This window comes from Oncorhynchus nerka, linkage group LG13 (assembly GCF_034236695.1).
Source record: "Oncorhynchus nerka isolate Pitt River linkage group LG13, Oner_Uvic_2.0, whole genome shotgun sequence".
Classification (NCBI taxonomy): domain Eukaryota; kingdom Metazoa; phylum Chordata; class Actinopteri; order Salmoniformes; family Salmonidae; genus Oncorhynchus; species Oncorhynchus nerka.
The window spans coordinates 103,118,934-103,245,856 of NC_088408.1; the positions used below are offsets into that span (position 1 = coordinate 103,118,934).

Consider the following 126,923-nt stretch of genomic DNA (forward strand, 5'->3'; position numbering starts at 1 on the left):
CTCTGTAGTGCCTTGCTTTCGGAGGCCGAGCATTTGCCAACCCAGACAGTGATGCAACCAGTCAGGTTGCTCTCGATGGTGCAGCTGTATAACCTTTTGCCAAATCTTTTCAGTCTCCTGAGGGGGAATAGGTTTTGTCGTGCCCTTTTCATAACTGTCTTAGGGTGCTAGTTTGTTGGTGATGTGGATGCCAAGAAACTTGAAGCTCTCAACCTGCTCCACTACAGCCCCGTCGAGGAGAATGTGGGCGTGCTTGGTCCTCCTTTTCCTGCAGTCCACAATCATCTTCTTTGTCTTGATCACATTGAGGGAGAGGTTGTTGTCTTGGCACCACACTGCCAGGTCTCTGACCTCCTCCCTATAGACGGTCTCATTGTTGTCGGTGATCAGGCCTGGTACAAATCATTTCCTAAGTTCTAGACCTCAGCTGAATCTGGTAATGAATGGTGTGGCTGCTGAACAAGTTGAGGAGACTAAATTACTTGGCGTTTCCTTAGATTGTAAACTGTCCTGGCCATAACATATAGATTCAATGGTTGTAAAGATGGGGAGAGGTCTGTCCGTAATAAAGAGATGCTCTGCTTTTCTGACACCAAAGATGGAGAGAGGACTAGAGATGCTCAGATTGTTTTACACAACACTCCACAAAGCAAGTCCTGCAGGCTCTAGTTTGGTCTAATCTTGATTATTGTCCAGTCGTGTGGTCCAGTGCTGCAAGGAAAGACCTGGTTAAGCTGCAGCTGGTCCAGAACAGAGCGGCACGTTTTGCTCTTCATTGTAATCAGATTATTGTCTTGTAGTCCAGTGTATTTAAGTAACACAAGTATTTATTTAATGTATTTCTGCCCTTTTTGGGGATTGAACCGGTTCATAACATTATTTTGCTGGCCGGAACTGTGGGCTGGCCAACAACTGACGAGTGTGTGAAGTAACACAAGCGTAGACAAAAATGTAACTTTCTCCAGGGAAACAACCCAGGACTTTTATTCCTGGGAAAGAAACAGAATGCGCCACTGTGCTGGGTAGCAACAAAACCAAAACAAAGCCTAGTTTGTCTCTGAGCCTTTCTACACGGGTCTTCCTCTCTGCTACCGGACAGCCGAGCTGTTTATCTGCGTATCCAGCAAAAGACAACAGAAATTTAACAGGCTTGTCCTTACTTGGGTCAGGCCTTGTCCTTACTTGGGTCAGGCTTTGTCCTTACTTGGGTCAGGCTTTGTCCTTACTTGGGTCAGGCCTTGTCCTTACTTGGGTCAGGCCTTGTCCTTACTTGGGTCAGGCCTTGTCCTTACTTGGGTCAGGCCTTGTCCTTACTTGGGTCAGGCCTTGTCCTTACTTGGGTCAGGCCTTGTCCTTACTTGGGTCAGGCCTTGTCCTTACTTGGGTCAGTAAGGTGGCATTAACATCTGCTAACCATGTGTATGTGACAAATAAAATTGGATTTGATTTGCTGCTCCAAACCCCAAAACAGCTCAAAAAGCCAGGTTAAAACAGCCACTGCTCAAGCTCCAAACGAATTAGACTCAGGTGTGTGTAATTAGGCTCTTACCCTTTTGGGCCTTCCCCTCTCCTGGCCAACAGATGTAGCCAACAAGCAGGAATATACTGCCCTTCACTCACCCACCCTCTCAGCCATCATCTACTGTAACGGAATTCTTTGTCCTCCTCCTGCAAGGAGTATGAAATGTCGGACCAATGCGCAGCGTGGTGTGTGTTCATAATTATTTATTTTACTGAACACTGAAAATACAAAATAACAACGTGAAATAAACAAAAACCGAAACTGTTCTGTAAGGTAAAACACTAAAACAGAAAATAATCACCCACCAAAACACAGGTGGGAAAAGGCTACCTAAGTATGATTCTCAATCAGAGACAACGAACAACACCTGCCTCTGATTGAGAACCATACCAGGCCAAACACAAAACCACAACATAGAAAAAAGAACATAGACTACCCACCCCAACTCACGCCCTGACCAAACTAAAACAAACACATAACAAAGGAACTAAGGTCAGAACGTGACATCTACAGAGCGCTTCGGCGGGACAAGACGTCTCCATTCCTGCGTTTATCTTGGTGTACTTCTCTGCTTTTCAAATCTACAATCAGATTAAAAATATATTCTACAGATCAAACGATAGAGCTGTTTTAGTAACCACATGAAACATTTCCCTCTCAACTTTTATAAACTTTCCCAGCACCCTAGACCTAAACTTAGAGGTATTACGTCTTAGTCTACTTCTCTGCTATTCAAATCTGGAAACGGAATAGAAGTATCTACTACCAATCAAGAGGTACAGCTGTTTTAGTAACCACAGCAACTATTTTAGCTAACTTCCCACTGTTGACTTAACTGCCATGGTACTTTTCAGACCTTTCAAATGATAACAATGAGCACATTCTAAGCATGAGACAATGAGCGCATTCTAAGCATGAGACAATGAGACAATGAGACAACATTGTGAGTGAATCAGCTACCACTTTTCCAAACAACGTAGACAAGAACTTAAAGGATATGACACCTTGGTCTACAATTAAATAATAACATATATTTTTTTAATGTACATTAACAGCAGTGGTTTAAGATGAGGGAGGACAACAGTTTTTTTTGTTCATGAGCATGGCCTTATTTCTATTACAATATATTGGACGACTGTGATTCATATTCCATTCATCTAGTTCAATGTAACAGCGATAGGTTTATGCTACTACATGATACTCAAATTTTTCCTATACCAAGGATCAATCCCAGGCCCCACGCTTTTCTCAATTTACATCAACAACATAGCTACGGCAGTAGGAAGCTGTAACGGGTGTTGTCGTCCGATGAGGAGGAATCGGACCAAAGCGCAGCGTGGTAAGTGTTCATGACTTTAATTAAACAGAACACTGAAACAAAAATGACAAAGTGAATAAACGAAACCGAAACAGTCCTGTCAGGTGCAGAAAACACTAAACAGGAAACAACTACCCACAAAACGTAGGTGGGAAAAAGCTACCTAAGTATGGTTCCCAATCAGAGACCACGATAGTCAGCTGTCCCTGATTGAGAACCATACCCGGCCAAAACAAAGAAATACAAAACATAGAAAAAGGAACATAGAATGCCCACCCAAATCACACCCTGACCAAACCAAAATAGAGACATAAAAGCTCTCTAAGGTCAGGGCGTGACAGAAGCTCACTCATCCATCTCTATGCAGATGATACAGTCTTATACTCAGCTGGCCCCTCCCCGAATGTTGTGTTAAACGCTCTGCAACAAAGCTTTCTTAGTGTCCAACAAGCTTTCTCTACCCTTAACCTTGTTCTGAACACCTCCAAAACAAAGGTCATGTGGTTTGGTAAGAAGAACGCCCCTCTGCCACCCGGTGTGATTACTACCTCTGAGGGTGTCACGGCTTCCGCCGAAGTCGGCTCCTCTCCTTGTTCGGGTGGCGTTCGGCGGTTGACGTCACCGGCTTTCTAGCCATCGCCGCTCCATTTTTCATGTATCCATTTGTTTTGTCTTGTTCCCTGCACACCTGGTTTTCATTCCTTAATCAATCTACATGTATTTATTCCTCTGTTCCCCATCATGTCTTTGTGTAGGATTTTATTTTGATATTGCGGATATTGTTACGCGCATTACATTTTGTCTATGTTCTGTGTTTTGGGTACATTTTATGTTACTTTGTGCTGTCATTTTGACCGGAATAAAAGTGCGCCTGTTCACTACACTCTGCTCTCCTGTACCTGACTTAGCCTCTAAAACCCACTCCTAACAGAATCCTACACCAACCATGGAGTCAGGTACCCCGGTCAGAGGAGTCCAGGAACACGTCCAGGAACACGCGGCTATGCTACACCATCTCGGTGCCATGATGGATCGCTTTGACCAGCCCCTCGACCAGCTCCAACCGGGGTCATCTCTACCCGTCCTGTCCGGATCCAGCTCCAACCGGGGTCATCTCTACCCGTCCCGTCCAGATCCACCTCATTACCTCACTGCTGAAGGGGGGGCCGGTACGTTTGCAGTGGTCGGCTGAGGCGGACAGGGCTTTTGGTCACCTGAGGGCTCTGTTTACCTCGGCTCCCGTGCTGGCCCATCCGGATCCCTCTTTGGCATTCACAGTGGAGGTGGACGCATCCGAGGCTGGGATAGGAGCTGTGCTCTCTCAGCGCTCGGGTACGCCACTGTGCCGCCCCTGTGCCTTCTTCTCGAGGAAGCTCAGCCCGGCGGAGCGAAACTATGATGTGGGGGACCGGGAGCTGTTGGCTGTCTTCGAGGCCCTGAAGGCGTGGAGACATTGGCTTGAGGGGGCTAGACACCCTTTTCTCATCTGGACTGACCACCGCAATCTGGAATACATCCGGGCAGCGAGGAGACTGAACCCTCGCCAGGCAAGGTGGGCCATGTTTTTCAGCCGTTTTGTTTTCACACTTTCCTACAGACCAGGTTCCCAGAACGTGAAGGCAGACGCACTGTCCCGGCTGTATGACACAGAGGAGCGGCTCCTGGATCCCACTCCCACACTCCCGGCCTCCTGCCTGATGGCACCAGTAGTGTGGGAGCTGGACGTGGACATTTAGCAGGCGTTGCGTGCGGAGCCCACTCCCTTCCAGTGTCCCGCTGGGCGTCTGTACGTTCCGTCTGCTGTCTGTGATTGGCTGATCTATTGGGCCCACACGTCACCCTCCTCTGGTCATCCAGGCATCGGTCGGACGGTGCGCTGTCTGAGTGGAAGTACTGGTGGCCCACTCTGGCCAAGGACGTGAGGGTTTATGTTTCCTCCTGCTTGGTGTGCCCAGTGTAAGGCTCCTAGGCACCTGCCCAGAGGTAAGCTACACCCCTTACCCATTCCACAACGGCCATGGTCGCACCTGTCGATCGATTTCTTGACCGATCTCCACCCAACACAGGGAAACACCACAATCCTGGTTGTTGTGGATCGTTTCTCTAAGTCCTGTCGTCTCCTCCCTCGGCCCGGTCTCCCTACGGCCCTACAGACTGCGGAGGCCTTGTTTACGCACGCCTTCCGGCACTACGGGGTGCCTGAGGATATAGTGTCTGATCAGGGCCCCCAGTTCACTTCAAGGGTCTGGAGGGCGTTCATGGAACGTCTGGGGGTCTCGATCAGCCGTACCTCGGGTTTTCACCCAGAGAGTAACGGGCAGGTGGAGAGAGAAAACCAGGATGTGGGTAGGTTTCTAAGGTCTTATTACCAGGACCAGCCGGGGGAGTGGGCGGCGTTTGTGCCCTGGGCAGAGATGGCCCAGAACTTGCTCCGCCACTCCTCCACTAACCTCTCCCCCTTCTAGTGCGTACTGGGGTACCATCCGGTTCTGGCTCCTTGGGCTCCTGCGGTGGACGACTGGTTCCAGTGCGAGGAGGAGACATGGGACGTCGCTCATGGAGAGACTACAGAAAGATAGGGAGGGTGTTGATCCATCTGATTGGACTGCTGGTTGGATTATTTTTTATTTGCCCTGCACATGAAGAGACAACACACATTATTTTAGCCCTTGGCGCAGTCACAGCTCTCAGGCACCTGCACACGAAGAGACAACACACATTATTTTAGCCCTTGGTGCAGTCACAGCTCTCAGGCACCTGCACAAGCACATGGACACTCACTCAAACACTGTCCCAAGTACTCAAATCAAATCAAATCAAATGTATTTATATAGCCCTTTGTACATCAGCTGATATCTCAAAGTGCTGTACAGAAACCCAGCCTAAAACCCCAAACAGCAAGGAATGCAGGTGTAGAAGCACAAGTTACAATAGATACCTTAGTTAGCGAGCTCGATGAAACTTGTTAACATACATCTTTATATTGTCCACATTGTAACAAACTTATGGTTGCATAACAGTACATTGTGTAACATTATGACGGTTTTATAGTGAACAATTTGGGAGCCAAGGACAACATACCTTGCTAAGCCGAAGGTCAGGCAACAGAGAACAATAAGGGGGTACGGAAATACAGATAACACGTGATGGACCAAACCAAAATATACAAAACTTTTACAATCACATGTATGTACAATATTGATATGAAAAAGTGTTTGTACGTCAAAGAAAAACATCAGCTATGCAGCTGTAATTAAATAAAAACATACACTGAATTATTATTATTATTATCAAATTATTAACATCCCCTCTTGACCTGGCCTATTTGAATTGGTCAGAGATGGCAGGAGCAGTGATACTAAGGGCAGGAGCAGTGATATTAAGGGCAGGAGCAGTGATACTAAGGGCAGGAGCAGTGATATTAAGGGCAGGAGCAGTGATATTAAGGGCAGGAGCAGTGATATTAAGGGCAGGAGCAGTGATACTAAGGGCAGGAGCAGTGATACTAAGGGCAGGAGCAGTGATACTAAGGGCAGGAGCAGTGATATTAAGGGCAGGAGCAGTGATATTAAGGGCAGGAGCAGTGATATTAAGGGCAGGAGCAGTGATACTAAGGGCAGGAGCAGTGATATTAAGGGCAGGAGCAGTGATACTAAGGGCAGGAGCAGTGATATTAAGGGCAGGAGCAGTGATACTAAGGGCAGGAGCAGTGATATTAAGGGCAGGAGCAGTGATACTAAGGGCAGGAGCAGTGATATTAAGGGCAGGAGCAGTGATACTAAGGGCAGGAGCAGTGATACTAAGGGCAGGAGCAGTGATATTAAGGGCAGGAGCAGTGATACTAAGGGCAGGAGCAGTGATATTAAGGGCAGGAGCAGTGATATTAAGGGCAGGAGCAGTGATACTAAGGGCAGGAGCAGTGATATTAAGGGCAGGAGCAGTGATACTAAGGGCAGGAGCAGTGATACTAAGGGCAGGAGCAGTGATATTAAGGGCAGGAGCAGTGATACTGATGGCAGGAGCAGTGATACTAAGGGCAGGAGCAGTGATACTAAGGGCAGGAGCAGTGATATTAAGGGCAGGAGCAGTGATATTAAGGGCAGGAGCAGTGATACTAAGGGCAGGAGCAGTGATATTAAGGGCAGGAGCAGTGATACTAAGGGCAGGAGCAGTGATACTAAGGGCAGGAGCAGTGATATTAAGGGCAGGAGCAGTGATACTAAGGGCAGGAGCAGTGATACTAAGGGCAGGAGCAGTGATACTAAGGGCAGGAGCAGTGATATTAAGGGCAGGAGCAGTGATATTAAGGGCAGGAGCAGTGATATTAAGGGCAGGAGCAGTGATACTAAGGGCAGGAGCAGTGATACTAAGGGCAGGAGCAGTGATACTAAGGGCAGGAGCAGTGATATTAAGGGCAGGAGCAGTGATACTAAGGGCAGGAGCAGTGATACTAAGGGCAGGAGCAGTGATACTAAGGGCAGGAGCAGTGATACTAAGGGCAGGAGCAGTGATATTAAGGGCAGGAGCAGTGATATTAAGGGCAGGAGCAGTGATATTAAGGGCAGGAGCAGTGATACTAAGGGCAGGAGCAGTGATATTAAGGGCAGGAGCAGTGATACTAAGGGCAGGAGCAGTGATACTAAGGGTAGGAGCAGTGATATTAAGGGCAGGAGCAGTGATACTAAGGGCAGGAGCAGTGATACTAAGGGCAGGAGCAGTGATATTAAGGGCAGGCATTTATCTCAAGTATAGAGTGATATTAAGTATAGAGGAAAGACAGGGAGGGGAGGACAGCTGGAAGAGACAGAAGAGAGGAGGCTATTTTTTTCTTTACAAGATTAAGGGGACACAGGACACTTTAAATGTGATCGGAAAGCATCCAACAGGGAAGTGGGATTATTGCCAGGAAACAGAGACCGTGGAGCATGGACTGATACAGTGTGGGCAGTATCAGAGGGAAAGAGCGAGGATGAGATCTAGTATGAGAGAGAAGGGGGATACAGGAAATGAGTTTAAACAGTATTTTGAGTAGAACTTCATTAGATATAGTCTCAAATATATTGTTATCTTTTTAATAAAGAGCAACTGAGATGTGTGAAAGGATTTAATTTCTCCCTGTCTTCTGGCCCAACACTCCAGTCCACTAGGTGACGGTAATGCACCATAACGTTGGATGCCAACCTCCGATAAACCCCAACAAAGAAGAAGTTTCTCTGCCACTGCTGATTGGAATCGAGTCACATGCATGTGAAGATGGCGGAGCAGCGACTGTCAACAATCCCGTGTCCCATCCAGGATTCACCACTTTCACAAAGTTTGGATGCGTCGGGGGTCTCTGACAGAGAACACGTTCAAGATAAAACCGGACATGTTGCCGGCACCCCGGATGAGTCGTTCTCTCCGACATCTGTCATCTATTTTAAAGAGGCTCTGAGTTCAACCAACATTTCTTTTGAGAAGACTGGATTGTCATCTCCTACTTCTTCTGTTCAATATGAACTGGATATCAAGAGTACGTCGAAGAGTGAGTGTTTCAATATTTTACCATTTTTAACTAGTCAACTTGCTAGCTGTCTCTGACTCATAAAGCGTATCTGTTGTCCCAGCTAAGTTAGCTAGTTGTGCTTTTTGTCAACAAATAGTGAGCTGCCAACACCCCCCTGACTGTTGACTCAAATATACCTGGTCAACAAGCAGACAGAGTTGAACTAGGGGATATGAAGCTCTTATTTTGTCTTAACTAACTAGTTAACAAGCAGACAGAGTTGAACTAGGGGATATGAAACCCTTAACTAGCCAGCCAAAGACAACTTTCAGATTTGATTAACTCCAGTACAGAAATAAGATATTATATCAGGGCTCTCTAACCCTGTTCCCTGGAGAGCCAAGTTACCGTCCTGTAGGTTTTTCTCCAACCCTAAGATAGTTTGACCTGATTTTAATACTTCACTTTACCTGCTTGATAAATTGAATCGAGTTATTTACAACTGGAGTTGAAACGAAAACATACAGAAGGTGCTGTCTTTATTTCACCATGTAAGTCAGTTGAAAACAAATGGCCTACCAAAAGGCAAAGGGCCTCTCCTGCGGGGACGGGGGCCTGGGATTAAAAATAACATATAACAAACCAATATAAATATAGGCCAAAACACTCATCACAACAAGAGACAACACTACATAAAGACAGACCTAAGAGGAAAGCGTAGCAACACATGACAACACAGCATGGTAGCAACTTAACAACATGGTAGAAACACAGCATGGTAGCAGCACAACATGGTAGCAGCACAACATGGTAGCAACACAGCATGGTAGCAACACAACATGGTAGCAGCACAACATGGTAGCAGCACAACATGGTAGCAGCACAACATGGTAGAAACACAGCATGGTAGCAGCACAACATGGTAGCAGCACAACATGGTAGCAACACAGCATGGTAGCAACACAGCATGGTAGCAGAACAGCATGGTAGCAGCACAACATGGTAGCAACACAGCATGGTAGCAACACAACATGGTAGCAGCACAACATGGTAGCAGCACAAAACATGGTACAAACATTATTGGGCTCAGACAACAGCTCTCCAGGACAAAGGTTGGAGAGCTCAGGTCTATATAAAAGCTAGATAGCTTTGTTTCACAGGTCAAGCTAACATTTCTAGCCCATTGACCATTCTAAACCAAAAGGCCTGAGAACAACTAGCCCAATTATTATTTTTTTCCGCAGCAAGAGAGTAACTTTAGTTACATTTACATTTAAGTCATTTAGCAAATGCTCTTATCCAGAGCGACTTACAAATTGGTGCGTTCACCTTAAGACATCCAGTGGAACAGCCACTTTACAATAGTGCATCTAAATCTTTTAAGGGGGGGGGGGTGAGAAGGATGACTTTATCCTATCCTAGGTATTCCTTAAAGAGGTGGGGTTTCAGGTGTCTCCGGAAGGTGGTGATTGACTCCGCTGTCCTGGCGTCGTGAGGGAGTTTGTTCCACCATTGGGGGGCCAGTTGCTATATTTATACAATTAAACCATATTCCGTCACCGTTATCGAGCCAATTTAAGATTGAATATCATAGTAACTTGTAACGAAGTTAGAAGCTATATTCGGGGTAACTCAAAAATAATAATTATTGCAAACTATGACTTGACTCAATTAAAGCAATTTGAATATGTGGAAAGAGAAAATATAGTTTGCCCTTATTAAACTCGCCAGATAATTTGCCCAACAGGGTGTGAGATACGGCCTAAGGGCTGTTCATAAGCAGAACGCAACACGGAGTGCCTGGGTACAGCTGTTAGCCGTTGTATATTCGCCATATACCGCAGAACCTGGGGGTACCTTTTTAATTATAAACTGGTTACCGATGTAAAAAAGTAACGTTTTGTCATACCTGTGGTATATGGTCTGATATACCACGGCTTTCAGCCAATCAGCATTCAGGACTCAAACCAGGTTTATAATTGTAAATAAATCTCCTTTGTTCATGGGCAAAACTACAGATAAACCCGACGGGAGAGTTTGAGTGATGAAAGTTGGACAGAGGATCTCAATCTCTGAGCAAGAAAAAATTTGATTCATTTTTTTCATTTTTTAAACTGTTAGGCTACTTTCTGGCTGTTGTTATGTGCCAGATGTTAAGACTACAAATACACATTTGCGAGCTTGACTTTATCATTTCAATAGGCATATGTACCAGTATAGCTTCCGTCCCTCTCCTCGCCCCTACCTGGGCTCGAACCAAGGACCCTCTGGACACATCGACAACAACCACCCTCGAAGCATCGTTTACCCATCACTCCACAAAAGCCGTGGCCCTTGCAGAGCAAACCACTACTTCAAATGTCTCAGAGCGAGTGACGTCACCGATTGAAACGCTATTATCACGCACCACTGCTAACTAGCTAGCCATTTCACATGTGTTACACACAGGCTACAGACTAAAATCTGTGTTTAGGATTGTAATAACATTTTGCAATGGTTTGCTTTAGATAAAGGCAGGTAACCTTTAACCCCTGATAGGCCTTACATCTCATTTTAGGTATCCTAGACAAGATGTGGGCAAGATGTAAACTGAACGTTTTAGCAGTTTGCTTAGTTCATATTAACAGACATGAATAAGGTGGAGATTTCGCAAATTAGAGATGCTTGTTTCCCCCAATGGCCTGCTGGGATAGGCTACTGAGGATGGGGTTGTAATTTCAATCACTGAATTCAATATTAGTATGTACTGTACCACTCAAGTGTGGACACTTACTCATTCACAAGTTTTCTTTATTTGGACTATTTTATACACTGTAGAAAAAAAGTAGTGAAGACATCAACTGTTAAACAACACATATGGAAGCATGTAGTAACCAAAATAGTGGAAAACAAATTAAAATGTATTTAATATTTGAGATTCTTCAAATAGCCACCCTTTGCCTTGATGACAGCTTTGCACACTCTTGGCATTCTCTCAACCAGCTTCATGAGGTAGTCACCTGGAATGCATTTCAATTAACAGGTGTGCCAGGTTAACAGGTGTGCCTTCTTAAAAGTTAATTTGTGGAATTTCTTTCCTTCTTAAATGCGTTTGATCAAATCAGTCGTGTTGTGACAAGGTATAGTGGTATACAGAAGATAGCCCTATTTGGTAAAAGACCAAGTCCATATTATGGCAAGAACAGCTCAAATAAGCAAAGAGAAATGACAGTCAATCACTACTTTAAAACCTGAATGTCAGTTAATCTGGAAAATTTCAATAACTTTGAAAGTTTCTTCAAATGCAGTCGCAAAAACCATCAAGCGCTATGATGAAACTGGCTCTCATGAGGACTGCCACAGGAAAGGAAGACCCAGAGTTACCTCTGCTGCAGAGGATAAGTTACCAGCCTCAGAAATTGCAGCCCAAATAAATGCTTCAAAGAGTTTAATTCACAGACACATCTCAACATCAACTGTTCAGAGGAAACTGCGTGAACCAGGCCTTCGTGGTCAAATTTCTGCAAAGAAACCACTACTAAAGGACACCAATAAGAAGAAGAGACTTGCTTGGGCCAATGAACATGAGCAATGGACATTAGACTGGTGGAAATCTGTCATTAGGTCTGGAGTCCAAAGAGATTTTAGGTTCCAACCACCGTGTCTTTGTGAGAATCAGAGTAAGTGAACGAATGATCTCTGCATGTGTGCATGTGTGGTTCCCACCGTGAAGCATGGAGGAGGAGGTGTGATGGTGTGGGGGTGCATTGCCGGTGACACTGTCTGTGATTTATTTGGAATTCAAGGCACACTTAACCAGCATGACTACCACAGCATTCTGCAGCAATACGCTGGCCCATCTGGTTTGGGCTTAGTGCGACTGTCATTTGTTTATCAACAGGACAATGATCCAACACACCTCCAGGCTATTTGACCAAGAAGGAGAGTTCTTGAGTGCTGCATTAGGTGACCTGGCCTCTACAATCACCTGACCTCAACCCAATTGAGATGGGTTTGGGATGAGTTGGACCGCTGAGTGAAGAAAAGCAGCCAACAAGTGCTCAGCATATGTGAGAACTCCTTCAAGATGGTTGGAAAAGCATTCCAGGTGAAGCTGGTTAAGAGAATGCCAAGAGTGTGCGAAGCTGTCACCGTGGCAAAGGGTGGCTACTTTGAAGAATCTCAAATATAAAATATATTTTGATTTGCTTAACTTCTTCGATATAGGGGGCGCTCTTTTAATTTTTGGATAAAAAAACGTTCCCGTTTTAAACAAGATATTTTGTCACGAAAAGATGCTCGACTATGCATATAATTGACAGCTTTGGAAAGAAAACACTCTGACGTTTCCAAAACTGCAAAGATATTGTCTGTGAGTGCCACAGAACTAATGCTACAGGCGAAACCAAGATGAAATTTCATACAGGAAGTGCCCCAGATTTTGAATGCGCTGTGTTCCAATGTCTCCTTATATGGCTGTGAATGAGCCTACACTTTCTGTCGTTTCCCCAAGGTGTCTGCAGCATTGTGTCGTATTTGTAGGCATATCATTGGAAGATTGACCATAAGAGACTACATTTACCAGGTGTCCGCTTGGTGTCCTCCGTCGAAATGATTGCGTAATCTCCAGCTGCGTGCATTTTTCCATTTGGTTCCGAGGAGAAACCAAACGGCCACGAATGATTTATCATCGAATAGATATGTGAAAAACACCTTGAGGATTGATTCTAAACAACGTTTGCCATGTTTCAGTCGATATTATGGAGTTTTTTTCTTAGCCAAACGTGATGAACAAAACGGAGCGATTTCTCCTACACAAATAATATTTTGGGAAAAACTGAACATTTGCTATCTAACTGAGTCTCCTCATTGAAAATATCCGAAGTTCTTCAAAGGTAAATGATTTTATTTGAATGCTTTTCTTGTTTTTGTGAAAATGTTGCCTGCTGAATGCTAGGCTTAATGCTATGCTAGCCATCAATACTCTTAGACAAATGCTTGTGTAGCTATGGTTGAAAAGCATATTTTGAAAATCTGAGATGACAGTGTTGTTAACAAAAGGCTAAGCTTGTGAGCCAATATATTTATTTCATTTCATTTGCGATTTTCATGAATAGTTAACGTTGCGTTATGCTAATGAGCTTGAGGGATACGGGATTGCTCGACGCAAGAAGTTAAGGCTTTTTTTGGTTACTACATGATTCCATATGTGTTATTTCATAGTTTTGATGTTTTCACTATTATTCTACAATGTAGTAAAAAATAAAAACCCATTGAATTAGTAGGTGTTTCCAAACGTTTGACTGATACCGTAATGAGTGTTTGTAATGAATGTTTGTCAACAACAACCAGTGTTTATTTTTTAGACTTAATTTGACCTGTAGCCTAATCTGACTGTTACATCAATCTAATGCGTTCATAATAACACAAGACTACAACAACCTGGAGTTACAGGCCATCTATTGATAATAACACAAGACTACAACAACCTGGAGTTACAGGCTATCTATTGATAATAACACAAGACTACAACAACCTGGAGTTACAGGCTATCTATTGATAATAACACAAGACTACAACAACCTGGAGTTACAGGCTATCTATTGATAATAACACAAGACTACAACAACCTGGAGTTACAGGCTATCTATTGATAATAACACAAGACTACAACAACCTGGAGTTACAAGCTATCTATTGATAATAACACAAGACTACAACAACCTGGAGTTACAGGCTATCTATTGATAATAACACAAGACTACAACAACCTGGAGTTACAAGCTATCTATTGATAATAACACAAGACTACAACAACCTGGAGTTACAGGCTATCTATTGATAATAACACAAGACTACAACAACCTGGAGTTACAGGCTATCTATTGATAATAACACAAGACTACAACAACCTGGAGTTACAGGCCATCTATTGATAATAACACAAGACTACAACAACCTGGAGTTACAGGCCATCTATTGATAATAACACAAGACTACAACAACCTGGAGTTACAGGCTATCTATTGATAATAACACAAGACTACAACAACCTGGAGTTACAGGCTATCTATTGATAATAACACAAGACTACAACAACCTGGAGTTACAGGCTATCTATTGATAATAACACAAGACTACAACAACCTGGAGTTACAGGCTATCTATTGATAATAACACAAGACTACAACAACCTGGAGTTACAGGCTATCTATTGATAATAACACAAGACTACAACAACCTGGAGTTACAGGCTATCTATTGATAATAACACAAGACTACAACAACCTGGAGTTACAGGCTATCTATTGATAATAACACAAGACTACAACAACCTGGAGTTACAGGCTATCTATTGATAATAACACAAGACTACAACAACCTGGAGTTACAGGCTATCTATTGATAATAACACAAGACTACAACAACCTGGAGTTACAGGCTATCTATTGATAATAACACAAGACTACAACAACCTGGAGTTACAGGCTATCTATTGATAATAACACAAGACTACAACAACCTGGAGTTACAGGCTATCTATTGATAATAACACAAGACTACAACAACCTGGAGTTACAGGCTATCTATTGATAATAACACAAGACTACAACAACCTGGAGTTACAGGCTATCTATTGATAATAACACAAGACTACAACAACCTGGAGTTACAGGCTATCTATTGATAATAACACAAGACTACAACAACCTGGACTACAACAAGTTACAGGCTATCTATTGATAATAACACAAGACTACAACAACCTGGAGTTACAGGCTACAACCTATTACAGGATGATAATAACACAAGACTACAACAACCTATCTATTGATTACAGGCTAGTTCTATATATTGATAATAACACAAGACTACAACAACCTGGAGTTACAGGCTATCTATTGATAATAACACAAGACTACAACAACCTGGAGTTACAGGCTATCTATTGATAATAACACAAGACTACAACAACCTGGAGTTACAAGATATCTATTCAATCTGTTTGCCAGCTCCAGGTAGGCTACACAAGTGGCACATAGATTTGCAATCACTCCAGTGATCGTCATTTAAACATATTTATTGTATCAAATGGTAGCCGACAATGGCATATATATTAATAGGCTGCTTGATGGTCAACTGAGGCAAATGTATCATTCTCCACATTTAGCCTCGTGTCAGTTTCATTGAGGACTTTTACCCCCTTAACAATATCCACGCGAGGGAGTTCCACAACTTCCATTTCAAATTTCCCCTCGGCATCCCCCCGAGAACCAGGAACTGAACACACATAAAGCACTTCGCTTGATACCGTTTTCTTTAAGCAGTCAACACTAGAATGTAGTTTTAACCACCAACGAGTTGATTTATGTCATGCGCCTAAAATAGTTCGTGTTTTGTCTCCATTAGCGATCTCAACACACACACATCCACCTCCCCACCACTCAGCAACAGGTCACAGTGAAATCATATATATTTTAAAGAGAAATGTCATGGCGGCCACGGTGCAATTTAGAAATAGCCAACAACGCGACCAATACATTTTAACCCGCGACATCGTTTTCAATGTAGCCCAATAATTCAGTTTAAACCACCAACGGGTGGATTTATGTAATGCGCGCCCAAAGTCATTTTCTAGTGCGTTGTCTCCATTATTTCTTGATGTGCATCAGTTCTAGAGTATTAATGTTTTATGGAAATCGGTGTCTCCATAATGACAATCAAAATAGCCAAGTCCTACAACTGGTAAAAAGTTTGTCGCGACGTGCGAGCGTGCTGCTCTCTCCTCTCCGCTCACACGACTCAGCCAATGGCTGTACTGCTCTCTCAACAGACACACCCCTCCGGTCCTCCCCATCACTCACTCCGCAACAGCCTGCCTCACTGCCTGACAGTGAAATAGATTTTTTAAAGAGAAATGCCACGGTGCAACCTAGAAATAGCACAAAAACCCGCCATCCTCGACAAATACATTTTCACCTGCGACATCGTTTTCCCCAATCTTGTGGGAAAACCGCGAACATTGCAACACTGCTGTTTTGTCATGTCAGTAGTTCAAGGTTTCCCAAATTTGGTCCTGGGGCCCCCCCTTGGTGCACTTTTTGTTTTTTGGCAAGATGGCGACACTGAAATGACATTTCCTGACGATCAAATACGCCACCAAGCATTCTCATAGGACACAATGGGATGATGTCATCGATGGCTTCATCCATATTTTTTTTTTACAGTCAATGAGCTAGAATGACAAGACAAGATGTAGAATGACAGACAAGATGTAGCTAGATGTGGAATGACAGACCAGATGTAGCTAGATGTCGAAGACGAGATGTAGAATGACAGACCAGATGTAGCTAGATGTGGAATAACAGACCAGATGTAGCTAGATGTGGAATGACAGACCAGATGTAGCTAGATGTGGAATAACAGACCAGATGTAGCTAGATGTGGAATAACAGACCAGATGTAGCTAGATGTGGAATGACAGACCAGATGTAGCTAGATGTGGAATGACAGACCAGATGTAGCTAGATGTGGAATAACAGACCAGATGTAGCTAGATGTGGAAGACCAGATGTAGAATGAGACAAGATGTAGCTAGATGTAGAATGACAGACCAGATGTAGCTAGATGTGGAAGACCAGATGTAGAATGACAGACCAGATGTAGCTAGATGTGGAAGACGAGATGTAGAATGAGACAAGATGTAGCTAGATGTCGAAGACGAGATGTAGAATGACAGACCAGATGTAGCTAGATGTGGAAGACGAGATGTAGAATGACAGACCAGGTGTAGCTAGATGTGGAAGACCAGATGTAGAATGACAGACCAGGTGTAGCTAGATGTGGAAGACCAGATGTAGAATGACAGACCAGATGTAGAATGACAGACCAGGTGTAGCTAGATGTGGAAGACGAGATGTAGAATGATAGGACGTAGGAGACAAGATGGCTACAGTGAAATGCTCAGGCCTCTTGTGATTTGAATCCATCCTGATTCTTGTGTTTTATGTTGAGTTAAATTGGCAGGGTGTGAAATAGGTGTAGAGGTGGCAGGTAGCCTAGTGGTTAGAGTGTAGAGGTGGCAGGGTAGCCTAGTGGTTAGAGTGTAGAGGTGGCAGGGTAGCCTAGTGGTTAGAGTGTAGAGGTGGCAGCGTAGCCTAGTGGTTAGAGTGTAGAGGTGGCAGGGTAGCCTAGTGGTTAGAGTGTAGAGGTGGCAGGGTAGCCTAGTGGTTAGAGTGTAGAGGTGGCAGGGTAGCCTAGTGGTTAGAGTGTAGAGGTGGCAGGGTAGCCTAGTGGTTAGAGTGTAGAGGTGGCAGGGTAGCCTAGTGGTTAGAGTGTAGAGGTGGCAGGGTGGGAGTGAAATAACCTTGGATGAGACCAGTGGAATTTCCAGTATTTGTGTGAAAATACTGCACAGAAGTTAAGTCCGGAGTCCGTGTGGAAAGCTGACTTTGTCATGAGGATGTGCGGTTCGAAGGGCCTTTAGGTGATGAGTAACCTTCTCCGGGGCTTCATTTATAACCATAAATGTTACACGGAATATCTGCGCGATCCATTTCTAAAAATATATTTAAAAAAAACGTTTAAACTTGACGCACGCAAATACATGCGCATGTTTCCTGCTATAAATCAGACCTGTCGTAAAACTGTGCGTGAACGAGCATTTATAACAACGGCTGAACGTTGCCCATCCTTCAGCGTCCATGGTGACAATAACACCCTTATTTGGCTTTGTGAATATTGGAATTAGACGGTATCTATAGGAAATAGCAATGGCCAAGTCTTTGGAGGTGTTGACATGAGGTTTTCTTTTCCAGTGAAATGTGCTGTAAAAGTCACATAATAAGTTGCGTGGACTCACTCTGTGTGCAATAAAAGTCTTTAACGTCATTGTTGAATGACCCCCTCGTCTCTGTACCCCACACACACAAATAGGTCCCTCGGTGTAGCAGTGAATTTCAAACACAGATTCAACCACAAACACCAGGGAGGTTTTCCAATGCCTCACAATGAAGGGCACCCATTGGTAGATGGGTAATAAAATCGAATATCCCTTTTGAGCATGGTGAAATTAATGATTACACTTTGGATGGTGTATCAATACACCCAGTCCTTCCTAACTCAGTTGCCGGAGAGGAAGGAAACAAAACAGGGATTTCACCATGAGGCCAATGGTGACTGTAAAACAGTGAGTTTAATGGCTGTGAAAGGATAATTTTGAGGATGGATCAACAACATTGTAGTTACTCCACAATACTAACCTAAAGGACAGAGTGGAAAGGAAGAAGCCTGTACAGAATAAAAATATTACAAAAATAGTGATGCTCCAATATGACATTTTTGGCTGATAACCGATATTTACAATTTTAGCGGCCTTTTTTAAGAATTCTAGTATAGGTAAATAGTTAACACACACACATTGACACAGCGGTCTAAGACACTGCATCTCAGTGCTAGAGGCGTCACTACAGACACCCTGGTTCAAATCCAGGCTGTATCACACCCGGCCGTGATTGGGAGTCCCTTTAGGGTGAGCATTGGCCCAGCATTGGCCGGGGTAGGCCGTCATTGTAAATAAGAATTTGTTCTGAACTGACTTGCCTAGTTAAAGGTCACACACCACACTGACCAAACATGTATTTTGTTGGCATTTATGCATGTCCCCATTACCAGTAAAACATCATCAAATCTGATTTCTTTCACTTACTTGCTGTGCTGTTCCGTTGTTCATTTGTTCAGTCGTTTGGGTCGTTGCTATGGAACGCCGTTTGGATCGTTGCTATGGAACGCCGTTTGGGTCGTTGCTATGGAACGCCGTTTGGGTCGTTGCTATGGGACGCCGTTTGGGTCGTTGCTATGGCACGCCGTTTGGGTCGTTGCTATGGGATGCCATTTGGGTCGTTGCTATGGCAATATCTAAAATACCCCTAATTTATAAGAAAGGTCTTATTTGTTTTAATGATGGTCGGACCCATCTATGTGAAGCTAGCCACAATAAGGATTAGGCACAATTGTGGACTTGGCGGTTAGTCTTCAAAATAAAAGTATTGCTTCACTGTCAGTGACACACTTTTTTATTTTTGAAGGCAAACTGCAAATTCCACAATTGTTCCTAATTCTTATTGTGGCTATCTTCACAACACAACCTGGTCCGGTCAAGCCTCACTAGCCAGATGAAGCTAGCTGGCTGCTTATAACGTTAGCTTTGGGCAACAGGGTTAAGTAGCTGGCTAGCTATTTATTTTCATGAACTGAAGTTCAATTTTAATAGTCGAACAACAAGTGGCAACCTAGCTAATACTTACAAGGATTCATAAATCATTGCTAAGAATAATGAAAATGACTGCAGTTTCTACTGGTCATTGTTTTCAGGCTGGTTGTATTGGTGCTAGCTAGGCACTAAGCTAAAGCTAGCTAGGCACCAAGCTAAAGCTAGCTAGGCACCAAGCTAAAGCTAGCTAGGCACCAAGCTAAAGCTAGCTAGGCACTAAGCTAAAGCTAGCTAGGCACCAAGCTAAAGCTAGCTAGGTACTAAGCTAAAGCTAGCTAGGTACTAAGCTAAAGCTAGCTAGCCCAGAAGTTGTGGTTGAACAAATGATGCTTTATTACCAACATAGTGTTGTAAACACATCGTTCGTGGCCGTTGTTTGCAGAATTTTTTGTTCAGATTTGACAGTGCTACTGTATCTTTTTGACACGCAAAGACCCAAACAGCATTCTATAGTATGTATGTCGTGAAGCTAATAGCAGTGATTTTTCAGACATCTGAAAAATAGCGCATTTGTTAGTGTGTACTGGTGCTCGACCAGTCGGCGAAAGCTAACATCCCCCACGACAGAGAACGGTTGTTTGTCGAGGGCAATGAATTCTATTATCTTGGCATTAATGGATCGCCTTTGAGTCGTCTCGCTGATATGTTGTTACTATTTCAAATGACTGCTGGACTTGTTGTCTGCTCGATCCACACAGCAGACATCGTGGGCGAGGTTAGGAATGCTGTGTTGTACTGCTGGACTTGTTGTCTGCTCGATCCACACAGCAGCCATTGTGGGCCAGGTTAGGAATGCTATGTTGTACTGCTGGACTTGTTGTCTGCTCGATCCACACAGCAGCCATTGTGGGCCAGGTTAGGAATGCTGTGTTGCACGTGTAGCGCTACATTTTACTTGGCGTCATTACGTCCTGTACCTACGTAAGGTTTGCACGTCAGCTTTGACATCGGTTTTGCCCATCGCCGTTAAAATAGACATTGGCCGATACCGATGTTGCCAGTTTTTTTTGCTAATATCAGCCGATTCCAATATGTTCACCGATTTATATCGTGGACACCTCTCCCTATCCAAAACATCCATCCTGTTTACAACAAGGGACTAAAGTAAAACTGAAAAAAATATGATAAAGAAATTAACGATAAGTCCTGAATACAAAGCGTTATGTTTGGGGCAAATCCAACAACACATCACTGAGTACCACTCTTCATATTTCCAAGCATGGTGGTGGCTGCATCATGTTATGGGTATGCTTGTCATCGGCAAGGACTAGGCTTTTTATTTTTTAAGCACAGGCAAAATCCTATGGGAAAACCTGGTTGTCTGCTTTCCAACAGACACTGGGAGATGAATTCACCTTTCAGCAGAAGAATAACCTAAAATCTAAGGCCAATCTACACTGGAGTTGCTTACCAAGAAGATGTTGAATGTTCCTGAGCGGCCTAGTACCAGTTTGGACTTAAATCTGCTTAAATCTATGGCAATACTTTTTAAAATGGCTGTCTATCATGATCCACAACCAACTTGACAGAGGTTGAAGAATTTAAAAAAGAGTAATGTGCAAATATTGTACAATCCAGGTGTGCAAAGCTCTTAAGAGACTTACCCAGAAAGACTCACAGCTGTAATCACTCTTAGAGACTTACCCAGAAAGACTCACAGCTGTAATCACTGCCATTCTTAAGGTGTGTGAGAACTTATGTAAATGAGATATTTCTGAATTTAATTTTCAACAAATTTGCAAACACAATTTTTGTACATATATTTTTTTCAATTTAACATTTAGAATGGGCCAAACTAGTGACCTAAGCAACTTTGAGATAGTCGGTGCCAGGTACGCCGGATCCAGTATCTCAGAAACAGCCGACCCTCCTGGGCTTTTCATGCACGGCAGTGTCTAGGGTTTACAGATACTGGATGTCCGACCCTCCTGGGCTTCTCATGCACGGCAGTGTCTAGGGTTTACAGAGACTGGATGTCCGACCCTCCTGGGCTTTTCATGCACGGCAGTGTCTAGGGTTTACAGATACTGGATGTCCGACCCTCCTGGGCTTCTCATGCACGGCAGTGTCTAGGGTTTACAGATACTGGATGTCCGACCCTCCTGGGCTTCTCATGCACGGCAGTGTCTAGGGTTTACAGAGACTGGATGTTTTTGATTTGTTGCACCGTTATCTCAGAAACAGCCGGCCCTCCTGGGCTTTTCATGCACGGCAGTGTCTAGGGTTTACAGATACTGGATGTCCGACCCTCCTGGGCTTCTCATGCACGGCAGTGTCTAGGGTTTACAGAGACTGGATGTTTTTGATTTGTTGCACCGTTATCTCAGAAACAGCCGGCCCTCCTGGGCTTCTCATGCACGGCAGTGTCTAGGGTTTACAGAGAACGGTGCAACAATCAAAAACATCCAGTCAGCGGAAGTCCTGTTGGAGAAAACAGCTGGTTGATGAGAATGGCAAGAATCGTTGAAGCTAATAGGCTGGCCACAAACAGACAAATATAACAGTGATGTGCAGAACGGCATCTCAGAATGCACAACTCATCGATCCTTGTCAGGGATTGGCTATTGCAGCAGACGACCACACCGGGTTCCACTCCTATCAGGTAAAAACAAGAAGAAGAAGTGGCTCCAGTCGGCACACCATCACCAACACTGGACCACTGAGGAGTGGAAAAACATTGTCTGGAACATGACAGCGAGTTCAGTTTACTTGAGTGTCCTGGTCAGTCTCCAGAACTCAACCCAATAGATTGTCTTTGGGATGAGATGGCTGAATGTACCACCGTCCAATCAGCAGCAACTGTGTGATGCCGTCGTGTCAACATGGACCAACGTCCCTGTGGAACATTTGATTGGGGGGGGGGGTCCAAGCCAGTTCTAAATGGGGGGTTTCAAGACAGTTCTAAATGGGGGTCCAAGCCAGTTCTAAATGGGGGTCCAAGCCAGTTCTAAATGGGGGGTCCAAGCCAGTTCTAAATGGGGGGTCCAAGCCAGTTCTAAATGGGGGTCCAAGCCAGTTCTAAATGGGGGGTCCAAGCCAGTTCTAAATGGGGGTCCAAGCCAGTTCTAAATGGGGGTCCAAGCCAGTTCTAAATGGGGGGAGGTCCAAGCCAGTTCTAAATGGGGGAGGTCCAAGCCAGTTCTAAATGGGGGGTCCAAGCCAGTTCTAAATGGGGGGTCCAAGCCAGTTCTAAATGGGGGGTCCAAGCCAGTTCTAAATGGGGGGGTTTCAAGACAGTTCTAAATGGGGGTCCAAGCCAGTTCTAAATGGGGGTCCAAGCCAGTTCTAAATGGGGGGGTCCAAGCCAGTTCTAAATGGGGGGTTTCAAGACAGTTCTAAATGGGGGTCCAAGCCAGTTCTAAATGGGGGGTCCAAGCCAGTTCTAAATGGGGGTTCAAGCCAGTTCTAAATGGGGGGTCCAAGCCAGTTCTAAATGGGGGGTTCCAAGCCAGTTCTAAATGGGGGTCCAAGCCAGTTCTAAATGGGGGGTCCAAGCCAGTTCTAAATGGGGGTTTCAAGCCAGTTCTAAATGGGGGTCCAAGCCAGTTCTAAATGGGGGGTCCAAGCCAGTTCTAAATGGGGGGTTTCAAGACAGTTCTAAATGGGGGTCCAAGCCAGTTCTAAATGGGGGGGTCCAAGCCAGTTCTAAATGGGGGGGTCCAAGCCAGTTCTAAATGGGGGGGTTTCAAGACAGTTCTAAATGGGGGGTCCAAGCCAGTTCTAAATGGGGGGTCCAAGCCAGTTCTAAATGGGGGTTCAAGCCAGTTCTAAATGGGGGGTCCAAGCCAGTTCTAAATGGGGGTTCCAAGCCAGTTCTAAATGGGGGTCCAAGCCAGTTCTAAATGGGGGGTCCAAGCCAGTTCTAAATGGGGGTTTCAAGCCAGTTCTAAATGGGGGGTCCAAGCCAGTTCTAAATGGGGGGTCCAAGCCAGTTCTAAATGGGGGGTCCAAGCCAGTTCTAAATGGGGGGTCCAAGCCAGTTCTAAATGGGGGTCCAAGCCAGTTCTAAATGGGGGTCCAAGCCAGTTCTAAATGGGGGTCCAAGCCAGTTCTAAATGGGGGTCCAAGCCAGTTCTAAATGGGGGAGGTCCAAGCCAGTTCTAAATGGGGGGTCCAAGCCAGTTCTAAATGGGGGGTCCAAGCCAGTTCTAAATGGGGGGTCCAAGCCAGTTCTAAATGGGGGGTTTCAAGACAGTTCTAAATGGGGGGTCCAAGCCAGTTCTAAATGGGGGGTTCAAGCCAGTTCTAAATGGGGGTCCAAGCCAGTTCTAAATGGGGGGGTTTCAAGACAGTTCTAAATGGGGGTCCAAGCCAGTTCTAAATGGGGGGTCCAAGCCAGTTCTAAATGGGGGGTCCAAGCCAGTTCTAAATGGGGGGTTCAAGCCAGTTCTAAATGGGGGGTCCAAGCCAGTTCTAAATGGGGGGTCCAAGCCAGTTCTAAATGGGGGGTCCAAGCCAGTTCTAAATGGGGGTCCAAGCCAGTTCTAAATGGGGGTCCAAGCCAGTTCTAAATGGGGGGTCCAAGCCAGTTCTAAATGGGGGGTTTCTAGCCAGTTCTAAATGGGGGGTCCAAGCCAGTTCTAAATGGGGGGTCCAAGCCAGTTCTAAATGGGGGTTTCAAGACAGTTCTAAATGGGGGGTCCAAGCCAGTTCTAAATGGGGGTCCAAGCCAGTTCTAAATGGGGGGTCCAAGCCAGTTCTAAATGGGGGGTCCAAGCCAGTTCTAAATGGGGGTCCAAGCCAGTTCTAAATGGGGGGTCCAAGCCAGTTCTAAATGGGGAGGTCCAAGCCAGTTCTAAATGGGGGTCCAAGCCAGTTCTAAATGGGGGAGGTCCAAGCCAGTTCTAAATGGGGGGTCCAAGCCAGTTCTAAATGGGGGGTTTCAAGACAGTTCTAAATGGGGGGTCCAAGACAGTTCTAAATGGGGGTCCAAGCCAGTTCTAAATGGGGGGTCCAAGCCAGTTCTAAATGGGGGGTCCAAGCCAGTTCTAAATGGGGGGGGGGTCCAAGCCAGTTCTAAATGGGGGGGGTCCAAGCCAGTTCTAAATGGGGGGGGTCCAAGCCAGTTCTAAATGGGGGGGTCCAAGCCAGTTCTAAATGGGGGGTCCAAGCCAGTTCTAAATGGGGGGTCCAAGCCAGTTCTAAATGGGGGGGTCCAAGCCAGTTCTAAATGGGGGGTCCAAGCCAGTTCTAAATGGGGGGTCCAAGCCAGTTCTAAATGGGGGGTCCAAGCCAGTTCTAAATGGGGGTTCAAGCCAGTTCTAAATGGGGGTTCAAGCCAGTTCTAAATGGGGGGTCCAAGCCAGTTCTAAATGGGGGGGTTCAAGCCAGTTCTAAATGGGGGGGGTCCAAGCCAGTTCTAAATGGGGGGTCCAAGCCAGTTCTAAATGGGGGGGTCCAAGCCAGTTCTAAATGGGGGGTCCAAGCCAGTTCTAAATGGGGGGGGTCCAAGCCAGTTCTAAATGGGGGGTCCAAGCCAGTTCTAAATGGGGGGTCCAAGCCAGTTCTAAATGGGGGGGTCCAAGCCAGTTCTAAATGGGGGGTCCAAGCCAGTTCTAAATGGGGGGGTCCAAGCCAGTTCCAAGCCAGTTCTAAATGGGGGGTCCAAGCCAGTTCTAAATGGGGGTCCAAGCCAGTTCTAAATGGGGGTCAAGACAGTTCTAAATGGGGGTCCAAGCCAGTTCTAAATGGGGGGTTCAAGCCAGTTCTAAATGGGGGTCCAAGCCAGTTCTAAATGGGGGTTTCAAGACAGTTCTAAATGGGGGGTCCAAGCCAGTTCTAAATGGGGGGTCCAAGCCAGTTCTAAATGGGGGGTCCAAGCCAGTTCTAAATGGGGGGTCCAAGCCAGTTCTAAATGGGGGGGTCCAAGCCAGTTCTAAATGGGGGCCAGTCTAAATGGGGGGGTCCAAGCCAGTTCTAAATGGGGGGTTTCCAAGCCAGTTCTAAATGGGGGGTCCAAGCCAGTTCTAAATGGGGGGTCCAAGCCAGTTCTAAATGGGGGGGTCAAGCCAGTTCTAAAAGACAGTTCTAAATGGGGGGGGTCCAAGCCAGTTCTAAATGGGGGTCCAAGCCAGTTCTAAATGGGGGTCCAAGCCAGTTCTAAATGGGGGTCCAAGCCAGTTCTAAATGGGGGGTCCAAGCCAGTTCTAAATGGGGGTCCAAGCCAGTTCTAAATGGGGGGAGGTCCAAGCCAGTTCTAAATGGGGGGAGGTCCAAGCCAGTTCTAAATGGGGGGAGGTCCAAGCCAGTTCTAAATGGGGGAGGTCCAAGCCAGTTCTAAATGGGGGGTCCAAGCCAGTTCTAAATGGGGGTTTCAAGACAGTTCTAAATGGGGGGTCCAAGACAGTTCTAAATGGGGGGTCCAAGCCAGTTCTAAATGGGGGGTCCAAGCCAGTTCTAAATGGGGGGTCCAAGCCGGTTCTAAATGGGGGGAGGGTTCTAAATGGGGGTCCAAGCCAGTTCTAAATGGGGGTCCAAGCCAGTTCTAAATGGGGGGTCCAAGCCAGTTCTAAATGGGGGTCCAAGCCAGTTCTAAATGGGGGGTCCAAGCCAGTTCTAAATGGAGGGGGTCCAAGCCAGTTCTAAATGGGGGGTCCAAGCCAGTTCTAAATGGGGGTCCAAGCCAGTTCTAAATGGGGGGTTCAAGCCAGTTCTAAATGGGGGGGGTTCAAGCCAGTTCTAAATGGGGAGTTCCAAGCCAGTTCTAAATGGGGGGTCCAAGCCAGTTCTAAATGGGGGGTCCAAGCCAGTTCTAAATGGGGGGGGGTCCAAGCTAGTTCTAAATGGGGGGGTACATAATTCCCCATTAGCACAAGGCTGCTACTAGGCTACTTTTGCTGCCTTGCATTATTCCCACCATAAGAAACCGTGCTAAAGATTGTCACGTCAAGTTTAGTTTTTATGAAGGGCAACTTTTGTGTGAACTGGCGCAAACATATTGTGTGTTTTACTACGCAACATTTTAATAAGGCCGCTGGGACCTGAGAAGTCGTTAGCTACCACATCAGCCCATGACTCAGGATGTCAGTGTGAATAAAAAAAAAAACATTTAAAAAAAAATTAAAAAGTTTGTTCGACAACCTTGCACATTCATGTTTCATTCTTTATTTAACTAGGTAAGTCATTGTTATCTGTGGAAGATGCAACACATCTCTGATTCAGAGGGGTTGGGTTATCTGTGGAAGATGCAACACCTCTCTGATTCAGAGGGGTTGGGTTATATGTGGAAGATGCAACACCTCTCCGATTCAGAGGCTAGGTATCCCCTTTTCCTTGAAACAACCAAGGATTAAAATGTCCTGTGTTTCTATGGGGCAGTATCCTGTAAATACTGGTGGCTGAGTAAAGTGGCGCTTCTCAGCTCGGTGTTTGATTACTAGTTCTAACCTGCCAGGAAATCTGGCTGATGCCAGAGAGAGCGACGAGCCGCCCCTGCCTCCCTTCCTGCATCAAAGGTACCCTCCCCCCCTCTCTCTCTCCATCCCTCCCTCCCTGCATCAAAGATGCTCTCCCTCTCTCCCTGCAACAAATGTGCATCAGGGGAATTAGTCCCTTCCCCTCCCCATGCACCATCTGGTCAGGTGATGTTGCTCTTTTACCCAGCTAGCTCATTATCAGGCAGCCATTTTGGTCAACACCCACTCTGCTGTCTGTCAGAGGAGCAGCGACTCACACAACCAATCCTGTGAGGGCTAGCCGAACGAGAGGGGCAGAGGCAGAGCCCACCGAAGGAGAGGCTGTCATTCCAGCAGAGCAGAGACCTAGCGTTGTCATCCCAGTACCCAGGCCGCGCCCAGGCAGAGATCTAGCGTTGTTACCCCAGTACCCAGGCCGCGCCGCAGAGGAAAGGAGGAGAGGGCAGGGCTGCAGCTTTTGTTGAGACAGACGCACACTGGTGGCTTTTCTCCTCAGTCCTCTGTAAAAAAACGGGAGTGAGTGAAGAGGGGGAGGAGGCACGGAGAGGAAGACGAGAATTAACACCATCCATCCTTTTTTTCTATCTGGGAAGACTGCTGAGTGCTGCTCTTCTCTCTTTTCATTCCTGTTCTTATTGTATCTGAGAAGACTGCTGTCGTTCGGCACAGAGATTTTCTCTTCCTTTTCATTCCTATTGTATCTGGGAAGATTGCTGTCGTTCGGCACAAATCCTCTCCATCCCCCTCTTTGCGGCCTTTGCGTCGCCTGGACAGAGAGAGCGTTCCTGCTTTGTTGCTGTTCGTCTCTCAGCCCTCTATTCGCTGAGTCATCATGGCAGACGTTACGCCTCAGGCCGATGCCCCGACCCCCACCACTGACAAGATCACGCAGGCAGCCCGGGAGACCATCTATCTGTGTAACTTCCGCGTGTCGGTGGACGGAGAATGGCTCTGTCTCAGGGAGCTCAACGACATCTCTCTCACCCCAGACCCAGAGCCAGCCCACGAAGGTAGGTGATAGACCGTAACATAGACACAGGGGACCTGATCCTAGATCACCACTCCTACTGAGACTCTATGACCTGATCCTAGATCAATACTCCTACTGAGACTCTATGACCTGATCCTAGATCACCACTCCTACTGAGACTATGACCTGATCCTAGAACACCACTCCTACTGAGACTATGACCTGATCCTAGATCACCACTCCTACTGAGACTCTTTATGACCTGATCCTAGAACACCACTCCTACTGAGACTCTTTATGACCTGATCCTAGATCACCATTCCTACTGAGACTCTTTATGTCCTGATCCTAGATCACCACTCCTACTGAGACTCTTTATGACCTGATCCTAGATCAATACTCCTACTGAGACTCTGTATGACCTGATCCTAGATCACCACTCCTACTGAGACTCTTTATGACCTGATCCTAGATCACCACTCCTACTGAGACTCTTTATGACCTGATCCTAGATCACCACTCCTACTGAGACTCTTTATGACCTGATCCTAGATCAATACTCCTACTGAGACTCTTTATGACCTGATCCTAGATCCCCACTCCTACTGAGACTCTTTATGACCTGATCCTAGATCACCACTCCTACTGAGACTCTTTATGACCTGATCCTAGATCACCACTCCTACTGAGACTCTATGACCTGATCCTAAATCACCACTCCCAGGAGGAGGAACGAATGGAATTTTACAGTAATTCAATTTAAATGTTTCAAGAAGAAAATGACATGTATTTTGTTGTTGTAGTGGAGACCATAACATTAGTAATCTCAACAAAAAAATGTTTTGTTTGTTTGTGTAGCTCATAATTAAATGATGAAGTATGCATTGAGGTGTCTGTAATAAAATAAACATGGCAGAAACATGTAGACATTTAATAAATGGATTGTTCTAACTTCCTAAATATATTTTACAACGGAGGGGGGTGAACCAAGATGGAGGCACGGTGGCTTCAACACAGCGCCCCCTATCTGTCATCTAGTGTATATATAAATCATAGAATTTTACACTTTAATTTATTCAACATTAAATACTGCTACTTTTAATGACATGATACTTTCTATGAGAGCCACCAAAACGGTGAAACGGAACTCCCTCTACTGGTGATTAGTTGTTATTACTTTGTTTAACCTTTTATTTAACGAGGCAGTTAAGAACTAACAATGACGGCCTACCCAAAAGGCAAAAGACCTCGTGCAGGGATGGGGGGCTGGGGATTAAAAATATAGGACAAAACACACGTCAAGATGTTGTTGTCTTTAGGTCTGTCTTTATGTAGTAAGGCAGCCACACATGACAACACAGCAGGGTAGTAACAGCATGGTAGCAACACAGCATGGTAGCAACACCGCGTGGTAGCAGCACAGCGTGGTAGCAACACCGCATGGTAGCAACACCGCGTGGTAGCAACACCGCGTGGTAGCAACACCGCGTGGTAGCAACACCGCGTGGTAGCAACACAGCGTGGTAGCAGAACAGCGTGGTAGCAACACAGCGTGGTAGCAACACCGCGTGGTAGCAACACAGCGTGGTAGCAACACAACGTGGTAGCAACACAGCGTGGTAGAAGAACAGCGTGGTAGCAACACCGCGTGGTAGCAGCACAGCGTGGTAGCAACACCGCATGGTAGCAACACAGCGTGGTAGCAACACAGCGTGGTAGCAGAACAGCGTGGTAGCAACACCGCGTGGTAGCAACACAGCGTGGTAGCAGAACAGCGTGGTAGCAGAACAGCGTGGTAGCAACACCGCGTGGTAGCAACACCGCGTGGTAGCAACACAGCGTGGTAGCAGAACAGCGTGGTAGCAGAACAGCGTGGTAGCAACACCGCGTGGTAGCAACACAGCGTGGTAGCAGAACAGCGTGGTAGCAACACAACGTGGTAGCAACACCGCGTGGTAGCAACACCGCGTGGTAGCAACACAGCGTGGTAGCAACACCGCGTGGTAGCAACACAGCGTGGTAGCAACACAACGTGGTAGCAGCACAGCGTGGTAGCAGCACCGCGTGGTAGCAGCACAGTGTGGTAGCAACACAGCGTGGTAGCAACACCGCGTGGTAGCAACACAGCGTGGTAGCAACACAGCGTGGTAGCAACACAGCGTGGTAGCAGAACAGCGTGGTAGCAACACCGCGTGGTAGCAACACAGCGTGGTAGCAGAACAGCGTGGTAGCAGAACAGCGTGGTAGCAACACCGCGTGGTAGCAACACCGCGTGGTAGCAACACAGCGTGGTAGCAACACAGCGTGGTAGCAGAACAGCGTGGTAGCAGAACAGCGTGGTAGCAACACCGCGTGGTAGCAACACAGCGTGGTAGCAGAACAGCGTGGTAGCAACACAACGTGGTAGCAACACCGCGTGGTAGCAACACCGCGTGGTAGCAACACAGCGTGGTAGCAACACCGTGTGGTAGCAACACAGCGTGGTAGCAACACAACGTGGTAGCAGCACAGCGTGGTAGCAGCACCGCGTGGTAGCAACACAGTGTGGTAGCAACACAGCGTGGTAGCAACACCGCGTGGTAGCAACACAGCGTGGTAGCAGAACAGCGTGGTAGCAGAACAGCGTGGTAGCAGAACAGCGTGGTAGCAACACCGCGTGGTAGCAACACCGCGTGGTAGCAACACCGCGTGGTAGCAACACAGCGTGGTAGCAACACAGCGTGGTAGCAGAACAGCGTGGTAGCAACACCGCGTGGTAGCAACACAGCGTGGTAGCAGAACAGCGTGGTAGCAACACAACGTGGTAGCAACACCGCGTGGTAGCAACACAGCGTGGTAGCAGAACAGCGTGGTAGCAGAACAGCGTGGTAGCAGAACAGCGTGGTAGCAACACCGCGTGGTAGCAACACCGCGTGGTAGCAACACCGCGTGGTAGCAACACAGCGTGGTAGCAACACAGCGTGGTAGCAGAACAGCGTGGTAGCAACACCGCGTGGTAGCAACACAGCGTGGTAGCAGAACAGCGTGGTAGCAACACAACGTGGTAGCAACACCGCGTGGTAGCAACACAGCGTGGTAGCAACACAGCGTGGTAGCAACACAGCGTGGTAGCAGCACAGCAGGGTAGCAGCACCGCGTGGTAGCAACACAGTGTGGTAGCAACACAGCGTGGTAGCAGAACAGGGTGGTAGCAACACAGCGTGGTAGCAGAACAGCGTGGTAGCAACACAGCGTGGTAGCAACACAGCGTGGTAGCAGAACCGCGTGGTAGCAACACCGCGTGGTAGCAACACCGCGTGGTAGCAGAACAGCGTGGTAGCAACACCGCGTGGTAGCAACACCGCGTGGTAGCAACACAACGTGGTAGCAACACAGCGTGGTAGCAACACAACGTGGTAGCAACACAGCGTGGTAGCAGCACAACATGGTAGCAACACAACATGGTAGCATCACAACATGGTAGCAGCACAAAACATGGTACAAACATTATTGAGCACAGACAACAGCACAAAGGGCAAGAAGGTAGAGTCAGGTCTGTAGGCCTCCTTGCTCGCATACACTTTATCAGTTCTGCCCGCAAGTGTTCTATAGGTTGAGGTCAGGGCTTTGTGATGGCCACTCCAATACCTTGACTTTGTTTTCCTTAAGCCATTTTGCCACAACTTTGGAAGAATGCTTGGGGGTCATTGTCCATGTGGATGACCCATTTGCGACCAAGCTTTAACTTCCTGACTGATGTCTTGAGATGTTGCTTCATCATATCCACATATATATATGCAGGATATGTTGGACTCCAGGTTGTAGAAACATCTCAAGGATAGAGGGCATTGGGTTCTATAACTGATTTGAAGTATTATTTTTGCCAGATAATTAATTGGGATGTTTAGTTTTGTTCCTTTTGATTCAGATTTCATAAGCTCAGTGACCATGTTTTTTAAATGACAGTTTGTCATCAAACCAGATACCATTTATATTTGTAGGAAGGAATTCACACAATTTGTGTCATTAGTCATTAGAAAAATAGAAAAAAACGTCCTCTCTCTGTCTATTGGGAGCAGGTTGAAATGACAGCAGTGATGTCCTCTCTCTGTCTATTGGGAGCAGGTTGAAATGACAGCAGCGATGTCCTCTCTCTGGGAGCAGGTTGAAATGACAGCAGCGATGTCCTCTCTCTGTCTATTGGGAGCAGGTTGAAATGACAGCAGCGATGTCCTCTCTCTGGGAGCAGGTTGAAATGACAGCAGCGATGTCCTCTCTCTGTCTATTGGGAGCAGGTTGAAATGACAGCAGTGATGTCCTCTCTCTGGGAGCAGGTTGAAATGACAGCAGTGATGTCCTCTCTCTGGGAGCAGGTTGAAATGACAGCAGCGATGTCCTCTCTCTGTCTATTGGGAGCAGGTTGAAATGACAGCAGTGATGTCCTCTCTCTGTCTATTGGGAGCAGGTTGAAATGACAGCAGTGATGTCCTCTCTCTGTCTATTGGGAGCAGGTTGAAATGACAGCAGCGATGTCCTCTCTCTGTCTATTGGGAGCAGGTTGAAATGACAGCAGTGATGTCCTCTCTCTGTCTATTGGGAGCAGGTTGAAATGACAGCAGTGATGTCCTCTCTGGGAGCAGGTTGAAATGACAGCAGCGATGTCCTCTCTCTGTCTATTGGGAGCAGGTTGAAATGACAGCAGCGATGTCCTCTCTCTGTCTATTGGGAGCAGGTTGAAATGACAGCAGCGATGTCCTCTCTCTGTCTATTGGGAGCAGGTTGAAATGACAGCAGTGATGTCCTCTCTCTGTCTATTGGGAGCAGGTTGAAATGACAGCAGTGATGTCCTCTCTCTGGGAGCAGGTTGAAATGACAGCAGCGATGTCCTCTCTCTGTCTATTGGGAGCAGGTTGAAATGACAGCAGCGATGTCCTCTCTCTGTCTATTGGGAGCAGGTTGAAATGACAGCAGCAATGTCCTCTCTCTGGGAGCAGGTTGAAATGACAGCAGCGACGTCCTCTCTCTGTCTATTGGGAGCAGGTTGAAATGACAGCAGTGATGTCCTCTCTCTGTCTATTGGGAGCAGGTTGAAATGACAGCAGTGATGTCCTCTCTCTGGGAGCAGGTTGAAATGACAGCAGTGATGTCCTCTCTCTGGGAGCAGGTTGAAATGACAGCAGTGATGTCCTCTCTCTGGGAGCAGGTTGAAATGACAGCAGTGATGTCCTCTCTCTGGGAGCAGGTTGAAATGACAGCAGCGATGTCCTCTCTCTGTCTATTGGGAGCAGGTTGAAATGACAGCAGCGATGTCCTCTCTCTGTCTATTGGGAGCAGGTTGAAATGACAGCAGCGATGTCCTCTCTCTGTCTATTGGGAGCAGGTTGAAATGACAGCAGCAATGTCCTCTCTCTGGGAGCAGGTTGAAATGACAGCAGCGACGTCCTCTCTCTGTCTATTGGGAGCAGGTTGAAATGACAGCAGCGATGTCCTCTCTCTGTCTATTGGGAGCAGGTTGAAATGACAGCAGCAATGTCCTCTCTCTGGGAGCAGGTTGAAATGACAGCAGCGACGTCCTCTCTCTGTCTATTGGGAGCAGGTTGAAATGACAGCAGTGATGTCCTCTCTCTGGGAGCAGGTTGAAATGACAGCAGCGATGTCCTCTCTCTGGGAGCAGGTTGAAATGACAGCAGCGATGTCCTCTCTCTGTCTATTGGGAGCAGGTTGAAATGACAGCAGTGATGTCCTCTCTCTGTCTATTGGGAGCAGGTTGAAATGACAGCAGCGATGTCCTCTCTCTGTCTATTGGGAGCAGGTTGAAATGACAGCAGCGATGTCCTCTCTCTGTCTATTGGGAGCAGGTTGAAATGACAGCAGCGATGTCCTCTCTCTGTCTATTGGGAGCAGGTTGAAATGACAGCAGCGATGTCCTCTCTCTGGGAGCAGGTTGAAATGACAGCAGCGATGTCCTCTCTCTGTCTATTGGGAGCAGGTTGAAATGACAGCAGCGATGTCCTCTCTCTGTCTATTGGGAGCAGGTTGAAATGACAGCAGCGATGTCCTCTCTCTGGGAGCAGGTTGAAATGACAGCAGCGACGTCCTCTCTCTGGGAGCAGGTTGAAATGACAGCAGTGATGTCCTCTCTCTGGGAGCAGGTTGAAATGACAGCAGTGATGTCCTCTCTCTGGGAGCAGGTTGAAATGACAGCAGCGATGTCCTCTCTCTGTCTATTGGGAGCAGGTTGAAATGACAGCAGCGATGTCCTCTCTCTGTCTATTGGGAGCAGGTTGAAATGACAGCAGTGATGTCCTCTCTCTGTCTATTGGGAGCAGGTTGAAATGACAGCTGCGATGTCCTCTCTCTGGGAGCAGGTTGAAATGACAGCAGCGATGTCCTCTCTCTGTCTATTGGGAGCAGGTTGAAATGACAGCAGCGATGTCCTCTCTCTGTCTATTGGGAGCTCTGCCTTCAGCTATTGCCACGGTGACCAATGTATGTTTGTACCAGGGTGTGTGTTGCTCAAATCTCTTCCTCTTTCTCTCCTGTGTCTCCTGCCTCCTTTGTGTCCCCCTCCCTCTCTGTCACTCCAGATCCGAAGGACCCTATAGCCATCGAGCGGTTGAACCTGATGAACATGGCTAAGCTGAGCATCAAGGGTCTGATTGAGTCGGCCCTGAACCTGGGCAGGACCCTGGACTCTGACTACGCTCCGTTACAGCAGTTCTTCGTGGTCATGGAGCACTGCCTCAAACACGGACTCAAAAGTAAGGACGTGTTACAGCTATAGGTATAGCTATGTTATTGTTTGTTTCTAGCCTGGTCCCAGATCAGTTTGTGCTATCTTTACTAACTTGTTTAGAGTGAAAATCTGGTCCCAGATCAGTTTGTGCTATATCTTTACTAACTTGTTTAGAGTGAAAATCTGGTCCCAGATCAGTTTGTGCTATATCTTTACTAACTTGTTTAGAGTGAAAATCTGGTCCCAGATCAGTTTGTGCTATATCTTTACTAACTTGTTTAGAGTGAAAATCTGGTCCCAGATCAGTTTGTGCTATATCTTTACAAACTTGTTTAGAGTGAAAATCTGGTCCCAGATCAGTTTGTGCTATATCTTTACTAACTTGTTTAGAGTGAAAATCTGGTCCCAGATCAGTTTGTGCTATATCTTTACTAACTTGTTTAGAGTGAAAATCTGGTCCCAGATCAGTTTGTGCTATATCTTTACTAACTTGTTTAGAGTGAAAATCTGGTCCCAGATCAGTTTGTGCTATATCTTTACTAACTTGTTTAGAGTGAAAATCTGGTCCCAGATCAGTTTGTGCTATATCTTTACTAACTTGTTTAGAGTGAAAATCTGGTCCCAGATCAGTTTGTGCTATATCTTTACTAACTTGTTTAGAGTGAAAATCTGGTCCCAGATCAGTTTGTGCTATATCTTTACTAACTTGTTTAGAGTGAAAATCTGGTCCCAGATCAGTTTGTGCTATATCTTTACTAACTTGTTTAGAGTGAAAATCTGGTCCCAGATCTGTTTTTTCTCAATGTTTATTCCTCCTTGGAGTGCTCCTCTTTATAACAGTCGCATTCCTTCTGGAACATTCCTATAGAGTCATGATAATGATTCTCATAAGGACGTACAGAAAGTAGTCACATCCTTGAATCTTTCCATATTTTCTTGTTACACTCTTGAGTTTAAAATGGATTAAATTGATATCTTTTTGTCACTGGCCAACACACAATACCCCATAATGCCAAAGGAATTATGTTTCAAATTAATACAACATTTTAAAGCTTAAATGTCTTGAGTCAATAAGTATTCAACCCCTTTATGTCAAACCTAAATCAGTTCAGGAGTAAACATGTGTTTTAACAAGACACATAATAAGATGCATGGACTCTCTGTGTTCAATATGGTTTCTGAATGACTACCTCATCTCTGATGCATGGACTCTCTGTGTTCAATATGGTTTCTGAATGACTACCTCATCTCTGTACCCCACACATATAAGTATCTCTAAGGTCCCTCAGGGAATTTCAAACACAGACTCAACAGCAAAGACCAGGGATGTTTTTCAATGCCTCGCAAAGAATGGCCCCTGTTGGTAGATGGGTAAAAATGAAAAAGCAGACATTGAATATCGCTTTGAGCATGATGTTGTTATTCATTACACTGTGGATGGTGTATCAATACACCCAGTCACTACAAAGATACAGGCGTCCTTCCTAACTCAGTTGCCAGAGAGGAATGAAACCGCTCAGGGATTTCACCATGAGGCCAATGGTAACTTTAAAACTTTAAAGTTACAGAGTTGAATGGCTGTGAGGAGAAAACTGAGGATGGACCAACAACATTGTAGTTACTCCACAATACTAACCTAATGGACAGAGTGAAAAGAAGGAAGCCTGTACAGAATACAAATATTCCTAAACAAGCTTCCTGTTTGCAATAAGGCACTAAAGTAAAACTGCAAAGAATATGGGAAAGAAATTCACTTTATGTCCTGAATACAAAGTGTTTGAGGCAAATCAGACACAACGTATCACAGAGTACCACTCTTCATATGTTCAAGCATGGTGGTGGCTGCATCATGTTATGGGTATGCTTGTCATCGGCAAGGACAAGGGATTTCTTTAGAATACAAAGAAACGTAATAGAGCTAAGCACAGGCAAAATCCTAGAGGAAACCCTGGTTCAGTCGGCTTTCCACCAGACATTAGGAGATGAATTAACCTACAGCAGGACAATAACCTCAAACACAAGGCCAAATCTAGAGTGGAGTTGCTTACCAAGACGATGTCGAATGTTCCTGAGTGGCCGTGTTACAGTTTTGACTTAAATTGAAATGAAATTGCCTTGAAAATGTATGGCAAGACTTGAAAATGTTGGTTTATCATAATCAACAACCAACTTGACAGAGGTTGAAGAATTTAAAAAAGAGTAATGTGCAAATATTGTACAATCCAGGTGTGCAAAGCTCTTAGACTTACCCAGAAAGACTCACAGCCGTAATCACTCTTAGAGACTTACCCAGAAAGACTCACAGCTCTTTGACTTACCCAGAAAGACTCACAGCTCTTTGACTTACCCAGAAAGACTCACAGGAAGCTCTTTGACTTACCCAGAAAGACTCACAGGAAGCTCTTTGACTTACCCAGAAAGACTCACAGCTGTAATCTGTGACAAAGGTGATTCTAACGTGTCTTGACTCAGGGGTGTGAACACTTACGTAAATTTAGATATTTCATTTTCATTTTCAATACATTTGAAAAACTGTCTGACCATGTTTTCCCTTTATGATGTGTGTAGATGGGTGACATTTTTTGTTGTTTGAATCCATTTTGAATTCAGGCTGTAACAAAACAAAATGTGAGAAGTCAAGGGGTGTGAATAATTTCTGAAGGAACTGTATGTATGTGAAACAAGCTATTGGTTTTTTACATTTACGCAACTTAGAAGAAGAGTTTAGCCCAGAGGTTTTAAGTGTAAAAAAGGAAACCTAAAGCTTTCTTGGTCTTAACCAGATCCTCTGCCTAACACCCCTCATCCGCTTGTCCTCAACCCCCTTCCTCTACCGACCCTCTCAGCCAAGAAGACATTCCTGGATTTAAAACCTACTGATTCTGTTCATTCAGGATGCTTAGAAGTGCCCTGTCAGGATGATCTTAGCATTGGTGTTGTGTAGTATTGTTGGCCTAACGTTCCCTCTACCGACCCCCTCAGCCAAGAAGACGTTCCTGGGGCAGAACAAGTCTTTCTGGGGGGCCCTGGAGCTGGTGGAGAAACTCACCCCTGAGGCTGGAGAGATCACCGCCAGCGTCAAGGACCTGCCAGGACTCAAGTAAGACCTGCGCCTGAATAACGCTGTCCCTAATGTCCTCTTCCTGACTAACGCTGTCCCTAATGTCCTCTTCCCATCTGACTAACGCCGTCCCTAATGTCCTCTTCCTGTCTGACTAACGCCGTCCCTAATGTCCTCTTCCTGTCTAACGCCGTCCCTAATGTCCTCTTCCTGTCTAACGCCGTCCCTAATGTCCTCTTCCTGTCTAACGCCGTCCCTAATGTCCTCTTCCTGACTAACGCTGTCCCTAATGTCCTCTTCCCATCTGTCTAACGCCGTCCCTAATGTCCTCTTCCTGACTAACGCTGTCCCTAATGTCCTCTTCCCATCTGACTAACGCCGTCCCTAATGTCCTCTTCCTGTCTAACGCCGTCCCTAATGTCCTCTTCCTGTCTGACTAACGCCGTCCCTAATGTCCTCTTCCCGTCTGACTAACGCCGTCCCTAATGTCCTCTTCCCGTCTGACTAACGCCGTCCCTAATGTCCTGTTCCTGACTAACGCCGTCCCTAATGTCCTCTTCCTGTCTGACTAACGCCGTCCCTAATGTCCTCTTCCCGTCTGACTAACGCCGTCCCTAATGTCCTCTTCCCGTCTGACTAACGCCGTCCCTAATGTCCTCTTCCCGTCTGACTAACGCCGTCCCTAATGTCCTCTTCCAGTCTGACTAACGCCGTCCCTAATGTCCTCTTCCTGTCTGACTAACGCCGTCCCTAATGTCCTGTTCCTGACTAACGCCGTCCCTAATGTCCTCTTCCCGTCTGACTAACGCCGTCCCTAATGTCCTCTTCCAGTCTGACTAACGCCGTCCCTAATGTCCTCTTCCTGTCTGACTAACGCCGTCCCTAATGTCCTCTTCCTGTCTGACTAACGCCGTCCCTAATGTCCTCTTCCTGTCTGACTAACGCCGTCCCTAATGTCCTCTTCCTGTCTGACGCCGTCCCTAATGTCCTCTTCCCGTCTGACTAACGCCGTCCCTAATGTCCTGTTCCTGACTAACGCCGTCCCTAATGTCCTCTTCCCGTCTGACTGACGCCGTCCCTAATGTCCTCTTCCTGTCTGACTGACGCCGTCCCTAATGTCCTCTTCCTGTCTGACTAACGCCGTCCCTAATGTCCTCTTCCTGTCTGACTGACGCCGTCCCTAATGTCCTCTTCCCTCCTGACCAACGCCGTCCCTAATGTCCTCTTCCTGTCTGACTAACGCCGTCCCTAATGTCCTCTTCCTGTCTGACTAACGCCGTCCCTAATGTCCTCTTCCTGTCTGACTGACGCCGTCCCTAATGTCCTCTTCCTGTCTGACTGACGCCGTCCCTAATGTCCTCTTCCTGTCTGACTAACGCCGTCCCTAATGTCCTCTTCCTGTCTGACTGACGCCGTCCCTAATGTCCTCTTCCCTCCTGACTAACACCGTCCCTAAGACTGCATCTAATGTCACAATAGTAGAGTGATTTTATTTCAGCTTTTATTTATTTCATCACATTCCCAGTGGGTCAGAAGTTTACATTCACTTAGTATGTGGTAGCATTGCCTTTAAATTGTTTAACTTGGGTCAAACGTTTTGGGTAGCCTTCCACAAGCTTCCCATGATAAGTTGGGTGAATTTTGGCCCATTCCTCCTGACAGAGCTGGTGTAACTGAGTCAGGTTTGTAGGTCTCCTTGCTCGCACATGCTTTTTCAGTTCTGCCCACAAATGTTATATAGGATTGAGGTCAGGGCTTTGTGATGGCCACTCCAATACCTTGACTTTTTGCCACAACTTTGGAAGTATGCTTGGGGTCATTGTCCATTTGGAAGACCCAATTGCGACCAAGCTTTAACTTCCTGACTGATGTCTTGAGATGTGGAAATATTGAAGCAACATAATTTTCCTACCTCATGATGCCATCAATTTTGTGAAGTGCACCAGACCCTCCTGCAACAAAGCACCGCCACAACATGATGCTGCCACCCCCGTGCTTCACAGTTGGGATGGTGTTCTTCGGCTTGGAAGCCTCCCCCTTTTCCTCCAAACATAACGATGGTCATTATGACCAAACAGTTCCACTTTTGTTTTATCAGACCAGAGGACATTTCTCCAAAAAGTACGATCTTTGTCCCCATGTGCAGTTGCAAACTGTAGTCTGGCTTTTTTATGGTGGTTTTGGAGCAGTGGCTTCTTCCTTGCTGAGCGGCCTTTCAGGTTATGTCGATATAGAACTCGTTTTACTGTGGATATAGATACTTTTGTACCTGTTTCCTCCAGCATCTTCACAAGGTCCTTTGCTGTTGTTCTGGGATTGATTTGCACTTTTCGCACCAAAGTACGTTCATCTCTAGGAGACAGAATGCGTCTCCTTCCTGAGCGGTATGACAGCTGCGTGGTCCCATGGTGTTTATACTTGCGTACTATTGTTTGTACAGATGAACGTGGTACCTTCAGGCGTTTGGAAATTGCTCCCAATGATGAACCAGACTTGTGGAGGTCTACAATGTTTTCCTGAGGTCTTGGCTGATTTATTTAGATTTTCCCATGATGTCAAGCAAAGAGGCACTGAGTTTGAAGGTAGGCCATGAAATACATCCACAGGTACATCTCCAATTGACTCAAATGATGTCAATTAGCCTATCAGAAGCTTCTAAAGCCATGACATCCATTTTCTGGAATTTTCCAAGCTGTTTAAAGGCACAGTCAACTTAGTGTATGTAAACTTCTGACCCACTGGAATTGTGATACAGTGAATTATAAGTGAAATAATCTGTCTGTAAACAATTGTTGGAAAAATGACTTGTGTCATGTACAAAGTAGATGTCATAACCGACTTGCCAAAACTATAGTTTGTTAAAAAGACATTTGTGGATTGGTTGTATTGATGTCACACGCTTAACAGATTGGTGTAAACCCCTGTCACTCACCAGAACCCCGTTAGGAAGAGGGCGGGCCTGGCTGCGATTGGCCCTGATGCAGAAGAAGCTGTCAGACTACATGAAGACCATCATCAACAGAAAGGACCTGCTCAGGTGTGTGTGTGAGAGCATACGTTGCCAGCGAGTTGTTCAATGAGGCCAATGGGTGTGTGTGTGTGTGTGTGTGTTAACAGTGTTGTTTAATGAGGCCGATGGTGTGTGTGTGTGCGCGCGTGTGTGTGTGTTAACAGTGTTGTTTAATGAGGCCGATGGTGTGTGTGTGTGCGCGTGTGTGTGTGTGTTAACAGTGTTGTTTAATGAGGCCGATGGTGTGTGTGTGTGTGTGTGTTAACAGTGTTGTTTAATGAGGCCGATGGTGTGTGTGTGTTAACAGTGTTGTTTAATGAGGCCGATGGTGTGTGTGTGTGTGTGTGCGTTAAGTGTTGTTTAATGAGGCCGATGGTGTGTGTGCGTGCGTTAACAGTGTTGTCTAATGAGGCCGATGTGTGTGTGTGTGTGTGTGTGTGTGTGTGTGTGTGTGTGTGTGTGTTAACAGTGAGTTCTACGAGGCCAATGCTCTCATGATGGAGGAGGAGGGAGCCGTGATCGCCGGGCTGCTGGTTGGGTTGAACGTCATCGATGCCAACCTCTGTATGAAAGGAGAAGACCTGGACTCACAGGTTGATGTTCTACACTGTAGTTACACTATAGTTACACTGTAGAGTACACTATACATTTACACTGTAGTCAGTACACTATACATTTACACTGTAGTCACACTGTAGTCAGTACACTATACATTTACGCTGTAGTTACACTGTAGTCAGTACACTATACATTTACACTGTAGTCAGTACACTATACATTTACACTGTAGTCAGTACACTATACATTTACACTGTAGTCGGTACACTATACATTTACACTGTAGTTACACTGTAGTCAGTACACTCTACATTTACACTGTAGTTACACTGTAGTCAGTACACTATACATTTACATTGTAGTTACACTATAGTCAGTACACTATACATTTACATTGTAGTTACACTATAGTCAGTACACTATACATTTACATTGTAGTTACACTGTAGTCAGTACACTATACATTTACACTGTAGTCAGTACACTATACATTTACACTAGTCGGTACACTATACATTTACACTGTAGTCGGTACACTATACATTTACACTGTAGTCAGTACACTATACATTTACACTGTAGTTACACTGTAGTCAGTACACTATACATTTACATTGTAGTTACACTATAGTCAGTACACTATACATTTACATTGTAGTTACACTGTAGTCAGTACACTATACATTTACACTGTAGTCAGTACACTATACATTTACACTAGTTAGTACACTCTACATTTACACTGTAGTTAGTACACTCTACATTTACATTGTAGTTACACTATAGTCAGTACACTATACATTTACACTGTAGTCAGTACACTATACATTTACACTGTAGTCAGTACACTATACATTTACATTGTAGTTACACTATAGTCAGTACACTATACATTTACATTGTAGTTACACTGTAGTCAGTACACTATACATTTACACTGTAGTCAGTACACTATACATTTACACTGTAGTCAGTACACTATACATTTACACTAGTTAGTACACTCTACATTTACACTGTAGTTAGTACACTCTACATTTACATTGTAGTTACACTGTAGTCAGTACACTATACATTTACACTGTAGTCAGTACACTACATTTACACTGTAGTTACACTGTAGTCAGTACACTATACATTTACATTGTAGTTACACTGTAGTCAGTACACTATACATTTACACTGTAGTCAGTACACTATACATTTACACTGTAGTTACACTGTAGTCAGTACACTATACATTTACACTGTAGTTACACTGTAGTCAGTACACTATACATTTACACTGTAGTCAGTACACTATACATTTACACTGTAGTCAGTACACTATACATTTACACTGTAGTCAGTACACTATACATTTACACTGTAGTCAGTACACTATACATTTACACTGTAGTTACACTGTAGTCAGTACACTATACATTTACATTGTAGTTACACTATAGTCAGTACACTATACATTTACACTGTAGTCAGTACACTATACATTTACACTGTAGTCAGTACACTATACATTTACATTGTAGTTACACTGTAGTCAGTACACTATACATTTACACTGTAGTCAGTACACTATACATTTACACTGTAGTCAGTACACTATACATTTACACTGTAGTCGGTACACTATACATTTACACTGTAGTCAGTACACTATACATTTACACTAGTTAGTACACTCTACATTTACACTGTAGTTAGTACACTCTACATTTACATTGTAGTTACACTGTAGTCAGTACACTATACATTTACACTGTAGTCAGTACACTATACATTTACACTGTAGTTACACTGTAGTCAGTACACTATACATTTACATTGTAGTTACACTGTAGTCAGTACACTATACATTTACACTGTAGTCAGTACACTATACATTTACACTGTAGTCAGTACACTATACATTTACACTGTAGTCAGTACACTATACAGTTACACTGTAGTCAGTACACTATACAGTTACACTGTAGTCAGTACACTATACATTTACACTGTAGTCAGTACACTATACATTTACACTGTAGTTAGTACACTATACATTTACACTGTAGTTAGTATACTATACATTTACACTGTAGTCAGTACACTATACAGTTACACTGTAGTCAGTACACTATACATTTACATTGTAGTCAGTACACTATAGTCAGTACACTATACATTTACATTGTAGTTACACTGTAGTTAGTACACTATACATTTACACTGTAGACAGTACACTATACATTTACACTGTAGTTAGTACACTATATTTACACTGTAGTCAGTCCACTATATATTTACACTGTAGTCAGTACACTCTACATTTACACTGTAGTCAGTACACTGTAGTCAGTACACTATACATTTACACTGTAGTCAGTACACTGTAGTCAGTACACTATACATTTACACTGTAGTCAGTACACTATACATTTACACTGTAGTCAGTACACTCTACATTTACACTGTAGTCAGTACACTATACATTTACACTGTAGTTACACTGTAGTCAGTACACTATACATTTACACTGTAGTCAGTACACTGTAGTCAGTACACTCTACATTTACACTGTAGTCAGTACACTATACATTTACACTGTAGTCAGTACACTATACATTTACACTGTAGTCAGTACACTGTAGTCAGTACACTCTACATTTACACTGTAGTCAGTACACTCTACATTTACACTGTAGTTAGTACACTATACAGTTACACTGTAGTCAGTACACTATACATTTACACTGTAGTTACACTGTAGTCAGTACACTATACATTTACAAAGGGTCTGAATACTTTCCAAAGCGGCTGTATTACCTTCATTTGACCGGGACAATCCACATCTTTTATAAACATGACAGATTTATCCAGACAGCTAGTTTTCGACTGCAGAACCTTGATTCTGTGTTTCTCTTCCTAACTGAAGTGTTAATGCCAGTGTCTGTCTGTTTCCTGTTTCCAGGTCGGGGTGATAGACTTCTCCATGTATCTTAAGGATGGGGGTCACAGCAGCAAGACGGTGGAAGGGTGAGTTCCTCCTCTCCTCTCCTTTAGGAGACACGGCCCTAGTGTTGAGGAGACACGGCCCTAGTGTTGAGGAGACACGGCCCTAGTGTTGAGGAGACACGGCCCTAGTGTTGAGGAGACACGGCCCTAGTCTTGAGGAGACACGGCCCTAGTGTTGAGGAGACACGGCCCTAGTGCTGAGGAGACACGGCCCTAGTGCTGAGGAGACACGGCCCTAGTGCTGAGGAGACAAGGCCCTAGTGCTGAGGAGACACGGCCCTAGTGCTGAGGAGACACGGCCCTAGTGCTGAGGAGACACGGCCCTAGTGCTGAGGAGACACGGCCCTAGTGCTGAGGAGACACGGCCCTAGTGCTGAGGAGACACGGCCCTAGTGCTGAGAGAGACACGGCCCTAGTGCTGAGAGAGACACGGCCCTAGTGCTGAGAGAGACACGGCCCTAGTGCTGAGAGAGACACGGCCCTAGTGCTGAGAGAGACACGGCCCTAGTGCTGAGAGAGACACGGCCCTAGTGCTGAGAGAGACACGGCCCTAGTGCTGAGAGAGACACGGCCCTAGTGCTGAGAGAGACACGGCCCTAGTGCAGAGAGAGACACGGCCCTAGAGAGACACGGCCCTAGTGCTGAGAGAGACACGGCCCTAGCTGAGACAGACCCTAGTGCCCTGAGAGAGACACGGCCCTAGTGCTGAGAGAGACACGGCCCTAGTGCTGAGAGAGACACGGCCCTAGTGCTGAGAGAGACACGGCCCTAGTGCTGAGAGAGACACGGCCCTAGTGCTGAGAGAGACACGGCCCTAGAGCTGAGGAGACACGGCCCTAGAGCTGAGGAGACACGGCCCTAGAGCTGAGGAGACACGGCCCTAGAGCTGAGGAGACACGGCCCTAGAGCTGAGGAGACACGGCCCTAGTGCTGAGGAGACACGGCCCTAGTGCTGAGGAGACACGGCCCTAGTGCTGAGAGAGACACGGCCCTAGTGCTGAGAGAGACACGGCCCTAGTGCTGAGAGAGACACGGCCCTAGTGCTGAGAGAGACACGGCCCTAGTGCTGAGAGAGACACGGCCCTAGTGCTGAGAGAGACACGGCCCTAGTGCTGAGAGAGACACGGCCCTAGTGCTGAGAGAGACACGGCCCTAGTGCTGAGGAGACACGGCCCTAGTGCTGAGAGAGACACGGCCCTAGTGCTGAGAGAGACACGGCCCTAGTGCTGAGGAGACACGGCCCTAGTGCTGAGAGAGACACGGCCCTAGTGCTGAGAGAGACACGGCCCTAGTGCTGAGAGAGACACGGCCCTAGTGCTGAGAGAGACACGGCCCTAGTGCTGAGAGAGACACGGCCCTAGTGCTGAGAGAGACACGGCCCTAGTGCTGAGAGAGACACGGCCCTAGAGAGACACGGCCCTAGAGAGACACGGCCCTAGAGAGACACGGCCCTAGTGCTGAGAGAGACACTGCCCTAGTGCTGAGAGAGACACTGCCCTAGTGCTGAGAGAGACACGGCCCTAGTGCTGAGAGAGACACGGCCCTAGTGCTGAGAGAGACACGGCCCTAGAGAGACACGGCCCTAGAGAGACACGGCCCTAGAGAGACACGGCCCTAGTGCTGAGGAGACACGGCCCTAGTGCTGAGGAGACACACGGCCCTAGTGCTGAGAGAGACACGGCCCTAGTGCTGAGAGAGACACGGCCCTAGTGCTGAGAGAGACACGGCCCTAGAGAGACACGGCCCTAGAGAGACACGGCCCTAGAGAGACACGGCTCTAGAGAGACACGGCCCTAGTGTTGAGAGAGACACGGCCCTAGAGAGACACGGCTCTAGAGAGACACGGCCCTAGTGTTGAGAGAGACACGGCCCTAGAGAGACACGGCCCTAGAGAGACACGGCCCTAGAGAGACACGGCCCTAGTGTTGAGAGACACGGCCCTAGTGTTGAGAGAGACACGGCCCTAGAGAGACACGGCCCTAGTGTTGAGAGAGACACGGCCCTAGTGTTGAGAGAGACACGGCCCTAGTGTTGAGAGAGACACGGCCCTAGTGTTGAGAGAGACACGGCCCTAGTGTTGAGAGAGACACGGCCCTAGAGAGACACGGCCCTAGAGAGACACGGCCCTAGTGTTGAGAGAGACACGGCCCTAGTGTTGAGAGAGACACGGCCCTAGTGTTGAGAGAGACACGGCCCTAGTGTTGAGAGAGACACGGCCCTAGAGAGACACGGCCCTAGTGTTGAGAGACACGGCCCTAGTGTTGAGAGACACGGCCCTAGTGTTGAGAGACACGGCCCTAGTGTTGAGAGAGACACGGCCCTAGTGTTGAGAGAGACACGGCCCTAGTGTTGAGAGAGACACGGCCCTAGAGACACGGCCCTAGTGTTGAGGAGACACGGCCCTAGAGAGACACGGCCCTAGTGTTGAGAGAGACACGGCCCTAGAGAGACACGGCCCTAGTGTTGAGGAGACACGGCCCTAGTGTTGAGGAGACACGGCCCTAGAGAGACACGGCCCTAGTGTTGAGAGAGACACGGCCCTAGAGAGACACGGCCCTAGAGAGACACGGCCCTAGAGAGACACGGCCCTAGAGAGACACGGCCCTAGAGAGACACCGGCCCTAGAGAGACACGGCCCTAGAGAGACACGGCCCTAGAGAGACACGGCCCTAGAGAGACACGGCCCTAGAGAGACACGGCCCTAGAGAGACACGGCCCTAGAGAGACACGGCCCTAGAGACACGGCCCTAGAGAGACACGGCCCTAGAGAGACACGGCCCTAGAGAGACACGGCCCTAGAGAGACACGGCCCTAGAGAGACACGGCCCTAGAGAGACACGGCCCTAGAGAGACACGGCCCTAGTGTTGAGAGAGACACGGCCCTAGTGTTGAGAGAGACACGGCCCTAGAGAGACACGGCCCTAGAGAGACACGGCCCTAGAGAGACACGGCCCTAGAGAGACACGGCCCTAGAGTAGAGAGACACGGCCCTAGTGCCCTGAGAGAGACACGGCCCTAGAGAGACACGGCCCTAGAGAGACACGGCCCTAGGCCCTAGAGAGACACGGCCCTAGAGAGACACGGCCCTAGAGAGACACGGCCCTAGTGTTGAGGAGACACGGCCCTAGTGTTGAGAGAGACACGGCCCTAGTGTTGAGAGAGACACGGCCCTAGTGTTGAGAGAGACACGGCCCTAGTGTTGAGAGAGACACGGCCCTAGAGAGACACGGCCCTAGAGAGACACGGCCCTAGAGAGACACGGCTCTAGAGAGACACGGCCCTAGAGAGACACGGCCCTAGAGAGACACGGCTCTAGAGAGACACGGCCCTAGTGTTGAGAGACACGGCCCTAGAGAGACACGGCCCTAGAGAGACACGGCCCTAGAGAGACACGGCCCTAGAGAGACACGGCCCTAGAGAGACACGGCCCTAGAGAGACACGGCCCTAGTGTTGAGGAGACACGGCCCTAGTGCTGAGAGAGACACTGCCCTAGTGCTGAGAGAGACACGGCCCTAGTGCTGAGAGAGACACGGCCCTAGTGCTGAGAGAGACACGGCCCTAGAGAGACACGGCCCTAGTGACACGGAGAGACACGGCCCTAGTGTTGAGAGAGACACGGCCCTAGTGCTGAGAGAGACACGGCCCTAGTGTTGAGAGAGACACGGCCCTAGCTGAGACACGGCCCTAGTGCTGAGAGACACGGCCCTAGTGCTGAGAGAGACACGGCCCTAGAGAGACACGGCCCTAGAGAGACACGGCCCTAGAGAGACACGGCCTAGACACGGCCCTAGAGAGACACGGCCCTAGTGTTGACGGCCCTAGAGAGACACGGCCCTAGAGAGACACGGCCCTAGTGTTGAGAGAGACACGGCCCTAGTGTTGAGAGAGACACGGCCCTAGAGAGACAGGCCCTAGAGAGACACGGCCCTAGAGAGTGCCCTAGAGAGACACGGCCCTAGTGTTGAGAGAGACACGGCCCTAGTGTTGAGAGAGACACGGCCCTAGTGTTGAGAGAGACACGGCCCTAGTGTTGAGAGAGACACGGCCCTAGAGAGACACGGCCCTAGAGAGTGTTAGAGAGACACGGCCCTAGAGACACGGCCCTAGAGAGACACGGCCCTAGAGAGACACGGCCCTAGTGTTGAGGAGACACGGCCCTAGTGTTGAGAGAGACACGGCCCCTAGAGAGACACGGCCTAGTGACACGGAGAGAGACACGGCCCTAGAGAGACACGGCCCTAGTGCTGAGAGACACGGCCCTAGTGCTGAGAGAGACACGGCCCTAGTGCTGAGAGACACGGCCCTGAGAGAGACACGGCCCTAGAGAGACACGGCCCTAGAGAGACACGGCCCTAGAGAGACACGGCTCTAGAGAGACACGGCCCTAGTGTTGAGAGAGACACGGCCCTAGAGAGACACGGCTCTAGAGAGACACGGCCCTAGTGTTGAGAGAGACACGGCCCTAGTGTTGAGAGAGACACGGCCCTAGAGAGACACGGCCCTAGTGTTGAGAGACACGGCCCTAGTGTTGAGAGAGACACGGCCCTAGTGTTGAGAGAGACACGGCCCTAGTGTTGAGAGAGACACGGCCCTAGAGAGACACGGCCCTAGTGTTGAGAGAGACACGGCCCTAGAGAGACACGGCCCTAGAGAGACACGGCCCTAGAGAGACACGGCCCTAGTGTTGAGGAGACACGGCCCTAGTGTTGAGGAGACACGGCCCTAGAGAGACACGGCCCTAGTGTTGAGAGAGACACGGCCCTAGAGAGACACGGCCCTAGAGAGACACGGCCCTAGAGAGACACGGCCCTAGAGAGACACCGGCCCTAGAGAGACACGGCCCTAGAGAGACACGGCCCTAGAGAGACACGGCCCTAGAGAGACACGGCCCTAGAGACACGGCCCTAGAGAGACACGGCCCTAGAGAGACACGGCCCTAGAGAGACACGGCCCTAGAGAGACACGGCCCTAGAGAGACACGGCCCTAGAGAGACACGGCCCTAGAGAGACACGGCCCTAGAGAGACACGGCCCTAGTGTTGAGAGAGACACGGCCCTAGAGAGACACGGCCCTAGAGAGACACGGCTCTAGAGAGACACGGCCCTAGAGAGACACGGCTCTAGAGAGACACGGCCCTAGTGTTGAGAGACACGGCCCTAGTGTTGAGAGACACGGCCCTAGTGTTGAGAGAGACACGGCCCTAGAGAGACACGGCCCTAGAGAGACACGGCCCTAGAGAGACACGGCCCTAGAGAGACACGGCCCTAGAGAGACACGGCTCTAGAGAGACACGGCCCTAGTGTTAGAGAGACACGGCCCTAGAGAGACACGGCCCTAGAGAGACACGGCCCTAGAGAGACACGGCCCTAGTGTTGAGAGAGACACGGCCCTAGTGTTGAGAGAGACACGGCCCTAGTGTTGAGAGAGACACGGCCCTAGTGTTGAGAGAGACACGGACCTAGTGTTGAGAGAGACACGGCCCTAGAGAGACACGGCCCTAGAGAGACACGGCCCTAGAGAGACACGGCCCTAGAGAGACACGGCCCTAGTGTTGAGAGACACGGCCCTAGAGAGACACGGCCCTAGAGAGACACGGCCCTAGAGAGACACGGCCCTAGAGAGACACGGCCCTAGAGAGACACGGCCCTAGTGTTGAGAGACACGGCCCTAGTGTTGAGAGAGACACGGCCCTAGTGTTGAGAGAGACACGGCCCTAGAGAGACACGGCCCTAGAGAGACACGGCCCTAGAGAGACACGGCCCTAGTGTTGAGAGACACGGCCCTAGTGTTGAGAGAGACACGGCCCTAGTGTTGAGAGAGACACGGCCCTAGAGAGACACGGCCCTAGAGAGACACGGCCCTAGAGAGACACGGCCCTAGTGTTGAGAGACACGGCCCTAGAGAGACACGGCCCTAGTGTTGAGAGACACGGCCCTAGAGAGACACGGCTCTAGAGAGACACGGCCCTAGAGAGACACGGCCCTAGAGAGACACGGCCCTAGAGAGACACGGCCTAGAGACACGGCTCTAGAGAGACACGGCTCTAGAGAGACACGGCCCTAGTGTTGAGAGACACGGCCCTAGAGAGACACGGCCCTAGAGAGACACGGCTCTAGAGAGACACGGCTCTAGAGAGACACGGCCCTAGTGTTGAGAGAGACACGGCCCTAGAGAGACACGGCTCTAGAGAGACACGGCCCTAGAGAGACACGGCCCTAGTGTTGAGAGAGACACGGCCCTAGTGTTGAGAGAGACACGGCTCTAGAGAGACACGGCCCTAGAGAGACACGGCCCTAGAGAGACACGGCCCTAGTGTTGAGAGAGACACGGCCCTAGTGTTGAGAGAGACACGGCTCTAGAGAGACACGGCCCTAGAGAGACACGGCCCTAGAGAGACACGGCCCTAGAGAGACACGGCTCTAGAGAGACACGACTCTAGAGAGACACGGCCCTAGTGTTGAGAGACACGGCCCTAGTGTTGAGAGACACGGCCCTAGTGTTGAGAGACACGGAGACACGGCGGCCCTAGTGTTGAGACACTGCCTAGTGTTGAGAGACCGGCTCTAGAGAGACACGGCCATAGTGTTGAGAGACACGGCCATAGTGTTGAGAGACACGGCCCTAGTGTTGAGAGACACGGCCCTAGTGTTGAGAGACACGGCCCTAGAGAGACACGGCTCTAGAGAGACACGGCCCTAGAGAGACACGGCCCTAGAGAGACACGGCCCTAGAGAGACACGGCCCTAGAGAGACACGGCCCTAGTGCTGAGAGAGACACGGCTCTAGAGAGACACGGCCCTAGAGAGACACGGCCCTAGAGAGACACGGCCCTAGAGAGACACGGCCCTAGAGAGACACGGCCCTAGAGAGACACGGCCCTAGTGTTGAGAGACACGGCCCTAGTGTTGAGAGAGACACGGCCCTAGTGTTGAGAGAGACACGGCCCTAGAGACACGGCCCTGAGAGAGACACGGCCCTAGAGAGACACGGCCCTAGAGAGACACGGCCCTAGAGAGACACGGCCCTAGAGAGACACGGCCCTAGAGAGACACGGCCCTAGAGAGACACGGCCCTAGAGAGACACGGCTCTAGAGAGACACGGCCCTAGTGTTGAGAGACACGGCCCTAGAGAGACACGGCCCTAGAGAGACACGGCCCTAGAGAGACACGGCCCTAGAGAGACACGGCTCTAGAGAGACACGGCCCTAGAGAGACACGGCTCTAGAGAGACACGGCCCTAGTGTTGAGAGACACGGCCCTAGAGAGACACGGCCCTAGAGAGACACGGCCCTAGAGAGACACGGCCCTAGAGAGACACGGCCCTAGAGAGACACGGCCCTAGAGAGACACGGCCCTAGAGAGACACGGCCCTAGAGAGACACGGCCCTAGAGAGACACGGCCCTAGAGAGACACGGCCCTAGAGAGACACGGCCCTAGAGAGACACGGCCCTAGAGAGACACGGCTCTAGAGAGACACGGCCCTAGAGAGACACGGCTCTAGAGAGACACGGCCCTAGAGAGACACGGCCCTAGTGTTGAGAGACACGGCCCTAGTGTTGAGAGACACGGCCCTAGTGTTGAGAGAGACACGGCCCTAGTGTTGAGAGAGACACGGCCCTAGTGTTGAGAGAGACACGGCCCTAGAGAGACACGGCCCTAGTGTTGAGAGAGACACGGCCCTAGAGAGACACGGCCCTAGAGAGACACGGCCCTAGAGAGACACGGCCCTAGTGTTGAGGAGACACGGCCCTAGTGTTGAGGAGACACGGCCCTAGAGAGACACGGCCCTAGTGTTGAGAGAGACACGGCCCTAGAGAGACACGGCCCTAGAGAGACACGGCCCTAGAGAGACACGGCCCTAGAGAGACACGGCCCTAGAGAGACACGGCCCTAGAGAGACACGGCCCTAGAGAGACACGGCCCTAGAGAGACACGGCCCTAGAGAGACACGGCCCTAGAGAGACACGGCCCTAGTGTTAGAGAGACACGGCCCTAGTGTTGAGAGACACGGCCCTAGTGTTGAGAGAGACACGGCCCTAGTGTTGAGAGAGACACGGCCCTAGTGTTGAGAGAGACACGGCCCTAGAGAGACACGGCCCTAGAGAGACACGGCCCTAGAGAGACACGGCTCTAGAGAGACACGGCCCTAGAGAGACACGGCCCTAGAGAGACACGGCCCTAGAGAGACACGGCCCTAGAGAGACACGGCCCTAGAGAGACACGGCCCTAGAGAGACACGGCCCTAGTGTTGAGAGACACGGCCCTAGAGAGACACGGCTCTAGAGAGACACGGCCCTAGAGAGACACGGCCCTAGAGAGACACGGCCCTAGAGACACGGCCCTAGAGAGACACGGCCCTAGAGAGACACGGCTCTAGAGAGACACGGCCCTAGAGACACGGCCCTAGAGAGACACGGCCCTAGAGAGACACGGCCCTAGAGAGACACGGCCCTAGAGAGACACGGCCCTAGTGTTGAGAGACACGGCCCTAGAGAGACACGGCCCTAGAGAGACACGGCCCTAGAGAGACACGGCCCTAGAGAGACACGGCCCTAGAGAGACACGGCTCTAGAGAGACACGGCTCTAGAGAGACACGGCCCTAGTGTTGAGAGACACGGCCCTAGAGAGACACGGCCCTAGAGAGACACGGCCCTAGAGAGACACGGCTCTAGAGAGACACGGCCCTAGTGTTGAGAGAGACACGGCCCTAGTGTCGAGAGAGACACGGCTCTAGAGAGACACGGCCCTAGAGAGACAGAGAGACACGGCCCTAGTGTTGAGAGAGACACGGCCCTAGTGTTGAGAGAGACACGGCCCTAGAGAGACACGGCTCTAGAGAGACACGGCCCTAGTGTTGAGAGAGACACAGCCCTAGAGAGACACGGCCCTAGAGAGACACGGCTCTAGAGAGACACGACTCTAGTGTTGAGAGAGACACGGCCCTAGTGTTGAGAGACACGGCCCTAGTGTTGAGAGACACGGCCCTAGTGTTGAGAGACACGGCCCTAGTGTTGAGAGACACGGCTCTAGAGAGACACTGCTCTAGAGAGACACGGCCCTAGTGTTGAGAGACACGGCTCTAGAGAGACACGGCTCTAGAGAGACACTGCTCTAGAGAGACACGGCCCTAGTGTTGAGAGACACGGCCCTAGTGTTGAGAGACACGGCCCTAGTGTTGAGAGACACGGCCCTAGTGTTGAGAGAGACACGGCCCTAGAGAGACACGGCCCTAGAGAGACACGGCCCTACCTACTTACCACATGTTTTGTATTTTGTCTCGTCTCCCACCAGGGATGGCCAGATCACAGCCATCCTGGACCAGAAGAACTACGTTGAGGAGCTCAACAGACACCTGAGTGCTTCAGTCAACAACCTGCAGGCCAAAGTGGACACTATGGAGAAGTCCAACACCAAGCTCACTGAAGAGGTGGGCTGGTTAGTTTCTACCTGGTTCTCATTTCTACCGTGCCTTCTGCCCACTGCACTACGGTGCCGAGAGGTGCTTTTCTAGAAGTTTGCAGTAGACTACATTAGTAATGTATGTTTGTAACCTGGTCTGTCCAGCTGGCAGTAGACTACATTAGTAATGTATGTTTGTAACCTGGTCTGTCCAGCTGGCAGTAGACTACATTAGTAATGTATGTTTGTAACCTGGTCTGTCCAGCTTTAGTAATGTATGTTTGTAACCTGGTCTGTCCAGCTTGCAATGTATGTTTGTAAGTCCACTGACATTAGTAATGTATGTTTGTAACCTGGTCTGTCCAGCTTGCAGTAGACTACATTAGTAATGTATGTTTGTAACCTGGTCTGTCCAGCTGGCAGTAGACTACATTAGTAATGTATGTTTGTAACCTGGTCTGTCCAGCTTGCAGTGGACTACATTAGTAATGTATGTTTGTAACCTGCTGTGTGGTCTGTCCAGCTTGCAGTAGCCAACAACAGGATCATCACCCTACAAGAGGATGTAGAACGAGTCAAGGAGGAGAGCTCCTACCAGCTAGAGTCCAGTCGCAAGGTTCTCCACCCCTCAAACATTTTCAGAAATATCTCGTATGTAGGGTGTACTTGGCTGTAGGGTGTACTTGGCTGTATGTTGTAGGGTGTACTTGGCTGTATGTTGTAGGGTGTACTTGGCTGTATGTTGTAGGGTGTACTTGGCTGTATGGTGTACCTGGCTGTATGTTGTAGGGTGTACCTGGCTGTATGTTGTAGGGTGTACTTGGCTGTATGTTGTAGGGTGTACTTGGCTGTATGTTGTAGGGTGTACTTGGCTGTAGGGTGTACTTGGCTGTATGTTGTAGGGTGTACCTGGCTGTATGTTGTAGGGTGTACCTGGCTGTATGTTGTAGGGTGTACCTGGCTGTATGTTGTAGGGTGTACTTGGCTGTATGTTGTAGGGTGTACTTGGCTGTATGTTGTAGGGTGTACTTGGCTGTATGTTGTAGGGTGTACTTGGCTGTATGGTGTACTTGGCTGTATGTTGTAGGGTGTACCTGGCTGTATGTTGTAGGGTGTACCTGGCTGTATGTTGTAGGGTGTACTTGACTATATGTTGTAGGGTGTACTTGGCTGTATGTTGTAGGGTGTACTTGGCTGTATGTTGTAGGGTGTACTTGGCTGTATGTTGTAGGGTGTACTTGGCTGTATGTTGTAGGGTGTACTTGGCTGTATGGTGTACTTGGCTGTATGTTGTAGGGTGTACCTGGCTGTATGTTGTAGGGTGTACCTGGCTGTATGTTGTAGGGTGTACTTGACTATATGTTGTAGGGTGTACTTGGCTGTATGTTGTAGGGTGTACTTGGCTGTATGTTGTAGGGTGTACTTGGCTGTATGTTGTAGGGTGTACTTGGCTGTATGTTGTAGGGTGTACTTGGCTGTATGTTGTAGGGTGTACTTTGCTGTATGTTGTAGGGTGTACTTGGCTGTATGTTGTAGGGTGTATGTTGTAGGGTGTACTTGGCTGTATGTTGTAGGGTGTACTTGGCTGTATGTTGTAGGGTGTATGTTGTAGGGTGTACTTGGCTGTATGTTGTAGGGTGTACCTGGCTGTATGTTGTACCTGGCTGTATGTTGTAGGGTGTACCTGTCTGTATGTTGTAGGGTGTACCTGGCTGTATGTTGTAGGGTGTACCTGTCTGTATGTTGTAGGGTGTACCTGTCTGTATGTTGTAGGGTGTACCTGTCTGTATGTTGTAGGGTGTACTAATTGAGTTGTATATCATGTAATGTGCTCCATGTTGTCTCGCCAGGCGTCACGGTCAGGTGACGGCTTGGCAGACGGCCAGGTGCTGGGAGAGGCACGCAAACAGCTTAAGGAGGAAACTCTGCTACGATTGGTCAGTTTCTCTCTCTGTTCTTCCCCTTTATTCCTGACACGGATCAGATACTTCCTCCATCCTCTATCCCCCGCAGGACATGGAGGTGCAGAGTAGAGGTCGACCGATTAATCAAAATGGCCGATTAATTAGGGCCGATTTCAAGTTTTCAACAATCGATAATCGATATTTTTGGACACTGATTTGCCGAATTATTAAAACAAAAGGTGTAAAAAAAAAAATATATATATATATGATTTAACGAGGCAAGTCAGTTAAGAACAAATTCTTATTTTCAATGACGGCCTAGGAACGGTGGGTTAGCTGCCTGTTCAGGGGCAGAATGACAGATTACCTTGTCAGCTCGGGGGTTTGAACTTGCTACCTTTCGGTTAACTAGTCCAACGCTCTAACCACCTGCCTTACATTGCACTCCACGAGGAGCCTGCGTGGCAGGCTGACTACCTAATAGAGGGCAGTTAGGAGCCATGGTAAGTTGTTAGCTAGCATTAAACTTAACTTATAAAAAACAATTAATCTTAACATAATCACTAGTTAACTACACATGGTTGATGATATTACTAGTTTAACTAGCTTGTCCTGCGTTGCATATAATCGATGCGGTGCCCGTTAGTTAATCATTGAATCATAGACTACTTTGCCAAACGGGTGATTTAACAAGCGCATTCGTTGCACCAAGCAGTCGTTGCACCAATGTGTACCTAACCATAAACATCAACACCTTTCTTAAAGTCAATACACAAGTATATATTTTTAAACCTGCATATTTAGTTAACATTGCCTGCTAACGTGAATTTCCTTGAACTGGGGAAATTGTGTCACTTCTCTTGCGTTCCGTGCAAACAGAGTCAGGGTGTATGCAGCAGTTTGGGCCGCCTGGCTCGTTGTGAAATGCGTGAAGACATTTACATTTACATTTAAGTCATTTAGCAGACGCTCTTATCCAGAGCGACTTACAAATTGGTGCATTCACCTTATGACATCCAGTGGAACAGTAGTGCATCTAAATCTTTTAAGGGGGGGGTGAGAGGGATTACTTTATCCTATCCTAGGTATTCCTAAAACCATTTCTTCCTAACAAAGACCGGAATTAATTAGCCAGAATTTTACATAATTATGACATAACATTGATGGTTGTACAATTTAACAGCAATATTTAGACTTAGGGATGTTATAATGTTATAATTAAGTCTATCATTTGGTATATTTAGACTTCTGGATGCCACCCGTTAGATGAAATATGGAACGGTTCCTTATTTCACTGAAAGAATAAATGTTTTGTTTTCGAAATGATAGTTTCCGCATTCGACCATATTAATGATCAAAGGCTCGTATTTCTGTGTGTTATTATGTTATAACTAAGTCTATGATTTGATATTTGATAGAGCAGTCTGACTGAGCGATGGAAGGCAGCAGCAGCAGGCTCGTAAGCATTCATTCAAACAGCACTTTACTGTGTTTTGCCAGCAGCTCTTCGCTGTGCTTCAAGCATTGAGCTGTTTATAACTTCAAGCCTATCAACTCCCGAGATGAGACTGGTGTAACCGAAGTGAAATGGCTGGCTAGTTAGCGGGGTGCGCGCTAATAGCGTTTCAAATGTCACTCGCTCTGAGACTTGGAGTAGTTGTTCCCCTTGCTCTGCATGGGTAACGCTGCTTCGAGGGTGGCTGTTGTCGATGTGTTCCTGGTTCGAGCCCAGGTAGGAGCGAGGAGAGGGACGGAAGCTATACTGTTACACTGGCAATACTAAAGTGCCTATAAGAACATCCAATAGTCAAAGGTATATGAAATACTAATGGTATAGAGAGAAATAGTCCTATAATTCCTATAATAACTACAACCTAAAACTTCTTACCTGGGAATATTGAAGACTCAAGTTAAAAGGAACCACCAGCTTTCATATGTTCTCATGTTCTGAGCAAGGAACTGAAACGTTAGCCGTCTTACATGGCACATATTGTACTTTTACTTTCTTCTCCAACACTTTGTTTTTGCATTATTTAAACCAAATTGAACATGTTTCATTATTTATTTTGAGGCTAAATTGATTTTTATTGATGTATTATATTAAGTTAAAATAAGTGTTCATTCAGTATTGTTGTAATTGTCATTATTACTAATCAATTAAAAAAAATCGGCCGATTTAATCGGTATCGGCTTTTTTTGGTCCTCCAATAATTTGTATCGGCGTTGAAAAATTAAAATCGGTCGACCTCTAGTGCAGATTGTCTCTCTCTCCCTCATTCATCTATCCCTCTCCCTCATTCATCCTCTCCCTTATTCATCCTCCCTCTTCCTCCGTCCCCCCCTCTCCATCATTCATCAATCCTCTCCCTGCTCCCCGTACTAACCCTCCCCCTCTCTCTCCCTGCTCCCCGTACTAACCCGTCCCCCTCTCTCCCTGCTCCCGTACTAACCCTCCCCCCTCTCCCTGCTCCCCGTACTAACCCTCCCCCCTCTCCCTGCTCCCCGTACTAACCCTCCCCCTCTCCCTGCTCCCCGTACTAACCCTCCCCCTCTCTCTCCCTGCTCCCCGTACTAACCCGTCCCCCTCTCTCCCTGCTCCCCGTACTAACCCTCCCCCTCTCCCTGCTCCCCGTACTAACCCTCCCCTCTCCCTGCTCCCCGTACTAACCCTCCCCCCTCTCTCCCTGCTCCCCGTACTAACCCTCCCCTCTCCCTGCTCCCCGTACTAACCCTCCCCCCTCTCCCTGCTCCCCGTACTAACCCGTCCCCCTCTCTCCCTGCTCCCCGTACTAACCCTCCCCCTCTCTCCCTGCTCCCCGTACTAACCCTCCCCTCTCTCCCTGCTCCCGTACTAACCCTCCCCCTTCTGCTCCCCGTACTAACCCTCCCCCTCTCTCCCTGCTCCCCGTACTAACCCTCCCCCTCTCCCTGCTCCCCGTACTAACCCTCCCCCTCTCCCTGCTCCCGTACTAACCCGTCCCCCCTCTCCCTGCTCCCGTACTAACCCGTCCCCCTCTCTCCCTGCTCCCCGTACTAACCCTCCCCTCTCCCTGCTCCCGTACTAACCCTCCCCCTCTCCCTGCTCCCCGTACTAACCCTCCCCCTCTCTCTCCCTGCTCCCCCGTACTAACCCTCCCCCTCTCTCCCCTGCTCCCGTACTAACCCTCCCCTCTCTCTCCCTGCTCCCGTACTAACCCGTCCCCCTCTCTCCCTGCTCCCGTACTAACCCGTCCCCCTCTCTCCCTGCTCCCCCGTACTAACCCGTCCCCCTCTCTCCCTGCTCCCCGTACTAACCCTCCCCTCTCTCTCCCTGCTCCCCGTACTAACCCTCCCCCTCTCTCCCCTGCTCCCCGTACTAACCCTCCCCCTCTCTCTCCCTGCTCCCCGTACTAACCCGTCCCCCTCTCTCCCTGCTCCCGTACTAACCCGTCCCCTCTCTCCCTGCTCCCCGTACTAACCCTCCCCCTCTCTCCCTGCTCCCCGTACTAACCCGTCCCCCTCTCTCCCTGCTCCCCGTACTAACCCGTCCCCTCTCCCTGCTCCTCGTACTAACCCTCCCCCTCTCTCCCTGCTCCCCGTACTAACCCGTCCCTCCCTCTCCCTGCTCCCCGTACTAACCCGTCCCCCTCTCCCTGCTCCCCGTACTAACCCGTCCCCCCTCTCCCTGCTCCCCGTACTAACCCGTCCCTCTCTCTTCCTGCTCCCGTACTAACCCGTCCCCCCTCTCTCTGCTCCCGTACTAACCCGTCCCCCCTCTCTCCCTGCTCCCGTACTAACCCTCCCCTCTCTCCCTGCTCCCGTACTAACCCGTCCCTCTCTCTCCCTGCTCCCGTACTAACCCTCCCCTCTCTCTCCCTGCTCCCGTACTAACCCGTCCCCCTCTCTCCCTGCTCCCCGTACTAACCCGTCCCCCTCTCTCCCTGCTCCCGTACTAACCCGTCCCCCTCTCTCCCTGCTCCCCGTACTAACCCTCCCTCCCTCTCCCTGCTCCCCGTACTAACCCCTCCCTCCCTCTCCCTGCTCCCCGTACTAACCCCTCCCTCCCTCTCCCTGCTCCCGTACTAACCCCTCCCCCTCTCTCCCTGCTCCCCGTACTAACCCCTCCCTCCCTCTCCCTGCTCCCCGTACTAACCCGTCCCCCTCTCTCCCTGCTCCCGTACTAACCCGTCCCCCTCTCTCCCTGCTCCCCGTACTAACCCGTCCCCCTCTCTCCCTGCTCCCCGTACTAACCCGTCCCCCTCTCTCCCTGCTCCCGTACTAACCCCTCCCTTCCTCTCCCTGCTCCCCGTACTAACCCCTCCCCCTCTCTCCCTGCTCCCCGTACTAACCCGTCCCCCTCTCTCCCTGCTCCCGTACTAACCCGTCCCCCTCTCTCCCTGCTCCCGTACTAACCCGTCCCCCTCTCTCCCTGCTCCCCGTACTAACCCCTCCCTCCCTCTCCCTCCCCCCGTACTAACCCGTCCCCCTCTCTCCCTGCTCCCCGTACTAACCCCTCCCTCCCTCTCCCTGCTCCCGTACTAACCCCTCCCTCCCTCTCCCTGCTCCCCGTACTAACCCGTCCCCCTATCTCCCTGCTCCCGTACTAACCCCTCCCTCCCTCCCCCTGCTCCCCGTACTAACCCCCCTCTCTCCCTCCCTCCCCGTACTAACCCGTCCCCCTCTCTCCCTGCTCCCCGTACTAACCCGTCTCTCTCCTCCTCCAGGATGTAGAGAAGGAGTTGGAGGTTCAGATTGGTATGAAGCAGGAGATGGAGCTGTCTATGAAGATGTTAGAGACGGATATGTGTGAGAAACAGGATGCTCTGGTGGAACTACGACAACAGCTGGATGACCTCCGGACCCTCAACCTGCAGCTAGCGCAGAAGTCCCAGGTACACGCCTTGGGTGTGAGAGCGCCTCTTTTACAAATGTGTTATATGTTTTTACAAAGACTAACTAACTCACAGTTACTGGAATTTGAGTTAAGTGTATTGGAGTGTAATTGATCCCAACCTTGGGTGTCCACAGAGCTCGGAGGTGAGCGCCAAGCAGAAGAGTGAGGTCATCAGTCGCCTAGAGGAGAAGACCAATCAGATGGCTGGGACTATTAAACAGCTAGAGATCAGGTGGGAGGTGACCCCATCTTCACACTACACACTCCACTACACACTACACTACACACTCCACTACATACTACACTACACACTCCACTCCACTACACACTCCACTACACTACACTACACTACACTACACTACACACTCCACTACACACTCCACTACACACTCCACTACACACTACACACTACACTACACACTACACACTACACTACACCACACACTACACTACACACTACACACTACACTACACTACACACTCCACTACACACTCCACTACACACTACACTACACACTCCACTACACACTACACTACACTCCACTACACACTCCACACTCCACTACACACTCCACTACACACTCCACACTCCACTACACACTACACTACACTACACTCAGGGCTCTGAAGTGCACTCCACTACACTACACTCAGGGCTCTAAAGTGCACTCCACTCTACACTACACTCAGGGCTCTAAAGTGCACTCCACTACACTACACTCAGGGCTCTAAAGTGCACTCCACTACACTACACTCAGGGCTCTAAAGTGCACTCCACTCTACACTACACTCAGGGCTCTAAAGTGCACTCCACTACACTACACTCAGGGCTCTAAAGTGCACTCCACTACACACTCTACACTACACTCAGGGCTCTAAAGTGCACTCCACTACACACTACACTACACTCAGGGCTCTAAAGTGCACTCCACTACACTACACTCAGGGCTCTGAAGTGCACTCCACTACACACTACACTACACTCAGGGCTCTGAAGTGCACTCCACTACACACTACACTCAGGGCTCTGAAGTGCACTCCACTACACTACACTCAGGGCTCTAAAGTGCACTCCACTCTACACTACACTCAGGGCTCTGAAGTGCACTCCACTACACACTACACTACACTCAGGGCTCTGAAGTGCACTCCACTACACACTACACTCAGGGCTCTAAAGTGCACTCCACTACACACTACACTACACTCAGGGCTCTGAAGTGCACTCCACTACACACTACACTCAGGGCTCTAAAGTGCACTCCACTACACACTACACTACACTCAGGGCTCTAAAGTGCACTCCACTACACACTACACTACACTCAGGGCTCTAAAGTGCACTCCACTACACACTCTACACAACACTCAGGGCTCTAAAGTGCACTCCACTACACACTACACTACACTCAGGGCTCTAAAGTGCACTCCACTACACACTACACTACACTCAGGGCTCTAAAGTGCACTCCACTCCACTCTACACTACACTCAGGGCTCTGAAGTGCACTCCACTACACACTACACTACACTCAGGGCTCTAAAGTGCACTCCACTACACTACACTCATGGCTCTAAAGTGCACTCCACTACACTCTACACTACACTCATGGCTCTAAAGTGCACTCCACTACACTCTACACTACACTCAGGGCTCTGAAGTGCACTCCACTACACTCTACACTACACTCAGGGCTCTAAAGTGCACTACACTCCAGGGCTCCACTCTACACTACACTCAGGGCTCTAAAGTGCACTCCACTACACTACACTCATGGCTCTAAAGTGCACTCCACTACACTCTACACTACACTCATGGCTCTAAAGTGCACTCCACTACACACTCTACACTACACTCAGGGCTCTGAAGTGCACTCCACTACACTCTACACTACACTCAGGGCTCTAAAGTGCACTCCACTACACTCTACACTACACTCAGGGCTCTAAAGTGCACTCCACTCCACACTCTACACTACACTCAGGGCTCTGAAGTGCACTCCACTACACTCTACACTACACTCATGGCTCTAAAGTGCACTCCACTACACTCTACACTACACTCAGGGCTCTAAAGTGCACTCCACTCCACTCTACACTACACTCAGGGCTCTGAAGTGCACTCCACTACACACTACACTACACTCAGGGCTCTAAAGTGCACTCCACTACACTCTACACTACACTCATGGCTCTAAAGTGCACTCCACTACACACTCTACACTACACTCAGGGCTCTGAAGTGCACTCCACTACACTCTACACTACACTCAGGGCTCTAAAGTGCACTCCACTCCACTCTACACTACACTCAGGGCTCTAAAGTGCACTCCACTACACTACACTCATGGCTCTAAAGTGCACTCCACTACACTCTACACTACACTCATGGCTCTAAAGTGCACTCCACTACACACTCTACACTACACTCAGGGCTCTGAAGTGCACTCCACTACACTCTACACTACACTCAGGGCTCTAAAGTGCACTCCACTACACTCTACACTACACTCAGGGCTCTAAAGTGCACTCCACTACACTCTACACTACACTCAGGGCTCTAAAGTGCACTCCACTACACTACACTCATGGCTCTAAAGTGCACTCCACTACACTCTACACTACACTCATGGCTCTAAAGTGCACTCCACTACACACACTACACTACACTCAGGGCTCTGAAGTGCACTCCACTACACTCTACACTACACTCAGGGCTCTAAAGTGCACTCCACTACACTCTACACTACACTCAGGGCTCTGAAGTGCACTCCACTACACACTACACTCAGGGCTCTAAAGTGCACTCCACTACACTACACTCAGGGCTCTAAAGTGCACTCCACTACACTACACTCAGGGCTCTAAAGTGCACTCCACTACACTACACTCAGGGCTCTAAAGTGCACTCCACTACACTCTACACTACACTCATGGCTCTGAAGTGCACTCCACTACACACTCTACACTACACTCAGGGCTCTGAAGTGCACTCCACTACACTCTACACTACACTCAGGGCTCTAAAGTGCACTCCACTACACTACACTCATGGCTCTAAAGTGCACTCCACTACACTCTACACTACACTCAGGGCTCTAAAGTGCACTCCACTACACACTCTACACTACACTCAGGGCTCTGAAGTGCACTCCACTACACTCTACACTACACTCAGGGCTCTAAAGTGCACTCCACTACACTCTACACTACACTCAGGGCTCTAAAGTGCACTCCACTACACTCTACACTACACTCAGGGCTCTAAAGTGCACTCCACTACACTACACTCATGGCTCTAAAGTGCACTCCACTACACTCTACACTACACTCATGGCTCTAAAGTGCACTCCACTACACACTCTACACTACACTCAGGGCTCTGAAGTGCACTCCACTACACTCTACACTACACTCAGGGCTCTAAAGTGCACTCCACTACACTCTACACTACACTCAGGGCTCTAAAGTGCACTCCACTACACTACACTCATGGCTCTAAAGTGCACTCCACTACACTCTACACTACACTCATGGCTCTGAAGTGCACTCCACTACACTCTACACTACACTCAGGGCTCTAAAGTGCACTCCACTACACTCTACACTACACTCAGGGCTCTAAAGTGCACTCCACTACACACTACACTCAGGGCTCTAAAGTGCACTCCACTACACTACACTCAGGGCTCTAAAGTGCACTCCACTACACACTCTACACTACACTCAGGGCTCTGAAGTGCACTCCACTACACACTACACTCAGGGCTCTAAAGTGCACTCCACTACACTACACTCAGGGCTCTAAAGTGCACTCCACTACACTACACTACACTCAGGGCTCTAAAGTGCACTCCACTACACTACACTCAGGGCTCTGAAGTGCACTCCACTACACACTCTACACTACACTCAGGGCTCTGAAGTGCACTCCACTCCACTACACTACACTCAGGGCTCTGAAGTGCACTCCACTACACTCTACACTACACTCAGGGCTCTGAAGTGCACTCCACTACACTCTACACTACACTCAGGGCTCTGAAGTGCAATCCACTACACTCCACACTACACTCAGGGCTCTAAAGTGCACTCCACTACACTCTACACTACACTCATGGCTCTAAAGTGCACTCCACTACACTCTACACTACACTCATGGCTCTAAAGTGCACTCCACTACACTCTACACTACACTCAGGGCTCTAAAGTGCACTACACTACACTACACTCAGGGCTCTAAAGTGCACTCCACTACACTCTACACTACACTCAGGGCTCTAAAGTGCACTACACTACACTACACTCAGGGCTCTAAAGTGCACTCCACTACACTCTACACTACACTCAGGGCTCTAAAGTGCACTACACTACACTACACTCAGGGCTCTAAAGTGCACTCCACTACACTCTACACTACACTCAGGGCTCTAAAGTGCACTACACTACACACTACACTACACTCAGGGCTCTAAAGTGCACTCCACTACACTACACACTACACTCAGGGCTCTAAAGTGCACTACACTACACTCTACACTACACTCAGGGCTCTAAAGTGCACTCCACTACACACACTACACTACACTCAGGGCTCTAAAGTGCACTCCACTACACACACTACACTACACTCAGGGCTCTAAAGTGCACTCCACTACACACTCTACACTACACTCAGGGCTCTAAAGTGCACTACACTACACACTACACTCAGGGCTCTGAAGTGCACTCCACTACACTCTACACTACACTCAGGGCTCTAAAGTGCACTCCACTACACTACACTACACTCAGGGCTCTGAAGTGCACTCCACTACACTCTACACTACACTCAGGGCTCTAAAGTGCACTCCACTACACTACACTACACTCAGGGCTCTAAAGTGCACTACACTACACTACACTCAGGGCTCTAAAGTGCACTACACTACACTACACTACACTCAGGGCTCTAAAGTGCACTACACTACACTACACTCTTGCTCTAAAGTGCACTACACTACACTACACTACACTCAGGGCTCTAAAGTGCACTCCACTACACACTACACTCAGGGCTCTAAAGTGCACTACACTACACTACACTCAGGGCTCTAAAGTGCACTACACTACACACTACACTCAGGGCTCTAAAGCGTGAATATTTTAGTTTCATATGCTCCTAAATATTTTTCTGTGAGAATCTGGAATTTGTATTCGGGCGCATCGGTGAGACTAGGAAAAACTAAACCCAGAATAATTGTTGTTAAGATCGGGCTTCGCTGTACCGCTGCCTCTGAGTGTCATACGCCCCGGGCCCAGAAAACAAATCAAGTGCACCTATAGGCCTATGGCTGGCCAATCAGATGGTTCAGATTACGGTGTCTGCAGTTTCCTTGAACGCACAGCAAATGTGATACTCTTGAGATTAAAAAACCTTTTAAAACCACCAGTCCTAGAGACTGTCAACGAATTCAGCAAACGAGCTGCTGTTTTTATGAGTAACTTCATGTTGGTTGTTAGTCATCACTGTCAACACTTTTATGATCCATAAAATGCGTGTTCTCCTGCTCACACTGCAGATGCAATGAATGTATAGCCAGCAGCATACCACCCTGCATACCACCCTGCATTCCACCCTGCATACCCAGCAGCATACCACCCTGCATACCACCCTGCATACCACCCTGCATTCCACCCTGCATACCACCCTGCATACCACCCTGCATTCCACCCTGCATACCCAGCAGCATACCACCCTGCATACCACCCTGCATACCACCCTGCATACCACCCTGCATTCCACCCTGCATTCCACCCTGCATACCCAGCAGCATACCACCCTGCATACCACCCTGCATACCACCCTGCATACCACCCTGCATTCCACCCTGCATACCACCCTGCATACCACCCTGCATTCCATGCATACCCAGCAGCATACCACCCTACCCAGCAGCATTCCACCCTGCATACCACCCTGCATACCACCCTGCATTCCACCCTGCATACCCAGCAGCATACCACCCTGCATACCACCCTGCATTCCACCCTGCATACCACCCTGCATACCCAGCAGCATACCACCCTGCATACCACCCTGCATACCACTGCTGGCTTGCTTCTGAAGCTAAGCAGGGTTTGTCCTGGTCAGTCCCTGGATGGGAGACCAGATGCTGCTGGAAGTGGTGTTGGAGGGCTAGTAGGAGGGACTCTGGCCTCTGAAGCTAAACAGGGTCGGTCCTGGTCAGTCCCTGGATGGGAGACCAGATGCTGCTGGAAGTGGTGTTGGAGGGCCAGTAGGAGGCACTCTTTCCTCTGGTGTAAAGAATATCTCAATGCCCCAGGGCAGTGATTGGGGACATTGCCCTGTGTAGGGTGCCGTCTTTCGGATGGGATGTTAAACGGGGTGTCCTGACTCTCTGAGGTCACTAAAGATCCCATGGTACTTATCGTAAGAGTAGGGGTGTTAACCCCGGTGTCCTGACTCTCTGAGGTCATTAAAGATCCCATGACACGTATCGTAAGAGTAGGGGTGTTAACCCCGGTGTCCTGGCTAAATTCCCAATCTGGCCATCAAACCATCACGAACACCTAATAATCTCCAGTTTACAATGGTCTCATTCATCCCCCTCCTCTCCCCTGTAACTATTCCCCAGGTCGTTGCTGCAAATGAGAACGTGTTCTCAGTCAACTTACCTGGTAAAATAACGGATAAATAAAATGGCAAAGTCTTCCGATTACCTCGACTTGTCTTTTTGATATCGAGGAATAACAACATGAATTTGTGCATGAGGCAGAAATGTCAAATCAAATCACAATTTATTAGGCCACATACAAACACGTATTACAGTGAAATGCTTACTTACGAGCCCCTAACCAACAACGCAGTTTAAAAAAAATATGAATAAGAAATAAAAGTAACAAGTAATTAAAGAGCAGCAGTAAAATAGCGAGACTAAATACAGGGGGGTACCGATACAGAGTCTATGTGCTGGGGGCACCGGTTAGTTGAGGTAATATGTACATGTAGCTAGAGGTAAAGTGACTGATAATAACAGAGAGTAGCAGCAGTGTAGAGGGGGGGGGGGTGCAAATAGTCTGGGTAGCCATTTGATTAGATGTTCAGGAGTCTTATGGCTTGGGGGTAGAAGCTGTTTAGAAGCCTCTTGGACCTAGACTTGGCGCTCCAGTACCGTTTGCCCGTGCGGTTGCAGAGAGAACAGTCTATGACGGGTGTTTGGAGTCTTTGACAATTTTTAGAGCCTTCCTCTGACACCGCCTGGTATAGAGGTCCTGGATGGCAGGGAGCTTGGCCCCAGTGATGTACTTGGCCGTTCGCACTACCCTCTGTAGTGCCTTGCGGTCGGAGGCTGAGCAGTTGCCATACCAGGCGGTGATGCAACCAGTCAGGATGCTCTCGAGGGTGCAGCTGTAGAACCTTTTGAGGATCCCAGGACCCATGACAAATCCTTTCAGTCTCCTGAGGGGGGAAAAGGTTTTGTTGTGCCCTCTTCACAACTGTCTTGGTGTGTTTGGTCCATGTTAGTTTGTTGGTGATGTGGACACCAAGGAACTTGGCGGCAACATTATGTACAAAATAAGTTTAAAAAAATATACATTACAAACAACGCAAATAAACGGACAAAAAACACAATTGGTAGTGGTGTAGTAGACTAGTGGTGTAGTAGACTAGTGGTGTAGTAGACTAGTGGTGTAGTAGACTAGTGGTGTAGTAGAGTAGTGGTGTAGTAGAGTAGTGGTGTAGTAGACTAGTGGTGTAGTAGAGTAGTGGTGTAGTAGACTAGTGGTGTAGTAGACTAGTGGTGTAGTAGTAGAGTAGTGGTGTAGTAGAGTAGTGGTGTAGTAGAGTAGTGGTGTAGTAGTAGAGTAGTGGTGTAGTAGAGTAGTGGTGTAGTAGAGTAGTGGTGTAGTAGTAGAGTAGTGGTGTAGTAGACTAGTGGTGTAGTAGACTAGTGGTGTAGTAGTAGAGTAGTGGTGTAGTAGAGTAGTGGTGTAGTAGAGTAGTGGTGTAGTAGAGTAGTGGTGTAGTAGACTAGTGGTGTAGTAGACTAGTGGTGTAGTAGAGTAGTGGTGTAGTAGAGTAGTGGTGTAGTAGAGTAGTGGTGTAGTAGAGTAGTGGTGTAGTAGACTAGTGGTGTAGTAGAGTAGTGGTGTAGTAGAGTAGTGGTGTAGTAGACTAGTGGTGTAGTAGAGTAGTGGTGTAGTAGAGTAGTGGTGTAGTAGAGTAGTAGACTAGTGGTGTAGTAGACTAGTGGTGTAGTAGAGTAGTGGTGTAGTAGAGTAGTGGTGTAGTAGAGTAGTGGTGTAGTAGAGTAGTAGAGTAGTGGTGTAGTAGACTAGTGGTGTAGTAGAGTAGTGGTGTAGTAGAGTAGTGGTGTAGTAGAGTAGTGGTGTAGTAGAGTAGTAGAGTAGTGGTGTAGTAGAGTAGTGGTGTAGTAGAGTAGTGGTGTAGTAGAGTAGTGGAGTAGTGGTGTAGTAGAGTAGTAGACTAGTGGTGTAGTAGAGTAGTGGTGTAGTAGAGTAGTGGAGTAGTGGTGTAGTAGAGTAGTAGACTAGTGGTGTAGTAGAGTAGTGGAGTAGTGGTGTAGTAGACTAGTGGTGTAGTAGAGTAGTGGTGTAGTAGAGTAGTAGACTAGTGGTGTAGTAGACTAGTGGTGTAGTAGAGTAGTGGTGTAGTAGAGTAGTGGTGTAGTAGAGTAGTGGTGTAGTAGAGTAGTGGTGTAGTAGAGTAGTGGTGTAGTAGAGTAGTGGTGTAGTAGAGTAGTAGACTAGTGGTGTAGTAGACTAGTGGTGTAGTAGACTAGTGGTGTAGTAGACTAGTGGTGTAGTAGACTAGTGGTGTAGTAGAGTAGTGGTGTAGTAGAGTAGTAGACTAGTGGTGTAGTAGACTAGTGGTGTAGTAGAGTAGTGGAGTAGTAGTAGTGGTGTAGTAGACTAGTGGTGTAGTAGAGTAGTGGTGTAGTAGAGTAGTGGAGTAGTAGAGTAGTAGTGTAGTAGACTAGTGGTGTAGTAGACTAGTGGTGTAGTAGAGTAGTGGAGTAGTGGTGTAGTAGACTAGTGGTGTAGTAGAGTAGTGGTGTAGTAGAGTAGTAGACTAGTGGTGTAGTAGACTAGTGGTGTAGTAGAGTAGTGGTGTAGTAGAGTAGTGGTGTAGTAGACTAGTGGTGTAGTAGAGTAGTGGTGTAGTAGAGTAGTAGAGTAGTGGTGTAGTAGAGTAGTGGTGTAGTAGAGTAGTAGACTAGTGGTGTAGTAGACTAGTGGTGTAGTAGACTAGTGGTGTAGTAGAGTAGTGGTGTAGTAGAGTAGTAGACTAGTGGTGTAGTAGAGTAGTGGTGTAGTAGAGTAGTGGTGTAGTAGAGTAGTGGTGTAGTAGAGTAGTAGACTAGTGGTGTAGTAGAGTAGTGGTGTAGTAGAGTAGTGTAGTAGACTAGTGGTGTAGTAGAGTAGTAGTAGACTAGTGGTGTAGTAGAGTAGTGGTGTAGTAGAGTAGTGGTGTAGTAGAGTAGTAGACTAGTGGTGTAGTAGAGTAGTGGTGAGTAGTAGTAGTAGTGGTGTAGTAGACTAGTGGTGTAGTAGACTAGTGGTGTAGTAGAGTAGTGGTGTAGTAGACTAGTGGTGTAGTAGACTAGTGGTGTAGTAGAGTAGTGGTGTAGTAGACTAGTGGTGTAGTAGACTAGTGGTGTAGTAGACTAGTGGTGTAGTAGAGTAGTGGTGTAGTAGAGTAGTAGACTAGTGGTGTAGTAGACTAGTGGTGTAGTAGTAGTGGTGTAGTAGACTAGTGGTGTAGTAGAGTGGTGTAGTAGACTAGTAGAGTAGTGGTGTAGTAGAGTAGTGGTGTAGTAGACTAGTGGTGTAGTAGAGTAGTAGAGTAGTAGACTAGTGGTGTAGTAGAGTAGTGGTGTAGTAGAGTAGTAGACTAGTGGTGTAGTAGAGTAGTGGTGTAGTAGACTAGTGGTGTAGTAGACTAGTGGTGTAGTAGACTAGTGGTGTAGTAGACTAGTGGTGTAGTAGACTAGTGGTGTAGTAGAGTAGTAGACTAGTGGTGTAGTAGAGTAGTGGTGTAGTAGACTAGTGGTGTAGTAGACTAGTGGTGTAGTAGAGTAGTGGTGTAGTAGAGTAGTAGACTAGTGGTGTAGTAGAGTAGTGGTGTAGTAGAGTAGTAGACTAGTGGTGTAGTAGACTAGTGGTGTAGTAGACTAGTGGTGTAGTAGACTAGTGGTGTAGTGGTGTAGTAGACTAGTGGTGTAGTAGACTAGTGGTGTAGTAGAGTAGTAGACTAGTGGTGTAGTAGACTAGTGGTGTAGTAGACTAGTGGTGTAGTAGACTAGTGGTGTAGTAGACTAGTGGTGTAGTAGAGAGTGGTGTAGTAGACTAGTGGTGTAGTAGACTAGTGGTGTAGTAGAGTAGTAGACTAGTGGTGTAGTAGACTAGTGGTGTAGTAGACTAGACTAGTAGTAGAGTAGTGGTGTAGTAGACTAGTGTGTAGTAGAGTAGTAGTAGACTAGTGGTGTAGTAGACTAGTGGTGTAGTAGACTAGTGGTGTAGTAGACTAGTGGTGTAGTAGACTAGTGGTGTAGTAGACTAGTGGTGTAGTAGACTAGTGGTGTAGTAGAGTAGTAGACTAGTGGTGTAGTAGACTAGTGGTGTAGTAGACTAGTGGTGTAGTAGAGTAGTGGTGTAGTAGTGGTGTAGTAGACTACTGGTGTAGTGGTGTAGTAGACTAGTAGTGTAGTAGACTAGTGGTGTAGTAGAGTAGTGGTGTAGTAGACTAGTGGTGTAGTAGACTAGTGGTGTAGTAGTAGACTAGTGGTGTAGTAGAGTAGTGGTGTAGTAGAGTAGTAGACTAGTGGTGTAGTAGACTAGTGGAGTAGTAGAGTAGTGGTGTAGTAGAGTAGTGGTGTAGTAGAGTAGTAGACTAGTGGTGTAGTAGAGTAGTGGTGTAGTAGAGTAGTGGTGTAGTAGAGTAGTAGACTAGTGGAGTAGTAGACTAGTGGAGTAGTAGACTAGTGGTGTAGTAGAGTAGTGGTGTAGTAGAGTAGTAGACTAGTGGTGTAGTAGACTAGTGGAGTAGTAGAGTAGTGGTGTAGTAGAGTAGTGGTGTAGTAGAGTAGTAGACTAGTGGTGTAGTAGAGTAGTGGTGTAGTAGAGTAGTAGACTAGTGGTGTAGTAGACTAGTGGAGTAGTAGAGTAGTGGTGTAGTAGAGTAGTGGTGTAGTAGACTAGTGGTGTAGTAGACTAGTGGTGTAGTAGACTACTGGTGTAGTAGAGTAGTAGACTAGTGGTGTAGTAGACTAGTGGTGTAGTAGACTAGTGGTGTAGTAGAGTAGTGGAGTAGTAGACTAGTGGTGTAGTAGACTACTGGTGTAGTAGAGTAGTAGACTAGTGGTGTAGTAGACTAGTGGTGTAGTAGAGTAGTGGTGTAGTAGAGTAGTGGTGTAGTAGAGTAGTGGTGTAGTAGAGTAGTAGACTAGTGGTGTAGTAGACTAGTGGTGTAGTAGACTAGTGGTGTAGTAGACTAGTGGTGTAGTAGACTAGTGGTGTAGTGGTGTAGTAGACTAGTGGTGTAGTAGACTAGTGGTGTAGTAGACTAGTGGTGTAGTAGACTAGTGGTGTAGTAGACTAGTGGTGTAGTAGTAGACTAGTGGTGTAGTAGACTAGTGGTGTAGTAGTGTAGTAGTGGTAGAGTAGTAGACTAGTGTAGTGTAGTAGACTAGTGGTGTAGTAGACTAGTGGTGTGTAGTAGTGGTGTAGTAGACTAGTGGTGTAGTAGACTAGTGGTGTAGTAGACTAGTGGTGTAGTAGACTAGTGGTGTAGTAGACTAGTGGTGTAGTAGACTAGTGGTGTAGTAGACTAGTGGTGTAGTGGTGTAGTAGACTAGTGGTGTAGTAGACTAGTGGTGTAGTAGAGTAGTAGACTAGTGGTGTAGTAGACTAGTGGTGTAGTAGAGTAGTGGAGTAGTAGAGTAGTGGTGTAGTAGAGTAGTGGAGTAGTAGAGTAGTAGAGTAGTGGTGTAGTAGACTAGTGGTGTAGTAGACTAGTGGTGTAGTAGAGTAGTAGACTAGTGGTGTAGTAGACTAGTGGTGTAGTAGACTAGTGGTGTAGTAGAGTAGTAGACTACTGGTGTAGTAGAGTAGTAGACTAGTGGTGTAGTAGAGTAGTAGACTAGTGGTGTAGTAGAGTAGTGGTGTAGTAGAGTAGTAGACTAGTGGAGTAGTAGAGTAGTGGAGTAGTAGACTAGTGGTGTAGTAGAGTAGTGGTGTAGTAGAGTAGTAGACTAGTGGTGTAGTAGACTAGTGGAGTAGTAGAGTAGTGGTGTAGTAGAGTAGTGGTGTAGTAGAGTAGTAGACTAGTGGTGTAGTAGAGTAGTGGTGTAGTAGAGTAGTGGTGTAGTAGAGTAGTAGACTAGTGGGAGTAGTAGACTAGTGGAGTAGTAGACTAGTGTAGTAGGTGTAGTAGAGTAGTGGTGTAGTAGAGTAGTAGACTAGTGGTGTAGTAGACTAGTGGAGTAGTAGAGTAGTGGAGTAGTAGAGTAGTGGTGTAGTAGAGAGTGGTGTAGTAGAGTAGAGACTAGTGGTGTAGTAGACTAGTGGTGTAGTAGAGTAGTGTAGCAGAGTAGTAGACTAGTGGTGGTGTAGTAGACTAGTGGTGTAGTAGACTAGTGGGTAGTAGTAGACTAGTGGTGTAGTAGACTAGTGGTGTAGTAGACTAGTGGTGTAGTAGTAGTAGTGTAGTAGTGGTGTAGTAGACTAGTGGTGTAGTAGACTAGTGGTGTAGTAGACTAGTGGTGTAGTAGACTAGTGGTGTAGTAGAGTAGTGGAGTAGTAGACTAGTGGTGTAGTAGACTAGTGGTGTAGTAGAGTAGTAGACTAGTGGTGTAGTAGACTAGTGGTGTAGTAGACTAGTGGTGTAGTAGACTAGTGGTGTAGTAGACTAGTGGTGTAGTAGAGTAGTAGACTAGTGGTGTAGTAGACTAGTGGTGTAGTAGAGTAGTAGACTAGTGGTGTAGTAGACTAGTGGTGTAGTAGAGTAGTAGACTAGTGGTGTAGTAGAGTAGTGGTGTAGTAGACTAGTGGTGTAGTAGACTAGTGGTGTAGTAGACTAGTGGTGTAGTAGACTAGTGGTGTAGTGGTGTAGTAGACTAGTGGTGTAGTAGACTAGTGGTGTAGTAGACTAGTGGTGTAGTAGAGTAGTAGACTAGTGGTGTAGTAGACTAGTGGTGTAGTAGACTAGTGGTGTAGTAGACTAGTGGTGTAGTAGACTAGTGGTGGTGTAGTAGACTAGTGGTGTAGTAGACTAGTGGTGGTGTAGTAGAGTAGTGGTGTAGTAGACTAGTGGTGTAGTAGACTAGTGGTGTAGTAGACTAGTGGTGTAGTAGACTAGTGGTGTAGTAGACTAGTGGTGTAGTAGACTAGTGGTGTAGTAGACTAGTGGTGTAGTAGACTAGTGGTGTAGTAGACTAGTGGTGTAGTAGACTAGTGGTGTAGTGGAGTAGTAGACTAGTGGTGTAGTAGACTAGTGGTGTAGTAGAGTAGTAGACTAGTGGTGTAGTAGACTAGTGGAGTAGTAGAGTAGTGGTGTAGTAGAGTAGTGGTGTAGTGGAGTAGTAGACTAGTGGTGTAGTAGAGTAGTGGTGTAGTAGAGTAGTAGACTAGTGGTGTAGTAGACTAGTGGAGTAGTAGAGTAGTGGTGTAGTAGAGTAGTGGTGTAGTAGACTAGTGGTGTAGTAGACTAGTGGTGTAGTAGACTAGTGGTGTAGTAGACTAGTGGTGTAGTAGACTAGTGGTGTAGTAGACTAGTGGTGTAGTAGACTAGTGGTGTAGTAGACTAGTGGTGTAGTAGACTAGTGGTGTAGTAGACTAGTGGTGTAGTAGAGTAGTAGACTAGTGGTGTAGTAGAGTAGTGGTGTAGTAGAGTAGTGGTGTAGTAGAGTAGTGGTGTAGTAGAGTAGTGGTGTAGTAGAGTAGTAGACTAGTGGTGTAGTAGAGTAGTGGTGTAGTAGACTAGTGGTGTAGTAGAGTAGTGGTGTAGTAGAGTAGTAGACTAGTGGTGTAGTAGAGTAGTGGTGTAGTTGACTAGTGGTGTAGTAGAGTAGTGGTGTAGTAGAGTAGTGGTGTAGTAGAGTAGTAGACTAGTGGTGTAGTAGACTAGTGGTGTAGTAGACTAGTGGTGTAGTAGACTAGTGGTGTAGTAGACTAGTGGTGTAGTAGACTAGTGGTGTAGTAGACTAGTGGTGTAGTAGACTAGTGGTGTAGTAGACTAGTGGTGTAGTAGACTAGTGGTGTAGTAGACTAGTGGTGTAGTAGACTAGTGGTGTAGTAGACTAGTGGTGTAGTAGAGTAGTAGACTAGTGGTGTAGTAGACTAGTGGTGTAGTAGAGTAGTAGACTAGTGGTGTAGTAGACTAGTGGTGTAGTAGAGTAGTGGAGTAGTAGAGTAGTGGTGTAGTAGAGTAGTGGAGTAGTAGAGTAGTAGAGTAGTGGTGTAGTAGAGACTAGTGAGTGTAGTAGACTAGTGGTGTAGTAGAGTAGTGGTGTAGTAGACTAGTGGTGTAGTAGAGTAGTGGTGAGTAGACTAGTGGTGTAGTAGAGTAGTAGACTAGTGGTGTAGTAGACTAGTGGTGTAGTAGACTAGTGGTGTAGTAGTGTAGTAGACTAGTGGTGTAGTAGACTAGTGGTGTAGTAGACTAGTGGTGTAGTAGAGTAGTAGACTAGTGGTGTAGTAGAGTAGTGGTGTAGTAGAGTAGTAGACTAGTGGTGTAGTAGAGTAGTGGTGTAGTAGACTAGTGGTGTAGTAGAGTAGTGGTGTAGTAGAGTAGTAGACTAGTGGTGTAGTAGAGTAGTGAGTAGTAGACTAGTGGTGTAGTAGAGTAGTGGTGTAGTAGTAGAGTAGTAGACTAGTGGTGTAGTAGAGTAGTAGAGTAGTGGTGTAGTAGACTAGTGGTGTAGTAGACTAGTGGTGTAGTAGAGTAGTAGACTAGTGGTGTAGTAGACTAGTGGTGTAGTAGACTAGTGGTGTAGTAGAGTAGTAGACTAGTGGTGTAGTAGACTAGTGGTGTAGTAGAGTAGTAGACTAGTGGTGTAGTAGAGTAGTGGTGTAGTAGACTAGTGGTAGACTAGTGGTGTAGTAGACTAGTGGTGTAGTAGAGTAGTGGTGTAGTAGAGTAGTAGACTAGTGGTGTAGTAGACTAGTGGTGTAGTAGACTAGTGGTGTAGTAGACTAGTGGTGTAGTAGAGTAGTAGACTAGTGGTGTAGTAGACTAGTGGTGTAGTAGACTAGTGGTGTAGTAGACTAGTGGTGTAGTAGTAGTGGTAGTAGAGTAGCAGACTAGTGGTGTAGTAGACTAGTGGTGTAGTAGACTAGTGGTGTAGTAGACTAGTGGTGTAGTAGAGTAGTAGTGTAGTGGTGTAGTAGAGTAGTAGACTAGTGGTGTAGTAGACTAGTAGTGGAGTAGTAGACTAGTGGTGTAGTAGAGTAGCAGTGTAGCAGACTAGTGGTGTAGTAGACTAGTGGTAGTAGTAGACTAGTGGTGTAGTAGACTAGTGGTGTAGTAGACTAGTGGTGTAGTGTAGTAGACTAGTGGTGTAGTAGTAGACTAGTGGTGTAGTAGAGTGTAGTAGAGTAGTAGACTAGTGGTGTAGTAGACTAGTGGTGTAGTAGACTAGTGGTGTAGTAGACTAGTGGTGTAGTAGACTAGTGGTGTAGTAGAGACTAGTGGTGTAGTAGACTAGTGGTGTAGTAGAGTGGTAGCAGACTAGTGGTGTAGTAGACTAGTGGTGTAGTAGACTAGTGGTGTAGTAGAGTAGTGGTGTAGTAGAGTAGTAGACTAGTGGTGTAGTAGACTAGTGGTGTAGTAGACTAGTGGTGTAGTAGAGTAGTAGACTAGTGGTGTAGTAGACTAGTGTAGTAGTAGACTAGTGGTGTAGTAGACTAGTGGTGTAGTAGACTAGTGGTGTAGTAGACTAGTGGTGTAGACTAGTGGTGTGTAGTAGACTAGTGGTGTAGTAGACTAGTGGTAGTAGTAGACTAGTGGTGTAGTAGAGTAGTGGTGTAGTAGACTAGTGGTGTAGTAGACTAGACTAGTGGTGTAGTAGACTAGTGGTGTAGTAGACTAGTGGTGTAGTAGACTAGTGGTGTAGTAGACTAGTGGTGTAGTAGACTAGTGGTGTAGTAGACTAGTGGTGTAGTAGACCAGTAGACTAGTGGTGAGTAGTGGTGTAGTAGACTAGTGGTAGTAGTAGACTAGTGGTGTAGTAGACTAGTGGTGTAGTAGACTAGTGGTGTAGTAGACTAGTGGTGTAGTAGACTAGTGGTGTAGTAGAGTAGTAGACTAGTGGTGTAGTAGACTAGTGGTGTAGTAGACTAGTGGTGTAGTAGACTAGTGGTGTAGTAGACTAGTGGTGGTGTGGTGTAGTAGAGTAGTAGACTAGTGGTGTAGTAGACTAGTGGTGTAGTAGACTAGTGGTGTAGCAGACTAGTGGTGTAGTAGAGACTAGTGGTGTAGTAGACTAGTGGTGTAGTAGACTAGTGGTGTAGTAGACTAGTGGTGTAGTAGACTAGTGGTGTAGTAGACTAGTGGTGTAGTAGAGTAGTAGACTAGTGGTAGTAGTAGTGGTAGTAGACTAGTGGTGTAGTAGACTAGTGGTGTAGTAGACTAGTGGTGCAGTAGACTAGTGGTGTAGTAGACTAGTGGTGTAGTAGAGTAGTAGACTAGTGGTGTAGTAGAGTAGTGGTGTAGTAGACTAGTGGTGTAGTAGAGTAGTGGTGTAGTAGACTAGTGGTGTAGTAGACTAGTGGTGTAGTAGACTAGTGGTGTAGTAGAGTAGTAGACTAGTGGTGTAGTAGAGTAGTAGACTAGTGGTGTAGTAGACTAGTGGTGTAGTAGACTAGTAGGTGTAGTAGTGGTGTAGTAGACTAGTGGGTAGTAGACTAGTGGTGTAGTAGACTAGTGGTGTAGTAGACTAGTGGTGTAGTAGACTAGTGGTGTAGTAGAGTAGTAGACTAGTGGTGTAGTAGACTAGTGGTGTAGTAGACTAGTGGTGTAGTAGAGTAGACTAGTGGTGTAGTAGAGTAGTGGTGTAGTAGAGTAGTAGACTAGTGGTGTAGTAGACTAGTGGTGTAGTAGAGTAGTAGACTAGTGGTGTAGTAGACTAGTGGTGTAGTAGTAGTGGTGTAGTAGACTAGTGGTGTAGTACTAGTGGTGTAGTAGACTAGTGGTGTAGTAGTAGTAGACTAGTGTAGAGAGTAGTGGTGTAGTAGACTAGTGGTGTAGTAGACTAGTGGTGTAGTAGAGTAGTGGTGTAGTAGACTAGTGGTGTAGTAGACTAGTGGTGTAGTAGACTAGTGGTGGTGTAGTAGACTAGTGGTGTAGTAGACTAGTGGTGTAGTAGGTGTAGTAGGTGTAGTAGACTAGTGGTGTAGTAGACTAGTGGTGTAGTAGACTAGTGGTGTAGTAGACTAGTGGTGTAGTAGACTAGTGGTGTAGTAGTAGACTAGTGGTGTAGTAGAGTAGTAGACTAGTGGTGTAGTAGACTAGTGGTGTAGACTAGTGGAGTAGTAGACTAGTGGTGTAGTAGACTAGTGGTAGAGTAGTAGACTAGTGGTGTAGTAGTAGTGGAGTAGTAGACTAGTGGTGTAGTAGAGTAGTGGTGTAGTAGTAGAGTAGTAGACTAGTGGTGTAGTAGACTAGTGGTGTAGTAGACTAGTGGTGTAGTAGACTAGTGGTGTAGTAGACTAGTGGTGTAGTAGAGTAGTGGTGTAGTAGAGTAGTAGGTAGTAGACTAGTGGTGTAGTAGAGTAGACTAGTGGTGTAGTAGACTAGTGGTGTAGTAGACTAGTGGTGTAGTAGACTAGTGGTGTAGTAGAGTAGTAGACTAGTGGGTGTAGTAGACTAGTGGTGTAGTAGAGTAGTAGTGGTAGTAGAGTAGTAGACTAGTGGTGTAGTAGAGTAGTGGTGTAGTAGAGTAGTGGTGTAGTAGAGTAGTAGACTAGTAGTAGACTAGTGTAGTAGAGTAGAGTAGTAGACTAGTGGTGTAGTAGACTAGTGGTGTAGTAGACTAGTGGTGTAGTAGACTAGTGACTAGTGTAGTAGACTAGTGGTGTAGTAGTGGTGTAGTAGACTAGTGGTGTAGTAGACTAGTGGTAGTAGTAGACTAGTGGTGTAGTAGAGTAGTAGACTAGTGGTGTAGTAGACTAGTGGTGTAGTAGAGTAGTAGGTGTAGTAGAGTAGTGGTGTAGTAGACTAGTGGTGTAGTAGACTAGTGGTGTAGTAGACTAGTGGTGTAGTAGAGTGGTGTAGTAGACTAGTGGTGTAGTAGACTAGTGGTGTAGTAGACTAGTGGTGTAGTAGAGTAGTAGAGACTAGTGGTGTAGTAGACTAGTGGTGTAGTAGACTAGTGGTGTAGTAGACTAGTGGTGTAGTAGACTAGTGGTGTAGTAGAGTAGTGGTGTAGACTAGTGGTGTAGTAGACTAGTGTAGTAGACTAGTGGTGTAGTAGACTAGTGGTGTAGTAGACTAGTAGACCAGTAGTAGACTAGTGGTGTAGTAGACTAGTGGTGTAGTAGACTAGTGGTGTAGTAGACTAGTGGTGTAGTAGAGTAGTAGACTAGTGGTGTAGTAGACTAGTGGTGTAGTAGACTAGTGGTGTAGTAGAGTAGTGGTGTAGTAGACTAGTAGACTAGTGTAGTAGACTAGTGGTGTAGTAGACTAGTGGTGTAGTAGACTAGTGGTGTAGTAGACTAGTGGTGTAGTAGACTAGTGGTGTAGTAGACTAGTGGTGTAGTAGACTAGTGGTGTAGTAGTGGTGTAGTAGACTAGTGGAGTAGTAGACTAGTGGTGTAGTAGTAGTAGTAGTGGTGTAGTAGACTAGTGGTGTAGTAGACTAGTGGTGTAGTAGTAGTAGTAGTGTAGTAGAGAGTAGTAGACTAGTGGTGTAGTAGACTAGTGGTGTAGTAGACTAGTGGTGTAGTAGACTAGTGGTGTAGTAGACTAGTGGTGTAGTAGTAGTGGTGTAGTAGACTAGTGGTGTAGTAGACTAGTGGTGTAGTAGACTAGTAGTAGACTAGTGGTGTAGTAGACTAGTGGTGTAGTAGACTAGTGGTGTAGTAGACTAGTGGTGTAGTAGACTAGTGGTGTAGTAGACTAGTGGTGTAGTAGACTAGTGGTGTAGTAGAGTAGTGGTGTAGTAGACTAGTGGTGTAGTAGACTAGTGGTGTAGTAGACTAGTGGTGTAGTAGACTAGTGGTGTAGTAGACTAGTGGTGTAGTAGACTAGTGGTAGTAGACTAGTGGTAGTAGACTAGTGGTGTAGTAGTAGTAGTGGTGTAGTAGACTAGTGGTGTAGTAGACTAGTGGAGTAGTAGACTAGTGGTGTAGTAGACTAGTGGTGTAGAGTAGTGGAGTAGTAGACTAGTGGTGTAGTAGACTAGTGGTGTAGTAGACTAGTGGTGTAGTAGACTAGTGGTGTAGTAGACTAGTGGTGTAGTAGACTAGTGGTGTAGTAGACTAGTGGTGTAGTAGACTAGTAGTAGACTAGTGGTGTAGTAGACTAGTGGTGTAGTAGACTAGTGGTGTAGTAGACTAGTGGTGTAGTAGACTAGTGGTGTAGTAGACTAGTGTAGAGTAGTGGAGTAGTAGACTAGTGGTGTAGTAGACTAGTGGTGTAGTAGACTAGTGGTGTAGTAGACTAGTGGTGTAGTAGAGTAGTAGACTAGTGGTGTAGTAGAGTAGTAGACTAGTGGTGTAGTAGACTAGTGGTGTAGTAGACTAGTGGTGTAGTAGACTAGTGGTGTAGTAGACTAGTGGTGTAGTAGACTAGTGGTGTAGTAGACTAGTGGTGTAGTAGACTAGTGGTGTAGTAGACTAGTGGTGTAGTAGAGTAGTAGACTAGTGGTGTAGTAGACTAGTGGTGTAGTAGACTAGTAGTAGACTAGTGGTGTAGTAGACTAGTAGTAGACTAGTAGACTAGTGGTGTAGTAGACTAGTGGTGTAGTAGACTAGTGGTGTAGTAGACTAGTGGTGTAGTAGACTAGTGGTGTAGTAGACTAGTGGTGTAGTAGACTAGTGGTAGTAGTAGACTAGTGGTGTAGTAGACTAGTGGTAGTAGTAGACTAGTAGTAGTAGACTAGTGTAGTAGACTAGTGGTGTAGTAGACTAGTGGTGTAGTAGACTAGTGGTGTAGTAGACTAGTGGTGTAGTAGAGTGGTGTAGTAGACTAGTGGTGTAGTAGAGTAGTGGTGTAGCAGTAGACTAGTAGTAGACTAGTGGTGTAGTAGACTAGTAGAGTAGTAGACTAGTGGTGTAGTAGAGTAGTAGACTAGTGGTGTAGTAGACTAGTGGTGTAGTAGAGTAGTAGACTAGTGGTGTAGTAGAGTAGTAGACTAGTGGTGTAGTAGACTAGTGGTGTAGTAGACTAGTGGTGTAGTAGAGTAGTAGAGTAGTAGACTAGTGGTGTAGTAGACTAGTGGTGTAGTAGACTAGTGGTGTAGTAGACTAGTGGTGTAGTAGACTAGTGGTGTAGTAGACTAGTGGTGTAGTAGACTAGTGGTGTAGTAGAGTAGTGGTGTAGTAGACTAGTGGTGTAGTAGACTAGTGGTGTAGTAGACTAGTGGTGTAGTAGACTAGTGGTGTAGTAGAGTAGTAGACTAGTGGTGTAGTAGAGTAGTGGTGTAGTAGACTAGTGGTGTAGTAGAGTGGTAGTAGTAGTAGTGGAGTAGTAGACTAGTGGTGTAGTAGACTAGTGGTGTAGTAGACTAGTGGTGTAGTAGAGTAGTGACTAGGTGTGGTGTAGTAGACTAGTGGTGTAGTAGACTAGTGGTGTAGTAGACTAGTGGTGTAGTAGACTAGTGGTGTGTAGTAGTAGACTAGTGGTGTAGTAGACTAGTGGTGTAGTAGACTAGTGGTGTAGTAGACTAGTGGTGTAGTAGACTAGTGGTGTAGACTAGGTGTAGTAGACTAGTGGTGTAGTAGACTAGTGGTGTAGTAGACTAGTGGTGTAGTAGACTAGTGGTGTAGTAGACTAGTGGTGTAGTAGACTAGTGGTGTAGTAGACTAGTGGTGTAGTAGAGTAGTGGTGTAGTAGACTAGTGGTGTAGTAGACTAGTGGTGTAGTAGACTAGTGGTGTAGTAGAGTAGTAGACTAGTGGTGTAGTAGACTAGTGGTGTAGTAGACTAGTGGTGTAGTAGACTAGTGGTGTAGTAGACTAGTGGTGTAGTAGAGTAGTGGTGTAGTAGACTAGTGGTGTAGTAGACTAGTGGTGTAGTAGACTAGTGGTGTAGTAGACTAGTGGTGTAGTAGACTAGTGGTGTAGTAGACTAGTGGTGTAGTAGACTAGTGGTGTAGTAGACTAGTGGTGTAGTAGACTAGTGGTGTAGTAGACTAGTGGTGTAGTAGACTAGTGGTGTAGTAGACTAGTGGTGTAGTAGAGTAGTAGACTAGTGGTGTAGTAGACTAGTGGTGTAGTAGACTAGTGGTGTAGTAGACTAGTGGTGTAGTAGACTAGTGGTGTAGTAGACTAGTGGTGTAGTAGAGTAGTAGACTAGTGGTGTAGTAGAGTAGTGGTGTAGTAGACTAGTGGTGTAGTAGACTAGTAGAGTAGTAGACTAGTGGTGTAGTAGAGTAGTAGACTAGTGGTGTAGTAGACTAGTGGTGTAGTAGACTAGTGGTGTAGTAGAGTAGTAGACTAGTGGTGTAGACTAGTGGTGTAGTAGACTAGTGGTGTAGTGGTGTAGTAGAGTAGTAGACCAGTGGTGTAGTAGACTAGTGGTGTAGTAGACTAGTGGTGTAGTAGACTAGTGGTGTAGTAGAGTAGTAGTAGACTAGTGGTGTAGTAGAGTAGTAGACTAGTGGTGTAGTAGACTAGTGGTGTAGTAGTGGTGTAGTAGACTAGTGGTGTAGTAGACTAGTGGTGTAGTAGACTAGTGGTGTAGTAGACTAGTGGTGTAGTAGACTAGTGGTGTAGTAGACTAGTGGTGTAGTAGACTAGTGGTGTAGTAGAGTAGTAGACTAGTGGTGTAGTAGACTAGTGGTGTAGTAGACTAGTGGTGTAGTAGACTAGTGGTGTAGTAGAGTAGTGGTGTAGTAGACTAGTGGTGTAGTAGACTAGTGGTGTAGTAGACTAGTGGTGTAGTAGACTAGTGGTGTAGTAGACTAGACTAGTGGTGTAGTAGACTAGTGGGTAGTAGACTAGTGGTGTAGTAGACTAGTGGTGTAGTAGAGTAGTGGTGTAGTAGACTAGTGGTGTAGTAGACTAGTGGTGTAGTAGACTAGTGGTGTAGTAGACTAGTGGTGTAGTAGACTAGTGGTGTAGTAGAGTAGTAGACTAGTGGTGTAGTAGACTAGTGGTGTAGTAGACTAGTGGTGTAGTAGACTAGTGGTGTAGTAGACTAGTGGTGTAGTAGACTAGTGGTGTAGTAGACTAGTGGTGTAGTAGACTAGTGGTGGCAGTAGTAGACTAGTGGTGTAGTAGACCAGTGGTGTAGTAGAGTAGAGTAGTAGTGGTGTAGTAGACTAGTGGTGTAGTAGACTAGTGGTGTAGTAGAGTAGTAGACTAGTGGTGTAGTAGAGTAGTGGTGTAGTAGAGTAGTAGACTAGTGGTGTAGTAGAGTAGTAGACTAGTGGTGTAGTAGAGTAGTAGACTAGTGGTGTAGTAGACTAGTGGTGTAGTAGACTAGTGGTGTGGTAGACTAGTGGTGTAGTAGAGTAGTAGACTAGTGGTGTAGTAGAGTAGTAGACTAGTGGTGTAGTAGAGTAGTAGACTAGTGGTGTAGTAGACTAGTGGTGTAGTATACTAGTGGTGTAGTAGAGTAGTAGACTAGTGGTGTAGTAGAGTAGTAGACTAGTGGTGTAGTAGACTAGTGGTGTAGTAGACTAGTGGTGTAGTAGACTAGTGGTGTAGTAGACTAGTGGTAATAATGCGGTGCGACTCGAGTTTCGTTGTCAGCTGGAAGACAGTGACCCTTTTGGTCAGTTTCAGTGGAGGGAGGGACAGATGTGAGAGGAAGATCCTCTGCTGCTCTCTCCCTCCCTCTGCTGAAACTGTCCATCAGATGCAGGCACCATTAAAATCAAATAAAGAAATGTCAATATATGCTCACTCAGCTGTGCCTCACAAGTAATAGAAGAATTGTCTATTGTCTATCTATTACTGGTGTGATTAATGTATCTCAAGTTAAATGGTCTGAGAAGAACAACATTGGCAGAGCAATTCAAGCATAGCCAATTTACGGTGATAATGTATTGGGCGGGGCGGCAGGGTGGCCTAGTGGTTAGAGCGTTGGACTAGTAACCGGAAGGTTGTAAGTTCAAATCCCAGAGCTGACAAGGTACAAATCTGTCGTTCTGCCCCTGAACAGGCAGTTAACCCACTGTTCCTAGGCAGTCATTGAAAATAAGAATTTGTTCTTAACTGACTTGCCTAGTTAAATAAAGGTAAAATTAAAATTAAATTATAGCTTACTGCACAAACCTCTGCTACAGAACTGGTTTGAATAAGTCATGTGTTTTTTTTACAGTTTTTATCAGACCAGTAGATCTCAGCTTAATAACTTACTACACAAATAACTTTAAATTCAAATGTCAGCTTTTTGTATCAACATAAACAATGTTTTAAAAGGGTAATTTGTTTTCTAGCACACAGCATGTGCTTCAAAAGTAGCTCCATTTCATATAGGACCAATAGAGGACCAATAGAGGACCAATAGAGGACCAATAGAGGACCAATAGAGGACCAATATAGGACCAATATAGGACCAATAGAGGACCAATAGAGGACCAATAGAGGACCAATAGAGGACCAATAGAGGCCCAATAGAGGCTTTATCAATCAATTAAAACATCTGCTTTTCTGGTGCGCCTATGTTTTCTGATGTGATTATAACTTTTTACATTCGGGACCAGAGCTGACATTGAAAATGGTTCATTTAGAGCCCTGAGTACTATAGTCTACCACTCTACACCACTAGTCTACTACACCACTAGTCTACTACACCACTAGTCTACCACTCTACACCACTAGTCTACTACACCACTAGTCTACCACTCTACACCACTAGTCTACTACACCACTAGTCTACCACTCTACACCACTAGTCTACTACACCACTAGTCTACCACTCTACACCACTAGTCTACTACACCACTAGTCTACCACTCTACACCACTAGTCTACTACACCACTAGTCTACTACACCACTAGTCTACTACACCACTAGTCTACCACTCTACACCACTAGTCTACTACACCACTAGTCTACTACACCACTAGTCTACCACTCTACTACACCACTACTCTACTACACCACTAGTCTACTACTCTACTACACCACTAGTCTACTACACCACTAGTCTACTACACCACTAGTCTACTACACCACTACTCTACTACACCAGTAGTCTACTACTCTACTACACCACTAGTCTACTACTCTACTACACCACTAGTCTACTACACCACTAGTCTACTACACCACTAGTCTACTACACCACTAGTCTACTACACCACTAGTCTACTACTCTACTACACCACTAGTCTACTACACCACTAGTCTACTACTCTACTAGACTAGTCTACTACACCACTAGTCTACTACTCTACTACACCACTAGTCTACTACACCACTAGTCTACTACACCACTAGTCTACTACTCTACTACACCAGTAGTCTACTACTCTACTACACCACTAGTCTACTACACCACTAGTCTACTACTCTACTACACCACTAGTCTACTACTCTACTACACCACTAGTCTACTACACCACTAGTCTACTACACCACTAGTATACTACACCACTACTCTACTACACCAGTAGTCTACTACTCTACTACACCACTAGTCTACTACACCACTAGTCTACTACTCTACTACACCACTAGTCTACTACTCTACTACACCACTAGTCTACTACACCACTAGTCTACTACACCACTACTCTACTACACCACTAGTCTACTACTCTACTACACCACTAGTCTACTACTCTACTACACCACTAGTCTACTACACCACTAGTCTACCACTCTACACCACTAGTCTACTACACCACTAGTCTACTACACCACTAGTCTACTACACCACTAGTCTACCACTCTACACCACTACTCTACTACACCACTAGTCTACTACACCACTAGTCTACTACACCACTAGTCTACCACTCTACACCACTACTCTACTACACCACTAGTCTACTACACCACTAGTCTACTACACCACTAGTCTACTACACCACTAGTCTACCACTCTACACCACTAGTCTACTACACCACTAGTCTACCACTCTACTACACCACTACTCTACTACACCACTAGTCTACTACTCTACTACACCACTAGTCTACTACACCACTAGTCTACTACACCACTACTCTACTACACCAGTAGTCTACTACTCTACTACACCACTAGTCTACTACTCTACTACACCACTAGTCTACTACTGTACTACACCACTAGTCTACTACACCACTAGTCTACTACACCACTAGTCTACCTACTACACCACTAGTCTACTACACCACTAGTCTAGTCTACTACACCACTAGTCTACTACACCACTAGTCTACTACACCACTAGTCTACCACTCTACTACACCACTACTCTACTACACCACTAGTCTACTACTCTACTACACCACTAGTCTACTACACCACTAGTCTACTACACCACTAGTCTACTACACCACTACTCTACTACACCAGTAGTCTACTACTCTACTACACCACTAGTCTACTACACCACTAGTCTACTACTCTACTACACCACTACTCTACTACACCACTACTCTACTACACCACTAGTCTACTACACCACTAGTCTACTACTCTACTACACCACTAGTCTACTACACCACTAGTCTACTACTCTACTACACCACTAGTCTACTACACCACTAGTCTACTACACCACTACTACACCACTAGTCTACTACACCACTAGTCTATTACACCACTAGTCTACTACACCACTAGTCTACTACACCACTAGTCTACTACACCAGTAGTCTACTACTCTACTACACCACTAGTCTACTACACCACTAGTCTACTACTCTACTACACCACTAGTCTACTACTCTACTACACCACTAGTCTACTACACCACTACTCTACTACACCACTAGTCTACTACACCACTAGTCTACTACTCTACTACACCACTAGTCTACTACACCACTAGTCTACTACTCTACTACACCACTAGTCTACTACACCACTAGTCTACTACACCAGTAGTCTACTACTCTACTACACCACTAGTCTACTACTCTACTACACCACTAGTCTACTACTCTATTACACCACTAGTCTACTACACCACTACTCTACTACACCACTACTCTACTACACCACTACTCTACTACACCACTAGTCTACTACTCTACTACACCACTAGTCTACTACACCACTAGTCTACTACTCTACTACACCACTAGTCTACTACACCACTAGTCTACTACACCACTAGTCTACTACTCTACTACACCACTAGTCTACTAGTCTACTACACCACTAGTCTACTACTCTACTACACCACTAGTCTACTACACCACTAGTCTACTTCACTACTACACCACTAGTCTACTACACCACTAGTCTACTACACCACTAGTCTACTACTCTACTACACCACTAGTCTACTACTCTACTACACTACTAGTCTACTACTCTACTACACCACTAGTCTACTACACCACTAGTATACTACACCACTAGTCTACTACACCACTAGTCTACTACTCTACTACACCACTAGTCTACTACACCACTAGTCTACTACTCTACTACACCACTAGTCTACTACTCTACTACACCACTACTCTACTACACCACTAGTCTACTACACCACTAGTCTACTACTCTACTACACCACTAGTCTACTACACCACTAGTCTACTACACCACTAGTCTACTACACCACTAGTCTACCACTCTACTACACCACTACTCTACTACACCACTAGTCTACTACTCTACTACACCACTAGTCTACTACACCACTAGTCTACTACACCACTAGTCTACTACACCACTACTCTACTACACCAGTAGTCTACTACTCTACTACACCACTAGTCTACTACTCTACTACACCACTAGTCTACTACTCTACTACACCACTAGTCTACTACACCACTAGTCTACTACACCACTAGTCTACTACACCACTAGTCTACTACACCACTAGTCTACTACTCTACTACACCACTAGTCTACTACACCACTAGTCTACTACTCTACTACACCACTAGTCTACTACACCACTAGTCTACTACTCTACTACACCACTAGTCTACTACACCACTAGTCTACTACACCACTAGTCTACTACACCACTACTCTACTACACCACTAGTCTACTACTCTACTACACCACTAGTCTACTACACCACTAGTCTACTACTCTACTACACCACTAGTCTACTACTCTACTACACCACTAGTCTACTACACCACTAGTCTACTACACCATTAGTATACTACACCACTACTCTACTACACCAGTAGTCTACTACTCTACTACACCACTAGTCTACTACACCACTAGTCTACTACTCTACTACACCACTAGTCTACTACTCTACTACACCACTAGTCTACTACTCTACTACACCACTAGTCTACTACACCACTAGTCTACCACTCTACACCACTAGTCTACTACACCACTAGTCTACTACACCACTAGTCTACTACACCACTAGTCTACCACTCTACACCACTACTCTACTACACCACTAGTCTACTACACCACTAGTCTACTACACCACTAGTCTACCACTCTACACCACTACTCTACTACACCACTAGTCTACTACACCACTAGTCTACTACACCACTAGTCTACTACACCATTAGTATACTACACCACTACTCTACTACACCAGTAGTCTACTACTCTACTACACCACTAGTCTACTACACCACTAGTCTACTACTCTACTACACCACTAGTCTACTACTCTACTACACCACTAGTCTACTACACCACTAGTCTACTACACCACTACTCTACTACACCACTAGTCTACTACTCTACTACACCACTAGTCTACTAGTAGACTAGTCTACTACACCACTAGTCTACTACACCACTAGTCTACTACACCACTAGTCTACTACACCACTAGTCTACTACACCACTAGTCTACTACACCACTAGTCTACCACTCTACACCACTAGTCTACTACACCACTAGTCTACTACACCACTAGTCTACTACACCACTAGTCTACCACTCTACACCACTACTCTACTACACCACTAGTCTACTACACCACTAGTCTACTACACCACTAGTCTACCACTCTACTACACCACTACTCTACTACACCACTAGTCTACTACTCTACTACACCACTAGTCTACTACTCTACTACACCACTAGTCTACTACTGTACTACACCACTAGTCTACTACACCACTAGTCTACTACACCACTAGTCTACTACTCTACTACACCACTAGTCTACTACACCACTAGTCTACTACTCTACTACACCACTAGTCTACTACACCACTAGTCTACTACACCACTAGTCTACTACTCTACTACACCACTACTCTACTACACCACTAGTCTACTACTCTACTACACCACTAGTCTACTACACCACTAGTCTACTACACCACTAGTCTACTACTCTACTACACCACTAGTCTACTACACCACTAGTCTACTACACCACTAGTCTACTACACCACTACTCTACTACACCACTAGTCTACTACTCTACTACACCACTAGTCTACTACACCACTAGTCTACTACTCTACTACACCACTACTCTACTACACCACTACTCTACTACACCACTAGTCTACTACACCACTAGTCTACTACTCTACTACACCACTAGTCTACTACACCACTAGTCTACTACTCTACTACACCACTAGTCTACTACACCACTAGTCTACTACTCTACTACACCACTAGTCTACTACACCACTAGTCTACTACACCAGTAGTCTACTACTCTACTACACCACTAGTCTACTACTCTACTACACCACTAGTCTACTACTCTATTACACCACTAGTCTACTACACCACTACTCTACTACACCACTACTCTACTACACCACTACTCTACTACACCACTAGTCTACTACTCTACTACACCACTAGTCTACTACACCACTAGTCTACTACTCTACTACACCACTAGTCTACTACACCACTAGTCTACTACACCACTAGTCTACTACTCTACTACACCACTAGTCTACTAGTCTACTACACCACTAGTCTACTACTCTACTACACCACTAGTCTACTACACCACTAGTCTACTTCACTACTACACCACTAGTCTACTACACCACTAGTCTACTACACCACTAGTCTACTACTCCACTACTCTACTACACCACTAGTCTACTACTCTACTACACCACTAGTCTACTACTCTACTACACCACTAGTCTACTACTGTACTACACCACTAGTCTACTACACCACTAGTCTACTACACCACTAGTCTACTACTCTACTACACCACTAGTCTACTACACCACTAGTCTACTACTCTACTACACCACTAGTCTACTACACCACTAGTCTACTACACCACTAGTCTACTACTCTACTACACCACTAGTCTACTACACCACTAGTCTACTACTACTACACCACTAGTCTACTACACCACTAGTCTACTACACCACTAGTCTACTACTCTACTACACCACTAGTCTACTACACCACTAGTCTACTACACCACTAGTCTACTACACCACTACTCTACTACACCACTAGTCCACTACTCTACTACACCACTAGTCTACTACACCACTAGTCTACTACTCTACTACACCACTAGTCTACTACACCACTAGTCTACTACACCACTAGTCTACTACACCACTAGTCTACTACTCTACTACACCACTAGTCTACTACACCACTAGTCTACTACTCTACTACACCACTAGTCTACTACACCACTAGTCTACTACTCTACTACACCACTAGTCTACTACACCACTAGTCTACTACACTACTACTAGTCTACTACACCACTAGTCTACTACTCTACTACACCACTAGTCTACTACTCTACTACACCACTAGTCTACTACACCACTAGTCTACTACACCACTACTCTACTACACCACTACTCTACTACACCACTAGTCTACTACTCTACTACACCACTAGTCTACTACACCACTAGTCTACTACTCTACTACACCACTAGTCTACTACACCACTAGTCTACTACACCACTAGTCTACTACACCACTAGTCTACTAGTCTACTACACCACTAGTCTACTACTCTACTACACCACTAGTCTACTACACCACTAGTCTACTACACCACTAGTCTACTACACCACTAGTCTACTACACCACTAGTCTACTACACCACTAGTCTACTACTCTACTACACCACTAGTCTACTACTCTACTACACCACTAGTCTACTACACCACTAGTCTACTACACCACTAGTCTACTACACCACTAGTCTACTACTCTACTACACCACTAGTCTACTACACCACTAGTCTACTACTACTACACCACTAGTCTACTACTCTACTACACTACTAGTCTACTACTCTACTACACCACTAGTCTACTACACCACTAGTCTACTACACCACTAGTCTACTACTCTACTACACCACTAGTCTACTACACCACTAGTCTACTACACCACTAGTCTACTACTCTACTACACCACTAGTCTACTACTCTACTACACCACTAGTCTACTACTCTACTACACCACTAGTCTACTACTCTACTACACCACTAGTCTACTACACCACTAGTCTACTACACCACTAGTCTACTACTCTACTACACCACTAGTCTACTACACCACTAGTCTACTACTCTACTACTCTACTACACCACTACTCTACTACACCACTAGTCTACTACACCACTAGTCTACTACACCACTAGTCTACTACACCACTAGTCTACTACACCACTAGTCTACTACACCACTAGTCTACTACACCACTAGTCTACTACACCACTAGTCTACTAGACCACTACTCTACTACACCACTAGTCTACTACACCACTAGTCTACTAGTCTACTACACCACTAGTCTACTACACCACTAGTCTACTACACCACTAGTCTACTACACCACTAGTCTACTACTCTACTACACCACTAGTCTACTACACCACTAGTCTACTACACCACTAGTCTCTACTACACCACTAGTCTCTACACCACTAGTCTACTACACCACTAGTCTACTACACCACTAGTCTACTACACCACTACTCTACTACACCACTAGTCTACTACTCTACTACACCACTAGTCTACTACACCACTAGTCTACTACTCTACTACACCACTAGTCTACTACTCTACTACACCACTAGTCTACTACACCACTAGTCTACTACACCACTAGTCTACTACACCACTAGTCTACTACTCTACTACACCACTACTCTACTACACCACTAGTCTACTACTCTACTACACCACTAGTCTACTACTCTACTACACCACTAGTCTACTACACCACTAGTCTACTACACCACTAGTCTACTACACCCAGTCTACTCTACTACACCAGTAGTCTACTACTCTACTACACCACTAGTCTACTACACCACTAGTCTACTACTCTACTACACCACTAGTCTACTACACCACTAGTCTACTACTCTACTACACCACTAGTCTACTACACCACTAGTCTACTACACCACTAGTCTACTACACCACTAGTCTACTACACCACTAGTCTACCACTCTACACCACTAGTCTACCACTCTACACCACTAGTCTACTACACCACTAGTCTACTACACCACTAGTCTACTACACCACTAGTCTACCACTCTACTACACCACTAGTCTACTACACCACTAGTCTACTACTCTACTACACCACTAGTCTACCACTCTACACCACTAGTCTACTACTCTACTAGTCTACTACACCACTAGTCTACTACTCTACTACACCACTAGTCTACTACTCTACTACACCACTAGTCTACTACACCACTACTCTACTACTCTACTACACCACTACTCTACTACACCACTAGTCTACTACACCACTAGTCTACTACTCTACTACACCACTACTCTACTACACCACTAGTCTACTACTACTACACCACTACTCTACTCTACTACACCACTAGTCTACTACACCACTAGTCTACTACACCACTAGTCTACTACTCTACTACACCACTAGTCTACTACTCTACTACACCACTAGTCTACTACACCACTACTCTACTACACCAGTAGTCTACTACTCTACTACACCAGTAGTCTACTACTCTACTACACCACTAGTCTACTACTCTACTACACCACTAGTCTACTACTCTACTACACCACTAGTCTACTACACCACTAGTCTACTACACCACTAGTCTACTACTCTACTACACCACTAGTCTACCACTCTACTACACCACTACACCACTAGTCTACTACTCTACTACACCACTAGTCTACTACACCACTAGTCTACTACACCACTACTCTACTACACCAGTAGTCTACTACACCACTAGTCTACTACTCTACTACACCACTAGTCTACTACTCTACTACACCACTACTCTACTACACCACTAGTCTACCACTCTACACCACTAGTCTACTACTCTACTAGTCTACTACACCACTAGTCTACTACTCTACTACACCACTAGTCTACTACTCTACTACTCTACTACTCTACTACACCACTAGTCTACTACACCACTAGTCTACTACTCTACTACACCACTACTCTACTACACCACTAGTCTACTACTCTACTACACCACTAGTCTACTACACCACTACTCTACTACTCTACTACACCACTAGTCTACTACACCACTAGTCTACTACACCACTAGTCTACTACTCTACTACACCACTAGTCTACTACTCTACTACACCACTAGTCTACTACTCTACTACACCACTAGTCTACTACACCACTAGTATACTACACCACTAGTCTACTACACCACTAGTCTACTACTCTACTACACCACTAGTCTACTACACCACTAGTCTACTACTCTACTACACCACTAGTCTACTACTCTACTACACTACTAGTCTACTACTCTACTACACCACTACTCTACTACACCACTAGTCTACTACACCACTAGTCTACTACTCTACTACACCACTAGTCTACTACACCACTAGTCTACTACACCACTAGTCTACTACTCTACTACACCACTAGTCTACTACTCTACTACACCACTAGTCTACTACTCTACTACACCACTAGTCTACTACTCTACTACACCACTAGTCTACTACACCACTAGTCTACTACACCACTAGTCTACTACTCTACTACACCACTAGTCTACTACACCACTAGTCTACTACACCACTAGTCTACTACACCACTAGTCTACTACACCACTACTCTACTACACCACTAGTCTACTACACCACTAGTCTACTACTCTACTACACCACTAGTCTACTACACCACTAGTCTACTACACCACTAGTCTACTACACCACTAGTCTACTACACCACTACTCTACTACACCACTAGTCTACTAGTCTACTACACCACTAGTCTACTACACCACTACTCTACTACACCACTAGTCTACTACACCACTAGTCTACTACTCTACTACACCACTAGTCTACTACACCACTAGTCTACTACACCACTAGTCTACTACTCTACTACACCACTAGTCTACTACACCACTAGTCTACTACACCACTAGTCTACTACACCACTAGTCTACTACACCACTACTCTACTACACCAGTAGTCTACTACTCTACTACACCACTAGTCTACTACACCACTAGTCTACTACTCTACTACACCACTAGTCTACTACTCTACTACACCACTAGTCTACTACACCACTAGTCTACTACACCACTAGTCTACTACACCACTAGTCTACTACTCTACTACACCACTAGTCTACTACACCACTAGTCTACTACTCTACTACACCACTAGTCTACTACTCTACTACACCACTAGTCTACTACACCACTAGTCTACTACACCACTACTCTACTACACCAGTAGTCTACTACTCTACTACACCAGTAGTCTACTACTCTACTACACCAGTAGTCTACTACTCTACTACACCACTAGTCTACTACACCACTAGTCTACTACTCTACTACACCACTAGTCTACTACACCACTAGTCTACTACTCTACTACACCACTAGTCTACTACACCACTAGTCTACTACACCACTAGTCTACTACACCACTAGTCTACCACTCTATACCACTACTCTACTACACCACTAGTCTACTACACCACTAGTATACCACTCTACACCACTAGTCTACTACACCACTAGTCTACTACACCACTAGTCTAGTACACCACTAGTCTACCACTCTACTACACCACTACTCTACTACACCACTAGTCTACTACTCTACTACACCACTAGTCTACCACTCTACACCACTAGTCTACTACTCTACTAGTCTACTACACCACTAGTCTACTACTCTACTACACCACTAGTCTACTACTCTACTACACCACTAGTCTACTACACCACTACTCTACTACTCTACTACACCACTAGTCTACTACACCACTAGTCTACTACTCTACTACACCACTACTCTACTACACCACTAGTCTACTACTCTACTACACCACTACTCTACTACTCTACTACACCACTAGTCTACTACACCACTAGTCTACCACACCACTAGTCTACTACTCTACTACACCACTAGTCTACTACTCTACTACACCACTAGTCTACTACACCACTACTCTACTACACCAGTAGTCTACTACTCTACTACACCAGTAGTCTACTACTCTACTACACCACTAGTCTACTACTCTACTACACCACTAGTCTACTACTCTACTACACCACTAGTCTACTACACCACTAGTCTACTACACCACTAGTCTACTACACCACTAGTCTACTACTCTACTACACCACTAGTCTACCACTCTACTACACCACTACACCACTAGTCTACTACTCTACTACACCACTAGTCTACTACACCACTAGTCTACTACACCACTACTCTACTACACCAGTAGTCTACTACACCACTAGTCTACTACTCTACTACACCACTAGTCTACTACTCTACTACACCACTAGTCTACTACACCACTAGTCTACTACACCACTACACTACTACACCACTAGTCTACTACACCACTAGTCTACTACTCTACTACACCACTAGTCTACTACACAACTAGTCTACTACACCACTACTCTACTACACCACTACTCTACTACACCACTACTCTACTACACCACTAGTCTACTACACCACTAGTCTACTACACCACTAGTCTACTACACCACTAGTCTACTACACCACTAGTCTACTACTCTACTACACCACTAGTCTACTACACCACTAGTCTACTACACCACTACTCTACTACACCACTACTCTACTACACCACTAGTCTACTAGTCTACTACACCACTAGTCTACTACACCACTACTCTACTACACCACTAGTCTACTAGTCTACTACACCACTAGTCTACTACTCTACTACACCACTAGTCTACTACACCACTAGTCTACTACACCACTAGTCTACTACTCTACTACACCACTACTCTACTACACCACTAGTCTACCACTCTACACCACTAGTCTACTACTCTACTAGTCTACTACACCACTAGTCTACTACTCTACTACACCACTAGTCTACTACTCTACTACACCACTAGTCTACTACACCACTACTCTACTACTCTACTACACCACTAGTCTACTACACCACTAGTCTACTACTCTACTACACCACTACTCTACTACACCACTAGTCTACTACTCTACTACACCACTAGTCTACTACACCACTACTCTACTACTCTACTACACCACTAGTCTACTACACCACTAGTCTACCACACCACTAGTCTACTACTCTACTACACCACTAGTCTACTACTCTACTACACCACTAGTCTACTACACCACTACTCTACTACACCACTAGTCTACTACTCTACTACACCAGTAGTCTACTACTCTACTACACCACTACTACACCACTAGTCTACTACTCTACTACACCACTAGTCTACTACTCTACTACACCACTAGTCTACTACACCACTAGTCTACTACACCACTAGTCTACTACTCTACTACACCACTAGTCTACTACTCTACTACACCACTAGTCTACTACTCTACTACACCACTAGTCTACTACTCTACTACACCACTAGTCTACTACTATACTACACCACTAGTCTACTACTCTACTACACCACTAGTCTACTACTCTACTACACCACTAGTCTACTACTATACTACACCACTAGTCTACTACTCTACTACACCACTAGTCTACTACACCACTAGTCTACTACACCACTAGTCTACTACTCTACTACACCACTAGTCTACTACTCTACTACACCACTAGTCTACTACACCACTAGTCTACTACACCACTAGTCTACTACACCACTAGTCTACTACTCTACTACACCACTAGTCTACTACACCACTAGTCTACTACACCACTAGTCTACTACTCTACTACACCACTAGTCTACTACACCACTAGTCTACTACACCACTAGTCTACTACTCTACTACACCACTAGTCTACTACACCACTAGTCTACTACTCTACTACACCACTAGTCTACTACACCACTAGTCTACTACTCTACTACACCACTAGTCTACTACACCACTAGTCTACTACTCTACTACACCACTAGTCTACTACACCAGTAGTCTACTACTCTACTACACCACTAGTCTACTACTCTACTACACCACTAGTCTACTACACTACTACACCACTAGTCTACTACTCAGAATAATAGGACTGGAGTTTACCCAAAGCATTTAGGATGGATTTCATGGACCCAGATGAAGACCAATCGTGGCTTGAGAGAGAATCTCCTCTGACAAAGCTTTGGACAGACTCTTGCCAGTGTTTTTGACTGTCAGATCTAATCTAAACATGTTTCAGGGCTTAGTAACTACCCTCTTCCTTTTCCCCCCTCTCTATCTATTCTATCCATCGCTACTTTCTTATATCTTTCCATTTCTCCATCCCTTTCATTTCTTGGTTCTTTACCTCTTCCTCCACTATCTCCTCCTCGCAGTGAGGAAGACTGTGTGAAGCAGGCCAGAAGCTTGAGTTCCAACGCAGAGAAACTGCTTCAGAAGCAACAGTAGTCCTCCCTCCCCTCTCCTCTGTTCCCCAGAATGACACCCACATCATAGTTTGATAAACTCTGATCCAAATCAGAAAAACAATATTTGCATAATATAGAAATGACTTAAAGGGATATTTCAGGATTTTGGCAATGAGGTCATGTGTCTACTTCCCTAGAGTTAGATGAACTTGTGGATGCCATTTTGTATGTCTCCGCGTGCAGTTTGAAGGAAGTTGCAAACTAGCGCTAGCGCAATTGCTAACTAGCGTTAGGGCAATGACTGGAGGTCTATGGTATCTGCGATCATGCTAACTAATGTTAGCACAATGACTGGAATGCAATCGGGTCTGCTAGCATATACCATAAACTTCCAGTCATCGCGCTGACGCTAGTTAGCAATTGTACCAGTGCTAGTTAGCAACTTTCTTCAAACTGCACACAGAGACATGAAAATGCTGTCCACGAGTTCATCGAACTGTAGGGAAGTAGATAAAGGACCTTATTGCCGAAATCCCGGACTATCCCTTTAACTAGGTTACTTATTTTTTGGTATGACATCTGTTGCGGTTCCTTTCCTTCTCTAGTGTTAAATTACATTTTCTTTCCTAAACCTCCTGACTGATATAGTCTCTCTGGCTTCCTCTAGCCTGGTTTTCTGTTCTTCCGCGTGTTCTTCTGTCGGGATACTAGCAGTGCAGAGGGAGCTCCATTCTGCTCGCTGGGTTTCAGGACTTTAGCTTGGGTTCATTCGATATCAGATCCCCCCCCCCCCACACACACACACACACACACACATGTAATGAATGTTCCCTGATGCAAGACTTCGAGTTTGGGATGTCAGCCATTTTCGGGTAGAGGGATGGGTGTACTGTTCTGAAAAATGTAAATGGATGCTGTTGTTTCTTTTAAATCGATCCCCTGAAGCCCCCCCCTACAGTCAAGAATTGGCAAGAATTTACAAAATACCATAAAGATCAATGTATCAAAAATAAACGACAAAATACTTCAAAAAATACATTTATTTTGTATTTGTATACAGAAATACATTTGCAAGTAGCCGGCCCGAACAGCAACAGCATCCTCAGCAATGGTGACAGAATCGTTTTACTTGCTATGACTGTGATGTGTTGGTATCTACCTTAGTATGGATGTCATAAGGTGAACGCACCAATTTGTAAGTCGCTCTGGATAAGAGCGTCTGCTAAATGACTTAAATGTAAATGTAGTAGAACTGTGAAGGCGTGTGCTTCCCAAACACTAAGGACGGTTCATGCATGTATATTGGGATGACATTTTGGGACGTTTTTTTTTTCTTCTAAAATTGCGGGACTAGGATCTCCTCGGCCAAAAAAAACGCCAATGACGGATTTCTTGAGTTAGCTTAGATTCATTCTTACTATTTTAAGGAAGTGTATACTGGCTACGGCGTCCAAAACCGAAAGATGCGGAAGGCTTAAGTGACCAAAATATGATGAAAATGAACAGACTAAAATGAACTGCAAAGCACACTGGGTATTATTATTGGCCTTTTTTTTTTCTGGGGCGGAGCTCATTCAAATAATACTCAGCATGCTTTGCAATTGTTCATTTTTTACATATGCATGTATGTTTAGTTCATTCAGCAGACGTTCTTATCACACCGTAGTGCCATCAGACAATGCAGGGTGAAAAGGGGGCCACAAAATTATGAATCGCTATTTGAAAAAAAAAATGTTATAGAAAAGTATTTTCTATTTCTGATCTTTCGAAAGTATCTTGTTACAGAATACATTGGAGTGTCGTTCAGGCTGGGGAAATACACATTTACAAAATACTTAAGTAATTGAAATAGATATTTCAAATATAGCCCATCTCTGCATAGGTCCTTAGATTAGACTATAAGGATCGTAGGCTATACATCAGTCGTTTACTATATAGATACAGTGGGGTCTGAAATTATTGACACGCTTGAATAAGATGAGCACTAATTACCGTATAAACGAAATCATACTTAGCTATATTGTATGCTCCCCAAAAAATTGGGTAATTATTTTATACAAATACAATTGCTCAGAGAAAAACATTTTGTTTAACAAGTATTTTATTTTGTGGCTAATTAAAAATTTTCTTTGTGGATTTTGATGTGTGCTTGGGGTTATTGTCCTGCTGGAAGTCCCACTTGTGGTCATGTTTCAGTCTTCTGTCAGATGCAACCAGGTTTATTGGCTAAATGTCCTGGTTCTGGTCTCATTTCATGATGCTATTGACCAGAGGAAGCAAAATATCCCCAGAACATCAAAGATCCACCATCATGTTGTACAGTAGGTTTTTTTTCTGCTCGTACATTCTCATTTAGACACTAAACCCACCACTGGCGTGTGGCCAAGGTGCTCTGTGTTCCTGTCGCCCAACAAATGTAAACGTCGGGAGTTTGATAAACGGAACTGCTGCTCTGGTCAGAGGACATAGAGGTTTCTCTCCCACTGGTCCTGAGGCCCTTGTTAAGGTCCGTGGCCTCATGGAACTCTATCTCTCTGGCTGTGAAACCCGCTGAAAACATCTGATTTGAATTGAAAAAGGGCCGTCTGACTGTGTCCCCCATCCCTATTGAAAACAGGGTGGTTAAAATCATTTTGACACCTAACTTTTTTGAGAGAAAAAAAATGGATTACTTGTTTAAAGAAAATCTATTTTTCTGAGTGATTTAAAAAAAAATAATAATAATAAATAAGTTTAAAATAATATCTCTTTTTGTTGCATACAATATACCTCAATATTTATTATGTACAGTCACTTTTTGCACGTGTTTATCAAAGGTGTCAATACTTTATGACCCCACAGTAAATACCATAGGAATGTACACTGTCCCGGAACCATATGCATTCCTGTGTTCTGAGAGCAGCCCGACAGACATCGGTCCTTAGACCAGCCACCAAGCCCAACTCGAGTCTAAAGGTAAAAAAAAAACGATCTGGGCTCCTGAAACATAACACAGTAATTATAGTATGATGACGTCTGAACCATTACAGTACACACAGTTTGTAGTTCTGCTTCCTCCTCTAATCGGCTTCCTCCTCTAATCTGAATTTCGTCAAAACAAAATATAATCTTTAGCATTCAGATCATCGTTCTTCTATTGCCTACCGATGGATTTTTAACATGGTCTTCCTGCTAAAAGATATATTGTTTTTGGGAATCTCACCCCAGAGCACTGAACAGCACATCTACCGTTGAACCCAAATCACCATGTAAGGATGTACTGGTTGTGTGAATGGTCAGTCCAGGTCAGAATGAGAACGCTAAAGTATTCCCAGAGAAAAGCAAGTTAAAAGGAAATGCCTTTGTATGTGGTTCTATTACCTTAGATGTCAACTGTAGTCCAATACTAGCATAATAAAAACATATTCAATACAATCTTCTGGTCTGCTTCTGGATGATGGGAGGAGGAGTCTCTGTTCCCTTTCTTTTTGACGTATCCTAGCTTTCTCTTTAGGCCTCTTCCTGTTTCTCTCCCTTTTCCTGTTGAAGTGGAGACTCTCTACCCACTATGTTTTCTTCTTTTCATTTTGCCATGAGTTTGTTGTGTCTTCTTCATTTAATTTAAAGTTCACAAGTTCTACTTTTTTTTTCTCCAATTCATTTCTCAGTTCTGTCGTTTTCATTTGAAGTTTAGTTCATGAGTTCTTGTTTAATTTTCATTTTACCATAAGTTCATTTTACTCCCCCCCCCCCCGTTTTGCCCCCCGTTCACCTTGCCCCCCCCCGTTCACCTTGCCCCCCCCGTTCACCTTGCCCCCCCGTTCACCTTGCCCCCCGTTCACCTTGCCCCCCGTTCACCTTGCCCCCCCGTTCACCTTGCCCCCCCGTTCACCTTGCCCCCCCGTTCAGTTCATCACCTTGCCCCCCCCCCGTTCAGTTCACCTTGCCCCCGTTCACCTTGCCCCCCGTTCACCTTGCCCCCCCGTTCACCTTGCCCTTCCCCCCCCTCGGTATAGATCCGTCAGGCGGAGAGGGAGCGGGACCAGGCTGGGGAGGATCAGAAACTGTTTAAACAGGAGTTTGGAGATAAGATAGACTCTCTACAGCTGGAGGTGGAACGCCTACGGAAACACAGGTAACTATCAGGATCATTTCATTTATTTACACTGGACATGACAAAAAACGCTACATGGCAAAGAGTTACACTTCCTATAAGGAAATCAATCCTTTAAAATAAATTCATTAGGTCCTAATCTATGGATTTCACATGACTGAGAATACAGATATGAATTTATTATTATTTTTTTTAACCTTTATTTAACTAGGCAAGTCAGTTAAGAACAAATTCTTATTTTCAATGACTGCCGAGGAACAGTGGGGTTAACTGCCTGTTCAGGGGCAGAACGACAGATTTGTACCTTGTCAGCTCAGGGATTTGAACTTGCAACCTTTCGGTTACTAGTCCAAAGCTCTAACCACTAGGCTACCCTGCCGCCCCAGGTAGGCCAGTTGAGAACAAGTTCTCATTTACAACTGTGACCTGGCCAAGATAAAGCAAAGCAGTGCGACACAAACAACAACACAGAGTTACACATGGAGTAAACAAACATACAGTAGAAAAATCTGTATACAGTGTGTGGAAATGGAGTAAGGAGGTAAGGCAATAAATAGGCCAATAGTAGCGAAGTAATTAGAATGTAGCAATTAACACTGGAGTGATAGATGTGCAGATGATGATGTGAAAGTAGAGATACTGGGGTACTGGAGCAAAAGAGCAGCAAAGTAAATAAAGACAGTATGTTGATGAGGTAGATGGATGGGCTGTTTACAGATGGGCTGTGTACAGGTACAGTGATCAGTAAGCTGCTCTGACAGCTGATGTTTAAAGCTAGTGGGGGAGATATGAGTCTCCAGCTTCAGTGATTTTTGCAGTTCGTTCCAGTCATTGGAAGCAGAGAACTGGTAGGAGAGGCGGCCAAAGGTTGTGTTGGCTTTGGGGATGACCAGTGAAATATACCTGCTGGAGCGCGTGCTACGGGTGGGTGTTGCCATCGTGACCAGTGAACTGAGATAAGGCGGAACTTTACCTAGCATGGACTTGTAGATGACCTGGAGCCAGTGGGTCTGGCGACGAATATGTAGCGAGGGCCAGCCGACGAGAGCATACAGGTCGCAGTGGTGGGTAGTATATGGGGCTTTGCTGACAAAATGGATGGCACTGTGATAGACTGTGATCCAGTTTGCTGAGCAGAGTATTGGAGGCTATTTTGTAGATGACATCGGCGAAGTCGAGGATTGGTAGGATAGTGAGTTTTACGAGGGTATGTTTGGCAGCATGTGTGAAGGAGGCTTTGTTGTGAAATAGGAAGCCAATTCTAGATTTAATTTTGGATTGGAGATGTTTGATGTTAGTCTGGAAGGAGAGTTTACAGTCTAGCCAGACACGTAGGTATTTATAGTTGTCCACATATTCTAAGTCAGAGCCGTCCAGAGTAATGAAGCTAGTCGGGCGGACAGGTGCGGGCAGCGATTGGTTGAATCGCATGCATTTAGTTTTACTAGCGTTTAAAGCAGTTGGAGGCTACAGAAGGAGAGTTGTATGGCATTGAAGCTCGTCTGGAGGTTAGTTAACACAGTGTCCAAAGAGGGGCCAGAAGTATACAGAATGGTGTTGTTTGCGTAGAGGTGGTCAGGGAATCACCCGCAGCGAGAGCGGCATTGTTGATATATATATAGAGAAAAGAGTCGGCCCGAGAATTGAACCTTGTGGTACCCCCATAGAGACTGCCAGAGGTCCAGACAACAGTCCCTCCGATTTGACACACTGAACTCTATCTGAGAAGTAGTTAGTGAACCAGGCGAGGCAGTCATGAGAAACCAAGGCTGTTGAGTCTGCCGATAAGAATACAGTGATTGACAGAATCGAAAGCCTTGGCCAGGTCGATGTCTTTTATCGATGGCAGTTATGATATCGTTTAGGACCTTGAGCATGGCTGAGCTGCACCCATGACCAGCTCGGAAACCAGATTGCATAGTGAAGAAGGTACGGTGGGATTCGAAATGGTCAGTGATCTGTTTGTTAACTTAGAAAGGCAGGGTAGGACAGATATAGGTCTGTAACAGTTTGGGTCTAGAGTGTCTCCCCCTTTGAAGAGGGGGTTGACATCGGCAGCTTTCCAATCCTTGGGGATCTCGGACGATATGAAAGAGAGGTTGAACAGGCTGGTAATAGGGGTTGCGACAATGGCAACAGATAATTTTTTAGAAAGAAAGGGTCCAGATTGTCTAGCCCGGCTGATTTGTAGGGATCCATATTCTGCAGCTCTTTCAGAACATCTGCTATCTGGATTTGGGTGAAGGAGAAGCTGGGGAGGCTTGGGCAAGTAGCTGCGGGGGGTGCGGAGCTGTTGGGGTAGCCAGGAGGATAGCATGGCCAGCCGTAGAGAAATACTCATTGAAATTCTCGACTATCGTGGATTTATCGGTGATGACAGAGTTTCCTATCCTCAGTGCAGTGGGCAGCTGGGAGGAGGTGCTCTTGTTCTCCATGGACTTTACAGAGTCCCAGAACTTTGGAGTTAGAGCTACAAGATGCACATTTCTGTTTGAAAAAGCTAGCCTTAGCTTTCCTAATTGACTGTGTGTATTGGTTCCTAACTTCCCTGAAACGTTGAACATCATGGGGGCTGTTCGATGCTAGTGTAGAACGCCACAGGATGTTTTTGTGTTGGTTAAGGGCAGTCATGTCTGGAGAGAACAAAGGGCTATATCTGGTCCTGGTTCTACATTTCTTGAATGGGGCATGATTATTTAAGATGGTGAGGAAGGCACTTTTTAAAGAACAACCAGGCATCCTCTACTGACGGGATGAGGTCAATATCCTCCCAGGATACCCGGGCCAGGTCGATTAGAAAGGCCTGCTCGCTGAGGCAGTCTGCGGTCATAAGGCCAGTTGAGCGTACTGCCGAGTTCTCTAAAACGAAGTTGGAGGCGGCTTATGGTAGAGAAATGAACATTTAATTATCTGGTTACAGCTCTGGTGGACATTCCTGCAGTCAGCATGCCAATGTGAATGCTCCCTCAACTTGAGACATCTGTGACATTGTGTTGTGTGACAAAACTGTGAATTTTAAAGTGACCTTTTATTGTCCCCCAGCACAAGGTGCACCTGTGTAAGGATCATGCTGTTTAATCAGCTTCTTTATATGCCACACCTGTCAGGTGGATGAATTATCTTTTGGCAAAGAAATAAAAATATTGTGCGTTTGGAACATTTCTGCAATCTTTTTATTTCATGAAACAAGGGACAGATTTATTCAGTCAATTAATACAAACATTATATTCAGATTTCAAGGTTTTGTACTTGATATGAAAACGTGTGTGTGTGTCAGATGGAGTCTGGAGCAGGAGCTGAGGAGGGAGAGAGAGCATGGAGGTGGTGGCCTGTACATACACCCTGGGGAGAAGAGGGCCCCAACACCGCAGGGAGACCCCAGACAGGTGGACGACATCAGGAAGGTAGACCCAACATCTTCCTGAAAACCAACCTGAAGTCTCTTGTCTATTCGAGGACTGACATGGTCATGTTGTTCTGTGTGCGTCATAGGAACTCGAGGCCGTCAAAAAGGAGAATGAGCAACTATGCAACATGTTGGAGGACAAGAGCAGTCTGGGTTCAGACATGTAAGCATTGGTTTAGTCCTGAACACGCGTCTCATTGGTTTAGTCCTGAACACGCGTCTCATTGGTTTAGTCCTGAACACGCGTCTCATTGGTTTAGTCCTGAACACGCGTCTCATTGGTTTAGTCCTGAACACGCATCTCATTGGTTTAGTCCTGAACACGCGTCTCATTGGTTTAGTCCTGAACACGCGTCTCATTGGTTTAGTCCTGAACACGCGTCTCATTGGTTTAGTCCTGAACACGCGTCTCATTGGTTTAGTCCTGAACACGCGTCTCATTGGTTTAGTCCTGAACACGCGTCTCATTGGTTTAGTTGAACACGCGTCTCATTGGTTTAGTCCTGAAACGCCTCACTGCGTCTCATTGGTTTAGTCCTGAACACGCGTCTCATTGGTTTAGTCCTGAACACGCGTCTCATTGGTTTAGTCCTGAACACGGGTCTCATTGTTTTAGTCCTGAACACGCGTCATTAGTCCTGAACACGCGTCTCATTGGTTTAGTCCTGAACACGCGTCTCGCGTCTCATTGGTTTAGTCCTGAACACGCGTCTCATTGGTTTAGTCCTGAATCTCATTGGTTTAGTCCTGAACACGCGTCTCATTGGTTTAGTCCTGAACATTGGTTTAGTCCGCATCTCATTGGTTTAGTCCTGAACACGCGTCATTGGTTCAGTCCTGAACACACGGTTTAGTCCCGAACACGCGTCTCATTGGTTTAGTCCCGAACACGCGTCTCATTGGTTTAGTCCCGAACACGCGTCTCATTGGTTTAGTTAACACGCGTCTTTGGTTTAGTCCCGAACACGCGTCTCATTGGTTTAGTCCCGAACACGCGTCTCATTGGTTTAGTCCTGAACACGCGTCTCATTGTTTTAGTCCTGAACACGCGTCTCATTGGTTTAGTCCTGAACACGCGTCTCATTGGTTTAGTCCTGAACACGCGTCTCATTGGTTTAGTCCTGAACACGCGTCTCATTGGTTTAGTCCTGAACACGCGTCTCATTGGTTTAGTCCTGAACACACGTCTCATTTAGTCCTGAACGTGTCTCATTGGTTAGTCCACACGCGTCTCATTGGTTTAGTCCTGAACACGCGTCTCATTGGTTTAGTCCGAACACGCGCCTCATTGGTTTAGTCACGCGTCTCATTGGTTTAGAACACGCGTCTCATTGGTTTAGTCCCGAACACGCGTCTCATTGGTTTAGTCCTAACGCGCGTCTCATTGGTTTAGTCCTGAACACGCGTCTCATTGGTTTAGTCCTGAACACGCGTCTCATTGGTTTAGTCCTGAACACGCATCTCATTGGTTTAGTCCTGAACACGCGTCTCATTGGTTTAGTCCTGAACACACGGTTTAGTCCTGAACACGCGTCTCATTGGTTTAGTCCTGAACACGCGTCTCATTGGTTTAGTCCTGAACACGCGCCTCATTGGTTTAGTCCCGAACACGCGTCTCATTGGTTTAGTCCCGAACACGCGTCTCATTGGTTTAGTCCCGAACACGCGTCTCATTGGTTTAGTCCCGAACACGCGTCTCATTGGTTTAGTCCCGAACACGCGTCTCATTGGTTTAGTGACAGCGTCTCATTGGTTTAGTCCCGAACGCGCGTCTCATTGGTTTAGTCCCGAACACGCGTCTCATTGGTTTAGTCCCGAACGCGCGTCTCATTGGTTTAGTCCCGAACACGCGTCTCATTGGTTTAGTCCCGAACACGCGTCTCATTGGTTTAGTCCCGAACACGCGTCTCATTGGTTTAGTCCCGAACACATGTACAGTGTTGTCTTACTGCATTGCCTTGCGAACCAATAGCTTGACATCTCTCTCTCTCTCTTTAGGTCACAAAATCAGGATGAACAGGTAATATTCCTTCATCTCTTCCAACTACGGTATTTCTAGATGTGTCCTTCATAGACCTCCCTTGTTCAACTGTTTCTACCATTGGAAGTGTGTAATACAGAGCAATCAGAAGGTATTCAGACCCCTTCACTTTTTACACATTTTGTTACCTTACAGCCTTATTCTAAAATGGATTCAATCTTCTTCTCTTTTGGTCACAAAATATCCTGTAATGACGAAGCAAGTTTATAAAAAATAAAGTATCACATTTACTTAAGAATTCAGACCCTTTACTCAGTACTTTGTTGAAGCACCTTTGGCAGCGATTACAGCCTAATGTCTTGTTGGGTATGACGCTACAAGCTTGTCACACCTGTATTTGGGAAGTTTGTCCCATTCTTCTCTGCAGATCCTGTCAAGCTCTGTCAGGTTGGATGGAGAGCTTCGCTGCACAGTTATTTTCAGGTCTCTCCAGAGATGTTCGATCATTATGGGGTACCGTGTCGGTATGGGGTAGGTAGCGTGTCGGTATGGGGTAGGTAGCGTGTCGGTATGGGGTAGGTAGCGTGTCGGTATGGGGTAGGTAGCGTGTCGGTATGGGGTAGGTAGCGTGTCGGTATGGGGTAGGTAGCGTGTCGGTATTGGGGTAGGTAGCGTGTCGGTATTGGGGTAGGTAGCGTGTCGGTATTGGGGTAGGTAGCGTGTCGGTATTGGGGTAGGTAGCGTGTCGGTATTGGGGTAGGTAGCGTGTCGGTATTGGGGTAGGTAGCGTGTCGGTATTGGGGTAGGTGCGTGGGTAGCGTGTCGGTATTGGGGTAGGTAGCGTGTCGGTATTGGGGTAGGTAGCGTGTCTGTATTGGGGTAGGTAGCGTGTCGGTATTGGGGTAGGTAGCGTGTCGGTATTGGGGTAGGTAGCGTGTCTGTATTGGGGTAGGTAGCGTGTCTGTATTGGGGTAGGTAGCGTGTCTGTATTGGGGTAGGTAGCGTGTCTGTATTGGGGTAGGTAGCGTGTCTGTATTGGGGTAGGTAGCGTGTCTGTATTGGGGTAGCGTGTCGGTATTGGGGTAGGTAGCGTGTCGGTATGGGGTAGGTAGCGTGTCTGTATTGGGGTAGGTAGCGTGTCGGTTTTGGGGTAGGTAGCGTGTCGGTATTGGGGTAGGTAGCGTGTCGGTATTGGGGTAGGTAGCGTGTCGGTATTGGGGTAGGTAGCGTGTCGGTATTGGGGTAGGTAGCGTGTCGGTATTGGGGTAGGTAGCGTGTCGGTATTGGGGTAGGTAGCGTGTCGGTATTGGGGTAGGTAGCGTGTCTGTATTGGGGTAGGTAGCGTGTCTGTATTGGGGTAGGTAGCGTGTCGGTATTGGGGTAGCGTGTCGGTATTGGGGTAGGTAGCGTGTCGGTATTGGGGTAGGTAGCGTGTCTGTATTGGGGTAGCGTGTCGGTATTGGGGTAGCGTGTCTGTATTGGGTATTGGGTAGGTAGCGTGTCTGTATTGGGGTAGGTAGCGTGTATTGGGGTAGCGTGTCTGTATTGGGGTAGGTAGCGTGTCGGTATTGGGGGCAGGTAGCGTGTCTGTATTGGGGTAGGTAGCGTGTCGGTTTTGGGGTAGGTAGCGTGTCGGTATTGGGGTAGGTAGCGTGTCGGTATTGGGGTAGGTAGCGTGTCGGTATTGGGGTAGGTAGCGTGTCTGTATTGGGGTAGGTAGCGTGTCGGTATTGGGGTAGGTAGCGTGTCTGTATTGGGGTAGGTAGCGTGTCTGTATTGGGGTAGGTAGCGTGTCTGTATTGGGGTAGGTAGCGTGTCTGTATTGGGGTAGGTAGCGTGTCTGTATTGGGGTAGCGTGTCGGTATTGGGGTAGCGTGTCTGTATTGGGGTAGCGTGTCGGTATTGGGGTAGCGTGTCTGTATTGGGGTAGCGTGTGTATTGGGGTAGCGTGTCGGGGTATGGGGTAGCGTGTCTGTATTGGGGGCAGGTAGCGTGTCTGTATTGGGGTAGGTAGCGTGTCTGTATTGGGGTAGGTAGCGTGTCTGTATTGGGGTAGGTAGCGTGTCTGTATTGGGGTAGGTAGCGTGTCTGTATTGGGGTAGCGTGTCTGTATTGGGGTAGGTAGCGTGTCTGTATTGGGGTAGGTAGCGTGTCTGTATTGGGGGAGGTAGCGTGTCTGTATTGGGGTAGGTAGTGTCTGTATTGGGGTAGCGTGTCTGTATTGGGGTAGGTAGCGTGTCTGTATTGGGGTAGCGTGTCTGTATTGGGGTAGGTAGCGTGTCTGTATTGGGGTAGGTAGCGTGTCTGTATTGGGGTAGCGTGTCGGTATTGGGGTAGGTAGCGTGTCTGTATTGGGGTAGGTAGCGTGTCTGTATTGGGGTAGGTAGCGTGTCGGTATTGGGGTAGGTAGCGTGTCGGTATTGGGGTAGGTAGCGTGTCGGTATTGGGGTAGCGTGTCGGATTGGGGTAGCGTGTCGGTATTGGGGTATTGGGGTAGCGTGTCGGTATTGGGGTAGGTAGCGTGTCGGTATTGGGGTAGGTAGCGTGTCTGTATTGGGGTATTGGGGTAGCGTGTCTGTATTGGGGTAGGTAGCGTGTCTGTATTGGGGTAGGTAGCGTGTCGGTATTGGGGTAGGTAGCGTGTCGGTATTGGGGTAGCGTGTCGGATTGGGGTAGCGTGTCGGTATTGGGGTAGCGTGTCGGTATTGGGGTAGGTAGCGTGTCGGTATTGGGGTAGGTAGCGTGTCGGTATTGGGGTAGGTAGCGTGTCGGTATTGGGGTAGGTAGCGTGTCGGGATTGGGGTAGGTAGCGTGTCGGTATTGGGGTAGGTAGCGTGTCGGTATTGGGGTAGGTAGCGTGTCTGTATTGGGGTAGGTAGCGTGTCTGTATTGGGGTAGGTAGCGTGTCGGTTTTGGGGTAGGTAGCGTGTCTGTATTGGGGTAGGTAGCGTGTCTGTATTGGGGTAGGTAGCGTGTCGGTATTGGGGTAGGTAGCGTGTCGGTATTGGGGTAGGTAGCGTGTCGGTATGGGGTAGGTAGCGTGTCTGTATTGGGGTAGGTAGCGTGTCGGTTTTGGGGTAGGTAGCGTGTCGGTATTGGGGTAGGTAGCGTGTGGGGTATTGGGGTATTGGGGTAGCGTGTCGGTATTGGGGTAGGTAGCGTGTCGGTATTGGGGTAGGTAGCGTGTCGGTATTGGGGTAGGTAGCGTGTCGGTATTGGGGTAGGTAGCGTGTCTGTATTGGGGTAGGTAGCGTGTCTGTATTGGGGTAGGTAGCGTGTCTGGGGTATTGGGGTAGGTAGCGTGTCGGTATTGGGGGTAGCGTGTCGGTATTGGGGTAGGTAGCGTGTCGGTATTGGGGTAGGTAGCGTGTCGGTATTGGGGTAGCGTGTCTGTATTGGGGTAGCGTGTCTGTATTGGGGTAGCGTGTCGGTATTGGGGTAGCGTGTCGGTATTGGAGTAGGTAGCGTGTCTGTATTGGGGTAGGTAGCGTGTCGGTATTGGGGTAGCGTGTCGGTATTGGGGTAGGTAGCGTGTCGGTATGGGGTAGGTAGCGTGTCGGTATGGGGTAGGTAGCGTGTCTGTATTGGGGTAGGTAGCGTGTCGGTTTTGGGGTAGGTAGCGTGTCGGTATTGGGGTAGGTAGCGTGTCGGTATTGGGGTAGGTAGCGTGTCGGTATTGGGGTAGGTAGCGTGTCTGTATTGGGGTAGGTAGCGTGTCTGTATTGGGGTAGGTAGCGTGTCGGTTTGGGGTAGGTAGCGTGTCTGTATTGGGGTAGGTAGCGTGTCTGTATTGGGGTAGGTAGCGTGTCGGTATTGGGGTAGGTAGCGTGTCGGTATTGGGGTAGGTAGCGTGTCGGTATTGGGGTAGGTAGCGTGTCTGTATTGGGGTAGGTAGCGTGTCTGTATTGGGGTAGGTAGGTGTCTGTAGCGTGTCGGTATTGGGGTAGGTGTCGGTATTGGGGTAGGTAGCGTGTCGGTATTGGGGTAGCGTGTCTGTATTGGGGTAGCGTGTCTGTATTGGGGTAGCGTGTCTGTATTGGGGTAGCGTGTCGGTATTGGGGTAGGTAGCGTGTCTGTATTGGGGTAGGTAGCGTGTCGGTATTGGGGTAGCGTGTCGGTATTGGGGTAGGTAGCGTGTCGGTATTGGGGTAGGTAGCGTGTCGGTATTGGGGTAGGTAGCGTGTCTGTATTGGGGTAGGTAGCGTGTCTGTATTGGGGTAGGTAGCGTGTCTGTATTGGGGTAGGTAGCGTGTCTGTATTGGGGTAGGTAGCGTGTCGGTATTGGGGTAGGTAGCGTGTCGGTATTGGGGTAGGTAGCGTGTCGGTATTGGGGTAGGTAGCGTGTCGGTATTGGGGTAGGTAGCGTGTCTGTATTGGGGTAGGTAGCGTGTCGGTATTGGGGTAGCGTGTCGGTATTGGGGTAGGTAGCGTGTCGGTATTGGGGTAGGTAGCGTGTCGGTATTGGGGTAGCGTGTCGGTATTGGGGGGTAGCGTGTCTGTATTGGGGTAGGTAGCGTGTCTGTATTGGGGTAGCGTGTCGGTATTGGGTAGGTAGCGTGTCTGTATTGGCGTGTCTGTATGGGGTAGGTAGCGTGTCTGTATTGGGGGTAGCGTGTCTGTATTGGGGTAGGTAGCGTGTCGGTATTGGGGTAGCGTGTCGGTATTGGGGTAGGTAGCGTGTCTGTATTGGGGTAGCGTGTCGGTATTGGGGTAGGTAGCGTGTCGGTATTGGGGTAGGTAGCGTGTCTGTATTGGGGTAGGTAGCGTGTCTGTATTGGGGTAGGTAGCGTGTCTGTATTGGGGTAGGTAGCGTGTCTGTATTGGGGTAGGTAGCGTGTCTGTATTGGGGTAGGTAGCGTGTCTGTATTGGGCAGGTAGCGTGTCTGTATTGGGGTAGGTAGCGTGTCTGTATTGGGGTAGGTAGCGTGTCTGTATTGGGGGGTGGCGTGTCTGTATTGGGGCAGGTAGCGTGTCTGTATTGGGGTAGCGTGTCGGTATTGGGGTAGGTAGCGTGTCTGTATTGGGGTAGCGTGTCTGTATTGGGGTAGGTAGCGTGTCGGTATTGGGGTAGCGTGTCTGTATTGGGGTAGGTAGCGTGTCGGTATTGGGGTAGGAGCGTGTCTGTATTGGGGTAGGTAGCGTGTCTGTATTGGGGTAGGTAGCGTGTCGGTATTGGGGTAGCGTGTCTGTATTGGGGTAGCGTGTCGGTATTGGGGTAGCGTGTCGGTATTGGGGTAGCGTGTCGGTATTGGGGTAGCGTGTCGGTATTGGGGTAGCGTGTCGGTATTGGGGTAGGTAGCGTGTCTGTATTGGGGTAGGTAGCGTGTCGGTATTGGGGTAGGTAGCGTGTCGGTATTGGGGTAGGTAGCGTGTCGGTATTGGGGTAGGTAGCGTGTCGGTATTTAGGTAGCGTGTCGGTATTGGGGTAGGTAGCGTGTCTGTATTGGGGTAGGTAGCGTGTCTGTATTGGGGGGTAGCGTGTCTGTATTGGGGTAGGTAGCGTGTCTGTATTGGGGTAGGTAGCGTGTCTGTATTGGGGTAGGTAGCGTGTCTGTATTGGGGTAGGTAGCGTGTCTGTATTGGGGTAGGTAGCGTGTCGGTATTGGGGTAGCGTGTCTGTATTGGGGTAGGTAGCGTGTCTGTATTGGGGTAGGTAGCGTGTCGGTATTGGGGTAGGTAGCGTGTCTGTATTGGGGTAGCGTGTCGGTATTGGGGTAGGTAGCGTGTCTGTATTGGGGTAGGTAGCGTGTCGGTATTGGGGTAGGTAGCGTGTCTGTATTGGGGTAGCGTGTCTGTATTGGGGTAGGTAGCGTGTCGGTATTGGGGTAGGTAGCGTGTCGGTATTGGGGTAGGTAGCGTGTCTGTATTGGGGGCAGGTAGCGTGTCGGTATTGGGTAGGTAGCGTGTCGGTATTGGGGTAGCGTGTCTGTATTGGGGTAGGTAGCGTGTCTGTATTGGGGTAGCGTGTCGGTATTGGGGTAGCGTGTCTGTATTGGGGTAGGTAGCGTGTCTGTATTGGGGGTAGCGTGTCGGTATTGGGGTAGCGTGTCGGTATTGGGGTAGGTAGCGTGTCTGTATTGGGGGGTAGCGTGTCGGTATTGGGGTAGGTAGCGTGTCTGTATTGGGGTAGGTAGCGTGTCTGTATTGGGGTAGGTAGCGTGTCTGTATTGGGGTAGGTAGCGTGTCGGTATTGGGGTAGGTAGCGTGTCTGTATTGGTCGGTATGGGTAGGTAGCGTGTCTGTATTGGGGTAGGTAGCGTGTCGGTATTGGGGTAGGTAGCGTGGGTATTGGGGTAGGTAGCGTGTCGGTATTGGGGTATTGGGGTAGCGTGTCTGTATTGGGGTAGGTAGCGTGTCTGTATTGGGGGGGTAGCGTGTCTGTATTGGGGTAGGTAGCGTGTCTGTATTGGGGTAGCGTGTCTGTATTGGGGTAGGTAGCGTGTCTGTATTGGGGTAGGTAGCGTGTCTGTATTGGGGTAGCGTGTCTGTATTGGGGTAGGTAGCGTGTCTGTATTGGGGTAGGTAGCGTGTCGGTATTGGGGTAGCGTGTCTGTATTGGGGTAGCGTGTCTGTATTGGGGTAGCGTGTCTGTATTGGGGTAGGTAGCGTGTCGGTAGCGTGTCTGTATTGGGGTAGGTAGCGTCGGTATTGGGGTAGCGTGTCGGTATTGGTATTGGGGTAGCGTGTCGGTATTGGGGTAGGTAGCGTGTCGGTATTGGGGTAGGTAGCGTGTCTGTATTGGGGTAGGTAGCGTGTCTGTATTGGGGTAGGTAGCGTGTCGGTATTGGGGTAGGTAGCGTGTCTGTATTGGGGTAGGTAGCGTGTCGGTATTGGGGTAGGTAGCGTGTCTGTATTGGGGTAGCGTGTCGGTATTGGGGTAGGTAGCGTGTCTGTATTGGGGTAGCGTGTCTGTATTGGGGTAGCGTGTCTGTATTGGGGTAGCGTGTCGGTAGCGTGTCGGTAGCGTGTCGGTATTGGGGTAGCGTGTCTGTATTGGGGTAGCGTGTCGGTAGCGTGTCGGTATTGGGGTAGCGTGTCGGTAGCGTGTCGGTATTGGGGTAGCGTGTCGGTATTGGGGTAGCGTATTGGGGTAGGTAGCGTGTCTGTATTGGGGTAGGTAGCGTGTCTGTATTGGGGTAGGTAGCGTGTCGGTATTGGGGTAGCGTGTCGGTATTGGGGGGTAGCGTGTCTGTATTGGGGTAGCGTGTCGGTATTGGGGTAGGTAGCGTGTCGGTATTGGGGTAGGTAGCGTGTCTGTATTGGGGTAGGTAGCGTGTCTGTATTGGGGTAGGTAGCGTGTCTGTATTGGGGTAGGTAGCGTGTCTGTATTGGGGTAGCGTGTCTGTATTGGGGTAGGTAGCGTGTCTGTATTGGGGTAGGTAGCGTGTCTGTATTGGGGTAGGTGGGGTAGCGTGTCTGTATTGGGGTAGGTAGCGTGTCTGTATTGGGGTAGGTGGCGTGTCTGTATTGGGGTAGGTAGCGTGTCTGTATTGGGGTAGGTAGCGTGTCGGTATTGGGGTAGGGTAGCGTGTCGGTATTGGGGGGGTAGCGTGTCTGTATTGGGGTAGGTAGCGTGTCTGTATTGGGGTAGGTAGCGTGTCTGTATTGGGGTAGGTAGCGTGTCTGTATTGGGGTAGGTAGCGTGTCGGTATTGGGGTAGCGTGTCGGTATTGGGGTAGCGTGTCTGTATTGGGGTAGCGTGTCTGTATTGGGTAGGTGTCGTGTCTGTATTGGGGTAGCGTGTCGGTATTGGGGTAGCGTGTCTGTATTGGGGTAGCGTGTCGGTAGCGTGTCGGTATTGGGGTAGCGTGTCGGTATTGGGGTAGCGTGTCGGTATTGGGGTAGCGTGTCTGTATTGGGGTAGCGTGTCTGTATTGGGGTAGGTGCGTGTAGCGTGTGTATTGGGGTAGGTAGCGTGTCTGTATTGGGGTAGGTAGCGTGTCTGTATTGGGGTAGCGTGTCTGTATTGGGGTAGGTAGCGTGTCTGTATTGGGGTAGGTAGCGTGTCGGTATTGGGGTAGGTAGCGTGTCTGTATTGGGGTAGGTAGCGTGTCTGTATTGGGGTAGGTAGCGTGTCTGTATTGGGGTAGGTAGCGTGTCTGTATTGGGGTAGCGTGTCGGTATTGGGGTAGGTAGCGTGTCTGTATTGGGGTAGCGTGTCTGTATTGGGGTAGCGTGTCTGTATTTGGGTAGGTAGCGTGTCTGTATTGGGGTAGGTAGCGTGTCGGTATTGGGGTAGGTAGCGTGTCTGTATTGGGGCAGCGTGGGTATTGGGGTAGCGTGTCTGTATTGGGGCAGGTAGCGTGTCGGTATTGGGGTAGCGTGTCGGTATTGGGGTAGCGTGTCGGTATTGGGGTAGCGTGTCGGTATTGGGGTAGCGTGTCGGTATTGGGGTAGCGTGTCGGTATTGGGGTAGCGTGTCTGTATTGGGGTAGCGTGTCTGTATTGGGGTAGCGTGTCGGTATTGGGGTAGCGTGTCTGTATTGGGGTATTGGGGTAGGTAGCGTGTCTGTATTGGGGTAGCGTGTCTGTATTAGCGTGTCTGTATTGGGGTAGCGTGTCGGTATTGGGGTAGCGTGTCTGTATTGGGGTAGGTAGCGTGTCGGTATTGGGGTAGGTAGCGTGTCTGTATTGGGGTAGCGTGTCGGTATTGGGGTAGGTAGCGTGTCTGTATTGGGGTAGGTAGCGTGTCTGTATTGGGGTAGCGTGTCTGTATTGGGGTAGGTAGCGTGTCTGTATTGGGGTAGGTAGCGTGTCTGTATTGGGGTAGGTAGCGTGTCTGTATTGGGGTAGCGTGTCTGTATTGGGGTAGGTAGCGTGTCTGTATTGGGGTAGCGTGTCTGTATTGGGGTAGGTAGCGTGTCTGTATTGGGGTAGGTAGCGTGTCTGTATTGGGGTAGGTAGCGTGTCTGTATTGGGGTAGCGTGTCTGTATTGGGGTAGGTAGCGTGTCTGTATTGGGGTAGCGTGTCTGTATTGGGGTAGGTAGCGTGTCTGTATTGGGGTAGCGTGTCTGTATTGGGGTAGGTAGCGTGTCTGTATTGGGGTAGGTAGCGTGTCTGTATTGGGGTGGCGTGTCGGTATTGGGGTAGGTAGCGTGTCTGTATTGGGGTAGGTAGCGTGTCTGTATTGGGGGGTAGCGTGTCGGTATTGGGGTAGGTAGCGTGTCTGTATTGGGGTAGCGTGTCGGTATTGGGGTAGCGTGTCTGTATTGGGGTAGGTAGCGTGTCGGTATTGGGGTAGGTAGCGTGTCTGTATTGGGGTAGGTAGCGTGTCTGTATTGGGGTAGCGTGTCTGTATTGGGGTAGGTAGCGTGTCTGTATTGGGGTAGGTAGCGTGTCGGTATTGGGGTAGCGTGTCTGTATTGGGGTAGCGTGTCTGTATTGGGGTAGGTAGCGTGTCGGTATTGGGGTAGGTAGCGTGTCGGTATTGGGGTAGCGTGTCGGTAGGTAGCGTGTCTGTATTGGGGTAGCGTGTCTGTATTGGGGGGTAGCGTGTCGGTATTGGGGTAGCGTGTCTGTATTGGGGTAGGTAGCGTGTCTGTATTGGGGTAGGTAGCGTGTCTGTATTGGGGTAGCGTGTCTGTATTGGGGTAGGTAGCGTGTCTGTATTGGGGTAGCGTGTCTGTATTGGGGTAGCGTGTCTGTATTGGGGTAGGTAGCGTGTCTGTATTGGGGTAGGTAGCGTGTCTGTATTGGGGTAGCGTGTCTGTATTGGGGTAGCGTGTCTGTATTGGGGTAGCGTGTCGGTATTGGGGTAGCGTGTCTGTATTGGGGTAGCGTGTCTGTATTGGGGTAGGTAGCGTGTCTGTATTGGGGTAGGTAGCGTGTCGGTATTGGGGGGTAGCGTGTCGGTATTGGGGTAGCGTGTCGGTATTGGGGTAGCGTGTCTGTATTGGGGTAGCGTGTCTGTATTGGGGTAGCGTGTCTGTATTGGGGTAGCGTGTCGGTATTGGGGTAGGTAGCGTGTCTGTATTGGGGTAGGTAGCGTGTCGGTATTGGGGTAGCGTGTCGGTATTGGGGTAGCGTGTCGGTATTGGGGTAGCGTGTCTGTATTGGGGGGTAGCGTGTCGGTATTGGGGGGTAGCGTGTCTGTATTGGGGGGTAGCGTGTCTGTATTGGGGTAGGTAGCGTGTCTGTATTGGGGTAGGTAGCGTGTCTGTATTGGGGTAGGTAGCGTGTCTGTCGGTATTGGGGGGTAGCGTGTCTGTATTGGGGTAGGTAGCGTGTCTGTATTGGGGTAGGTAGCGTGTCTGTATTGGGGTAGCGTGTCTGTATTGGGGTAGGTAGCGTGTCTGTATTGGGGTAGCGTGTCTGTATTGGGGTAGGTAGCGTGTCGGTAGCGTGTCTGTATTGGGGTAGCGTGTCTGTATTGGGGTAGCGTGTCGGTAGCGTGTCGGTATTGGGGTAGCGTGTCTGTATTGGGGTAGCGTGTCTGTATTGGGGTAGCGTGTCGGTATTGGGGTAGCGTGTCGGTATTGGGGTAGCGTGTCTGGGGTATTGGGGGGTATTGGGGTAGCGTGTCGGTATTGGGGTAGCGTGTCGGTATTGGGGTAGCGTGTCGGTAGCGTGTCTGTATTGGGGTAGCGTGTCTGTATTGGGGTAGCGTGTCGGTATTGGGGTAGCGTGTCGGTAGCGTGTCGGTATTGGGGTAGCGTGTCTGTATTGGGGTAGCGTGTCGGTAGCGTGTCGGTATTGGGGTAGCGTGTCGGTAGCGTGTTGTATTGGGGTAGGTAGCGTGTCGGTAGCGTGTCGGTAGCGTGTCTGTATTGGGGTAGCGTGTCGGTAGCGTGTCTGTATTGGGGTAGCGTGTCTGTATTGGGGTAGCGTGTCGGTAGCGTGTCGGTATTGGGGTAGCGTGTCGGTAGCGTGTCGGTATTGGGGTAGCGTGTCGGTAGCGTGTCGGTATTGGGGTAGCGTGTCGGTAGCGTGTCTGTATTGGGGTAGCGTGTCTGTATTGGGGTAGGTAGCGTGTCTGTATTGGGGTAGGTAGCGTGTCTGTATTGGGGTAGGTAGCGTGTCGGTATTGGGGTAGGTAGCGTGTGTAGATTTGTTTTTAATTCATCCATTTTAGATTAAGGCTGTAATGTAACAAAATGTGGAAAAAGGGAAGGGGTCTGAATGCTCTGTAATCCAGCCCATCCTGAGACAGTATACCTTTAATGCAGACGTTCTCCTTTCCAGGACCAGTCTTGTCTTGAGATCCACCAGGCATCCATCTGCTCTCTATGTGAACAGGACGAGTCCATGACTAAGACCAAGGTACACCACTTCGTCTTCAGACATTTAATTTGACCTTTATTTTAGTAGGCAAGTCAGTTAAGAACAAATTCATATTTTCAATGACTGCCTAGGAACAGTGGGTTAACTGCCTGTTCAGGGGCAGAACGACAGATTTGTACCTTGTCAGCTCGGGGATTCGAACTTGCAACCTTTCGGTTATTAGTCCAACACTCTAACCACTAGGCCACCCTGCTGCCCCAGTCATAATGGCTTCCTCAAACTGAAGGGTGTCTGAATCATGATCCTCCACCCTGAGTTCCACTAGAAGGAGTCAATGTGGAAGTGGTGCATCTCTGCAATTCTCTACAGTCTCTGGCTCAACTGGGAATCAAGTTCTGCATTAAAACATTAACCGTTTCTCTTCTCTCTGTAGAGACGGCGTAGTGACTGTTTCTCTTCTCTCTGTAGAGACGGTGTGCTAACTGTCGAGGGGTGTTCTGTGACCGCTGTCTGACCAATGAGCTTCCTCTTCCCTCTTCCATCAACCCTGAACACGTCTGTGACGCCTGCTACTCTCAGCTACTGCAGCAGTATGCATCCAGCCCATCCTGAGACTCACATTTCCTCGTTTCTCTCTCTCTGGAATACAGTGTCATTCACTGACGAAATATCTAAAGGAACAGACTAACAACTTAACGCTGTGATATGGAACTTTTTTTGGGGGTGTGGTTTGACATAGAAATGTGAGTTTTATAGATCTGTCATTCTCATTGAAAGCAAGTCAGAAGCGTTCTATGCTCACTATTTCTATGCTCACCATTTTGTTTTTGACATCTTTCGCTTTGTTTTTTAAATATTTTTTTACACACCAGCTTGAAAAGATATTCCACAATGATTCTCTACACTATATATGATCGTTTTGTCACGAACTGAAATTAGGCCACCTATTAGAATTTTAGCAATAAGGAAATGGAGTGATTTCTGTACAGTGCAGCTTCATGGAAAACTGACTTCGAGCTTCTCATCTCTAATGGTTTCAGATGTCTAACGAACTTCAGTGGACTCCATGAAAAGGGATATATTTTCATAGCCTGGTCCCAGATCTGTTTGTGTTTTCTAGGTGAGGAGTCTCTTGCATTAGGTATCTGAACTGATCACAAGTATTTATCCAGTGGATTTTTACTCAAAACATTTATTGTGGGACTGATGAATTGATATTTTATCAGATAGGACATGTTGGCGAAACATTGAACTGTGTTCATGGCTGATCTCAACCTGGTGCAATGCTTTGGTTTGACAACAGCGGAACAAAATGCAACATTTTCTACAACTTTTTAATTAAAAATTACCAAAAGGGATTATATGCCAGCTCTGTAATTATCCGGGTGATGTTAGAGACAGAAATGAAATAATATTGATTCTCTAGAAGTTCTGGACGAGATGTAAATGTTTCCTTAATCAACAATAAACTGAAGTTTTTCCAAGTCTGGTCTTTATTTATATTGTAATGATCTATGTCTCTGACAACACCGTCCACTGAGATTAGGAACTGTTAGTCACTGACTGAATAACATGTTCCTGATAGTAAGTGGCTCTGAATCAGAGAGTCTGCTAAATGACTCACTACTGTAGTGGCTCTGGATTAGAGAGTCTGCTAAATTATTCACTACTGTAGTGGCTCTGGATTAGAGAGTCTGCTAAATGATTCACTACTGTAGTGGCTCTGGATCAGAGAGTCTGCTAAATGATTCACTACTGTAGTGGCTCTGGATCAGAGTCTGCTAAATGACTCACTACTGTAGTGGCTCTGGATCAGAGAGTCTGCTAAATGATTCACTACTGTAGTGGCTCTGGATCAGAGAGTCTGCTAAATGATTCACTACTGTAGTGGCTCTGGATCAGAGAGTCTGCTAAATGATTCACTACTGTAGTGGCTCTGGATCAGAGTGCTGAAATGACTCAGTCTGCTAAATGATTCACTACTGTAGTGGCTCTGGATCAGAGAGTCTGCTAAATGATTTCACTACTGTAGTGGCTCTGGATCAGAGAGTCTGCTAAATGATTCACTACTGTAGTGGCTCTGGATCAGAGAGTCTGCTAAATGATTCACTACTGTAGTGGCTCTGGATCAGAGAGTCTGCTAAATGATTCACTACTGTAGTGGCTCTGGATCAGAGAGTCTGCTAAATGATTCACTACTGTAGTGGCTCTGGATCAGAGAGTCTGCTAAATGATTCACTACTGTAGTGGCTCTGGATCAGAGTGCTAAATGATTCACTACTGTAGTGGCTCTGGATCAGAGAGTCTGCTAAATGATTCACTACTGTAGTGGCTCTGGATTAGAGAGTCTGCTAAATGATTCACTACTGTAGTGGCTCTGGATCAGAGAGTCTGCTAAATGATTCACTACTGTAGTGGCTCTGGATCAGAGTCTGCTAAATGACTCACTACTGTAGTGGCTCTGGATCAGAGAGTCTGCTAAATGATTCACTACTGTAGTGGCTCTGGATCAGAGTCTGCTAAATGACTCACTACTGTAGTGGCTCTGGATCAGAGAGTCTGCTAAATGATTCACTACTGTAGTGGCTCTGGATCAGAGAGTCTGCTAAATGATTCACTACTGTAGTGGCTCTGGATCAGAGTCTGCTAAATGACTCACTACTGTAGTGGCTCTGGATCAGAGTATGCTAAATGACTCCCTACTGTAGTGGCTCTGGATCAGAGTCTGCTAAATGACTCACTGGCTCTGATCAGTGGCTCTGGACTCAGAGAGTCTGCTAAATGACTCACTACTGTAGTGGCTCTGGATCAGAGAGTCTGCTAAATGACTCACTACTGTAGTGGCTCTGGATCAGAGTCTGCTAAATGACTCACTACTGTAGTGGCTCTGGATCAGAGAGTCTGCTAAATGACTCACTACTGTAGTGGCTCTGGATCAGAGTCTGCTAAATGACTCACTACTGTAGTGGCTCTGGATCAGAGTCTGCTAAATGACTCACTACTGTAGTGGCTCTGGATCAGAGTCTGCTAAATGACTCCCTACTGTAGTGGCTCTGGATCAGAGAGTCTGCTAAATGACTCACTACTGTAGTGGCTCTGGATCAGAGTCTGCTAAATGACTCACTACTGTAGTGGCTCTGGATCAGAGAGTCTGCTAAATGACTCACTACTGTAGTGGCTCTGGATCAGAGAGTCTGCTAAATGACTCACTACTGTAGTGGCTCTGGATCAGAGAGTCTGCTAAATGACTCACTACTGTAGTGGCTCTGGATCAGAGAGTCTGCTAAATGACTCACTACTGTAGTGGCTCTGGATCAGAGAGTCTGCTAAATGATTCACTACTGTAGTGGCTCTGGATCAGAGAGTCTGCTAAATGATTCACTACTGTAGTGGCTCTGGATCAGAGAGTCTGCTAAATGACTCACTACTGTAGTGGCTCTGGATCAGAGAGTCTGCTAAATGACTCACTACTGTAGTGGCTCTGGATCAGAGAGTCTGCTAAATGACTCACTACTGTAGTGGCTCTGGATCAGAGAGTCTGCTAAATGACTCACTACTGTAGTGGCTCTGGATCAGAGAGTCTGCTAAATGACTCACTACTGTAGTGGCTCTGGATCAGAGAGTCTGCTAAATGATTCACTACTGTAGTGGCTCTGGATCAGAGAGTCTGCTAAATGACTCACTACTGTAGTGGCTCTGGATCAGAGAGTCTGCTAAATGACTCACTACTGTAGTGGCTCTGGATCAGAGAGTCTGCTAAATGATTCACTACTGTAGTGGCTCTGGATCAGAGAGTCTGCTAAATGACTCACTACTGTAGTGGCTCTGGATCAGAGAGTCTGCTAAATGACTCACTACTGTAGTGGCTCTGAATCAGAGAGTCTGCTAAATGACTCACTACTGTAGTGGCTCTGGATCAGAGAGTCTGCTAAATGATTCACTACTGTAGTGGCTCTGGATCAGAGAGTCTGCTAAATGACTCACTACTGTAGTGGCTCTGGATCAGAGAGTCTGCTAAATGACTCACTACTGTAGTGGCTCTGGATCAGAGAGTCTGCTAAATGATTCACTACTGTAGTGGCTCTGAATCAGAGAGAGTCTGATCACTACTGTAGTGGCTCTGGTCTGCTAAATGATTCACTACTGTAGTGGCTCTGGATCAGAGTGCTAAATGACTCACTACTGTAGTGGCTCTGGATCAGAGAGTCTGCTAAATGATTCACTACTGTAGTGGCTCTGGATCAGAGAGTCTGCTAAATGACTCACTACTGTAGTGGCTCTGGATCAGAGAGTCTGCTAAATGACTCACTACTGTAGTGGCTCTGGATCAGAGAGTCTGCTAAATGATTCACTACTGTAGTGGCTCTGGATCAGAGTCTGCTAAATGACTCACTACTGTAGTGGCTCTGGATCAGAGAGTCTGCTAAATGACTCACTACTGTAGTGGCTCTGGATCAGAGAGTCTGCTAAATGATTCACTACTGTAGTGGCTCTGGAGTCTCTAAATGACTCACTACTGTAGTGGCTCTGGATCAGAGTATGCTAAATGACTCCCTACTGTAGTGGCTCTGGATCAGAGAGTCTGCTAAATGACTCACTACTGTAGTGGCTCTGGATCAGAGTCTGCTAAATGATTCACTACTGTAGTGGCTCTGGATCAGAGAGTCTGCTAAATGACTCACTACTGTAGTGGCTCTGGATCAGAGAGTCTGCTAAATGACTCACTACTGTAGTGGCTCTGGATCAGAGAGTCTGCTAAATGATTCACTACTGTAGTGGCTCTGGATCAGAGAGTCTGCTAAATGACTCACTACTGTAGTGGCTCTGGATCAGAGAGTCTGCTAAATGATTCACTACTGTAGTGGCTCTGGATCAGAGTCTGCTAAATGACTCCCTACTGTAGTGGCTCTGGATCAGAGAGTCTGCTAAATGACTCACTACTGTAGTGGCTCTGGATCAGAGTCTGCTAAATGACTCACTACTGTAGTGGCTCTGGATCAGAGTCTGCTAAATGACTCCTACTGTAGTGGCTCTGGATCAGAGAGTCTGCTAAATGACTCACTACTGTAGTGGCTCTGGATCAGAGTCTGCTAAATGACTCACTACTGTAGTGGCTCTGGATCAGAGAGTCTGCTAAATGACTCACTACTGTAGTGGCTCTGGATCAGAGAGTCTGCTAAATGACTCACTACTGTAGTGGCTCTGGATCAGAGAGTCTGCTAAATGACTCACTACTGTAGTGGCTCTGGATCAGAGAGTCTGCTAAATGACTCACTACTGTAGTGGCTCTGAATCAGAGAGTCTGCTAAATGACTCACTACTGTAGTGGCTCTGGATCAGAGAGTCTGCTAAATGACTCACTACTGTAGTGGCTCTGGATCAGAGAGTCTGCTAAATGACTCACTACTGTAGTGGCTCTGGATCAGAGAGTCTGCTAAATGACTCACTACTGTAATGACTCTGGATCAGAGAGTCTGCTAAATGACTCACTACTGTAGTGGCTCTGGATCAGAGAGTCTGCTAAATGATTCACTACTGTAGTGGCTCTGGATCAGAGTCTGCTAAATGACTCACTACTGTAGTGGCTCTGGATCAGAGTCTGCTAAATGACTCACTACTGTAGTGGCTCTGGATCAGAGTCACTACTGTAGTGGCTCTGGATCAGAGTATGCTAAATGACTCCCTACTGTAGTGGCTCTGGATCAGAGAGTCTGCTAAATTATTCACTACTGTAGTGGCTCTGGATCAGAGAGTCTGCTAAATGATTCACTACTGTAGTGGCTCTGGATCAGAGAGTCTGCTAAATGACTCACTACTGTAGTGGCTCTGGATCAGAGAGTCTGCTAAATGATTCACTACTGTAGTGGCTCTGGATCAGAGTCTGCTAAATGACTCACTACTGTAGTGGCTCTGGATCAGAGAGTCTGCTAAATGACTCACTACTGTAGTGGCTCTGAATCAGAGAGTCTGCTAAATGACTCACTACTGTAGTGGCTCTGAATCAGAGAGTCTGCTAAATGATTCACTACTGTAGTGGCTCTGGATCAGAGTCTGCTAAATGACTCACTACTGTAGTGGCTCTGGATCAGAGAGTCTGCTAAATGATTCACTACTGTAGTGGCTCTGGATCAGAGAGTCTGCTAAATGATTCACTACTGTAGTGGCTCTGGATCAGAGAGTCTGCTAAATGATTCACTACTGTAGTGGCTCTGGATCAGAGTGCTAAATGACTCACTACTGTAGTGGCTCTGGATCAGAGAGTCTGCTAAATGATTCACTACTGTAGTGGCTCTGGATCAGAGAGTCTGCTAAATGACTCACTACTGTAGTGGCTCTGGATCAGAGAGTCTGCTAAATGACTCACTACTGTAGTGGCTCTGGATCAGAGAGTCTGCTAAATGATTCACTACTGTAGTGGCTCTGGATCAGAGTCTGCTAAATGACTCCCTACTGTAGTGGCTCTGGATCAGAGAGTCTGCTAAATGACTCACTACTGTAGTGGCTCTGGATCAGAGTCTGCTAAATGACTCACTACTGTAGTGGCTCTGGATCAGAGTCACTACTGTAGTGGCTCTGGATCAGAGTATGCTAAATGACTCCCTACTGTAGTGGCTCTGGATCAGAGAGTCTGCTAAATGACTCACTACTGTAGTGGCTCTGGATCAGAGAGTCTGCTAAATTATTCACTACTGTAGTGGCTCTGGATCAGAGAGTCTGCTAAATGATTCACTACTGTAGTGGCTCTGGATCAGAGAGTCTGCTAAATGACTCACTACTGTAGTGGCTCTGGATCAGAGAGTCTGCTAAATGATTCACTACTGTAGTGGCTCTGGATCAGAGTCTGCTAAATGACTCACTACTGTAGTGGCTCTGGATCAGAGAGTCTGCTAAATGATTCACTACTGTAGTGGCTCTGGATCAGAGTCTGCTAAATGACTCCCTACTGTAGTGGCTCTGGATCAGAGAGTCTGCTAAATGACTCACTACTGTAGTGGCTCTGGATCAGAGTCTGCTAAATGACTCACTACTGTAGTGGCTCTGGATCAGAGTCTGCTAAATGACTCCCTACTGTAGTGGCTCTGGATCAGAGAGTCTGCTAAATGACTCACTACTGTAGTGGCTCTGGATCAGAGTCTGCTAAATGACTCACTACTGTAGTGGCTCTGAATTAGAGAGTCTGCTAAATGACTCACTACTGTAGTGGCTCTGGATCAGAGAGTCTGCTAAATGACTCACTACTGTAGTGGCTCTGGATCAGAGAGTCTGCTAAATGACTCACTACTGTAGTGGCTCTGGATCAGAGAGTCTGCTAAATGACTCACTACTGTAGTGGCTCTGAATCAGAGAGTCTGCTAAATGACTCACTACTGTAGTGGCTCTGGATCAGAGAGTCTGCTAAATGACTCACTACTGTAGTGGCTCTGGATCAGAGAGTCTGCTAAATGACTCACTACTGTAGTGGCTCTGGATCAGAGAGTCTGCTAAATGACTCACTACTGTAATGACTCTGGATCAGAGAGTCTGCTAAATGACTCACTACTGTAGTGGCTCTGGATCAGAGAGTCTGCTAAATGACTCCCTACTGTAGTGGCTCTGGATCAGAGAGTCTGCTAAATGACTCCCTACGACTCACCACTGATGTAGTGGAAGAATGAGAGGTGATACTGGCTGGGAGGACGACTCACCACTGATGTAGTGGAAGAATGAGAGGTGATACTGGCTGGGAGGACGACTCACCACTGATGTAGTGGAAGAATGAGAGGTGATACTGGCTGGGAGGACGACTCACCACTGATGTAGTGGAAGAATGAGAGGTGATACTGGCTGGGAGGACGACTCACCACTGATGTAGTGGAAGAATGAGAGGTGATACTGGCTGGGAGGACGACTCACCACTGATGTAGTGGAAGAATGAGAGGTGATACTGGCTGGGAGGACGACTCACCACTGATGTAGTGGAAGAATGAGAGGTGATACTGGCTGGGAGGACGACTCACCACTGATGTAGTGGAAGAATGAGAGGTGATACTGGCTGGGAGGACGACTCACCACTGATGTAGTGGAAGAATGAGAGGTGGTACTGGCTGGGAGGACGACTCACCACTGATGTAGTGGAAGAATGAGAGGTGATACTGGCTGGGAGGACGACTCACCACTGATGTAGTGGAAGAATGAGAGGTGATACTGGCTGGGAGGACGACTCACCACTGATGTAGTGGAAGAATGAGAGGTGATACTGGCTGGGAGGACGACTCACCACTGATGTAGTGGAAGAATGAGAGGTGATACTGGCTGGGAGGACGACTCACCACTGATGTAGTGGAAGAATGAGAGGTGGTACTGGCTGGGAGGACGACTCACCACTGATGTAGTGGAAGAATGAGAGGTGGTACTGGCTGGGAGGACGACTCACCACTGATGTAGTGGAAGAATGAGAGGTGGTACTGGCTGGGAGGACGACTCACCACTGATGTAGTGGAAGAATGAGAGGTGGTACTGGCTGGGAGGACGACTCACCACTGATGTAGTGGAAGAATGAGAGGTGATACTGGCTGGGAGGACGACTCACCACTGATGTAGTGGAAGAAT

At 47.0% G+C, this 126,923-nt stretch overlaps 1 protein-coding gene across 2 annotated transcripts; it reads left to right on the forward strand.

The window, feature by feature from the left end:
- Nucleotides 1-8,063: 8,063 nt before the first annotated feature.
- On the forward strand, nt 8,064-119,192 carry rufy3 (RUN and FYVE domain containing 3). 2 transcript variants are annotated; one of them, XM_065026931.1, is made up of 17 exons: nt 8,064-8,364; nt 34,528-34,701; nt 37,659-37,776; nt 40,673-40,774; nt 41,217-41,340; nt 44,259-44,323; nt 53,597-53,732; nt 54,228-54,320; nt 55,555-55,641; nt 60,312-60,479; nt 60,616-60,720; nt 101,629-101,747; nt 105,004-105,130; nt 105,219-105,295; nt 107,131-107,152; nt 118,296-118,373; nt 118,803-119,192. In XM_065026931.1, the coding sequence occupies exons 1-17, from the start codon at nt 8,082-8,084 to the stop codon at nt 118,944-118,946; spliced, it is 2,022 nt and encodes a 673-aa protein (XP_064883003.1). In that variant the 5' UTR covers nt 8,064-8,081; the 3' UTR covers nt 118,947-119,192. The 2 variants fall into 2 exon arrangements, with proteins under 2 accessions (XP_064883003.1, XP_064883002.1); XM_065026930.1 differs by lacking the exons at nt 8,064-8,364; nt 101,629-101,747; nt 105,004-105,130; ... (2 more) ...; nt 118,296-118,373; nt 118,803-119,192 and adding exons at nt 27,296-28,001; nt 97,601-98,060 and having other exon boundaries at nt 60,616-60,713.
- The last annotated feature ends 7,731 nt before the right edge of the window (nt 119,193-126,923 follow it).

Excerpts from the sequence above, each read along its gene's own strand:
- rufy3 (XM_065026931.1), top strand. The coding sequence starts at position 8,082 with ATGCATGTGAAGATGGCGGAGCAGCGACTGTCAACAATCCCGTGTCCC. Across the intron at positions 54,321-55,554 it reads AGCTAGAGTCCAGTCGCAAG|GCGTCACGGTCAGGTGACGG; the intron begins GTTCTCCACCCC and ends TTGTCTCGCCAG. Across the intron at positions 55,642-60,311 it reads AGGAAACTCTGCTACGATTG|GATGTAGAGAAGGAGTTGGA; the intron begins GTCAGTTTCTCT and ends CTCCTCCTCCAG.